General features: G+C 40.7%; 4 protein-coding genes, 1 long non-coding RNA gene and 1 pseudogene across 7 annotated transcripts; 3 read left to right on the top strand and 3 right to left on the bottom strand.

Moving 5' to 3' along the window:
• The first annotated feature begins 7171 nt into the window (after positions 1-7171).
• Positions 7172-11236, top strand: myl12.1 (myosin, light chain 12, genome duplicate 1). Its single transcript, XM_033639342.2, has 4 exons — positions 7172-7269; positions 8757-8958; positions 9175-9336; positions 10675-11236. The coding sequence occupies exons 2-4, from the start codon at positions 8775-8777 to the stop codon at positions 10845-10847; spliced, it is 519 nt and encodes a 172-aa protein (XP_033495233.1). The 5' UTR covers positions 7172-7269; positions 8757-8774; the 3' UTR covers positions 10848-11236.
• Positions 11237-14749: 3513 nt separating this feature from the next.
• fastkd3 (FAST kinase domains 3) lies at positions 14750-19355 on the top strand. The gene is made up of 7 exons (XM_033639150.2): positions 14750-14874; positions 15205-16698; positions 16898-16983; positions 18114-18288; positions 18378-18447; positions 18598-18712; positions 19123-19355. The coding sequence occupies exons 2-7, from the start codon at positions 15234-15236 to the stop codon at positions 19219-19221; spliced, it is 2010 nt and encodes a 669-aa protein (XP_033495041.2). The 5' UTR covers positions 14750-14874; positions 15205-15233; the 3' UTR covers positions 19222-19355.
• Positions 19356-19381: 26 nt separating this feature from the next.
• Positions 19382-24881, bottom strand: chmp5b (charged multivesicular body protein 5b). Its single transcript, XM_033639151.2, has 8 exons — positions 24715-24881; positions 23968-24072; positions 21833-21879; positions 21585-21678; positions 21435-21506; positions 20127-20235; positions 19814-19929; positions 19382-19716 (listed from the first exon to the last, which is right to left on the bottom strand). The coding sequence occupies exons 1-8, from the start codon at positions 24781-24783 to the stop codon at positions 19666-19668; spliced, it is 663 nt and encodes a 220-aa protein (XP_033495042.1). The 5' UTR covers positions 24784-24881; the 3' UTR covers positions 19382-19665.
• A 1517-nt stretch (positions 24882-26398) lies between these two features.
• On the bottom strand, positions 26399-37014 carry LOC117264352 (delta-type opioid receptor-like). The gene is made up of 4 exons (XM_033638242.2): positions 36855-37014; positions 36256-36526; positions 30422-30774; positions 26399-30088 (listed from the first exon to the last, which is right to left on the bottom strand). The coding sequence occupies exons 1-4, from the start codon at positions 36955-36957 to the stop codon at positions 29559-29561; spliced, it is 1257 nt and encodes a 418-aa protein (XP_033494133.2). The 5' UTR covers positions 36958-37014; the 3' UTR covers positions 26399-29558.
• A 13497-nt stretch (positions 37015-50511) lies between these two features.
• LOC144458946 (uncharacterized) lies at positions 50512-102163 on the bottom strand. 3 transcript variants are annotated; one of them, XR_013488281.1, is made up of 5 exons: positions 102133-102163; positions 101592-101714; positions 52868-53017; positions 50917-51028; positions 50512-50584 (listed from the first exon to the last, which is right to left on the bottom strand). It is a non-coding gene; the product is annotated as an uncharacterized LOC144458946 (long non-coding RNA). The 3 variants fall into 3 exon arrangements; XR_013488280.1 differs by lacking the exon at positions 52868-53017; XR_013488279.1 differs by lacking the exon at positions 52868-53017 and having other exon boundaries at positions 101596-101714; positions 102133-102157.
• On the top strand, positions 51074-52582 carry LOC117265087 (SERPINE1 mRNA-binding protein 1 pseudogene; annotated as a pseudogene).
• Positions 102164-102713: the final 550 nt, after the last annotated feature.

Genomic DNA, 102713 nt, shown 5'->3' with positions numbered 1-102713 from the left:
ACTTGCTTGTCATGCAACAAATGCCAGTTACTCTCTCTTCAGCTCTCACTTTCATCTGTGGAAGTACACAGATGTCCCCTCTTGTCATCTCTGCTCATAAACAGCTACTAAAAGAAAAAGTTGAATAAATCCCTAACACTCAGAGGCTGTTGATAAAACACACTCTTAATGCCAGTACATGAATTTATCAAAGTTAACCTGTACAGAAAGGACCTTCCTGTTTTAATAAAGTTTGCTTGAGACTATTTGACAGGCAGATTTAATTTGGCTGCCACAGATGTTTGGACATTGTTCTGGATATTGACTCCAACACAAACACCTGATAAGTTTCCATTGCAAAAATAACACATCAATGAACACCTCCGTGGCTTTTGTGTTGAACATTCGTCCTTTTTGGCCCTCACACTGTCCCACATGACACAACAGTCAGCAGGACAACATACCTCAAATTTTATGGCAGCAATCTGAAGTGTAAACCTATTATAAGAGATCAACACTGAGGAGAACAATACAATACATTGAGCAGGGTCATAACACTGCATGCTGTCTAATGAATATGGGATATGTTCTACAAGTGTAATGTAATATTGTCACAAGCTACTAAATTATTTGTCAACATGACTGCTTTGAACCGCAATGATTAACTAAGGGTGTCCAGTTGACTCTTAAGCCTTTAGTCAGTCCCACCGGGATTTCGTGGGCTGATTTTTGGGATTGTTGCAAATCAAATCATCAAATAAAACTTTTTTTATATAGTGCTTTTCATACATAAAACACAACACAAAGTGCACATAAAAATGCAACACAAAATGTCTGATTTCATGGCACCTTTTTGAAATTATTGTGATGCATTTTGTGATGTATATATGTGTTTTTTGCAATGAAATCACAGGGGCAAGTGAAAACAGCACTAAGTGTGTAGTTCAAGTGTATTTTTACTCTGTTACTCAAATATGTTTATTCACTTTATTAACAGAAGTTTGATGAGAAGATTGATACCACTCCCAAGTTTGTAAGGTGAATATGAATCTATAGTTAGCACTTGGTTAGCTTAACGTAGCATAAAGAATGGAAACATGGGAAAACAGCTAGCCTGTCTGTCTAAAAGTGACAAAATCTGCCTGCTAACACCACTTATGTTAAGTTCACATCTTATAATTCATTTTCATTCAGTTTATTTTATTTTTCACCTTTGGACAGAGTTAGGCTGGCTGTTCCCCTGTTTCTAGTCTTTAGGCTAAGCTAAGTTAACAGATTGCTGGCTGTAGCTTCATATTTAGCGTAAAGAAATCACAGTGGAATTGATTTTTGAAATGAAACAATGATTCCAGAGAGAAGCAGACAGAGGGGTCTACGGTCTGTGTTTGAAGGATATATCCAGGATGTCAAACTGACTCAGCAGCAACAACAGGTTAAAAAGACAAAGATAGTTAGAAGCTAAAGCCGAACTACAGGCTACAGATCACAGTGTAAAAGTCAACCACCACATCACTGCTGATCGCCACAGAAGACAATGAATATAAAGGGAAACTTTGCTGATATTGAACCAACTGTGTGGCATCGCAGTGTGTGCAGATGAACAGTGTTTGGTTTAAGCACGCGAACCCCCAACGCCAGACGGGGAGGGAGCTCAGGGGATAGTCAAACACTGTTCTTCTGCACACACTGTGATGACACACAGCAAGTTGAATATCAGCAAAGTTTCCCTGCTTCCCTTCACTGGATCCTGTACAGCAGGGTTGGTCTTTTTTTCACTGTTCTAATCATTAAAAAGCAAAAGCAGCATGTGTATACATTCAGTAGGCTATATCTTCAGTAGCTAGCTAGCTAACCCTACACTCAATGTATATCTTTTTCCAACCTCTCCAGGTAACGAGTATCATTAATACACGACGTGCCCCAGGCACAACATTTAGCTCCAAATCCACAAAACCAGCCTGAAAATGAAGGAAATCTGAAACGATTGCATTAGAGTCAATGGAGCACAGTGTTGTCGGACCCTGGTCTGAGCCAGCCCGATGCTACGTTATAATTGGCCAGTCTGCGTCTGGGCCCGGGACTTGGCAAAGGGTCAATTGAGCATTAAAGGAATACATCACACACAAAATGGCTATTTGTATATCAGTTACTCACCCTGTGTCATGTTGAATCTGTGAAGAAAACATATTTTTTCTCACATACCTCCATGGTGAACGAAGAATCCAAAAAACAGAAAATTCCGGATAAATTGGAGTTAAAGGGAGCCACAGCAAAACTACATCAAAACATCAGTTTACAATCTCTCAAAACCGGTGCAGCATAATCCAAGTCTCATTTATCCACTCGTATGCTCAGTACTTCCCAAGTAACTTAAACCTTAAACCTTACTATTTAACACTTCAGCAGAAAAAGTCTTGTGCACACACAATTAACGAGCCAGTGCAAGCCATGCCTGTCACTTTCTGGCCAATAAATGAGATGGGAGGTGGGATTTCAAAGGAATCCTGGAGCAGAGTTCAAACACAAACTTGACCATACGCACTAGTTTTCTCCATTATTTGAGTTTCTACACAAATCCAAGGTGAGTAATTAAAGTACAAACTATCATTTTGGAGGTTGAGTATGGGTAAATAAAGGGTTTCTAGACCCATTTTTCCTTCCCGAGAAGTTAGCCTGTGGAAATATACCCCTCCAAGGCAAGTAAAAGTGACACTGAGCATGTTACAGTATACTGTGCAACAATAATATAGCCTACACATGACAGCAAATTATATAGGCTATATTTATATCATAAAGTCTAAGTATTAGTAGCCTATCTTGTCGGACACCTAAAGGTAGGCAGCACCCCCCAGGATTAGAGAATGGCCTATGACTGAGCATCAAAGAATAGCCTCTCTGCAGATATCACACACATCCATGGGCTTTAACCTAATCTGACTATAAACCCCATTACTAAACAACTGTCACTCACAGCTCATGTAGGAAAGTCTTTTCCTTGAAACTCTCCAGTTTAATAGAAAAACTCAAGTGTATATCTTCCCAGGAACGAGATGATAACACAGTCACCTAATGACTTCATCCCATTGTACCCTATGGCATTTAAAGAGTATCATGTGTCACATAAATCTGTTTTAGCGATAGTGTTTGAGCGTTGTCAGCAGTGAATTTTATCACCTTAGATCTAAAATGGTTTATTACAGTGAGTAAATCTGTGTAATCGAACGCAATTCAGTTTTGTTGACACTTCAGAAAGGTGTTGATTTAACTATTTGGTCACTCTGAGGTCATAGAAGAGATAGAGGTGAAGTTGTATTTGACAGCATTACATTAAAAGGTGTTTCTAATATGTTGTCCATTCCCCACTTGTTTGATTGTCCAAGTGGATCCTGCTGTAATGAATCACATGTTAGCACTATATCACTGGATTCAGCTGTCCAGGAAATTCCAACTCAATGTATGTCTCATGGGATCTTTTAGGGGTATTTTTGTGCTCTGCCTAGTATGGCTCCCACACACTGAAGCTACTTGAATGTTTAAGATAACAGTTCTGGACATGGACAAATTAAATAAGCTCTCACACTGGATTGGGTAACATGCTGAAATAAACTATTAATGACCTCAAGAAACTGAGATATCAATATCACTAAGCAAAGGTAAGGTTTTATATGAAGCTGGCACCCTCTAGTGGTTTAGAGTGAGAACATAATATATGTGTCAACATCATTTGGTGTAACTTTAACCCAGCAGAGCTTCCATGAATAAATATAATGAGATCAACTGGGAAAGTTTAAATTAGCAGAGGTTTCCAGTTTGATATCAAATTAGTGAGACCCCAGATATGAATAGGCCTGAATATGTAAGCTGTTCCATTTGACAGACCTTTACTAATCCCGGTGTGCTGTTTGGGAAACTTTGATTTTAAATCAGCTTAATACAACATAGTAATACAGGGTGTTTAGTTTGTACCTGCACATTTGAAAGACCAGACAACCTACAGTGAGATCTGAAACCTTGTTACCGCTATTTAATAGTTTAGTGTGTAGGATGTAGGGTGATATATTGGCAGAAATGGAATATAATGGATGTTTTCTTGATGTATTAACACCCAAAAATAAGAACTGTTGTGTTTTCAATACCTTAGAATGAGTCATTTATATCTTCAAAGGGACTGGTTCCTGGTCCACGTCCATGTTTCTTCAGTAGCCCAGAACCGACAGCACTGTCTCTAAATTGGGCCATTCACATTTTCACATTGACCACCGTAGTTAGCAGCCCCTGTGTGATAAAAGTGTCAAAAAAACACTGATTATTTTCAATGGGAAACTGCTTCATTTGGTGTTTTTACTGGTTTTAATCACCTGGTCCATTTGTTTTGGAGAGGAAGAGACCTCTACGGATAATTCGGCTCCCAGTAAAAATCTCCTGAACAATGAACACTGAAGGGCTAAGGGACTAAGGGCTCATTTATACACCCTTTACCTATGGAAATGGAGATGTCTGTTTCAAACATTGTAAACATCACTGTCCTCATACTTCCATGCATCCTTTATGATAGCATAAATACAGCCAATAGATGGCCAGAGGGTGGAGTCAAAAGGTTCACACAGCAACAGATGAGGTGATGGTGGAGGAGGTCATAATATTGTACCTTTAAAAGGAGGCAGCGATGCAGATGCAGATCTCTGAGGCCATTAAATACGTCATGGCATGTAGAGGGAGAATTCTATGCACTACTGTTTCATTATTTTCTGCCATTTTTTAAATTAGTTTGTCGTCTCCTATGGTTGTTCCTAGGTTGAAATACACTACAGTGCCCCCACAATCTCCAGTGGTACGGCTCCCTTTCGTCTGTATAAAGGCCCGAACATACTCCGGCGGAGCATACACGCCCAGACTAAAAGCGGACGTCCGCAAGCCCTGTGCGCGCAAAGCTCAGATTTTATGACCGCGCGGACTCCGCTCCGTGCACCAGTGTCACACAAAAGACTGCTCATCATGTATTTTTCACATCGACCTCCAATAAATGTGACACCGATCTGCATTTTGTATTTGCCGCCATCGCGTGGTGGAACAGAGCGGAGCGTCTGATGATGGAGCGAGCTTTGAGGAGAGACTGGCAGACAAGGTGCTAAAGTACCCACACCTGTACCACACGTCACAGAGAGGATACAAGGACTTTCAACAGAGCAACAACTCTTGGAAAGAGATCGCCTGTACACTGGCAAGGACGCCATGACAGAAGAGTGTAAACAATGTGCAAGAATTGTGGGTAATGTAGTGTTTCACTTACATGTTTACAGGAAACGACAACGCGGGAGTGCACTCGACTATGGAAGCCCGAATGACTGTGGACATTCCTCGCGGAGTCCGCTCCGCTTATAGTACGCCCGAGTCTGTGAACACCTTAAGCGATTATGGACAGAAGGCTCCGTCTGTCTTTGTATATCGGATGTTGAGCATAAATGACCCTTAACCTAGTCTCGCCACCAGACAGTCAGAGATCTCCGGCTTCTGATAGTCTGGGGACACTCCTTTCTAAAGTGTGTTTAACACACCGGTGAAAACGGCCGGCAACAAAGCAACGCCTCTTGCATTTTTGAAAAGGACATGCCCTCCCGGAAATGTGCGCTCCCCCTTTTCTCGTCTGCAAGGAAACAAACACACAGAGAGCTTGAAAATGGATGCCGAGAGATTTAACTCCGTTTTATCAAACGTGTGCTCAGTCAAACAGGATTGTGGAAATGAAGGACTTACAGCGACTTGAGCCATTTTGTACCGCTACACGTGTTTCTAGTCGGACTATGTTTACGAGCACAAGACTTCAGCAAGCCACGGAAGGACCGCCCTGCGGATTTACTATTGGTTCTGCAACGTAGGGAGTTTTTTTAAACTCTGAAATTGTATCTGCCCATCTAAACACAAAATCAGGGAGAAAGTCATCAGTGTTATTTAAGCAAAGCGTCTAAAGACTGACTTGTGAGTCTACCCTTAACCAGGAGTAGTTTCAGCTGGTTGCAATCTGCTGTCCTCACCACTAGATGCCGCTAAATCCCCCTAAATCTCACACGCTGTTCCTTTAAAACGATTTTTCAATCATTCAACCATGGTTACCGTAATTAACACTAGTCATGATTTCTGTAGGACATACAGCTCTAGACTGGTGGCTTGTTTGGTTGCAACATATAGCTCATGATTGACTCATGGCACATGGTCAACCATTTTGTTATCACCTTTGAAAGTGATATGGCAACTGTACAAAAAAGACAGTGGTGGCTTGTTTTAACCTGTGACTCAACAGATCTGAATCTTGCTTTTGAAGCCGTGCAGCTCTAAGCCTCCCTTTACAGCAATGACCAGGGGGTACCAACTGTTGTCTGACACACACTGGGCAGTCACTATCTATTATTATCCATACCCTATCAACATTTTTTCCTTTGTTGTTTTGGCTTTTGTGTGTGAACTTCCTTTTATTTTTGTTTCCTTTTACCTTGTGTAATCCAGTTTAAATCCCACTGCAGTAAAAATAGTTTTCACTAAGGGAAACCTGGCTGAGTAGGCAACATATGAACATTTTTATAGCAATACATACCACACAAACACCATAAACAGGCTAAGAACATTGCCATATGCTACAAGAGCACAGAAAACACTTAGCTGAGATATACATGAAGGTATATGGCTCATCAAAATTACCAGAATAGAATAAAAGCAATAAACTTGACTAGTATTGTCCCTTACAAACAGTATTAACTCAGTGGGGAATAATAATCCATTATTTGCATTATCTGACTGCGTATTATATAAAATAACAAAAAATATAGCATGATGCTATATATCAATTTCCTGATGTGTTAGCCTTATTGATAGTAACGCCCACTGTTTTTCCCACAGGGATGATTTAAACTTCACATGCACAAAGGACGATGAAGTCTTTCTCTCCTTAAAAGGGCATATCCAGGAATGTCAACGCAGACAGGGGAGTGTTTGTGGAAGTTACATTCACTCCGCGGGGGGTGTAAAAGTACATAATATATTTTATTACCTCGAATAATGTCATATTGGGAACTGTTTCGAATACATTTTAGTGAGATATAAATTAATTGTAGTATTCAGACCGAAACAACGTATAAATTGTTTTTCATTAGATAATAATACGTCAGTACTTAATTATCCCCCCTATTTTCCTCAGTTGGTTTGTTCCTAATGTTCTCATCATATCAGGAAGTGAAGGGCGGTGGTTGAGAAAAAGAGCAGCATCGGGCTAGCTGACAAGTCTCGGGTTGTTGTCAGGTAAGACTGCGTTTTGATGTAATGTGTCTGTATATCACGTTAGCTACTTTTTAAATGCTTCGCTAACAGGATACCACACGACTCTTGATAAAATTAAGGCGTACGCTATGTTTAAATAACATGCTATCGTGCCGTTTTGCTTCTTCCGCTGGCTGCATCGAAAACGGCTAAATGTTAGCTGCGCGGCTAATACCTCGATAGCTACAACCAAATTTGTTGCTAATAAATGGGTATTTTAGACGTGTGAAGTTAATTGTTAGCTTTATAAATTGAAAACCCTGGGTACCTCCCGCACCGGCTCGGTGTTTGTAGACTGCTAACTTTAACGTTCACAGCTGTATGCACTGAGTATGTGGCTCAAGCTAGGCCGCAAACGGTTTAGTAACGTTACGTACTTATGATTGCGCTATGAGTTGTGGTTAGATCAGGTCCTAAAACAAATTAACATGAGGATAAGATGGTTTTGTTTGAAGTTAACTGTTGGTTTGTTCAGTTTGCAAAGTGCGCAACGCAAAAGAAACCAAACGTCACTACAACGTGAGCTATTTATGTTGTTGAGAAGTCTTCTGACAATATTTTGACTTTTGTTTGATACTTGATAATTGGTGCTTTGGAAGACATTTACATTTTGAGTACTTATAACTCAGAAGAGTGACATCAAGTCTGTTTTTAAGCAAAACAATTATTTGTTGTTAGCATCTCAGGTGTGAGAATTTGCGGCTTTTCTTTCCATTGTAAATTGTATATTTAGCTTTTTCCTTTTGGTTATTGGTGGAACAAAAAAGCAATTTGAATGTGTCACATTGGGAATTTGTGACGGGCCCTCTATACACCAAACGATTAAGAATAAAAACAATAGACATTTCAATTGATAGATGTTGCAGCCCTTATTCAAACCGTTTAGACTTGTATGACTGAACCTTTATGGAGCTATTATAATTATCAGTTTCATAGATAATATGTAGTTATGTCACCATATTTACATGTTTCAATACAAGACCTAGCTTTACACAGCCCAGGTACCATTTTCCATCAACATCCAGCAGTAAAAACATTAGTTATCTGTCAACACAAAGAATGTAGGATGAAGACATTGCCTGATTAGGGCATGTGTCCTCACATCAGCAGTTCTCCTGGCCTCGGTGAAGGCAGTGAGCTGATCAACCTAGAAAGATGAGGAACATTTCCATTTATAGCCCAGTGAGGGACACCACACTGGGGATTCACTGCCAGGGAATTTAAATACCCAGCTACCGAGTGGTGAGCACAAATGACGACATCTTATTTTGAGTAACGGCATGATCCACTCTACCTTTGATCAGTTTATCTCCTCTCTGTCTGATCAGGCCTATAAGTTTTTTCCTCTGTTCCCACTGTTGCGGCGTGTTTGCACTGACATTTGATTGTTTGTTTAAAGGACTGAGCTCCTGGCCGCCAGAGTTATAATCTAGCTGTGTGTGTATGTTTTTATTTCTTTATTTCTACAGGTAAGAAAAACGGTCAACATGTCTAGCAAAAAAGCAAAGGGAAAGACCACGAAGAAGCGCCCTCAGCGCGCGACTTCCAATGTCTTTGCCATGTTTGACCAGTCTCAGATCCAGGAGTTCAAAGAGGCTTTCAACATGATTGACCAGAACCGTGATGGGTTTGTGGACAAAGAGGATCTTCACGACATGCTGGCCTCATTGGGTGAGTAGGAGAGTCTCTGAGTAAGTTTTTAGTTTAGGATGAACTTAACCAACTTGTTTATAAGAAGCTGTGAGTGGTTCTGCACTTACACTGTTTGCTGTTTGAAAACTAGTTCAACAAGCAAACATATTTAAGCTCTAATCAGGTGTTATTGTCACTCCTACTTCTGTTGTTGAAGCCCTTCAAACTAAGTGCAATGTGTCTGTCTTTATATAGGGAAAAATCCAACCGATGAGTACCTGGAGGCCATGATGATGGAAGCTCCTGGACCCATTAACTTCACCATGTTCCTCACCATGTTTGGAGAGAAACTCAATGGCACAGACCCTGAGGATGTGATCAGAAATGCGTTTGCTTGCTTTGATGAGGAGGGAACAGGTTAGTCTGACTGTAATTGCTTTGCTTATGATAGACTCCAATAAATCCTAGTTTGCCTTAGTAAAATGCCTGATAATATTCCTCTCCGCTGTGAAGCTTTTTGATGCAAAGATGACATCACATTCAAAAGGGAACATGGTTTTAAAGCTGGAGCAGAAATCTGGAAAAGGGAATAATGAATGGCAGAGTTTGTAAACATAGCTATTGTTAGCACAAGGCTAAACTGTTCCTGTAACGCCTTGCAGAAATAATACGTTTTGTTTATTGTCAGACTCTCTTTTTGAGAAGTCTCCTCCTTTTTGGGCATTGTTTTGCAGTGCAGGCGGTTGTTGGTATTGATGGAATAGCAACTTTCTCTGCAGGATTCTCATCCATTGAATCATGCTTTCATCAATGAACATAAATGTGCATGTGCAATTGTAAAACAGCTAATAGGAACTCCTTTTCTCTGAAATGACCTGTAATTGGCAAACTCTCCCCTCACAACTAGATTGTCTTAAGCCTGAAAACGGAGCCAAGAGGAGGTACAGAGGTCTAGTTTTCACTTAGTCCACTTGACAATATGAAATTATGTAATGTTTCCGTTTTTCCTTAGCTGGACCAATCAGACCAATATTTTGTGTGCACATTTGTTACTATATACCAAAACCAAGCCCTACCTAGTCTGTTGCAGGCCATATTTTGGCCTTTGTTTGGTCACATTTTTAACCAGAACATCTGCTGATCGGGCACGTTGCGACATGAATAAATCCCAGGGTTTTTTTTTTTTTAACTTCACTGGCATCTTGACTGTAAGGGAGCAGGGAGGTATGCTGACTGAGAGTCACTCCCCTACTGTCATGCACATATGCTGGACACACAGCCTCCCCTGCACCTCTTGTTCTCCACCCACATGCCCCCAGACACGACTAGTAGAAATCTGCACTCTGAGTAAAGCACTTTGAACGTTGTTTAAAAGGGGTTTTATTTAGAAATACATTTGCCAGTCTAGCTTTGTAACAAGAAATGGTCCCTATAAAGGGTTATGCTGTCATTGCAAGCAAAGGGAAAATTTCCAGATGATTTTGATGCTGTTTCAGGCTGTCTTAGCCTTCTTTTTTTCCTTTTTTTCCTTTTTTTTTTAAAGATTTTTTTAGGGCATTTTTCTGCCTTTTAATTGATAGGATAGTGAAGTTTGAAAGGGGGAGAGAGGGAGAGACATGCAGCAAAGGGCCACAGGCTGGAGTCAAACCCGGGCCACTGCGGCAACAACCTTGTACATGGGGCGCCTGCTTTACCACTAAGCCACCGACGCCCCGTCTTGGCCTTCTTATCTGATTTGTCTGTTTTCCCCCTCAGGTTTCATCCAGGAAGATTACCTCAGAGAGCTGCTCACAACAATGGGTGACCGGTTTACAGATGAGGAGGTGGACGAGCTCTTCAGAGAGGCCCCCATCGACAAGAAAAGCAACTTCAACTACGTGGAGTTCACACGCATCCTAAAGCACGGTGCCAAGGACAAGGACGATTAAAAGAGCCATACCAGCATATCCCTCTCTACCCTCTTGGCCTCTTCTGTCAGCTAGATCACCGAGCTGCATGTCTCAACTCTCCAGAATAAACCCCATTTTAAACAAACCAAAGCAATAACTAATCCACTCTTGTTGGTTGTGACCTTCCAGTATTGCCAAATACACTCATCTCTAATGAGAAGAAAAAAATTCTAATGTTGTAAAACGTTTTTCCTGTCATATAAAGATGTGAAGTGGCAATACCTTGGAAGCTCTAAGGGATAAGTCTTTGCAATTCACGCGATCGGGTTTAGCTGAATTTTTACATTTTATAATATAAACTTTTTAAATAAAGCCCTCTATCAAGTTGTACTTTGACTGTTTCTCTTCCATAAATGACAACTGAAATACGTGTTGCATTACTCTGTCTTTATTTTTCCTGTGGCGTAACTAAAATGCTTATGCACCATCTTCAGTTCTTGGATGCTTGTCAAGTCTTGACAAGTCGACTCTCCCTCCTCACTAAATTCATCTGACGTGTGCCGACTAGCTCCAGCTGAATTCTTTCTGTTAAAGGACAAATGAACACAGCTTACACTGAAAAACTAGGGTGCATTTTTTTTTTATAGCTCAATTCAATTCAACCCTATCAAGAGACACTGCCCAAATAACATGATCACCAGTGTACAATAGGTGACACATTTCTGCTGTAATGGGTGTGGCTCTAAGTGATAAAAAAACTGACAAGACGTGAGGATTCTGAGCTACAGTAATAGACAAGCATGATAAAGGTAATCCCATCCTATGATTGTATCAAGTCAGGTGATTAAGCAGCAATACAAAGCTCACATCTTAGACTGTTGAATGAAAAAATGTGTATCCTAAATTAGAGAGGATGAGTCTGGTGAAGATATTGGCAGTGCCTTATAGCGGACGGTCATTAGACACTGCACAATGAAATTACATGCTAAATAAGGCTACTGGGTTAAGTTGTAATAATTCTACTTATCATGGAAAGTGAGAAAGATTATGTTAAGAGTGTACTGGTATGAATAATTAATTTAGGTTTATAGATCATAAAAACTGGTCAAATGTAAACCAACTAGGCAAGGGGCTCTACACATTTTGGGGTTGTATGACATACTGTGCTAACACCATATATTTTTATGTATACTATACGATGACTTTTTAAACAACATTCTTATTACATACCACACCGTGACTTTTTAAAAATATTTTTATGACATACTACGATTTTTTTTTTTCATTTTACATTTTTTGACATACTATACTGACTTGTTTTCCACATACTTCACATTTTCATGACATACTATGCTACAGTATGACTTTATTTCATTTTTATAAAGTACTGTACAATACCTTTTAAAGGCATTTTTTGACACATTCTACTATGATTTTGATGACGCTATATTAGGCCTATGACTTTTTCTTTTGACAAAAACATTTGTATGACATACAGTACAGGCCAAAAGTTTGGACACACCTTCTCATTCAATGCATTTTCTTTATTTTCATGACTATTTACATTGTAGATTCTCACTGAAGGCATCAAAACTATGAATGAACACGTGGAGGTATGTACTTAACAAAAAAAGGTGAAATAACTGAAAACATGTTTTATATTCTAGTTTCTTCAAAATAGCCACCCTTTGGTCTGATTACTGCTTTGCACACTCTTGGCATTCTCTCCATGAGCTTCAAGAGGTAGTCACCTGAAATGGTTTTCCAACAGTCTTGAAGGAGTTCCCAGAGGTGTTTAGCACTTGTTGGCCCCTTTGCCTTCACTCTGCGGTCCAGCTCACCCCAAACCATCTTGATTGGGTTCAGGTCCGGTGACTGTGGAGGCCAGGTCATCTGCCGCAGCACTCCATCACTCTCCTTCTTGGTCAAATAGCCCTTACACAGCCTGGAGGTGTGTTTGGGGTCATTGTCCTGTTGAAAAATAAATGATCGTCCAACTAAACGCAAACCTGATGGGATGGCATGTCGCTGCAGGATGCTGTGGTAGCCATGCTGGTTCAGTGTGCCTTCAATTTTGAATAAATCCCCAACAGTGTCACCAGCAAAACACCCCCACACCATCACACCTCCTCCTCCATGCTTCACAGTGGGAACCAGGCATGTGGAATCCATCCGTTCACCTTTTCTGCGTCTCACAAAGACACGGCGGTTGGAACCAAAGATCTCAAATTTGGACTCATCAGACCAAAGCACAGATTTCCACTGGTCTAATGTCCATTCCTTGTGTTTCTTGGCCCAAACAAATCTCTTCTGCTTGTTGCCTCTCCTTAGCAGTGGTTTCCTAGCAGCTATTTGACCATGAAGGCCTGATTGGCGCAGTCTCCTCTTAACAGTTGTTCTAGAGATGGGTCTGCTGCTAGAACTCTGTGTGGCATTCATCTGGTCTCTGATCTGAGCTGCTGTTAACTTGCCATTTCTGAGGCTGGTGACTCGGATGAACTTATCCTCAGAAGCAGAAGTGACTCTTGGTCTTCCTTTCCTGGGTCGGTCCTCATGTGTGCCAGTTTCGTTGTAGCGCTTGATGGTTTTTGCGACTCCACTTGGGGACACATTTAAAGTTTTTGCAATTTTCCGGACTGACTGACCTTCATTTCTTAAAGTAATGATGGCCACTCGTTTTTCTTTAGTTAGCTGATTGGTTCTTGCCATAATATGAATTTTAACAGTTGTCCAATAGGGCTGTCGGCTGTGTATTAACCTGACTTCTGCACAACACAACTGATGGTCCCAACCCCATTGATAAAGCAAGAAATTCCACTAATTAACCCTGATAAGGCACACCTGTGAAGTGGAAACCATTTCAGGTGACTACCTCTTGAAGCTCATGGAGAGAATGCCAAGAGTGTGCAAAGCAGTAATCAGAGCAAAGGGTGGCTATTTTGAAGAAACTAGAATATAAAACATGTTTTCAGTTATTTCACCTTTTTTTGTTAAGTACATAACTCCACATGTGTTCATTCATAGTTTTGATGCCTTCAGTGAGAATCTACAATGTAAATAGTCATGAAAATAAAGAAAACGCATTGAATGAGAAGGTGTGTCCAAACTTTTGGCCTGTACTGTACATTATGCAATAAAAGTGATCTTTTATGTTTTTATGACATTTCTGGAACTTTTGACTTTTTTAATGATATTTTTATGACATTTAAGACATTTAAGACATTTAAGACATTCTGACTTTTTCAAAATACCCTTTTTAGGTCACGCTTATCAATGACCTGTTTAATTACTTTTTGATGGCATATTCCTATGATTTTTAAATTATATTTTCATGGCACAACACTATGACCTTTTTATGACATTTTGTGCATACTTTACTATGATATTTTCATGACTTTTTCAATGAGCTGATATGGCATATTATATTTGACATTTGATATTTTATGGCATACTGTATCATAAAAAATGCCGTTAAAATAATCATAGAATAGTATGCCATATAAAAACATTGCAGAATATAATATGGCGTAAAATACACGACATAAAAATCGTTATATAATGATATGCCACAAAAAAATAACATTAAAAAGAAAAAGTCAGTATGCCATAAGATGATATACTAAGTCATAATATAGTATCCCATAAAAATTGGATTGCTCAATTTTAACTGTAAATGGTTTATGACGTGCACTCGTGACTGAATCCAAGTTTCAAGCGTCATGGTGCTTCCTTCAGATGTTGTCGTTAAAGACAGCTTTTACATGGGAAGCGCATTACGATAACAACCATCAAAGTTGATGAGGTTAATAAAACGACATAAAAGCGTGGACGCATTGCGTTGCTTGGTTTTTCTGATATATTTCTGTCACATATATTTACCATATATATATAATTCCGAGCATAAATAGCTCGTACCACTGGGATGGGTCATGTTACTTTCAAAACTACCGAATAACGAATTTCCCTGAACGTCTCACAATCCTTACGGAACCACGTTAGGTCACCACAGGACAACAGCTCCGCTGTCACCGGTTCTGTGACCTCGTGCCTCCGTCGGAATGTCCAGGTATGATTTTTTGCTGGTTTCACCCTTTCGTTTGTTGTTTATTTATCGCTATGAGCCGAAGTGTCCGTCTTAAACACGTTTACCAGAGCAGTGCGACTCTTCTATGCTAGCCGGTAAGCTAGCAGCTAACCTTAAGTAACGGGTTAGCTAACGTTAGCTAACAGCAACCCCAAGGTTGGGTAACGTTAACGTCAGTAAACAGAAGACTTATGAATGTGATGACTGAGGACTGTCATTGCTTTTGCTTTTGTTTTCTAATGTAGATTCTAATGTAGCAATTACTTTAAAACGTTTTCTTGTTTGTTAAGCTTTTATTTTTCTTTGATTCAGCTGGGTCTGAGGAGTCCAGGTGCAGGGTCATGGCTCTGAACGCGATCCGAAAGTTTCCGCTGCTGGGGCAGTTCGGGATTCAACGTTACCCTCTTGTTGGACCTGTCTGCTCCACCAGGCTCCTGGGCACCTGCAGTAAAGGTCAATCCGTATGTGTAGCCTGCCGTTGTACCTCAGCAGGCGGCTGCACCCGGAGGCAGGGCTGCCAGAAGCTTCAGTTGGACTGCGGTACAAGGAGCCTGACCACCATCGTGAAGGAGCCGATCTACGTCGCTAGCAGCTCTGTAGGACTCCACAGAGATTCAGGCCCCCGGTTCCGTCTGACCCAGCTGCACCTACCCACAGCTGCAGAGGAGGAGGCTTTCCAGCAGCGTCTTGGGAGCTGCTCCTCATCCCGGCAGGTCTTCGCCCTGCTGCGCTCAGTGGAGATCTTGTCCGACACTATGGCTGCAGCAGCTCTTAACCGTGTGGCCGACCTGGAGCAGGAGGGGAACTCTCTGAAGAATCCTGCAGTGCTGGAGAAGGACACGATCAGAGCTCTGTGCTTCCAGCTGGAGCAGGACTCTGGGCGACTGACGGATGCCGGATTAGTATCAGCTCTCTTGGCTTGCACTCGCCTCTTCTTGGATCCTTGGAGTACGCTTATGGTGCGGCTGGTGTCTGAGAGCCAGGAGAGGTTAGACAGAGGACAGATGAGCATAGGGCAGCTGTGTACCCTGGGTCAGGCGATGCTGGCTATAGAGGGTCCTGACTGTGTGATGCTGGAGCAGGTGATGGAGCAAATGCAGAAGCAGGAGCCTGCTCAGTGGAGCCTCGCAGATCTCATTGCTGCTTATAGGTTGCTGCAAGGTGGCATTAGTGAAGATGGAAAATATCAGGACCTGCTGAACGCCATGCACACACATGCCGTGACAGTCACCTCCGGCATGGATCCTCCTGCTGTTAGTGGAGTACTCAGTGCTCTCATGACCCTAAACCAGACACACGCCATGCCTCTTGTCATCAATCTGTGTAAGCAGGCTGTACGACATGTACCTCACTTCACCGATGAGGAGCTCACTGTTGTTCTCGGGGCCCTAATGCACTTTGGTCACAGTGATCATTACTTTGTGCAGGCGATGGAGAGGTATGTGCCCACAATAGCCTTCACCTCCCACCCAGAGACAATTACCAAGGTGGCACAGTTCTTTGCCCGGAGGAGCATCCTGTCCCCAACTGTCTTTGATGCTGTTGCAGAGAGCTTTGTGTACCGAGCAGACGACTACAGCACCAGCCAGGTGACCAGGCAGATCATGGCACTTGGAAAGCTCGGCTACCTTCCTCCCAACGCTGGTGAGGTATTCAGGAAAGTTGAAACCATCCTGCGCACGCGCTTTTCACATTTCCAGCCCCGAACGCTGCTCAACCTGCTCCACTCCTGCACGCTGGTGGAGAGGTTCCCTGTAAATTTTGTCTCCAAGGTTTTCAGCAGTTACTTCCTCCAGCAATTGCAAGGTAAGACATCCTGTCAGAGACCTGCAACATGAACAACCTTTCAACATTGTCTGATGTTGATATTGTTGCATGTATTGTTTGGTGTGTTTCTGTACACACAACTTATAATGCATGTCTATCTGATGCTTCTCGAGTGTGTGATATCAGGCTGTACAGATACAATTGACTAAAATATAAACTCATATTGACTGTGTTCCAGAGCAGAACACAGGGACGGACCGTATCATCCTGGCACAGCTGACCCAGCTGTACTTGACTTTGAAGTTGGAGTGTCCGTCCTATCAGGTAAAATAATAATTCCATTTTCCAGACTGCTGTCAAACATCTCTGCCCAGAGAGGAAGTAAACTTACCGGGGCTACCTCTACTCATATTATTTCAGATAAATAAAATTATTGTTCTCCCAATATTTTTGTCTCACTTATAAATAAGAACCAAAAATGAGTTGACAAAAGGTTAAATATTTAAATTCTTTATGACATCAATGCATAATGTTCAGACAGGCTTAATATTTGATTATTTCTGATGCTATGCATACATGCAATTCAGAGATAATGCCACATTTCCTTTCAAATGAATCTGGTTACAGAGGTGTGGATTTGGTTCAGTATAAGGCTCTCAGGGCAGAGCTGTTACAGGCTGTGACGTTCGGGCGTACAGGCATTTCTGTGTACGAGTGTGCATTCAGTCACACGCCATACTTGCCTTGTTTATGACGACATCAAGCTCGCTGTGGCTGGCGCTCTCTCACACAGTGGTAAACATTTTGGCTGTGCTGGCTGCCTGCTTAAAATGCCATGAAAAAAATGCTTGTCTGATCAAATTATTTTAGAGTTTTAGAATTTAGAAAACAGTAGGGGCAGTAGTCTGGAAACAAAAATAATGTTCCATTCTTTGTGATACTGCATGGGATCCCTGTATGTCAACAGTTAGATATGTCGGCAATGAGGCCTGCCCAACAGAGTGACAAAGGAATAATGCACAGTCAGAAACCTGAATACACACCCTGTTACTTCACATGACGTCAGTATGTGAGGTCCAGTCAGTGCGCTCCAGTTATCTGTGATAAAACCTGTACAGGCTCTAAGAAAGAGATTAAACCTGTGGGGTTCTGCGGTTCAGGTGTATAAATGGATAATTTGCAGATGCAAAAATTAAAAGACATTGTGTCTTGAAGCACTCATTTTGGATTAAGTACATCTACAACATGGTTTGGTACGGATGCAACTGTGCGTTTATTCTGAAGGCTGACACCAAAACGGATCTTGAACATCAGGTTCCACTGTGGCTTTCCTGGAAATGTCTTTGTTTTTGGTCAGTTCATGAGAAATCAGAACAATGTATTCCAACTAAAATAGCTTTGATGCACATTATGAATGTATTTGTGTTCCTTTGCACCTTCTGTCATCTCCTCAGGGTCCTAAGCTCCTCCCCAAGTACCGCGTCAAGTCTTTCCTCATGTCTGGACCCTCCCTGGAGACGCCAGTGGACGCACACCTGTACAACTCTGTTAAAAATGGACTGGTGGATTTGCTCGGGGCTCGTTCATACTTTGGATCCAAAGTTCTGACACCGTACTGCTACACACTCGGTAATACACACGTAAACAGCTATATATATCTCCTAAATACTTCCTGTAATCTGCCCAACATTGGCTTAAAAATCTTTTTGTTCTTGTAGATGTGGAGATAAAACTTGATGAAGACGGGTATGTGCTGCCCGCCAGTCATATTGATGAAGTATACAAAAGGTAAATTGTTGTTTGTGTAAACAAGGTTTCTGCACTTAAGATTTTTGCTTCACTAAATGTAAAATCTCTCTGAAGAGAATCTTTCAGCGATCATGTGATTCAGCAACAGCTTTAAACGCAGAGCACGGTGTCGTTTGATGTGTGTTGCAGGATAGCTCTTTGTATTGACGGACAAAGGAGGTTCACTACAAACACGAGGCAGCTACTTGGAAAAGAAGCCATCAAGCAGCGACACCTGAGGCTCCTGGGATATGAAGTTGTTCAGGTAAGACCTTCGTCCTCACTTTAAAGGGGAACAATGGTTATTTTTTAAAACACTTATATTCGTCTGGAGGGTTTATAACATGATGGAGAAAATACTGCAACCTGCTCGTGTCCACGCATATTGTGAGGAAGGCCAGGAAATTACTAGTAAGTTAGTAACATCACAGTAAACAGTAAATGCCTGATATGATATCGCAACTGACCGATACTGGCCCTTCCTCTTAAATGCTGTGGAGTCTGCAATTTCTGTTCTTTGGGAATTTCCTGCCAAATTGTTTTCTGCTAAATGGTAAATAAAGTACATTATCCTGGCACCATCTGATTGTTTTTCCCATTTAGTTTTTCTGTTAACTTGTTCAGTCGTTTGGTTTAATGACATGATGGAATATGTATTTGTTTTCTTTTCCCTAGATTCCCTACTATGAATTTGAAAAACTGCAAGACAAGACCAGCGTGGTGGAGTATCTGCACCAAAAAATCTTCCCTCTCACCTACAGGCTGAGCTGGTGATGATGCTGTGGACGTTGAGCCTTCTGTCAGAAATAAATCTTTATTTTTTTTCCGATTAAATGTAAATAAAAATATATTTTTTAAGTAATTATGTAGGTTTGCATATTTAACTTGAAAATAAAGTGACTTTTATATAAATAATGACTTTGACTGACTTGTATGTGTTGTTTGAAAAATATAATTTATTTTGTTCATGGCAACAAACGCTGCAGAAACTGTACAAAGTTAAAAGAGTCCCAATTCCAACAGTCACCTCAGATACATATAATGATAGAATAATAATCACAACTTTGAATTAAAGATGCCTGATTTGTCATTATCATTCATTGGACAGAAGATGCTTTGGTTTTAACTGCTGCACTCTAAGGCTGGGAGTGTCAGTCGGATAAATACAAAAAAAGGCTATGATACATGTAAACTAGCTCGAGTGTTACGATTGCTCCTTTATGTAGCAGGAATCTGAGGAAGGCCAAACTCGTCCACAAGGACGCCATCCTGAAACAAAAAGAAAGACGCCCATTAATGAAAAAGCTCTTTAAACTAATGACAAAACTTGTATGAAACTGCAAAAAAAAAAAACCCTGAGTCCTACCCTGTTGACGGACTTGTCGCCAGGCATGCCCTCTGGGATGGCAGGAGCAGATGAAGCTTCATCCAGGTAGGAGCTGTCGTCATCCATGAGCAGCTCATCTCCCAAAGCATCCAGCTCTGTGGACACACCATATTTGTTTAAATTTTATGGGTAAAGAGTAATTAATCATAACTGGATGTTGTCACAAACAGTATTACCTCTTTGTAAGCTGTACACTGTGATTGCTACCTGTGCCCCTGCAGCTGTGGTCTCAGCATTATACTAAATATGATATCAGAAAAATAATATCCTGGCATACAGGTATGTTACTGACCTGCTTCCAAGTCAGCATCATCAACTTCAGGCGTGCCATAGCTTCTTCCCAGCGCCTCCTGGATGTCATTGGCATCCTCCATCATGTCTGCAAGGTCATCTTGAAGATCCTGGATATTAAAAGGGAGTTTAAATGTTTGCATTTCATCCATCTGCTCTGAAACAAAGACTTGGATTTTGCTAAATGCTGTACAGGAGGTTAAAGGGACAGTTCACCCCAAAATCAAAAAACATTTTTCCTCTCACTTGTAGTGCTTTTTATCAGTCTTGATTGTTGACTGTGAGATGTATAGTGTTGGAGATATGGGTCGTAGAGATATCTGCCGACTCTTGAATATAATGGAACTAGATGGCACTCAGCTTGCGGTGCTCAAAGCGCTGAAAATATATTTGAAAAACTCAACGGTAATGTCTCTTTTCTAGAAATCATGACCTTGTTCTTCCAGATAATCCACAGACCTTGTTGTGAGAAAAGTAATGTAGGAACTTCATACTCTTTATACTGAACTACACCCAACAACCGAATCACCAAGCAGAAGGAAGTGTGCATCTACTCATGGACGAGAAGCTAATGCTTGTGACAGCACAAGATGTAAACATTAATGGTGGTGTCCTTGGCTGTGCTGTAATGTTAGCTAGGAGCTAGCAAACACGCTTACTTCTGTGCAGTGATTCGGCTGGTGAGTTTTATTTAGTAGAAATAAACTAGTTCCTACATGAAACTGCTCACAACAAGGTCTGTGGATTATCTTGAGTAACCAGGTTGTGATTCCTGAAAATGTTGAGCTATTCAAATGTATGTTTTAGGAGCACCACAAGCTGAGTGCCATCTAGGTCCATTATATTCAAGAGAAGGCAGACATCTCTACGGTCGATATCTCCAACACTCTGCAACTCACACCAAAACAATCTAGACTGATAAATAGCACAACAGGTAAGAGGGAAAATATGTAGTTTTGATTTGGGGGTGAACTGTCCCTTTAATGAACGTCCCACACACTGTCCCAAGCTCATAACTAAACCACTGTATTATCTTCAACAGTAACTTAATTGCTAAGAAAATGTTCTGGTTGTGAGCTTCCAACAGTGTTGGGTACCTTCTGTCCCAGTATACAAGAGTGCACGATAATATTTTGTGTAAATGCCACATTAGGAGGGGACTAAGAATGTGATATCTTTAAATATATATACACAATGATTTACTGTGCCATTATCCAATCTGGTGACATCTATTATCTTAGTATAGCTGACATCAGATGGCTACTACAAACCTCCTAGTGAAGTAAATACAAGGTCAAAAAACAAATACCTCAATCTGATCAATCTTCACATGCTTGTAGGCTTTCTTCATGTCTTTAAGGCCCACTTTCATGGCATCAACCTAAAAGGAAAAAGCAAATGTTAGCAGAAAGCCCTGTTTTCCTCCATCATTGTTCTGGTAGATTATTTCATATCTTACGGTGGTTTTAGTATCTTTAAGGGTCTGGATTGTGTAGTTTGCTTGTTCCATGTTGAAAGACTGCTGCATGAGGTTATCTTTCTGGCTCTCATACCTGCAAGATATAATGATAAAATGAAGTGAGACTTTATAGCAGTTGACAAAGAGAATACCTCTGGTTAATGAGGAAAACATGTAAAGCTTTTAAGGTTAATATGACATGTTTAAAGACAATTAACACTCTGAGTTTGGGGAATAAAAGGACTTACATTCTCTTCTGCTTCAGAACTCTCATAGCCTTTTGCTTGACCATGTTCTGGTAAATGAAAAAAAATTGAGAACACTCAACAAATTATATCAACTGATGATCAATACAAAGCATTACCTGGACACAAATATATGATGAGTGTACTTTTACTTCTTTGATCACATACTTTCTGATTTAAATCAAAGTGCTGGCAATATTTTGGTGCAGCTGCATTTAACATGTGAGAACTCTGCCTTCTTTTATTGAATAAAAAAAGAGTTCTGTAGAAAATATGTGTACACTTCCTGCAGTAAGGCATTTGAAACAGTGTAATTTTGGTATCATGTCTCATGATCCTGAAGGATATCATATTGCTGGAATAATGAGAAGATACGTATTCAGTAATCTTGTGCCAAACCTCTGTATTCTACAGCATAGTAGTATCAGATGAAAACTCACAATTTTGCTTTGTACATTTTTCTTCTGAACAGCTGACAGTCCACTGACACCAACATTTCTGGCTCTACCTTCTTCAGCATGTGTGTGTTATAATAAAAAGACAAATGTATGAAGAAAGTTTTGTGAATGCTCATTTTATACTATGTACAACTTTGATTCCAAAAATGTTGGGTCACTGTGTAAATCAGAAATAAAAATATAATGCAATGATTTGCAAATCCTTTTCAACCTACGTTCAACTGAATATAGTACAAATATTTCATGTTCAAACTAATTAACTTTTTTTGTTTTTTTGTAATTATACACTCATTGTGAACTGGATGTCTGCAACACATTCAAAAAAAGTTCATCACTGTGTTACATCACCTTTTCTATTAACATCACTCAGCAAGTGTTTGAAACTGAAGACACTCACTGTTGAAGTTTTAAGAATGAAATTCTTTCTCAAGATTCACAAGTGGCCCCCAAAATCTTCAAGATTTATAGACTGCGTGGAAGACTGGGCCAAATCCCACCTGAACACTGTGAGACATTAGTTTCTTCACACAGGAAGTGTCTTTCAGCTAGCATTGTAAACAAAGGCTTCTCCAAATATTAAACTAAATATCAATTTGTGTGTTCTGTACTTTTTTCCAGTGTCATTTCATGTTATTGCACATAAATTCTATGTACGGAAATGTTACACTTTATTTATCCGTGTAGTTTAATTCAGTAAATACCAATGTCTGGTCTACGTTTCATGTGAGTAGCTGCTTTGGAAATATGTTAAATGAAAAAATGGACATGTTGAATTCTTATTTTATACTGCTGATTGACGAAAAGGATTTGCAATTTGATTTGCTTTCTGGTTTTCTGTATAGTGTAGTGTGTCCAGGATTCTCACCCATTTTCACTGACAAAACTTCAAAGCTTTTCCATAACTTTTTAAGAACCCATGATAAAAAAAACATTTTCTTGCCCCATTTGCTGGGCATTTTTCAAACATTTCAGATTCAAACTCTAATCAAAAATAATTTCAGCTTGCTGGCAAATATGAAGACAGAGAGGGATCGTGGGAAGAAACTAAAAAAACATATGTGATGGTACACAAAATGTCACACATCAACACATATCAGAGCAACTTTATGTCGACAGCTACAGAAAATAAATTTGTGGTTATGTTACACATAAGATTCCTGTAATAATTTCATTAAACACACCAAAATTCCACGACTCTTCTAAAATGTTATGTGATTTTTACTCATTCCATAAATTTTCAAGGCCTGGAAAATGTGACTGTGAAATTCCATCACTTTTCCAGGTTTTCCATGACAGTGGGAATCCTGAGTGTCTCAACTTTTTATGGAATCAGGGTTGTATGAGAGTTGAACTTGGTCCTGGCTTGTTGCATGCTAAAAGGGTTTCAAGTGAAGAGCCCATTCCTTTTTTTGTTTTCCAGTAAAACTGTACAATAAACCCCATATTTGAGGGCCCATCTCTCTAAATATTAAAAAGAAATTTTAAAAAAAAAAGTTGCAATGTTTGTATTCCATCCACTGGCTTCATAATAAAGACTTTTATTGTGCTGAAGGATGTACAAAATGTTAATGAAGGTCACACACACTATCCCAAACTCACAACTAAAACATTTCATTATCTACCACAGTGACATGACTGCTGATAACATGCTGTGTTTGTGAGCTGGACAGTAAATCTCACCTTTGAGGGCCCATCTCTCATCTTTTTCATCTGGTCCTTGTACTTCATAAGTTCAGCATCTAGTTTGGCAATCTTCTTCTCAACAGAGTCTGCCCGAGAATCAACCTTCAAATTAAAAACAGAGACAATGACATCAGCTTTTGTTCATTAACAGTGGGATAATCTTAAAAGAGGACTTTTAGAACAAATACAACCACTTTAAACTAACTAATGCATTGCTTAAAATGCTTTTCCTTAGGCACAGATACACAGTAGTTTAATTGAGGCTAATTATGTACCATTAACCATGTCATCTGTTTCTTCCTCCACCTCAGTTAGCTAACAATAGCTCTGACCAGACACATAACCTGTTTAACTGGTTGATGTCAGCCATTCCACTAAGAGAGCGACATGGTTTCTGGTGTGTGCCAGTGAAATGGTTCAAATTCCTACTTAAAATTACATAATGCTGATTCATTACGTCAACACATACACCCATTGTTTAGTTTATAAACTTTGATTATCGACCAATACTATCCATACACTGTGATAGGTAAAACGCTTTGTGATATTATTCTGTCTGCTTTCAGTAATTTAACAACTTTTAACTAGTAGTTTCGACAACATGCCAGTTAAATATGGTAAACGCTGGCCTAGTTTCTGCTCATAAAGTTAGCTAGCAGTTAGCTAACCCAGCCGAGAAGGGCTCCATCTTTGTTTATTTTGTTCGAGACAGTGTTCAAAAAGTTATTTCGGGATTATACTCACGGTTCCTATGCAGTCGGTAAGGTTCGGTGGTGGACCTTTGGGTTTTCCTCTTCCAAATATTCTGTTCATTTCGGCAAAAATAAAGTTAAGGCTTCAACACTTCGAGAAAGCTGCGTTAGCTCGCTGTCACCGTCCAGCTGAGGGAAAACACCCGGAAATGGCTGAGGTGACGCCAGAGGGGTCACGTGATTGTTACGCACTCAGTCGCGCCCTACAAACAGCTCTGTTGGGTTTAGTGTTTGTATCCTCTTTTTTTAAATCTGTTTTTGTAATCCCATTAATGTCCCTTACCTTAAAATACTTTTTTAAAAAAATATTTAATAATTTCTTTCCTTTTTTCTTAGCAAACAGTAATCAACAAAACATGACATGTAGCCTATATAATATTGAAATATATCTAAAGATTAATCAGAAATAATAACTATAATAACGCAATGTTAGACGTGGGCTTTCAATGTCCAAATCTATTTTCCTAAATTAATTAATATGTTATACTTCTGGAAACATAGATTGAGATAAAGTACTTTATAAGTAGCTTAACTACATATACAGGCAAAGATACACACTGCATTAAACTTATCATCAATAGCCTAATAATGAGATGATTTTTACTGTACATATATACATGTATGTGCTGGACATAGTGCAGGTAGTATGTCACAGCAGGAAACAGTAAACAACCACAGCACATAATATAGGTAAAACAAGTTAAATAACACAAAGGAATGAAATGACATCTCAAGTAAAGTAAAAAAAAAAAAAAAAAAAAAAAAAAGTCAATCAAAATCAGAAAAATAACTCTTAGGTTGGTGTGTTTTAATATTTAAAAAATAGCTTTAGGGTGGCTATCTTACTCATTATATAGGCTAGATCAGTTTTCTGATTTTACAGTCCAAAATGTTGCAAATGATAATAAACACCTAACAGAGGTCAACCAATCCCTAAGTTTTTTTCTATTTTATTCTTCATCTAATGTTTAATAATGTAATATTTATCAAATATAATTTATATCCAAATTTTATCAGTTGGGCAAAGCATGCAGCTCAACACAGCAGACCCCCAGGGGTGCCCAGGTGTGTACTTTGGGGTATGGGGATAAAGCACTGACATGATAAAGGCCTTACACTTACACTCTTCATTTAAAACCTTCACTGTTTCTGATAATGTTTTAAATGTTATTCTAATAATACACAGTACAAAGAAAGGAGGGGGAATGGTTCATTAATGTAATGGCAGGTTAATCAGTCCATGTTCTCCTCAGACTGACAACCTGCCACAAACTAACGTCCGTGCTATTGTAGATGCCTGCAGTAAGCCTCCTGCTAATATTAAGTTATGTGCGTGCAACTACTGATAATTGTAGGATTTATTTTTCTAGCCACATCACATATATTTTAGTAATTACATATTCTGTCCTCTGGAGGGAGCTGCTGGCATTTACACCTGCAGAGGACTCCTGCCCTCCCACTAAAACACTCATCCTGAAAAACTAAAACTGCTCTTCATGTATCAGACTGTGATTTAAAATAAGCCACTGTGTGGGACCGTGTTTTATTTCAAAATAAAATACTCAGAAATAATGACATTTCTGGCAGCAGAGTGTCACGATCTGACACTGCAGAGAATTTAACAAATGAAAAACTGACAACAAGTTGTGCTTGTCACTGCAAGAGAAGAGAATCGATGTGGATTTGTTGAACTTGCTTTAATAGTTAGCGCTTCACACACAGGATGTTTCGATCAATACGTCTGCTGTTACGTTGATAGCAGACAAAGCCAATATACAGCAGCAGCAGCAGCAGATTCAAACAGTAAACAAAGAGGCGGAGAAGAAAACAATGTCTTGGTCACAGTGTAGTTTCTCAGATTCATGTCTCTTATTGTTTTATCAAGAAACAGAACGTCAGTGCTTTATTTATATACATAGAGATTTGTTATTGAAAAATAAAAAGTTTCCCAGACCCAAAAAGTTCTGGTTTAGGGCCATGAGCATGAAACGGCATGATTATGAAAATGGATGTATTACTAAATTATTGAAATATTAGCAAACCTCTGATGAGATAGACAAGTTAATATCATGTATGGTCATATGTTTATATAATATAGAGCCTATTTGCAGTACATTCAAAATAACAGCACAGTCCATCAAGCATACAGGCTGCCTATGTTGCATTATACTATCATAGCAATGATCGACATGCTACAAATACAGTATATTTCAATGATTTCTGTGCAAAGTTATTTTTAAATAATATATTGTATACATACTATAATACTGTACAGTTGACAGAATAAACTGTATTTAAACATGTGCACAATTTGTTTCCACAGGTATTTATGTTTTCAGATTGCACTAATAGAACATTTCTCTACAGTAACAGCATGAGTGTTTCAATAAGACGACATGTATCATGGTAAACGCCACACAAAGCACATGTGATTACCATGAATTGAACAACTTATCAAACTGGACACAACTCCAGAGTCAAAGCTGATAGAGAGCCCTCTGTCAAATTTTAAAAGCACATTCAAGTCCAGGATTTTTTACTTTTCTAATCGATAAACTTGCTTCGATGCAGCCTTAGAGTTTTTTGTTGTTGTTGTTTACCTCCCAGTGACTTCAAAGTCCAGCATGAGTCAGGTCTCTCACATTGTGGTCAGTCAGCATGATTCAAACTCTTCACAGAGGTGAAAAGGAGTATGGCACATATCTGCTGTCAGTGATTCATGCAGCTACCACGACATGTTGACTGTATAAAAGAAATATTATGTATGAAGTGCTGTTTGACCCCATTCTGTAATCATTACTGAAATCATTTTCTGCTGCTACAAACGTGAGTTATCCTGGACTGTTAAAGGCACATTTGGTTATAGAGAATTATAGGGAGGAAGTGACATGGATAAACAAAATTGCAGAAAGCATTAACAAATATAAAAACACTGATGTAAGCTATATAGTTTAGTGAAAATTATAGATTCAGGATGAAACTGACAGAAGGGCGGGACTCAAATTACAAATCCGTCAGCTACTTAAGCGCCATGGATTTATCGAAACACAGCACACTTAAGCCTCAGTTATGCTTTTCCGCACTGACGGTGCCATGGACATGAGTCAACGCAAAATCATGAAAAAGTAACATTTGGATCTTTTATACTGCATACAGGTTTCTCCCTAAACGTCTGCAATGCCTAGTGAGAAAATGTTGGATGTGCACAGATAGACCAAACTGTGTAACTACAACATCCAGGTCCATCAAGTGATGCCATTGGGCCCCAGAAGATTTTTTGGAAAGAGACGTCTATAAATCAGTGGATAAGATTTTTTGAACATCACAACCCGAGAAATGACCCATTTCACTGTGGGGATTTGATCCTTTCGGTCTGATAACAAGCCTAAAGTCTTGAAGAGCAGCACGATCAAATCATTTTATCCCATTTCAAATTATGCTGGAGGTTAGCCACTTGGCCTAGGCTGGAAAGGCTCGCACATACTGTCTGCATTGAATGCCAAAAGATAGCTGCGGTAACACGGACAAGCAAAAGGGTTCTATTCATAGTGCAACTGACGTTTCCGTCAGCCCTCAGTAGGAAACAAGAGGGCTGGGAGGTGAGGTAACTGTCCGCCTACTGTCGACATCGGGTGAAAGTGAAACTAAGAAGATGCGAGAAGATGTCTAAAGTAAATGTCCATTGAATATCCAATTTGAAATTAACTTCACGGTGGTGAGACAGCGTGCCATGGCTGGCTTGATAGCAGTGTTTTGGACTGAACTGGAGTGTGGAGCAAGAAAATTGGAGCATGTGCAGTCGACGCCCTTGTCATGCCTAACGTCTGCATGGTCACAAAAATGGCCAATTCATATTTCCGCATCCTGCAAAGGTTTGTTTTAGTCCATGTGCATCATCTACCCATGTCTGCATCTGAATGGAGCCTGCATGGAGGTAGGCATGCAGCCCATTTTTTGTGACTGCATGGACTGTATGCTTAGCAAGCGCACTGACCGGGCATGCTCCAATCTCTTGTTCCAAACTCCAGTCCAGTCCAAAACATGGCGGTCAAGGCAGCTGCAGCAGCTGCACCACTGTGAAGTCAGTTTAAAGTTAAATATTTGACATTCACTCCCAGCAGCATCTTCTTAGTTTCACTTTCACCCAGTGTTAGCAGTAGAAAGATAAGCTCACCTCTAAGCTGTCTGGTTTACTGCTGGAGGCTGACACAGACCATCAGCTGTACTGTACAAACTGTGTGTGTGGCAACTATGACTTGGCCCTAAGTCTCTGGTCTGCTTGCTCTATGGGCCCCATCATGTGGAAGATCCAGGTAATTTTACACCCAGGAAGTTGAGCTAACTTGGCTGCATGTGCCACTGAGCAACTTGCACAGGAACGAACAGGGCCTGCCTCCAATGCTGCATCAAGTTCTCTTTATACATCCATGATCCAAAATAGTCATTGTGCTAACAAGGGGAATGGCATCCCCCTTCATCCCCCCTGAAATCACCTACTGTGATATTATCAATGAGGTTTTTCATTCTTAGTAATATACTCTGTAGCAGGACAGTGTCCGGTTACTGTTAAAGACAAACTTTAATTACATTTGCTCTACACAATCTGCCATGAGGAAAAAATATGAATCAGAGAGGAATACACTTTATAATGTGACACTTTCATCTGATCTCTGAAATGAAATCATATCAATGTTGGCACTGGCTATACCCCAAGTTAGAATGAAAATAAATTCTGTACTAGAGTCAAAACTACATTGTGGATGTGACGTGCGTTAGGCCCAGATCATGGGAGTCTTCTTTTCCAATGTGGGAAATCGATGACAGTTCCACTGCTAGTCATGCCGGCTTTCTAGTCCCATCTGGGTTCTCCAGGGGAACAGCGGCCTCCCTCACACTGCTGGCGTTCTTCTTACTCCCTGACACCTTCTCCCCCTTCAGTCTGGCCGTGAGGCAGAAGTCTTTGAAGCAGCGTTTGAAGTTCTCATCCAGAAAGGCATACAGGACAGGGTTCAGGCTACTGTTTGTGTAGCCCAGAGCCACGCAGAAGAAGTAGGCAGCCATGATGGCGGTGGTTTCCGGTATGCTTACGAGCGCCTTGACAAGGATGAAAATGTGAATGGGTGTCCAGCAGACCACAAACACAGCCACCACCACCACCACCAGCCGCGTGATCCGCCGCAAGTTGCGGTCTTTTTCCCGCGAGCCGGACAACATGCGGACGCTCTTCAGCCTCAGGACCATGAGGGAGTAGCACACGGTGATGATGAGCACAGGCACCACGAAGGCAAAGACAAACACGCATATCTTCATCAATGTGTCCCAGTACACGTACGGCTCTGGGAACTGTAAGGCACACTCAGTTATGTCTGCAGGAGAGAGGGAGGAAGAAGATGTGAATTAAGTGATGAAGTGCACTTTATGATAAATAAAATTCCCCTCTGTGCCCTTCTACTATTAATTTAACAAGCTGCTGTGGATCAGCTAATCAAAAAGGAACATTTTGCTCTGAACTGACATCATCTGTATTCAGGCAGGATGATGCATGATGTGTGGCTAATGGAAAACTCTGCACTGACAGATAATAGATTATATTTCTGCTCTTAAAATATTACCGGCGTGCACTTTAAGAGTCTCCCGTACTTAAAGAATCATCTGAGACTTTTCAACTTCATTCAGGGATGGTGAAAGCGTTTCCTCACCGCTCTTTGTCTGGGTGCCACCCAGGATAAAAGCAGGTATCCCCGCAGCCGACGACAGAATCCAGATGCACACGTTGATCATCTTGGCTTTGATCGGAGTGCGGAAGTCCAGGGCTTTTACCGGGTGGCACACTGCCACGTAGCGATCCACACTCATCATGGTGAGGGTGAAGATGCTGGTGAACATGTTGTAGTAGTCGATGGAGATGAAAACCTTGCAGACCACCTCACCAAAGGGCCAGGTATTCAACAGGTAGTCCGTGCTCTGGAAGGGCATAGTAGTGGTGACGAGGGCATCGGCGAGCGCCAAGTTGAAAATGTAAATGTTGGTGGCTGTCTTCATCTTTGTGTACCTGTTAAACATGTAGAACACAAGGTTGTCCTGTAATAGCGAGGAGGAGAGAGATGACCAAAGCTAATCAACCGCTCATATTGCTTGGCTGGCTCTTTGGAAGAGCTTTCGTTTTGGCTCATTATGAATTAAACATTGTCTATTAGTCCACAACGCTTCCTTGAATCTGTAATGTAATTTTTCTGACTCACACTTCATTGTTATGTATAGTATGGTGCTGATTGCAGGCCATGTGTAGTCAACTTGTTTTCCCTTCATTAAATTATAATAGCATCAAAGCAGTAAGTGATGACTTTTGCAAAGTTTAATCTTAAAATTCAATTTAAAGTTTTAATTCTTTACCAGTAGCGGTGCCTACAAGTTGTAATGAAGCATTGGTATTAAAATTAGATCCTTCAGAGCTGCCTATGTGATTCATGGTGACTGGGCAATATAAGAACAAAAGGATCCTCATACATCTCTTTCACAACAGGTGCATAGGAGAGGGACGAGTAGGACACATTTTCCAGACAAACTCCCCCACACTGTCTAACTTGCAAAAAAAAAATATATTTATTGCGATGTTTCAGTAACTAGACCTTCATCACTGCCATGGCTCACAGGAAGTAATCCATTTTTTAAAATGACAACAGACTCATCTGATATTAAGTTATCACACAGAGCACTTACTCAAAATCAAACCTAAATTCCTTGGATAAAGCTGTACGTGACAATGCTGCAGGGCTGGTGATGTAACAGATTCTTTTACATGAAAGCCTTAAAGGGGCAGTTTTCCTCTAATCAAAAATGCATATTTTTCCTTTTACCCGCAGCGATATGTATCAGTCTAGATTGTTTAAGTGATTGTTGAGTGTTGGAGATATCAGCTATAGAGATGTCTGTCTTCTCTCCAATATATGGAACTAGATGGCACTCTGCTTGTGGTGTTTACAGTGCCACAAAAATGAATCTGAAAACTCAACAGCAGTGTCTCTTTCCAAAAATCATGACCCGGTTACTACAGATAATCCACAGACCTTGTTGTGAGCAGTTTCATGTAGGAACTATTTTTTTTCTACTTAACTACACCCACCAACTGTATCGCCATGCAGAAGGAAGCGTGCATCTACTCATGGAGGAAATGCTCGTGCTTGTGATAGCACAAGATGTAAACATTAATGGCAGCGTCCTCGGCTGAGCTGTAATGTTAGCTAGGAGCTAGTGAACATGCTTCCTTCTGCGCAGTGATTTGGCAGGCGGGTGTGTTTCAGTGGAAAGAACATAATTCCTACATTAAACTGTTCACAGCATGGTCTGTGGATTATCTTGAGTAACCAGGTCATTATTTCTTCAGAGACATTGCTGTTCGGTTTTTCAAATACATTTTTTTGGGGCGTTTTGAGCACCACAAGCTGAGTGCCATCTAGTTCCATTATACTGGAGAGAAGACAGACATCTCTAATGGCAAAACGAAACAATCTAGAGTGTTAAATAGGAGTACAGGTAAGAGGAAACATACAAATATTTGGTTTGGGGTTAACTGTCCCTTTAAAGGGATGATTCTACATCAGAGGAAGTATACTCATTCACTTTCTTGCTGAGAGTCTGTAGGTTAAATATGAGGCTACTGCTATCCCAAAGTTGAACTATTCCTTTAAACACGCATTTATTGATTTTTTGGCCACTTGGGGGCAGCACAACAAGCTGTAAATAAAACCCTGACATATTATAACATGTTTGCAAACAGTTGTTTATCCAGCAGACTCAAGCATTCATGTATGTTTATGTCTACCTGCTTAAAGACAGTCCAGCATTCACTCTCCTTTGGCACATTTTTTTGGTCTTAATCACCTCCTGAGGGGAATATCTGGCACTTTAGCTGCTACATTCTCCACTATTTTCACCAACTACTTGCTAGCTTGTTTTCTAACTTGTTGTCTGTTGTTTGGTGTTGGCCAGGTAGCACACAATGGTTTTATTTGAGATTTTTCACTGACCACAGCTGCCAGCTGTGACTGGAAACAACAGTGATGAGAGCCATGAAAGTAAATCAGAACATAAATCAAAACAATGAGCTGAAAGACGTTACAATGCACTGTAGAGCTGAGGAGAACTGCAGAGCCAGGTGATTATAATCTGTGGGTTCAATACCAGGAGCGACCCTTTTCACATTACATGTAGTCATTTGATCCACTGTTAATATAAAAGTATTGATTACTGCAGCTTTAATAGTATGAACCATTTACAGCCATAAAGGGCGCACTGCCATGTCAGATACTTTCATTAACAGCTTGTAGCTCAACATCTAAAATGTTACCTATGCTGATTTAGTGAGGGTTTGGATGAGGGTAATTTTGGATGTTTGTTTGCACTAAATCAACACAAAACAGCTTTTTACTGCAGCTGAATCCAACTAAACAGTACAACGTACAGTCTTTTCTGTAACCGCGGTGATGAAATTGGCTTCTAGCGACAGGCATTGCAATCAATCTGATTTGAGGTAATTGTTGTCTGCGAGCTGTAGCATTCGCTGCATCGCACATTACATCAAAGAGGATTTATTGGCTCTCACACACCATAAATAACGGCCAATGAGGTGCAAGCAGGCTATCAGATTTGATAAAGCACCACTGGTTTCAACTATGATTAATATCATGTCCAACAGACTGGGAGAGCTTTACACAATATTGTTATTATATTTTGGCGGCCTCAGGGTTATTAGATTCATAAAACAGGCCACTTTTGAAGGAGGGAGAATCAATGTTGCCATTTTTTACACATTAACATTGAATTAGAAATGACAGCATTAATCTTAACTCTTTCTTTGTCAAAATAACTTCAGTTCAGTTCAGTCTCTCTGCAATACTCATAGGAAGAACAGGGTTGGTTGTCACATTCATTAGATCTCACTTCCTAGAGAGCACTGTTAAGAAATGTTGCTACTGAAATTTTCAGAATTGGGGTCAGAGGTCATTTACAGAGTCATTTCAGGGGTAAGACACTTGAGACTGGGTATGTTTACATGCACACTAACATTCCCATATTATTCTGAATATGACAGTATTCTGAATTTGATGCAGGTCTTGTAAACACATATTCCACTTGGATTTTCCAAATTAGGCCTTATTCCATTTCTAGCATTTTCTGATTATGACGTGAGCTATGTCGGTATTATTCTGGTTTTAATGGCATTATTTGGGCATGTGTACAGCACATTCTGAATATGCGACTCATCAGGGGTTTTTACCGCATTTTGTGACAAATGGCCTCCTGCCTGTTTACAGTCGGCTCTGTGCGTTGTCATGAATACATAGTACACAAACCAATGCACCAAGAGTTTACAAGGCTGCAGATGCATGCCCAAAAGACATAACAACATATCTGATCGAAAGATGAAACAACACCTACTTTTAAATATTATGAAAGACTTGGATATCAACAAGTGTTTGGATAGGCACAATTATCACAACACCGACCTTTTCAAGAAGGGGGTTAGAGGAATGAATGATGGAGGCTGGGTTTGCACGGTTGAACACTTCTGCCACCAGTAGAAAACTTTGAAAAAAATCTGTTTTGATTCAAAGAAGCAAAATGACAAGTGGTTACAGCCATTCCGCTTTTCCATATTTTGACGTGATGAATGACAGTATGAACAGCTGCATGTGAAGAGAAATATTAGTGATATATGTATTTTAATTAGTGTTGTAAACAGGTTAGTCAGAATATTATCTTTTTTGGAATACGGGCATAAACTGGAATATTTTGCGAATGTAAATGTAACAATTGAAGTGAGAGGACTTTTAGTGTTGTTCATGTGAAAATGTAAACATCCGGCTCTCTCTCAGCTTTTTCTTTCTAGCCTTTTATACAAAGAGTTTATAATAAAACAATGACAAGGTAAAAATGGAGAAGTAGACTATAGGTTAGATAGCCTTGTTTAGCCAGGCTACAACATGTGGTTGTTAGTGTAGTCGCTTGCACAAAATCCTTGTTGGGGATGCTTGTCACATTTTTTTCAGGGGTCAGCTATTGTTCCAACCCGGTCTCACTCCAAAGTTGTCAAAATCCGGCGCTTGGTCAGTGACTTGTGGCTTCAGACACTGACGAAAAAAGCCGGCCTTTAACATCAGCTTGATACACAGCCAGTCGCCGGTGTAGTTTAAAGGCACTTGGCAGCATCAGGGGTGGGACAAGAACGGAAGTTAAGGCAGCAAAAGTCCAAGTCGGGTGGGCGGGAATGGTGGTGGATCAGTCCAACAACGGTGAGCGGTGTTCGTGTCCCATAAGATTATAAAGCCAAACCCTGTTCTTTTTTCCTAAACCTAACCACATGCTTTTGTTGCCTAAACCCAGCCATGTGTGTTAGTTGTTGTAGGAAAGAAAACATCAATTTGCATTGATGTACTGACGTAGTGTGTTTTGAAAGAGACTGTATGTAAATGTTAAATTTCCTGTGAAACCGGAAGTGTGTTTTGAAAGAACACAATACATGTAACAGGCAGAACTTGACACGGTGTCCCAGAACATCAACAACCAACACACCCAGGGTATGTTACATGTCTTATGTGGACTTGGAAAGTCCATGAACAAACGTCAGTATGTGAGGTTAGAGAAGGATGTTTTGATTGTTCTTTATATTGTTCCATAAGGATATAAAATGCACTTATAGTAATGATTTTTCCTGTTGATGTTCTCTCAATACAACAGATTTGTTAGGGTGTTCCATTTCAGTGAAAATTTTCAACAAAATGAAACTTCTGAAATTCATTTTTAAGGTTGTATCCATTTGTTTTTAATTTTTCCCCATTAAAATAACACAGGGACAACCAACCCCACAGTGTGTTACCACCAACTCCACACTGGAGATGGCTGCCACAAGTGCACAAGTCATATTTGACAGCTCATATCTTTCAAACAGAATATGTGTATTCAGAGTAAGGCCACTCCTCTCCTGACACTTCAGGCTTCCATTAAACATAGTAAGGAATCTATCAAGGACACAGTTTTTGAGGGATTCAAATCCAAGTAAGAACTGTGACAACCAGCCCCGTTCTCCCCTACTGACCCAACCATTCAGCACACCACATGCCAACTCTTTGATGAGCTGTATACGAGAGCTTAAGAGCAATGGACTTGCCATTAGAGAGCACTAAGGAAACTTATGATATAGACCAGATGGCCTTGAGGTCACTGTGAAAGCCCAAGGGTTGGTGCCAGTGCCATCTCCACAAGTAATAACATTTACAGTGACTGTGAAGGAGCACATTCTTCTGGCTGCACCTCTGCTGTTTTCTGTATTTCCAAAAACAGATGGCATAATTAAGCTTCCTTGGATGTGGAAAAAGAGAGATTACTTTAACTGTCTTTAATAAAATTTCCAGAAAACTGCAACTTTTAATCAATAACATTCATATTGTGTTACTTTAAAAGCTTAACGTATATTTCAGGGACCCCATGATTTTAATATGGATTTTTTATCTCGACATCCTTAAAACGACCTTACCTGATGATCACATACATGACGAGGCAGTTGCCCAGCAAGCCGACCACAAACACCACGGAGTAGACTGCAGTAATGATGGGGATGATGGGAGACATGCCCTCCGGCTCCCAGCTATCATCGTGGGTCACATTGCGGCTCTCGGAGTATCCGGACATCCAGGCTGAAGAATTCAGCGGACAGTCCTCCAGCAGCGTGGAGAGGCACTTATTGTCGTCTTTGAATATTTCCACCGGAGTGCTTTCCATATCTACACCAGTTTGTTGAGAGAAAGCTTCAAAATAAGACTTTAAAGTGAATACATGGTCTCATATGACAATCTGCGATGTTGAGAGTAATAATGAGGTGGGCACATAAGGTGCGACTGAGCCAGAAAAACGCACCCACTGATTAAAAAAAATAATATATATATATATATATATATATATATATATATATATTAGAAAACATCATCACGTTGCTGCAAAACAATTACAGCCTTGCAGGACTGACTTTGAGCCACTTGTAGATCATGCAAAACAGTCAGAAATAAGCTCGCAGGTGCTCTTTTCAGTAAAAAACGTCAACACTTGACCGTAATTTGAAGCTCGCAGTTTACTCACCTTGATGGATCCGAATTAGCGGACACAGCCTGTGAAAATATATTTTATTAAAATGATATTCAGCCCGGGTTGTTTTGTTCCCTCGGTGAAGGTTACAGCTCATCAAAGTTTGTGGATGGCACTGCGCGCCTGGAGAGGAGCAGCAGCGGCTTTGCGGACACTCGTGCACACGCACTGATGGAGAGGCGGCGCGCGCAATCAGGCTAGACTCAACACACACACACACACACACACACACACACACACACACACACACACACACACACGTTGTTGTACTTCAGCCTTTGTGAGAACCCTTATTGACATGGTGCATTATCAAGTCCCTTACCCTAACCTTAACATAAACTTAATAAGCTCCTTTCCTCATTTTAATTTACTAACCTAGTGTGTCCTTTTAAATTGCGTTTTCAGTGATTTCATGATTATTCATTTAAACTTATAGCACTTTATTATTATTATTAACCACTAGCCTAACCCACAGTGTGTTTTAGTGTGGTATAAATATTTTAGCACATTTTTAAAGGAGCAGTGTGTAAGATTTAGGGGGATTTAGTGGCATCTAGTGGTGAAAATCACAGACTGCAACCAGCTAAAACTTCTCCCTGTAAGAATTCCGTCAGTGTTCATTGTTCAGGGGGTTTTACCAGGAGCCAAATTATTCACAGAGGGCTCTTCCTCTCCAACACAAATGAACCAGGTGGCTAAAAATGGTAAAAATACTGAATATTATGGTGGCCGAGAGAGGTCACAACACACGCAAACTCCACAACACCCACAAATCCACACAACACATGCACATTAAGAAAACACCCCCAAATTCAGAAAACACATTCATCAATTTCACAACACATACGCTGCAAATCCTCACAACACAAGCAAGAAGCTAAACGCTCCGCAAAAAATGAAAAGCACACGCCAAATTGAAGATGACAACGGAAATGTGAGGAACTGAGCCAAAAGTGTTGGCAAGGTCTAAGAGCTCAACTCGGAGATCTCTTCCATCCTTTTTGGTTGTGTGGATTTGATGCCATATAATGTTTGTCAGCTCCAGACACCCAGAAAGAGCAAGAGATCCCTGCCTTCCGAACTGATGTACCAATGTAGTGGTTCTTAGCTAGGTAGACACTCAGCCTGTGAGCCACAACGCTGAAGAAAATTTTGCCTTCAACATTCAAGGATTTGTGTGGCTAAATTAGCTGATGTCAGTAGAGTCCTTTTCCTTTGGGATTAGGACACCCCCTGCCCTCCACCAAGCTGTTGGTATTGCTTTTTTCTACCCCGCCACCTGCGTCAGTGTCCACAGAAAACAAAGTACATCTGGTACATTTTTATAAAGCCTGTATGGGACTCTGATAGGCCCAGGGTAGGATGCAGCCCTTGCCCGACACACAATACTTCCCACTTGACTCCACTTGGGAGGGCAGACATCTAGCTGTTGTTCTGGGAAGCGTATTGTTGGCATATCAGATGAAAGGCCGGCTGTCAGCATGGATTGCCTTAAGGTGACCCTTGAGATCCCGCCTTCATTTTTAGAGTTTGCCACTTCTCTCCTTTGTGAACAGATCTTTGAAGAAGTTTCATTGTCTGGTCCTTCTTTCTATGCCTCTGTCTCCAATTCTCTGCTCTCCTTGAAGATGATGGCAGGTTCTTGATTTCTGCCCGCAGTAAGTTTATTCCCTGCTTCTCTTCCTCTGAGGCTTTCCTTCACTCCTTCTTCAACTGCCTTCTCTGTTTGACCAGGTGCTCTATTTCCTGATGTCTTATGGTATTTGTTGGGATGGGTGTTTTTTTTTCCTTCACAGCTGTAAAGTGCTCAGCTCAGTCGCTGTAGATCAACTCTCCCATTCTTTCCAGTTTCTTCAATGCAGTTCCCCTCAGCTTAGTAAACTCCCCACAGGAGTTCACTGAGGTTTGTATTGACCGTTTTCCACTCATTTTTCTCACAGGATTATGGCCAATTTATGAGTAGCTTTCATCCCTGGATCTTAGCCTTGGTTGTAGGATGTGGTGAATTGGACTCATGGGGCTCTGCTGTGCTTGACTTACAAACCACAAACATAATTCTTATTTTCAGGTGATACTAGAGTTCTCAATGGGCTGAAAATATTACAACCCAAACCAACCCAACGCATGAACTGAAGTCTGAACCCGACCCATCCAATATCACCACATAAAATACTGAGCCCAAGCCTGACCAAGCCCACCCCCCCAAAAACCTCATCAGCTGCTAACGCCTGGACCACACCGTCTGTGCAATGGCACAAGCCATGCATGTCTCAAGCAGAAAAATGGACCAGCTTGATGGATCACTGATTCTCCACACTGTATTTTCCAACCAGAGAAGCTTCCTGCTTGAAGGACAGAGAGCCCAGCACAGAGCCTGGCTGCTCCCTCTCCTTCTCTCCCTGCCTGCAGGGCGACCTTATATTACCCTTTGGCTGACTTCGACTTTATTTTCACCACCTTCTTCTCCTCACATTTTCTTCTCTCTGACCTTGTTGACAGTGATGCTGACAGCTTCCAAACACCCCTTCTGTTGCAGGAGAAAGAAATGGGAGATGATATCAATCAATCAACATATAATATGTATAATATATGTTGGATTTACATTTTTAAATAAATGATAATTAAATAAATGAATGTTTTTTTTTATTTCAACACATTCTCATATATCAATGTTTGATCGTGGACTTTCCACATCAACATATTATGTGCAAGGTACCCTGGGTCCATTGGTTGTTGATGTTGTGGGACATCATGTCAATTCAGCCTGTTGCATGCACTGTCTGCTTTTGTCTTTACAGGAAGTGCACAGTTTGCATACAGGCTCTTTCAAAATAAATGCACTATGTTGGTACAAGACTGCTATTTGACATTTTTTCCTTCAACAACAAACACATGTGGTTATGTTTAGCCAGTACATGCACGTGGTTGAGTTCAGGAAAAAAGATCAGGGTTTGGCTTTACAATCATACAGGAAGCGAACACTGGCCTCCCAGGTGACTGTCAGTAGTTGTTAGTTGTTAGAACCCAGCCTCCACCTCTCCTGTATATGGGTGTCTGACGCCAGAAATCACTGCCGAAGCATTGGCATTAGGCAACGATTTATTTAGTTATATTAAAAATTATTCAACCTAAATCCTACACAGTGGACCTCTAACCCTCAAACAGGCATTTGAAGAAGTGAGGACCAACCAAAATGTCCTTACTTTCCACAAATGTCCTCACTCAGTTGATTAAAAACATGTCTCGGTCCTCACTATGTAGCAAGTACAAGTACACACGCACACACTAACATACACACACACACACACACACACACGCACACACATTTAACAGCCAACCTTCGCCCAAATATGAGATGACAAAGCAATAACTTGCAGGGAGGCACCCAGCATCTTACAATCTCATGTCACAGTGGAGTAAAAACTATTCATCATTAACCGAGACATTTCTGATTTGCATATTGAGACATTTAAAAAAAAAAAGATTAACCACAGTAAAACAGCACTGATGTAATGTATTTGTCCTCACATGACGTCCAAAATCTATATTCATGTCAGCATTTCTCTGGAGGCATAAAGATTTTTTCCGCTGCAAAGTCTACAGGAATTTGGCCAATTTACTCAGTTTCTCTCAGCATTAAAGCAGACTCGGGGGGAGGTGAGGGTGAGGCATAGTGGAAGAAAGGCAGGAGAGATGAATCTGGCAGCTCTGGGGTCATAACCACTTTCCGTGGACACAGCGCTGCACATTTCAGGGCACTTCTGCTTCAGTGGGCACAGTCCGGAGGGACAGCAGAGGGGGATGATATATGATCAAGGGCCACCTCAGGCAGGGTTCAAACCACCCAATCAGCAAAGAGGATGACCCATAATTTCACCTTGTAAGTCACGAGTTGATACACTTCAGCCTTAAATCTTAAAGTATTTCTACTTTTGATCTTTTACAGAGCAAACAGTTATTATTTTTTGCTTTAGCAAGTGTTCAAAAATACAGACTGAACAAGATCTGAGGAGACACATACATTTTTTATTAAAGCATGCATAGAAAAATCTTTCTATATACCCATCAAACAATGTTGCTTTAAACTCTGGAGACCCTCACCCCACACCCAGCCTGATGTATTGAGCTCTCTTCTTCTCCTCCTGCAGTGTGAATGCCAGTAAACAGTTCTCCATCCTGCAATACTGGCACCACAGGCTGTTAGTGAACGTATTATGATAGTCAGCGAACTGTGTTAAATGGCAGATTGCACAAATGTGTGAGCTGCATCTGTCTCCAGCCAGTCTTATAATGTTGTGTCTGGAGTCCTTCTACACTAGCTCAATGACTCTTCATGTAATTTTATGAGAATTGCTTGTTAACAGGTTCTCATAGCGTATATTTCTTCTTTCACAGACTCCAGCTATAAAATATGCTTAAATATAATGAATTTATAAGTGTAAATGGTGTTGGCAGTGCATCATGCTATAGCTCCTAAATCCCCAAATAGTCTTTTAGGGAGATAGTTTGGATTTTTCGCAGTTGGGTTGTATGGGTTACTTATCCATTTACATATCTACATACAGGTTTTAGCAGTCGGTGCGCCCCCCAGTTTGGAGAAGCCGGCTGGAGTGCGACACAGAAGCTCCTCAATGTCAGTCTTAGTGTATGCTATACTGAGAGTATTGTCATCACTTGACCTTTCCGTCTGACAGCCTATTACAACATGGAAGCCGAAAACATCTTCAGTTCTATGCTCTCGTCAAAGCCACCAGACTCCATTGACGAAAACATTAATTTTAGTTTGCTGAAAATAAATGGGAGTTGCTGGTCTATTGCTGCTTGGATCAGTTGAGTAGTCAGTAATTTTGTGACTTTGGTGAATCCTTCACTTCATGTTCTTGTGTCACATACGGTAGCTGCAAAGGACCAATTTAAAGATTCACAAAGGTCAAAATATACTGGAACAAAGTAACCTAACATGTTTAACAACCTCTCCAACATTACACTGAAATATACTATAGCTCTGTATACTGCAGCAAGTCATACCGTCTAACAATACATCAAACAGCTTACACTAAATATAGCTTACACTAAATATACACTTAAACTAATATTGATGTTTTTAAAGTGGGACTTTTTTTTAGGTGGTTAGAATATGTTTTGTTGCTGACCCCTCCACAGCAGTAGATTGCTTAGCTTCCATGTTGGACTCCAGCCTGCTTCTCCAAACTGGGGTTTGTGGCCCGACATCTGCTGTACATAATATACTGTCGATGGGTATGTACCTCATACAACCCCACTTCAAAAATTTGAATTATCCCTTTAAGAATGAATGAATTATTTTTTATTATTGTGTCATGCAAAAAAGATGCCCAGGCCGCATGAGCTTACAAGACACCATAAAATTAGAACATGCCAGACCCAGAGCCCAGCATGCATCCTACATAATCAGATCATCATTGAGGAAAACAGTGCTCATGACTCACTCATGGAGACAGTGACTGTGTTGCAGTGAAAAATCAGAATAAGTAATAAGTAAATCTGTTTTGTCTTCTTTTCCAGACTTTTGCAACCAAAGTCTCAAACTTAAACACATTGAAATTAAACAGCCGTTCTAGCTTTTGGTCATTTGAGCAGCAGAATATGTCAGGGGTTTAACGAGCCATTTCATGGAACATTAACTCTCCTAAGTCATCATAATCTGTACAGTATGTAAGAAAATGGGACTCACTTTCCACTTCCCATCATCCAACTCACACATTCTGTTTTGGCATTGGCAAAATGTTATTGAAACATTTTTCTTCAAATTTTAATAACAGCTTATTTTTAACAGAGTAAACATTACAACACAAGTTATTCCTGGAAATATACAACATGCCCACCCCGTCAAAGATTGAGAAAAACTCTTTTTCCCATGGAGAACAGAATGATTTACTTAACATAAACACCTTCTTATTTATTTCGCCCACTGCCATTTTGATTAGACACTTTCACACTTGGATCATTTCACATTTTCATTGCACCACTCCGGGTACCCAGCCCATGTCTCCCTGAAATGTTGGGATAAAAGAAAATCTATGAACCCCAGGAAACAATGTATGGCTCTATTGGGTATTGTGTCAGCAGTATTAGATTCTATTAGATATTTGTTATTGTGATTTTTTTAAGTTCAATCCATCAATCAGTCAATCAAACTTTAACACCTTTCATACCAGCTATTGCAAATTAAAGTGCTTTACAAATGACTGACAACCTGATAATAAGACAGTACAAACCACTTGAAACAACATTAGTGGATGGATCCTTGAGCTATGGCCAAAAATTGTGCAGTAGTGGCAGTAGTAGTAGTAGTAGTAGTAGTTCAGGTAGGCCATGATGTCAAGCTTAGCTTACATCCCAGCTACATCAGCTGATCTGCAAGCCACTTTGCAATCCGCCTTCACCCCAGCTCCTCCTTTTCATGCTGTGTCTGACTTATCAATATAATTTCTGTTTGTCATTGATGCTGCTCTGTTCTGTTCCAGGGGGTCTTTGCTGCTGCTCTCCCTGCCTTAGGCTTTTCATGTAGGTGCATGGAAGGGCAGAGAGGTGTGCTCCCTAAGCCTTAAAGGGAAATTTCAGTTTATTTCAACCTGTCTCCTATCGTCCTAAATTTGTTTCAAGTGACTAGTGACATAAAAATAATAGTTAGCATGTTAGCCGTTAGCCTAGATACAGCCGGAGCGCATAGTAGCGTCAGACCTGTTAAAACATAAGTGAACGGGCATACTTCAAGTGCAAAGTTAGTCCACTAAACAAGCTTTTTTTCCACAAAGACCGCCTCATATCGTTAGGATAAATGTCAGAGAACATATAGAAAATGACATGTAAACGTGTTGTCTTACCTTACAGGTGTGGTGCCATGTTTGTTTACCATTTAGCTCTGCTTTCCAAAGCTTGGCCGAAATATCGCGAGAACAAGCAGCGATCTCATACCGTGCCTGAATCTCGCGAGAACAAGCACCAACAGCTGGAAGCTTTCCACATAGGCATTGGAAGAGCGGAGAGGTGTGCTCTCTCTGCCTCAAGCTTTCCTCGTTTGCACATGGAAGGGCAGAGAGGTGTGCTCTTTCTGCCTTGGGCTTTCCACATAGGCATGTGGAAGGGCGAAGAGGTGTGCTCTCCCTGGTTTAGGCTTTTTGCGCAGGCCTAGGAAAGACAGGGAGGCCCCAGAACAGAGCCATACCGCCAAATTTAATATAACAAATGGACATAAAGTTTTCTTTGACTACAGAGTTCTTGACTGAAAGATGTTTTGTGAGGTCACAGTGACATCTGACCACATTCTAATCAGCTCTCCCTTATGTCCAAGTAGATGTTTGTGCCATATGTTGATAGAAATTCCTTCAAAGCACTCTAGACAGCAGGTGAACTGATGCCAAAGTCACCCTTTAGTGTCTGTAAGGGACACACTGGGTTTTCAGCTAACTCCAATCTAAACCTATCCACGGCAATACTTGACTGTCATCCAGGAGACTGTATTTTGTGTCGTGACACCAAAAGACAATATTGTTTTAATGTTACACTATGTCACTGATCTGCCTAAATCACCTATATCCCATGTGAAACCTAAAGTCAGTGCTGTTTCATTCTAACATTACCCAGTCATTGTGCACTGACATCACTGACTCACCTATACAACAAACCTACTTATTTTAACCAAAAACATGATCTTTTTTCTCAACCTAACCTAATCTAGATTTTTTGCCGAAACCTAACCGAACCATTTTACAACATTAACCATGTATTACAATGTGTTTCAGCTGTGTGTCACGTAAAGACACCAAAGGGTGCCCTGTGAGTCATCACGAAATGCTGAGGGGTGTGTTGGTATTTGACAATTTTGGAATGACATCAGCTTGGAATGGGAAGGACAGACGGACAGAGGGATAGATGGACAGATGGACAGACTACCTGAAAACATCCTGCCTTCAGCCACAGCTGTCACCAGCAAGGAGGCATAAAAATATCATTATATATTTAAGACATACAGCAGTGGATCTATGAGACCCAATCAATGGGGAAAAATGGCAAATTTCAACAAAATACAAGGGTTACATTTTTCTTATCCCTCTATTTTTTTTAAAAAATCTGTTTAAAATGGATTGATTTTTCACTCAAAACAGGACTGCCTTTTATAACTTCTTTGTCTTGTTCATCATTTCTTTTCCTCTTTTAGAAGCCTATGTATTTGCATTATATATTATCTCATTTTATTAGTTGTATCAGAGAAAGCAGATGTTGAGGCTGAGGCTTAATGAGGCAATCAAACTAAAAATAAAGAACATATAAATGTTTACATCCAATGCATTAGAGCAGTCCTTTGTATGAATTTTATGCAACAGTGATTTAAAGAGGCTCATAATGTGAGTCATCCTCTGCATGCCATTGGTCGGCAGAGAAACCAATCTATTACACTGAAGCTAATGTCTGAGAATATAAAAAGGTCTCATTTGCTGATTCCTCAAGGCCTCTGGGAAGAAATGGATCCGTGGAGCTTCTGTCAGTAATTATGGTGAATATAAGAAGAAAACCCACTGAGAAGTCAAAAGTCATTATTGCAGAGAGAAAATTATTGAAACCGTTTCTGTGCTGACTCATGAACAAGCTCGTTTCTGCTCCGGGTAGCTGCTTCCATTGCATTTCTTTATTGTCAGAAATTTCTCTGCAGCAGTCGGGTCAGTTCACTAGAGTTATTTAAATTAAGGAAATGGATAAGTATCCACACATATATATTCTCTCATCTACCCACACTAACTGTTAACTTTGTGAAATGTCTTCTTTTTATTTTATTACCAGTAAAACGTTACGACTTTTAACAAAACTGTAAAGCTTTTTAACGTATTCATCTTGTGTAAACAATTTGTGAATGTTGAGTTCTTCATCCAATATAGCCAAGTTTGTACTAAAGCTTTAAGCTGCAGAACTGATTTTTAAATGTGCTGAATGTTATTAGACGACTTCATTTTGGTGTGACAGCTCAAAATCTGCATCCTCTGGCTCCCCAAAGTCATTACTTCATTTGTTTTCCATTAACTGGCTGATTTTATATCCCTGCTAGTCGACAGCACAAATACTAACTTTCACCTTTAGTATAGCTATTGGTAATGTAGCTACTATAATACTGGTGCATGTTCACACTCACTGACTGGGTTGTCTTGGGGCTCAGGAGAAAAGGGTGAACTCTTGAAAATAGGTGGGAAAAATTTTACTCACTACGCGGTCAAAGTACAGTGTTACAGCATCCCCAGTGTCCCTTTGAGGAGAGAATGAATCTGCTTCTCACCCAGTTCATGTTGGGATAGACTGCAGTCCTGAATAGAAATAAGATGGTATAAAAAATTTAAAGAATGCAAGACAAGCAATGAATGAAAGCAGCTTCTGTCAGGAGGAAACTACAATTACCGACCTGCAATTGAATGCCTCTGCGCACCAGTCAAGTTTCTCTTTCAGTTTACATCCACGTCTGTGAAAACATTATTGCTTCACACACAGAGGATCTATACCATCAGCACAGTTTCATGGTGAACACCCAAGATAGTGTCACCAATTCAGTAGCTGATCAAATGTCTCCCCTTTTGCTCCTTACATATGACATTAAATAATGGGCAGGAAAGAGTGTTACATGCAGAAAATAATGAGGTAACAGTGAATTTAACATTTGATCTTTTGGATATAAAATCATCACTTATCATTATATCCTATTAGACATTTGTATGACATTTTGTCATAATCAGCATAAGAATTCTTCATGTTATGGTCAAAAACATGTTTTGTGAGGTTACAGTGACCCTGACCATTGACGAAATTCTAATCAGTTTATTCTTCAGTTCAAGGGGATGTTTGTGCCAAATTTGAAAATCCCTCAAGTCCCTCTAATCAGGTGTCCAAGTGGACATTTGTGCCAAATTTAAAGAAATACCTTCAGAGCATTCTTGACATATCGCATTCACAAGAATGAGACACTTGACACAACCTTGACCTTTGACCTGTGACCACTTAAAACTAATCAGTTCTTCTTTGAGTCCAAGTGGACAATTATGCCAAATTTGAAAAAAAAAAAAAATCCCTAAAGGCGTCCTTCACATACACGTATCTACAGACAGCAAGCCAGCATTCAATTTTTGCACCCCATCATGTTTCATCAGAGGCTCTTTGTCCGCAATGGATCCGTAAATATCGAACTTGATTACATCATGTAAACAAACCTCTTTACTGATCAACTGTGCACTCAGAAGTGTTGGACCACCAGAAAGATGGGTAAATACAGGAAAACACATTTTATATTGTAATATTTACTGGAGATCACATACACTATAAACACACATACTATAAAAGGCTACAGCCAGTGAGCAATGGCAACGCATATTTTCGGAGTCAAATGTCTGTTTTAATTAGTGTTACAGTAACGTTAGGCACCTGTCGCCATGTCGATTCAATTAAATTTAATGTTACTATCGTAGCATATGTCCGGAGCTTGAGTTATTAGCGGCTCGGTCCCAGCAATGGGTCAGGCGTTACGGTTGTGTTAGGTGAGTAGCCCGGCAGCCCAGCTAACATTTGTAATTAGCACTGTAAAATGTAGCGGGGCAGCCTGGCAGGCTGTGTTTAGGTATTCCCCTGTCTACTTCAATGATGATGGTACCTGTAATAAATGTAATATATTTGCTGAGATGGAGGCGAGGCTCAGTGACTAGAAGAGCTGGTAGAAGCGCTCCATAGCTGCAAGTTATTCCAGTAGCCATAGTAGCTCTAGTGCTAACTCCAGGAGCTAACGCTAACGTTCTTCTTCTGCGTGAGCTGGAGCCGTGAGCATGGGAGTGCAGGCTCACGGAGAAGAGTAGGAACATTAGCTTGGCAGCCGACTAGTGCTAACACTAACAGGAAAGCAGGGAAATAGCTAAACACAGCAGAGACCGAGAGTGAGTGAAAGACATCGCTAACTGCTAAACTAAGCCAAACTAAGTTGGCTGTTTAGGTTTTATTTCCTCGGGGGCTAACCGATGCTTCCTCCTCAGGCTCCACTTCACTCCGCTGCCAGCACAGCCAGTTAGCCTCCGCTAGCTTCCCAGCTAATGTTAGCCCCGGCTCTCCGTTTGGATCCAACTGGAGCACCGAGCCCTGGTTTGTTATTCTGGTTAATGTGGGAAGAAGCAGCGGGTATATCGGGCAGCTGAGTGAAGTGGAGCCTGCAGAAGAAACACTGGGACCGTCTGGATGTGATAGTCTGTGGAGAGGCTGCGGTGCTTGGCTGCCCAGACGAGGCGAGTGGGGGGGTGGAGAGCAGAGGTAGAGGGAGGTGTGGCTTATGACACACTTTGTTTTGGTCTACAGGCAGTGCACAACAGCAAACCTAGCGGTGAAACGATTTCGCTTTTTGCCCCTTTAAGTACATGTTTTTCATACATTTTTCCCAAGAATGGTTTCTGTCATTTTAGGTAGCTCTTAACACGCTGATATTTGTTCAAGCGTTATTTTTTCTGACAAGTTTTGTTTTAATTAGGTATTTAACTTCTAGACTCTTGAGACTCTGGCTCCAAATGACATCACCATGGCAAGACAGTATCACCCCTATCCGGGATATTTTGGCTTCCTTTTCCTACAGCAGGAGGAAATGGAGATGTGTTGTCATTCATTCTGTAATGTGGTAACGGTCTGGATCAAAATGGTGAACTAATAGAGCCACACTGCTTTGGAATTCGCTTGCATTGGTGACCTCTGACCCTGCAGGGGAGGAAACTCAAGGGAATTTCACCCCAGGAGTCAATACAACTTTAAATTAATATTCTAAGTAAATCCCATCCTTTCTTCCTCATGCACTAATACTCTGCTGAGATTAAGGAAAATTCTTGTCTATATATAAACAGACACAATCTGTCAGTTTAAGTATTTCAAGTGTATATCCACAGTGAGGGATTAAATGGATTAAGAAGGTTACTTTGAAAGTCTGCGGCTGTGCTCGACAACAGACAGCATCAGATGTGACTCATGCTCTGAGCTATTTTGAGAGGGAGTACAGAAACCTGGGATTTGTAGCTCCTCCTGTCACAAATGTTTTGACGCTTTGGTCGGCGACAGCTTAAAAAAAAAGTTAATTCCAACACCTTATTTTGACTTCACATAGTGCAGAAAAGATTATGGTTGACCATCTCCATCTCAACAGCTACTTCGAGCATGACAGCACCAACTGAGAACTCAAACTACTAAAAAATAGTTTGAATCCAGTCCTGACAAGAAGGATGACTGATCTAGCTGTTTACTTACGTGCAACACTGATAATGACATTCACAGTTTGTTTATAATCTAATCTTTTGTGAAGACATGTGGCAGTGTCTCTCCCAGCTTTGTCTCAACTCAGAGGGATGAAAGGACAGATGGATGCCATAACATGTTTGCGCTCCGTTCCCCCGCCTGAGAGATGAGTGGGTCAAATCTTGAATCTAATTTAAATTCAGTGAAATTATGCAAGCTGAGTGATGCATTTTAATTTTCATGGCCCTGCTATTCACTCTAAAAGTTTAGTCTAAAAGGATTTCTGAGACAGACCACTTAAAGTCTGGAGGTCCTTTTTTTCAAAAAGAGATAAAATAGAAAAAAAATGCAAGAAAAAATGCAATTACTGTTGTTTGCAAAAAGTCACTCACAGTCTATCAAAAGTTTGTTGCTCTGATCTCCTTGGGCCATTACTGTGCGCTAACGCCCACAAAACCCCTTCATTTTGGTTTAATCAAAACCTCATTTACATTTTCCTCATGACTAAAAACAGACGCAACTTAAAATCTAAGAAACGTGGATATTATGTTTTGCATGTGAATCGCCGCCCCATCTCCAGCCTGCTGTGTTTTCCCCTTGATTTCTTTTTCTAAATCATCTCACCTGTAACAGTAATGAAGGTCATTACTACTTGATGTCTGATAACAAACCAGCTCTCTTGTGTGTGTGTACTGTGTGCCACAGTGCTTCACTTGCTAATATGAGGCAGAGAGGCAGAGATGAGAACGTGTAGGTTCAGAGGAGAGAGCAGCTATTTCAGGCTGGAGGTTTTCCCTGCAGGATTCACACAGTGTATGTGGGAAACTGAGCGTGTTGATCTGCTGTTGTGTCATTCCTCCCAACATGGAGGTAGTAATTCATCTTTATGTTACTGGAGAAAGTACTCGGCCATCCCCGAAGTAAACTCACTAAGGTGAACCCCTGTTGGTATAATCTGTATCTCACAAGCTGTGTTCTTCAATCTGAGCCATTCATTCACACAGTGGGTAGACTGACATGAAACGTGTTGCATGCAACCTTGTTTTATGTTTTAGTATTTGAACACACACCTCATTGATTCAACTTGTTTTTCCATTCCTAAGCACTTCAGCAAGTTCAAACTTGTTTGTTCACCATAATGGACACAAGAATCTGGCAAACCGATCTGTCATCAACACATCAGGGCCGGAGCGAGGAGGTCATGAGCAGTGGTGGCGGCAGCCGATTTTTCCTGGAGGTGCTGGGGAGGAGCTTGACTATTAATTGGAGGTGCTTAGGAGTTGTGGATATAGCCTACCAAAATATAAGCACTCAGAGTCCAAATCAACAAAAAATCATGCACATTGTGGAATTAGAGGGACCACCAACAACAACCATCTTTGAACAACACATCTTTATTTTAATTTTGCTGGTCTTCACAATCATCGAGGCAACCCTAGATATAGCAGCACCTGAGAGGGAGGGAGAGAGAGAGAGAGAGCATATTTCACGGGCCATAATACACACACTGAGCAATACAAAAGAACGACACCGATATTTATGGTACGTTCGCTAATTGATGCATTAGCCTATTCATAGATATATAAGATATAAGATTGTGTGACACAAGATAATGTCACACAATTGAGCTACAGGGGTGCTATGGGGGTGCTATGGGCTTCTTTGGGGGTGCCGAAGCACCTCCAAGCTCCCCCCTATGGTCATGAAGCCTATACAAAACATAAGAGGTTTGACTTGCCAACAAAAAATAAAAACAAAACCATACACTGATTAACAAGATTACCAGTTGAACACCTTGTCACATATCAACGTTTGATCATTGGCTTTCCAAGTCCACATACGTCGTGCAAGGTTCTGGGTGCGTTGGTTGTTGACATTCTGGGACGCCGCATTGTCTGTTTTCAAAATACAGGAAATGTACCGTTTACATACAGGCTCTTTCAAAATATATTAACATAACATGTTACATCAGTACAACACCACAAATTGACATTTTTTTCCTTCAACAACAAACACGTGGTTAGGTTTTGCCGAGACACACACGGTGGGGTTTAGGCAACAGAAACACAAAATGAGGTTTCGGAAAAAAGAACAGGGTTTGGCTTTACAATCTTAAGGGAAGCAAACACTGGCCTCCTGTGTGAAAGTCGGTGGTTGTTGGACACATCCACCACCTGTTCTGCCTGCTTGGAGTTCTGCCACCGTAACATTCATTGTTGTCCTATTGTCCATTGTTGTTTCCCCCCGACGCTGCTGTAGATAACTGATTACTCATTCCAGTCATTTGTTCAAACAAAAATGCCAAACATTTGCTGGTTTTAGCTTTTCAAATGAGAGGATTTGCAACTCCTCTTTGTAATTTAGATACATTTGAGCTGCTGAAACAAGCCGAAGTGAAAAAGAAGGAGGCTTCTGCTCCTGATGCCGCCAAGACGGCAGCAAAGGCTGTCAAGCAGCTGAAAAAGGAGTCCCAAAAAGACAGAAAGACCCACTGACTGACATGAAGGAGCAGAACCAGACACCCATCCCACTTACGAAAGACGGTGCGGGTGTGAGGCTGCAAGCTGAAGGGAGATAACTCCAGACCCCAGGGAGGCCACAGAAAGGGGCTCCCCCCTTACAGAGAGATGGCCTGGTGGACAGGCTGCCACTTTGAGAGGCCTGCTCGTGACGCTGGGCAGAAGTCTGAGGGAGGCAAATGCTCTGTGGAAAAACCATCGATGACAGGCCGACGAGAGGTCGGGCCATAGCAAAGGTGGCTGAGGAAGAAGAGGCTGTGGCATGGGTCACAACGATGGCTTTGACTCCAGAAGAAAACATGAATGTGATAGACACAGTGGCAGTGACTGATCTTGTCTGAAAGGTGAGGAGTAGCGTGGTGGAGGTGGATCTCACAACTTGGGCACCGTCAAGGATGAACTAAACGAGCTTGACCAATCAAACTTTACTGAAAAGAACCCTGAAGGAGAGGAGCATCCACCTGCTGACTGAGAACAAGGAGAATGAGGTTGAGCAAGTGAAGGAAGACGGCCCCAAGGAGATGACTCTGGATGAATGGAAGACCATGCAGGACAAGGATCGGCCAAGGTGGAGTTCAACATCCGTCAGGTCAATGAGGGAGCTGATTGGAACAAAGGATTTGTGCTGCATAAGTCAAAGGCAGAAGATAAGAAAGTAAATATTTAATTCACCAACAATGTGACATTTCAAACCTCATGCTCTTCCTCACACCATTATAATATATGACAATAAACTAAATTTCTTTAGACTCTCAGGCAGACAAAAAAGGTTACTTGATAGCATCACCTGGGAATTTCTGATGGTCATTTTGCTTTCTACCAGTGTTGACTTTAAAATATTTTATAGATGAAACAATTCATTGATTAATCAAGAAAATAATGAGCAGATGGAAATTATCTTGGTTGCATCCCTACCCCAAATTCTCAATACTGAGGACATGACGTTGGTGTCCGTGAAAAATAAATAGATCATAGGCACTCCTCATGAAAAATCACAACCAGTTACTGGAGTAACGAGAATAAACCTTGGTTAAAATGATGTATATTAACATTAAAATATAATTTTAGCATAAGACAGAAAACAGAGTAAGAGTTTTGCCATCAGACATCAGTGGAGTGAAATTATAGAATTATAATCGAACACATAACAGATCTGTGAATGCAACAAAAGTCTCCCTAAAGCACATCCATCCTGTAGATGTTTATGAGATGCACCTTGAGGTGTGGAGGCAGCAGGCCACACTGTGTTTGATCTACGACTCAGAGGAGCAGCCGATCATCTCCGAGAATGCTGACTGTGCCCTGCGAGCGAGCGGGACATTTACAATCAATGGCCGAGGGATTGGAGTGCACACAGGCGGTCCTCTACATCAAACAGAGAGAGGGGAGGAAAGTTGGAGAATTTAGGAGTTGATGCGGTGAAAAAGTTGGAGGAGGAGGCAGGAGTGATGGGAAGTGTGGAGAGAGGCCAGAAATGATGAGGCAAGTTTGCACGAGGGGCTTTCACTGACAGAGGAAAATCATTAATGTAATCTATGTGTCCTGATGTAAACTATGGACTCATGCTGATTTAATTTCAAAAAGCAGGAAAGTATGACCAACTTAAAAACTTACCAGTTAGTAACAGTGTCATAAATGAACCTGTTCTCGTGGGAAATTTGTATTTGATTGTCAGAAAAGCATCATATTATTATTTCAGTGTATGACCAGTGTATGGCCTGCCTGAGGAGATGAGGGCCACTGATTTTACTTATGTTTTATTTTTTTATTCATCCTACCCTGTTTTAACGTGTCTGGCTCTCATTTCATTCTCTCTATGTTTTTAAATGTGTTCTGTTTTTTGTAAATCACTTTATAACTGTGGTTTGAAATGTGCTATATACATAAAGTTTATTATTATTAATATTATAACTGCAGACTGTGATGACTGAATGCCAGTTTTATATGCTGTAACATTATACTCAACATCAAACTTATCCTTTAAGCTTAAAGGAGCAGTGTGTGGTATCTAGCTGTTTTTTTTTTTTAATTTAACCAATATTTAACCAGGTAAGTCCCATTGAGACCAACAATCTCTTTCACAAGTGAGACCTGGTAGGACAGAAGTACACAAAAAAGTTGCAGCCAAAGAAAAACACAAAGATACACAGTAACATGGAGAAATATTACAACACCTACGCACAATGACAAGAATCAACCAAGTCATACATCCTTGTACTTATGAGAGTTTTAAAATCAGGCAGAGGGACCAATTCACGTAGTTTCAACTGTTTTTGAAGGTTATTCCAAGTGAGAGGAGCAGAGCACATAAAAGCTTTCTTGGTCAGTCGGTGCGCCAAGGAACAGACAACGAGACAAACTGTGCATTCCAATATCCACACGACCATACTGTATAGTATGCCAGGAAAAGATTTAGTATGTCCCAATACATAGTATGTCAAATGCAGTATGCAAAAAATACCAGGATGTTCTACTACATCCAGTCTAATTTTACAGTATGCAAGCCAGCATGCAAACAGATGTCAGCTTGACAGCTCATTGACAGCTGTTTGACAGTTGTCAAAAGATGGACGACAGCGCATTCAAGTTACTGATGACCAGTCGAACAGTAACAATAAGAATATTGATTATTTAAGTGAACAAAATAATCATAAATATTACAAACAACAAATGGAAATGAATATAAAAATAACTGACAGAGAACTGCAGATGTAATTTCACTGTCACAAATATGTTAGAAGCTACAAACTGTGCAGTTATAACTTTAAAGTTAAACTACACACATTGCAAAGTAACAACAGCAGATCTCTCCGAGTTGATCTCTGTCTCTCTCAGCGTTTGTTGTATCTGCAAGGTAACAGATATAAAAGCAAGAGGGTTAGGGTTCAGGGCTTAATGTTATGAGAAAGTAGTATGTCCCGACTGTGTGCGTACTGCATGCGACAGTACATATATATTTTGTGGGGCACCTGCAGTATCTACTAAAGGTAAAAAGAAAAAGTTCTCAGACTATAGCTACAGTCACATCTCTGTTCAGTCAAATTACAAATGTATGAGGGAGTTGTATGAGGGAGGGAGCCAAAGAAAGGTCAAAGAAGGTTCAGGATTTTTGCATGTGCCTGAAATCATAGCTCAATGACACACTGGAGCCATCGTTAACATCAACTCTCCCCTCCTTTATAAAACCTATGTTAGTACAAACGTTAGAGCACATAGCATCACTGTCGTCTTGTTCAGCCCATCCATCAGTGGCAAGTTTGCTGCGGCCCACAAGTTCTCTTACTTAATCAGTGTAATTCATGAATAAAGAATAAACATCTCTGTTAAATGCCATAATCATATTAACTAGGTCTGTTATAATAATGCGTCCACTGTGATTAATTAATCACAGAAAAAATAGCGCATTCAAAAAATTAACGCTGATTAATCGTGTCCAGTGGTGTCCTTAGACCCAGTGCATCATTGAAGGGCACAGTGGCTGTGTCACATGATGGCAGACGAGATGAAACTGCTTGGCCCCGTGAATGGAACATTCACATTTAAAAAACATCCAGATGGATCTGTTGATAAACGCACTGTTCTCCGCAATTTCTACAGTGAGGAATTTTCATACCATCGGAGTCCTGCAAGCCTGAAATATAACCTCAACGCTCGCAGCCAGCCTCATCAAGCCACACTCGACCAGGCGTTCAGATGCAAACTAAGTAAGTCTACCTGTGACTGACTGACTAACTCCCTTGCAAAATGGACTGTAGAACGGATTTGGTGGTGGAGGACAGGGGGACATTGTGTCCAAAATCCTGCAGCTTTACTACGACACATCTGCCAGAGTTCATTTGAACTGAAATGTTTTAAATACTCTCACAATAAAAGTTGATGCATGCAATTAATTTAGATTCATTAATCACAGAGCATGTTTTTTTTTTTAATCGCTTCACAGCCCTAATATAAACACAAACGTGCCTTTTAGTCATTCAGCTACCTTCCTCGCAGACAGTTACTGCTCACATTTGTAGGTGTTTGCTTTGTGCTAATGTTAGCTGCCGAACAAGAGTCTTGCTGCGCAGCGGCTTGTTGTTGTTGTTTCAGCTCTTTCAGCAGACACGCCCACAGCACCTCACAATTTTGAAACTTAATTTTACCTGGCGATTTCTTTGACCATTCAAATTTGGCTTGGGGGGGGTTAGAGACACATTTTTCTGTAGTGAGAAAAACTAACTTGAACCTTCTTCCTTGTGCCAAGAGTGTGGGAGAACTACAGTGGCAAACACGAAAACGCAAATGGTCCTAACTAGAGCCAGTATTTGGTTTGACCCCTCTGGGTTACTGTAGAAACAACATAGCCGACTCTGTGAAAGAGGAATTGCTCCATATGTAGATATAAACAGCTCATTCTAATGTAACAAAAACAAAACAATTCTTATTTTCAGATGATTATACACTAATAAAAATGTAACTATGAATATCATATACCATTTCAGATGCCTCTAAGTCCTACACACTGGACCTTTAATCTTTGTATTTCCTGATGTAAAGGAAAATTCTGGTTGATTATAACTTTTTTCGTATCTTTGTTTTATTACTTGTCTGAGGTAAAATGTTAGAAACTGTATAAAAGTATTAGGGTCCTGCTTTATTTTCTTTAGTAAAAATCCTCATATTTTGTCAGTTTGTTTGCCTTGAGTTGAATATAGTTGTCAATTCTAATATCCCCAAAAAAAAACTAACAGAGAGACGGATCACAAACCTGCTGGAGCCTGATATTACCCAGAGAAAACACACTGCAGAGATCCTACTGTCTCACAGACGTGCGCTCTGTACTGAATGATTTGCCCCTCGGTCTTAAAACTTGTTTAGCATCAGCGGCCAGTGTGGAAGCTCCCCACGGACACAGCTTTGTGCACTGTGTGTTTCATGAATAATAAACACACACATTCACAACACCTTTGTGTCAGATGTAAGCCTGATGTAATCTGCAGCGAGGACTGTGTTTCCCACAGAGTGAGGTGTCCCCCTCTGCATGGCGGCCACGGTACATTGAAGTTTCTCGCTGTGATCTTCCACCAGCAGTCAGCAGGGAAACCGACGACTTTCTGATGGATGCCTGCGACTTAATGAGAAGTGAGAGCTATCAATAGGCAGGATCAATAGGCGTGTTGATGCAGGGAGCGTATCTATGTTTCCAGGGTTCTATGTGTCCCACTTAACCTTGCAAAAAAGCTTCTATGTTCCCCACTTACACAAAAAAGGTTCTATGTTGCCCGCTCAACCAAGCGGGAAACATAGAACACGGGAAACATAGAAGCCTGGAGACCCCGTTGATGCATATCTGGGCAGCTTCATTTCACAGAGACGTGTTCGTCCTCCATTCATTTCAAAGCCATGTACACATGCATTCATACACACATCAAAAACTGAACACATCAGTGGATGAATGTGATTCATAATAGAGCCAGCACACTACAGTGGAAGCTATCATCCACAGCTGAAATTCAGTTTTTGTGTTTTGTGAGGAGGCGGTCTAATGATCTTCGTATCACAGTAACGTTTGACATCCCCCAGAGAGTCTGCCTGAAATTGCAGAGGTCATTGTGTTAGCAACAGTTTCCCAATATGACACTCAAAATGCAGCACGTTGCTGTTCCTTAATTTTGTCTAACCCACTCCTACACAATTATTTTCCAAATAGAACTTAACAACTGTAATTTGGCACAGCAAGAATGTCCTTGGATTTGAGGCGGTGGTGTCTTTTTCTAGCCTGTCCAACATTATAAACATGAAATTAAACAGTGTGTTTTCTGTTTTATCGTAAGCTGCAATCATTAGCATGTCCGGCTAACTAATTTACTACCTACAGTGCCGTTGCCATGGTAAAAGTGCTCTCCATGCTGGCAGCTTGGTCTTACTCCCAGGGTGTCAAAATGCGCCCCTTGGGCATCATTTGGGGTCTAAGTGAGATGCACCAGGCTTTGGTTGGTTTCCTATGTTTTTCAAGCGTCCCAGTGCAACAGCATGCGATCTAGAGGGCTAAATACAATGACAAAGAGCAAAGCGACCCCTCTGAGGTGTTCGTTTCAGGGGTCTGAGTTCTCTTGGAGTGTTCCCATAATCACAAAAAGTGCTGAGTCACCGCTCTGAGTCTGTTTAGAAGGCTGAAAAAGACCAAGTGTGAAAACACCCTTAGATCCATAAAATATCTTGGACGCAAGGGACATCCACTGCAGGGTCATAGCCATTGGGATGGAGTTGTATGGCAGCAGATGGAGCAGGCGATAAGTGGACAACATGTTATGATTTGCCCAGTTAATGTAAATGGCTTCACGTCTGAAACCATTTAAAATGAAATTACAGAAATTTTGGCACATACAGTCTAAAGAGAAATTAATTCTAAGGGGAGGGAGCGCACATTCTTCAGACCAACACCTGACAAAGCCACTGATGTAAATACGTCTGAGCAGTTTTCTTGTAGCTCCTGTAAGCACGTGCACATCCATAGTCATGTGCACACATTTATACTATGCAGAGCCCCTCAGTGAAGATACGTTCCCACGGGCATGGGTAGGAGGAGAGTTAGAGGGGTCCAGCAAACACCAGATTTTAACCCAGAACAATGTTTGAGACCAACAAACAACATCGGTTGCTGTGTTCATGCCATTCGATACTAGGTGTTTTGTAGCAATATCTGTGACCTTTTACTAACCTAACCAAGTAGTTTTGGTACCTAAACCTAACCACCTATGCCCTCTTTCGGCCGGGTTTATGCCACAGGGCACTTCTGCATCATAACCAAGTGATTTTGTTGCCCTGAACCACATAGCCAGCCCTTTCTTATCATCGCTTCTGTACCACTCAAAGTGGGTGCTTTGACATCTTACCATAACCACATAGTTTTGCTGCCCAAACCAAACTGCCAACCCCTTCTGCAGCAACATACAATGCAAAAGGCTGTCTCTGGGTCATTTTAGTAACGCTGGAGCCTCTGCCCAAGTAGCACAATATGAAGAGTGGGGACGAGCGGTAACTAAGGGGGGCGGGAGTTAGAAAACGCCTATGCTTTTTGATTGGAGACACTTCCTGTTGAGTCTTGAGACTGCTTAAATTATTGTCAAAGTGCATTTCATGTGGCTGCACCGGAAAGATTTTCTTGCTGTTCTGCATTTTGATAGTTATCCACATAAGTTAGGAAAGATACATCTTTATAATTATGGTCAAATATGCAGGCATTTTACATGTGGCTGTATATGAACTTATATGAAGTTGCACCCACTAGCTCATCTGTTAGAGAGGGCGCCTATGTACAAAGGCTGTGTCCTTTCATGCAGCGGCCGCGGGTTCAATTCAGATACAGAAATAACATACAGAAATAACTCAATTCAGTCACAATGCGGGGACTGGTAGTTAATATATGAACTATGTAACATACTGTAACACATGGTGTCATTTTGCCTTTGGCATCAGGTGTGCTTTGATGATGAAATCACTGATGGGATCAGATGGTTAAAACATCAGCCATGTATCACACGTACAGATGGCTCCTCCTCACCACAGAGCAATAACTGTCTATTTAACATTCATATTGCCTCATTTAGACAAAATGGAATTATGACTGTGATTACCAATTTACCAGACACAGACATTAATCATAAATATTGTTTCCAAGAAGGAAGACACTAACCACAACAGGCTTTCCATCACCTATAGATGTTTTTTCCAGTTCATGAGGCTCGTAATGGTTTAGCACCCTCAGAGGACCACTTCTCCTTTTATACATCCATTATTATTACTACTGTATTAAATGTACAGCTCAGGAAAAGAGGCATGGAGAGACAGAGGTTTTTTTATGGACTAAATCTGTGCAATGGCCTGTATGTATAATCAAAGACACAGCTAAGACTACTTGTTTTCATTTAATTTGCTGATTTAATTTAGTTTTTATATGTATTGTTATTTGGTTTGATTTAAATGTTTGAAAATGGCACACGCAAAATCAGAGCTGACAATAAGAAACAAAAATACAAAGGAAAAACATTGAGACAAATCTATAAAGATAACAACTGTATTAGCGCTTAGAGAAAATTAAATTACTATCATAAAACAAACTTGCTTTGTATTCACAAGTTAATATGGGGAACGGATGGCTATTTTCAGCAATAACGTCATTTTTAATTTATGTGCAAGGAATCTCATTTCTCTGTGTAAACAGATACAATCTTAACATTTCATAAAAATGGGTTTTATTACTCCCCGCATTCAGGAAACATGACGCTTTTCTCTAAATAATAAACTTGTTCCACTTGGCGAGTACAATATATGAATGATGCTCATGACTGCCTAAGATAATGATGTCTCTGGAGTTTTATTATATTTCTGATTAAAAACAAAACAAAACAAAACAAAAAGGGAATTACATAAGACAAGGCTGGACAAGTAAACCCAGGTGTTTGGGCACATGATATGCCTCATGCAGCTGTCCAATTGGGCATTTGAAAAATAAATGTGATGTCCAGTGTTATGTATCTTTTCAAGGGCAGTGGGACGAACATTGCCTGGTTTGCCTGATGGTGCAGCCCTGCCAGAAGCTAACGCGAACCGCTGTACTGTCCCAAAGAGTGCTCAGATATGATCGTCTCCCTCTCAGCATCTGTAATCCAGCCTTGAACTGCTGCATCTTTTTGAAGACTTTGTAAAGTAAATCCATAATGATAAATCCAACACTGAATATCTACTGTGATTATTTATCTACTTCTCTGCATTGAGAACAATCACTGTTGTTGTTGGCTGTCCCCAGTGGCTGTCCATGATGCCTTGGGTTGTGTCTGTCGACCAGTCTGAGGCTGTGTGTCTGTGGCAGCTCTCATCTCAAAGGCACTGCGCAATGGAATAATGAGCGATGGTTTTGGCTCGAAATGTTCCTCCATCAACTTAAAACTGGCAAGTAAAATGTTTGTTTAAGTTAGAATTGTGTCAGCCGTGTTATTGTTACCTGTAAACTGTATGTTTTCTATGTTAATATATTGGAATACTTGTCCAAATTAGGGCTGCCCCCTGAAAGTCGAAGATTCAGAACATCAGTCAGAGACTCCTCACTCAACTGAGATTCTTCTAGCGGAGTAGTGTGTTTTTCTTTTTTGGGGGGACAGTCGGTGGCAGTTTACCTCTGGGGACAATAAGCTGCAGAGTGAGTGCTTCTTGCTTTCACATGGCTCACCAGCAAATTTGTGTTTTCTTGGACAGGAAAGGCTTGACCCACCCTTCTCTGCCTTCCTCTGCCTCTAATTGGCCTCGACATTCTTACCCTGACCCTGACCCTGACCAATTTCACTCCTCATGCCTAAACCTAACCAATAGGTTAGAAGGCTGCCTCAGTCTTTTTAAACTGAAAGGGATCCACAAATATGACTACCCTACGAGGCGGAAAATTGGGCACCTCAGATCAACCCACCAATCTGGCTCTGTGTGTCTAAACACTCGCAGCTTTCTGGCGAAATGGCCCAACATTCATGGAAAGTCTGGCAGTGTAAAAGGGGCTTGAGTGAGATGTAAGCAGCTGCCTGGAGGAAGAGCGGCTTGGCCCAGTCAGGCTACAAGATAACGTTATCCTCTGCCTTCTGCGTAGAAGTGGTGAATTTACAGCTCACAGCAACTTAATATGATACACTGTCTGGCTTTTTTTTAAATGTATAGAGTCTGCAAAAAATGTTGTTGCATATTTCCAATCTGCTGCTAGCATAGTTAGCTTGGAGGCCTAACTTGGCTTGTAGCCTATATGTGAACGTCACTGTCTGTCACCCTAAAAGTGTCACCGAACCCTGTCAAAACTCTCAAACTTTACATAGAAAAAAAATTAATATATAATATTTGTTTATTTTTAATATGTTTAATATTTGTATTAAACAGATAAATCTGATTTTACTTACATATTTCTGAGTTGGATATAGCCCTAGTCCAAGTCCTTGTTAAATTGGCCTGCATTTTCCATTTTGGATCGGTAAGTTTGGATATCGGGCAGGTAAAACATTCCATCACCACTTGCCCAAGTGGCTGAAAAAGCACAATATCAAGCCCTATTGTTTTTTTGTACCCTTGGTCTTTATGGGCAGTGAAGTTTCAAGCACACAAGGATGAAATGGCTTGAGAGCCTGAACATGGACACGAAAAAGAAGTTGTGTCTTTTTTTGGTGACACTTTGAGGAATACTCATAACTCTAAAGTGCAGCTGTTGGATGAAAACTGAAATTTGTTCATGCTGGAGATGAATAGAGGCTGTCCACATCTTTTGCAAAGCCTTATGCCACAGCAGATATTTACAAAATTACAGACCAAATCATGTTGGTTTGCGATAAATTCTGGGTAGAAACCCCCTGCGTTATGTACAGTACAGGCCAAAAGTTTGGACACACCTTCTCAATCAATGCGTTTTCTTTATTTTCATGACTATTTACATTGTAGATTCTCACTGAAGGCATCAAAACTATGAATGAACACATGTGGAGTTATGTACTTAACAAAAAAAGGTGAAATAACTGAAAACATGTTTTATATTCTAGTTTCTTCAAAATAGCCACCCTTTGCTCTGATTACTGCTTTGCACACTCTTGGCATTCTCTCCATGAGCTTCAAGAGGTAGTCACCTGAAATGGTTTCCACTTCACAGGTGTGCCTTATCAGGGTTAATTAGTGGAATTTCTTGCTTTATCAATGGGGTTGGGACCATCAGTTGTGTTGTGCAGAAGTCAGGTTAATACACAGCCGACAGCCCTATTGGACAACTGTTAAAATTCATATTATGGCAAGAACCAATCAGCTAACTAAAGAAAAACGAGTGGCCATCATTACTTTAAGAAATGAAGGTCAGTCAGTCCGGAAAATTGCAAAAACTTTAAATGTGTCCCCAAGTGGAGTCGCAAAAACCATCAAGCACTACAACGAAATTGGCACACATGAGGACCGACCCAGGAAAGGAAGACCAAGAGTCACCTCTGCTTCTGAGGATAAGTTCATCCGAGTCACCAGCCTCAGAAATTGCAAGTTAACAGCAGCTCAGATCAGAGACCAGATGAATGCCACACAGAGTTCTAGCAGCAGACCCATCTCTAGAACAACTGTTAAGAGGAGACTGCGCCAATCAGGCCTTCATGGTCAAATAGCTGCTAGGAAACCACTGCTAAGGAGAGGCAACAAGCAGAAGAGATTTGTTTGGGCCAAGAAACACAAGGAATGGACATTAGACCAGTGGAAATCTGTGCTTTGGTCTGATGAGTCCAAATTTGAGATCTTTGGTTCCAACCGCCGTGTCTTTGTGAGACGCAGAAAAGGTGAACGGATGGATTCCACATGCCTGGTTCCCACTGTGAAGCATGGAGGAGGAGGTGTGATGGTGTGGTGCAGCAGATGACCTGGCCTCCACAGTCACCGGACCTGAACCCAATCGAGATGGTTTGGGGTGAGCTGGACCGCAGACTGAAGGCAAAGGGGCCAACAAGTGCTAAACACCTCTGGGAACTCCTTCAAGACTGTTGGAAAACCATTTCAGGTGACTACCTCTTGAAGCTCATGGAGAGAATGCCAAGAGTGTGCAAAGCAGTAATCAGAGCAAAGGGTGGCTATTTTGAAGAAACTAGAATATAAAACATGTTTTCAGTTATTTCACCTTTTTTTGTTAAGTACATAACTCCACATGTGTTCATTCATAGTTTTGATGCCTTCAGTGAGAATCTACAATGTAAATAGTCATGAAAATAAAGAAAACGCATTGAATGAGAAGGTGTGTCCAAACTTTTGGCCTGTACTGTACATATAATCAATCAGCGCTGAGTGAATGCTGTCTTAAGTGGTTAGGTTTTAGCCATCTAAAAAAACCAACCTAAGTCTTAAGTTTAAGTGTGTGTCTTTTTCCAACGGGGAACTAAAGCTGTTATCTTAAAGCCACCAGACTCCACTAACAAAAACAATTTTACTTAAAACAAAGCTATGAACAGCTTCTCAAAGTTTAATTTTGGTTTACTTTCTAAAGGAGTTAACGTACTTCCGATGAAGTGCTGGTCAGTTGTTGAACAGCATTTCAAACTCTCTGTCCTCACACCTTATTTGACGTTGAACTGGGGAGGTTGCGTCCCTCACTGATCTACTCGCTTGCTCCGACATATATTTTACAGGTCAGGAACAATGAATGCAGCTCAGTTTGATCTACATTTTAATATTTCATCAAGGGATGCCTGTGTGCATCAGAGCAGCTCCCTCCCTCATCTTCAGATGGGCGCACACAGTCAATGACACACCAGACAGATGGAGGTAGGGATGTGGTCTGTTGGCGATGTAGTGAATCACTCGCTGCTCAGTTGTGTCCACGTTTCCATGACAACCATAGGCGGCAGTCATGCCAGAATAAGTGGTGACCTTTAGAAAGGTTTCATATATTAAATCATTTAAATAAAAAAGCTTTCTGGGGAGCTCATGAGGGACCTGTACATAAAAAGAACTGGCTGCAGTCTGTCTGAGCTAAACAAGCCTCGTAAATCAAAAACAAACTTGAACAAACTCAAATATGACAATGAGATTAGCAGCGTTTATTATGGCCGCTCCACAATTATTGCTTTGTAATGAGGCTGCTTGAAAATGAATGCTCTATTACATATGCTCAGGAGTATGTGTGTTTGTTGGCAATGGTTTGTATACATCACAAAATGAATCGCCCCCATCAGAGGAATTAATGTGATAAATCACTCTGATGCTGTGCTGTGAGGCTGCGGGCTGTTTTTCCCATCTGCACTTAATAACACGCGGCTGCAGTGGCACTGATTTGACTGTACATTGTATAATAGGAGCACTGAGGCTAATGCCGCAGTGCATTAGGCCAAGAGAATAAAGGAAAAGCTTTTGTGTTGCCACATTATTAATACGGTTTCATCAACACCCCTGCTGATGCACTGAAGCTTTGAGGGCGTCATCGGAGACACTGACGCATACTAACAAGAGTCTGTGACATTGTGCTGCTGATGATGTTAATGGCCTCAATTCATTAGAGCAGTGACCTGGGAGAACATGAATGCAATTTAATATTTGTCCCAGAATGTTTTGAAAGGAGGGAAAGACCATTGTAATCAGAAAAACAGTCACAACGGCAACACCACTACTGTTGTAAGTGATGTCCTGTTACTTAAAGTGCTGTAGCTGTTCTATAGGCTGCAGCACGTTTTTGCGCTGGAGGCATTGCTCCACCACTTTGACTGAAATATCTCAGTAACTTTATTGGATGGATTGCCATAACTTTCGTAAAGGCATACTGAGTTCGGTAATCCACTGACTTTCCCACCATGATCTTGACATTTTTTCTTTCTAGTGAAATCCCTTAACAGCTGTTGGATGGATTGCCATGACATTTGATATCCCAGTGGTACCCAGAGGATGAATATCAATCACTTTAGTGTTACCACAAGCACAGTCTTGAATTGTGCAATAGCACTCCAGAGCGAGAAGGGCTATTACAGGCGCTCCTTATCCCAGAAGTTTAAGTTCCATTAAGTCTTTTCCATAGACAGTAGTCGTGTTTCCATTCAACTGTGAAGCAAAAGTGAAGTTTTAAAATTAAACCATGTTCACATACAGCTCAAGATTTATTACATCACTGTGGTATTTCTCATTGAGTATCACTACTTTTTGTAGTATAAGAGGCCACCAAATTAAAAAAAATCCCCAAATTTTTAAAAATAAATGAATATAAATATATATTCCTCTACAATTTCACCTTGAATTTGTTACCACATGATCTGTTGGGCGACCACCATTGGTTGTATATTTAGAGGTGTGTTTCTGTATCTTGTTTACGTCTGATGAAGGGCTGGTGACTGAAACATCACGTGGTGATACAATTACATTTCCAAAAGTAGCAGTTTCTGACGTGCAAACCTGTTTTTGTATATTCAAGTTTTAAAACTATGCAAAAAATAAATCCATGCAAGTAAGGAGGTCCATCAGCTGGTCTGGAGTAGGACTGGTTATCTATATTTGATACCTTTAAGGTATCAACTTGGGTCAGGTAAAGAACTCTGTACTTGAGTACTCAGAGACTAGCAACGGAGCACCGCGGAGCCACTGGGTTAAACTTAAGATAGGATAAGGAAGCACCCTGAGGCTGTATTCTGTGGGCCTCCAAGTGAGCAAAACTATCGCTGCAGTGCTGATCTGACACAATAGTTTGTGTCTAGTCTTTTTTCTTTTCAGTATTAATGTAGTAGTAGCTTAGTACCTAGCTGCATTTTAGTCCAATAACTCACCTCTGCAGCTTGTTCAAACATCATATTTTTGTTTTTACAGAGAAAGTAAAGCATTGAAAAATGGTACAGTTGAGTACCACTACCAAATTCCAGGTACTGGAACCAGTACCTATACTGGTTCAAATGTGAATGGTATCTAACCCTAGTATCAACCATAGACTACAAAAATAATGGCTGTAGCTACCGTGATGTCACCCATTGGTTTGCGTACTTCCATTCTGAAGCCTCAAGTTCAGCATTATGACTGTCGCCATCTTGGTTTTTTGAGGCCAGAAATGACCGTATTTGGGTGAGAGGGTGGAGCTGTGGAGGAGCAAGGGGTGGATCTGACTGTAGCCGAAGACACTATTGGCAGCCTGTCACTTAGGTGGTACCCACACTTAATTATACGTAACTTTAAGTCTTAATAAAATATGAACTGGGTGGTTATTTAAATGCTCTGAGTTTTAAAATCAGCACATCTTCTTTGTGGCATCTATTATTACTTAATATTACATTTTGAAGTTCATGAACACGCTGAAACTGAAATAACAACCATCCAATGGGCACTTGAATGTACCTTTGGCCTTGGCTGGCAGAGGGCCTGATCTGAGTGTTATTTAATCAGTCCTCACTCATTCATGCAGCGCCTTTGCTGCACTAAGTGAAGTCATGTTACAGATTCATGAGCACTCAGACGTTTGATAGGCTGACCCGGTAGCAAATTTGAGCTTCCTGTAATGGCTAAGGCATGACCCACCCTACTTTGCCTTACCCTGTCGCTGACTGGGTTACCCTGACATTTGTATCCTAACCCTTACCAGTCCCACCCCTTTAGCCTAAACCTAACCAACCCAAACATCGAAGGCAATGGTCACTACCCAGTCTGTACTATACAGCTACATGATGTTTTTCAGACACCAGCGTATGTTAATGTTCTCTGGGCGTGCTACCATCAATAGGCCTACAGCAAGTTAAAACACATGACAAGCAAACCTTTCTCCACGTGGATCAATAAAATTTAAATCCAGAGGCATACTTCGGCGGAAACTGACGTGTCCAAGTGTGAATTCATTCATGCAGCTTCTGGGAAATTGGACAGGCAGATATTAATTCATATATCAGGCCAAGAGGGATGTTAAAGGCCCTGGAAGTGCATTTCTATTAAGTCCTGTCAGCAGCAACTAAATTATCAGGACGTAAAGATGGCTAGCAGTGGTTTGGCATGTAGTTGTAGATTCATACTCAGCTTTACAACCACTAAAGTCAGAGCAGAGTGATAGAAGCTCATGGACTGCCATATAGAAAGAGAGAGTGCACTATGTGCTTTAGATGATGCGGTGTGAATACAAAATTTTAACCGCACACAGAATCAGAGACAGCTCTCACCTTCATTGTACCAATTAAAATGCACCTCCAGCTACTTCTTAATGAAGTACCAAGTGTTGCACAAATACCCTGCACAGTGTGGAGTTGTCATGTGAAGTTTGACCATGAACATCCGAATGCTTTGATCCCAAAAGCTCTGCAAATAGCAGGCTCATTAAATGTATGCAGCTGCTCAGTAGGAACAATATATAAAAATAAAAATACCAACCAGGAGTTACAGTTTGTGCTCATTACTAGTCAAAAACATATTTTGAATGTTCGAGTCAAATGCTGTTAGCGTGTTGTTGTGTTCTGCTTGTATTAGATCAACCGAACTCACATACTTTTTTATAAGTTTTTCTTTTTCTCAAATTATCCCTGAAGGGAACTCCCTCCTCATTAGCTTCAGTATAGGATAGAGTTTGCTCTATGACACATCAGCAGGGTTTGAACCAGAGCTGCACGACCTGCCGCCTTTGAAACTCTCCCCGCAGGGCTGTCCGACCAAAACCCAATTTGAGCCCCATTTCTGTCATTTGTAACCCTCCTTCATCCTCATAATCCTCCATCTGAGCTCTGTATATGACATTGATAAATCAGACCCAATTGCTTCAGCCACTGTGAGACAAATTAAGATGAAGATGTACATGTGACTTTCTCCTGACCTTGCAGCTTGTCCGTACAGCTGAGCCAGATTAGCTACTTAACCCAAAGTCAGGAACAAAAAGCACCAGCACTTAAAGGTCACATATGAGCAGATCTAGAGTTAATTAATGATTAGCAGCTGAATATTTACAGGACATTTCTACTTTTCATTGTTCCCTCTGGTCTGCTTGGTGCATGTATAATATCTTATATCCTCTAAGGTGTTCCGTGACCAAACTGGTGGATGATGGATGCGTTTGAATTATCAGCAGATTACGCAAAAGGTAATGGACAGAGAACAGAAATACTGGGTTTGAAATGGATTTCAGTGGTTACAATAAGTTTGAGGTGATGATGATCAGTATGATATTTGCGATAAGAATAATAACAGCAGTTTTCTGTCATGCCACGTACTGCATACTGAGCATGTGTGCTCAATCTGACAGGGTGTGCGGTAAAGAATGATGGCAATGTCAGAATGAAGAGATCCAATATTTACCTGACATGGATATTCAATTTGTGCAAAGAAGATGGATGACAAATCAATATTAACGATTTTAGATTTGAATTTGCTTTGATTTTTCAAGTGAAGCTCAAACTACATTCAGTGCATTATAATGCATCCCAGAAATCTTCAGTTCAAACATGAAAACGCTGCCAGTGTCTGTAAACCAAAAGCACACAATCAAAACTTATTATGAGTTGTAGCACCCCAGACATCCCTCTCCCTAGAAACACTTTCCAGCTCCTCCTGGGCGCCCCCAAGGCATTCCCAGGCCAGACGAGATATGTAATCCCTCCAGTGTGTTCTGGGTCTGCCCCGGGGCCTCCTACCAATGGGACCTGCCCGAAACACCTCCAGCGGAAGGCGCCCAGGAGGCACCCAATCAGATGCCTGAACCAACTCAACTGACCCCTTTCGACGCGAAGGAGCAGTGGCTCTACTCCGAGCTCGCTCCGGATGTCCAAGCTCCTTACCCTATCTCTAAAGCTGAGCCCAGCCACCACAGAGAGGAAACTCATTTTTAGCCGCTTGCATCCGTGACCTCATTCTTTCAGTCACTACCCAGAGCTCATCACCATAGGTGAGGGTTGGGACATAGATGCACCAGTAAATCAATGGATGGATGGATGGATGGATGGATGGATTTGTCAGACAGATTAGAAGCAAAACATGTTTACTTAGATTGAACAGCCTTCACTAGGGCAGAATGACAAGAGCAAAATCTTCCAAAACAATTCATAAATCACACACACACATGAAAAGTTAGGTATGATGTCTATCTGAATCTGAGGAGGAGGATTACAAGAATGTTTGGTGAACTGTTCTGTGCTGCTGTCTCATTGTTGCGGTATGTGAAGTTATAAGTTGTGTCCTCAATAAACTCGCTATGGCTGTAAGACCGACCTCGAGTCACACAAGTCATTTCTTTGACACTACAACACAATTTCCCGACATCTCAAAAGACTTGCTTCCGTTGCTATAAACACAGTTGGAAATGTCCTGACAAAAATACTTGCTTTTGTTGCCACAAAAATGGCTGAAAATGTCACAGCGTCTCATTAATTACTATCAAACTGAGGAAACAGCTGCCTGGAAACACTTTGCTATCTGCTTATAGCCTTCTCCTGCTTTGTGGGCTTCAGTTATTTTAATCGTCAGAGTGCTAGGCAGCTGTGTAGAGGAGCTCATAGCTGCTGATTGTTGGGACAAGGTTTCAGGAGTCAGAGTATTTATAAAGCTTTGAAATTTGCATCACCTGGCCTCTCCTAATGATGACTGTAAACAAGCCAAAGTCCTAACAAGCTAATTAAGGTCTGAGACCCTGGTAAAATGTCTTGGGGTGTTGGGGTGCTCAGACTTTTGCATGGTGCTCCTTTCCTTTTTTCACTCAAATTTGTACAAAACCAGTAACACTCTAATCCTGCTTGAAATGTTGAAAAGCATGTTTCATCTTCAACTGCATGCCTTTTGGAGATCAGTTCACCTTATACTCACTTAACTATTCCCAGTGAACACAATTTTGGTCAGGGGTGCCCAAAATGTTTGCAAAATAACCCTACAGTACTTCTCACTTGATTTATTACTTTAGTAAACATTTTCCTAATGAGTTTATGGTCTCAATCACTAGTTTCCCCTTCAATACAACAAGATGTTCATTTTGTAAATGATGGTCTCATTTAAGCCCCATTTCCACTGAGCAGTATGTTGCAGTTCAGTTCAGTTCAGTTCAGTTCAGTTCAGTTCGGTCTGCTTTTCTGTGTTTCCACTGTGAAAAGTTGTGGATGGTACCAATGGAAATGTTAAGCACCATCCCCACTTTTGGTCACCCCTCTGTTGGGGTACCTAGCACACAGATCTGGTACTAAAAGGTGGAGCTGTGAACACTGCAGTGTGTTGATTGGTCAATAGCGGACGGTAACTCTTGCTCAGGGCTGAGTTGTGGCTGGTTTTGTAACCACTGTTCATACCGTGGAGAGTTTTAAATTAGTAAACTAGAACTATTAAATAAAGGATGTTTTGCTGCCTCTTGCAGCAACTGTAGTCGGGGACAAAAAAAATCAATTCACTGGGCCGACTGCCGGCAACTTTTAAGGTGGACCGTTTATTTGTAAGCATGAGTTGACGACGTAAATCCATCAGCACACCTTAAATTTCAATGTGACAACTTTGACCATTACTTTAGTTTGTACTGTCTCTCTTGGATGACACAGACTTTTAGCAATGGGTGGATCTTCAACAGTCTATATTAATTATGTGAACTACATATATTCTAATCCTCACTTGGAGAAAACAAAGCATCGTGAAGCGTTGTTCCTGCGGGCTCTGGCCGGCTGCGCTTGCCTGAGAAGGACTAAATGCACAGACCTGCTATTTTTAAATATCCCATTGAAACCCTCACTGCAGCCTGTTCTATTTTGTTCTGAAAATAAAAAATAAATTAAAAAATGTCATTCTGTGGACAATTAACAAGGTGCAAACTTACGGACAGAGCAGTGAGTGACAACAACCCCACCCACATTTAAGGGTACTGTTTGTAAGGGAAACACTAAACGGACCTAGGGTCTAGGTACCATGTCTGAAGGGTTACTTTTGGTTCCAAAGCCAAACAGACGATACAGCAGGGTATACTGTAATTTAGGCCATGGCTACCTTGTGATTGACAAGCCACAACTACAGCGGTGTCCTCAAGTTCTCAATCATATCCACCCCTTGTTCCCCCCAGCTCCACCCTTTCGTCCAAAAATGGTCACGGCCAAGATGCCAAACATTAGGCCTCAAAACAGAAGTCCACCAAAGGGTGACATCACAGTGTACATGTCCACTTCTTTCATACAGTCTATGGTACTAACCAAGTCATCCAAGACTAATATCCATTGATAAACTCAAACCTAAACAAGAAAATAATGACTCATATGAATGTTTTTTGATCTGATGCCAACATCAGCAGGAAAACACAGTTTGTTACTGCCTTTCAAAAATGTTACAAAGGACCAATCTTTACACATACAGTACAGGCCAAAAGTTTGGACACACCTTCTCATTCAATGCGTTTTCTTTATTTTCATGACTATTTACATTGTAGATTCTCACTGAAGGCATCAAAACTATGAATGAACACATGTGGAGTTATGTACTTAACAAAAAAAGGTGAAATAACTGAAAACATGTTTTATATTCTAGTTTCTTCAAAATAGCCACCCTTTGCTCTGATTACTGCTTTGCACACTCTTGGCATTCTCTCCATGAGCTTCAAGAGGTAGTCACCTGAAATGGTTTTCCAACAGTCTTGAAGGAGTTCCCAGAGGTGTTTAGCACTTGTTGGCCCCTTTGCCTTCACTCTGCGGTCCAGCTCACCCCAAACCATCTCGATTGGGTTCAGGTCCGGTGACTGTGGAGGCCAGGTCATCTGCCGCAGCACTCCATCACTCTCCTTCTTGGTCAAATAGCCCTTACACAGCCTGGAGGTGTGTTTGGGGTCATTGTCCTGTTGAAAAATAAATGATCGTCCAACTAAACGCAAACCGGATGGGATGGCATGTCGCTGCAGGATGCTGTGGTAGCCATGCTGGTTCAGTGTGCCTTCAATTTTGAATAAATCCCCAACAGTGTCACCAGCAAAACACCCCCACACCATCACACCTCCTCCTCCATGCTTCACAGTGGGAACCAAGCATGTGGAATCCATCCGTTCACCTTTTCTGCGTCTCACAAAGACACGGCGGTTGGAACCAAAGATCTCAAATTTGGACTCATCAGACCAAAGCACAGATTTCCACTGGTCTAATGTCCATTCCTTGTGTTTCTTGGCCCAAACAAATCTCTTCTGCTTGTTGCCTCTCCTTAGCAGTGGTTTCCTAGCAGCTATTTGACCATGAAGGCCTGATTGGCGCAGTCTCCTCTTAACAGTTGTTCTAGAGATGGGTCTGCTGCTAGAACTCTGTGTGGCATTCATCTGGTCTCTGATCTGAGCTGCTGTTAACTTGCGATTTCTGAGGCTGGTGACTCGGATGAACTTATCCTCAGAAGCAGAGGTGACTCTTGGTCTTCCTTTCCTGGGTCGGTCCTCATGTGTGCCAGTTTCGTTGTAGCGCTTGATGGGTTTTGCGACTCCACTTGGGGACACATTTAAAGTTTTTGCAATTTTCTGGACTGACTGACCTTCATTTCTTAAAGTAATGATGGCCACTCGTTTTTCTTTAGTTAGCCGATTGGTTCTTGCCATAATATGAATTTTAACAGTTGTCCAATAGGGCTGTCGGCTGTGTATTAACCTGACTTCTGCACAACACAACTGATGGTCCCAACCCCATTGATAAAGCAAGAAATTCCACTAATTAACCCTGATAAGGCACACCTGTGAAGTGGAAACCATTTCAGGTGACTACCTCTTGAAGCTCATGGAGAGAATGCCAAGAGTGTGCAAAGCAGTAATCAGAGCAAAGGGTGGCTATTTTGAAGAAACTAGAATATAAAACATGTTTTCAGTTATTTCACCTTTTTTTGTTAAGTACATAACTCCACATGTGTTCATTCATAGTTTTGATGCCTTCAGTGAGAATCTACAATGTAAATAGTCATGAAAATAAAGAAAACGCATTGAATGAGAAGGTGTGTCCAAACTTTTGGCCTGTACTGTATATCCGACAATGTCAACAATACAGTGTTATAAACTCTGTAAAGGTAAAAATGATGCCAGAGCTGCTGTATTGAATTGCATTAGATTGTACAGATATACCTAATGACCACTGAGTATATGATCATGATGTATTTTTAACCATCAAAAAAGTTCTCAAGTAATCTCACAGTGAACTATATCTAATCCCACCATCTCATTATCAATGATCTGATATCCAGCCACAGTCCACCTGCTTATCAGGTGGATTAAGAAAGCAGCAGCCGAACAATGTGACTCCTTTAGAGCATAAAAGCAACTCAAGGCAGCCTCACAGCCGTCTGATCTCAGGAGGGGAGGAGGAGAAGAAAGAAAAGATCCTTCCCCTGTGAAATATTCTTTGAAGTTACAACAAAAGGATGAAGAAGAGGCCTCTCGGGAATCTCCACCACAGTGTCCTACACAGTCATTTCTTTCACTTTTCATCTGAGAATACAGAGAGGGTGAGACCTGACCTTTCTTTACTGAATGATCCTCTGCCTTTTCTTTAATTTCATGTCCCCTCTAGGTTTTCAAGTGAGGTTGTTATTTTTGCTCCTGACGGGAAACCTTAAACTGGGTCATCATGGACAGCCACGATGCGATAAGTCAGACTGTGAGAGCCCACAGAGGGATGGTCATTTCTCTCTGCGCCTCAGAAAAACTTCCAGGCGTGACGGCTTGTTTGGAGGCTATAAAGTGCTCATTTTCTGTGCAGTGTTCCTTTCTAAAAGCCCAGCTGCTCGAACAATTAGATCTAAACATGGGTTCAAGACATCAGCTGCATCTGCTGCTGAGCAGTGGGGAGTTTGGCTCCAATAGTCCTCATCCGCAATGGCGCCAGGAGCTTTAAGTGACCAGAGAGTGCTTCTGGAGGAATAATGATAGCATGGTGTGCAACAGAGAGACCGGATGCATCTGAGAATACAGTGGAGCAGGATAAAACGATGTGAAAAGGTGACGACATTCAGACAAAAGTTCAAAATAATCAAATACTCCAAGTCTAAAGAATTCCATTTTCACGACAGCGCATTTTATTAACTACATATTCAGTGAATTTTATTCTGCTAAACATAAGCTTTTCACAGACGGCTTTTCTGTATGTGCGGCCACAAAGGGGAAAACACATGCATGTGTAAAACCAAGGATTTACACAGCTTGTGGGGTAACAGGGAAAAGCGCTTCAAATCCATTAACACTGTTGCAGAATCGACTTCCGTTAAGACGTTCTAGATAATGACAACCTGAAATAATCAAGAACCTGGCTGAGCTTGATTCCATCGCATGCCAGAGCAGATGAGGACAAGGTTTCTTTTTGACCCCACATGCTCCTCAGCTGGTCCCTTTTCACTGAGGCCACAGTTGAAATCATGATCAAGGACTGGCCGGAACACCCCGAGGGAGTCTGATTGCACTGATGAACAACCTCCACAGTCCTCGAGCTGCTGCAGAGTCCAGTGAATTAATGAAGGACATTGCAGCACATACATCTAAATACAGCTGATGTTGTTGTTCTGATTCTATATATGTGAAGAGAGGATTCATATTTCTATCTCTCCTATGTCGCTGCCTGTAGTGTATATATGCTTTAGTGTGTGATAAGTGATTGCATACTACCTGCAGACAGTATTTTTCCATAGTATAAGTTAAATAAGCAGCTAAAGTGTGTGTGTGAGTGCCAATAGTGAAAAAAAAAAAAAAAAACGCTTGCTGCGCCCTTTTTTGCTGCCAGGCAACCACGGACTCGCCTCCTTACTTTAACCTTCCCATGTAATCAATCTACTGTTTATTTATTTACTTTAGTTATTTGGCAGTATTTAGTATCTAATTGCCTCTGTTCAGGCAGAGGGTACTTGCTGTAGCTCTGGCTGAGGGTGAGAGGCTGTCAGTAAATAGTTTGTTGGGCACAGGGAAACGGAGATCTGTGTGGATACATGAGACCCTAAAAAAGAGGGTGGATCATGGAGAGTACTACCAGTTGGTCCAGGAGCTTCCCCTCAATGATGGCAGTGTCCAGGCATATTTTAGGATGACTCGGGGGCAGTTTGACAACCTGCTGTCTATCATCGGGCCGTATAGCTCTGGGTATCCAGCAGCAACGGCTACCACCAGTTCCTCCTCCATTGTCTACCAACTGTAAACTTGTTGTCGTGACCACCACAGAAGGCCCGCCTCTCAAATCATCTGATTGGACAATGGGAAAAAAGATGACCAAAAAAAGAGGTGATGTGGGACGCTTTTCCACTCTGAGTGGAAGTTCTTTCAACTTGAGGAGTTCAGAGCACTCCAGCAAAAGCGCGAGGCGCCTAGAGCACAGAATTACGAGGCGCATCGCAACGCAAAAAGCTTCATTCCCATTTAAAGCAATCACAAAAGGTTCCTCCAGCTGCTAAAACGCTTTCTGTGTGATCAGGGCCTTCGACGGTCTTTCCAGAATTTCACAGGCTGTTTTTGGGGATTGTTGCAGCCTGAGAACAGTTGTGATGCTGTCCCAGATTCAGAGCCTATTATTATAATCATTCAGTGTTTCCCAGAGTCAGAATATTTTTGTGATGGAGGTGTGGGGCAAACATATTTTGCATGGTGGAACTGCATCATACTTTTTCATGAATGAGTTGGGGTCATTTTGTAGAATGTAATAGTTAATAATGTGATTGTACCATGAGGAGAGACATATCAACGCTTTTATCATTCTTATTGATGTGCTGAGTTTGGTGACTTTGGTAATTCCCAGTATAGCTCCACCCACCTTCAACCAGAGCAGATCTGTAAACCGCCTGTAAATACAAACACCTGTGTGAGTTTGAAGGGCCTTTATTACAAATTAATTTTGAGCATGACTTACTATCATGTCTGGTATTACATTTTACTGCCCTTTAATTGTAACTGTAACATGTGTGAACCACGGTTCAGATATATTTTTGTCCAGTTTTATTATGTGGTATCTTTACAACTCATTTAGTTCTGAGCAGCAACTGAGTGGAGACTTCCAGAGACTCGCTATGGTCAATCCATCACTGTGAACAAGCTTCAACTGTACTTTGCAAGGCTGCATCACAGTGGTGTAATTAATCATTTTTTAAAGGAGCTGACCCGCTGAGAGCAGTGACAAGACACTCCTTACTTCTGCTGTCTGAGCCCTTCTCTGATTATCATAGTAATGTGTCCAAAATAAACCTAACAGCAAACATCATAATCAAATTACAGTGCAGGAGAATTATCTAAAGGCTGTGAGGGAATACATGAAGAGAGGGAACTTCCCAACAAGAGGGAACACTTAAGGTAGACAGCTGGGCATCTGGACTTGAAGTTAAATCAAAGATTCCTCTGCAAAGAAGCTAAACAATTTGGGAAAAAGGTTTTATGAGCATATCCAATTTGTTTTTACTTGTGGTATTGATATTGGTGTACTGATAAAAACAAAATGTGAGTATAATGGTAACAGAGGTAGTGACTAAATGATGACATATATTAAGCATGTGACATTTTTATCGATCAGATCCGTTTGACAATGACAAGACTGTTACGTTCTGCAAATTAATACCAATAAATAAAATAAATGTGATATTTACCTTCACCAAGGATGTCACATATTTAGCTTGGTTTGTGCATCTGTTTGTCAGCAGGACTGGAAAAACTACTGGCCCGATTTTCATTCAACTTGTTGGAAGGGTGCGTGTGACGCTCTGGAAGTTATACCAGGCTGGGTTAGCTCACAGGCATCTGGAGGGAATCTGGAGAGTAGGCGTTACGTTTCCGCAAAGAGGCCACACATTATGTGATTTTGCCAAGTAGGACATGCTCCTGGATCAACATCCCACGTCACATTCCTGGAACAACATTGCAGTAAAGCAATCACAACCCTATGACATCATCAGACTAGACTAGAATATCATCAAATAGACTACAATATTAGCATATTAGCTATAAAATTAGCTAAATAGGTGGGCTATGCTAACAAGTAAGTTTTTATTAGGCTATGAAAAAGAAGGGGAATTCTGTTAATCACAGGTACTTGCAACTGAAAAATGATAATATCCACATTCTTCGTTAATGAATATTTTAGCCTATAGACAAGCTTACCTGTTAGCATAGCCTACCTAGTTAGCAAGCTAACTCGCTAATATTCTAGCCAATTGGCATGCGCACTTGTATATCGCTAACCTACTTAGCAAGCTAACTTGTTAACCCTGCAGTAGTTTATTAGGTTTTTATTTAATGTTACTGAGGATTTTGTTCAGTTTTATTACTTCATTTTGGAAGCTTTTTTTTAAAGAAGCACAGAAGCAGCACACTGATGATGTCAGAGGGCTGTGATTGGTTGACTGCAGTGCTGGTCCTGGAACGAGATGTGGGATGTCGATCCAGTAGCATGTCCCACTTGGTAAAATCATGTTGTGCTCCTGCTGCTGAGAGTCGGGGTGGTGTTATGCTAACAGCGCTAACAACAGCAACAGTGCTGACGGAGCGAACAGAGTGATCACCCGGCTGTGCTCATAGTGTCTCATATGAGCCCTGCTCTCCTACGCACTTCCAGTCTAGTGTGCAATACAGAGAGGTGGCGACTAGCTAACCAGTGGGGTCCCGAACAAGAGTAATTTGCAGTTACACTAATGTTCTGAATGCCGAAAACACACTTTGAATATTGCAAGATAGGCTGGCCTGGGCAAAAGGTCTTGATGAGCCAACTTGTAATGTTAACAATAGTGGATCGAGACCCGTGTTAATTTGTGTTTTCCTTTGAAGATTTCCGGTTAAAGTTGGACAGAAACCAGACTACGGTTAACTAACAGCATTTATCAAGATGCAGATGATCTTTGTGGTAATGTATTGAACTGTTCATACCTTATCATATTGTTAAAAAGCAGAGAAATTCAAGTTAATGTCATATGAATCTATTCCACCAGGCTTAAAGTTAAAAGCAGGGGAGTTATATAAAACAGGCATATCTATATGGTATGACAGAGAGTGCTATAGTGTATCTACACTGGTAAGGACATCAATCATAAAGGGAGCTATGAATATTGTAAACACTACAAGATTGCAGTGGAGACACATGTTCCATAGCTTATTCAGAAGACATTTCTGCAGAGTGTGGGCTTCAGATGTGAAAGTGAGTGGAGTGGAGACTGAGCAGAGTGCCAGGTGCAGACCATACGGATACCGAGCCAATTAAGCTCTTTGTATATTTGTTGGTGGAGGAGCCTGAGCACTGATGGCAGGAAGACATATAATCACACACCTGAAAACATTAATAGTGGCTACACAGTCGACTAAACTGTTGCACTGACAGCGCAGATTCAATTCTGGCTCTGTAATGAATTTGTTTGTGTTGAGTAAAGAGCCACAGGTGCAGACCGGTGAAAACCAGAACGTCCTTTTTCTCAAGATTTTCCTGTCTAAAGGTTGTAGAGTTCACAGGTGACTGGATTTCAGTCAGAAAGCTTTTGTGGTAATTTTAATTTAATGACATGACTTGAATTAAGTGAATTGTAGCTCCAGCTTGACGGCATCAACCTGACAAATCATCAGTTACACAAAAGTAGCTTTAGAGCAAGTTATGTAAATTATTTTTCCTACACACGACGTCACACAAATGTCTTAGCATGTGGCTTTTTGCACTTTTCATCTCCACATGCCTCATACATAATTCAGTTTTTTTAACTTGTCCTGTACTTTGCTATAATTTCTTAGAAAGGAACTGATGGGTGGCTGTAAATTTATAGGAAAAGTGTCTAAAGAGGATGGCCTTCTTTGGCATTTACAGGGAAAATAGAAACAGTGTTTAATTGGTACACTTTTAATTAATTAATTCCAATAAGTTGCTATAAGTTGCCTTTATCTACCTTTTCCTGTAATTAGTACCAAACCACATAAGTCTAAGAAGCTTGGATTTATTGGGAAATACACTCATTACGTACACCTTGCTAGTCCCAGGTTGGATTCGTTGGAGATTTTGGTCCATATTGACATGAAAGCATCACACAGTTGCTGCAGATTTGTCAGCTGCACATCCATGATGCGAATCTCCCCTTCCACCACATCCCAAAGGTGCTCTATAGGATTGAGATCTGGTGACTGTGGAGGTCATTGGAGTACAGTGAACTCATTGTCATGTTCAAGAAACCAGTTTGAGATGATTTGAGCTTTGTGACATGGTGCGTTATCCTGCTGGAAGTAGCCATCAGAAGATGGGTACACTGTGGTCATAAAGGGATGGACGCCGTTATTCAACTCATTGTTGAGATATTTCAGTCTGGACCGAAGTGTTGGACCAACCACCTGACACAACAAAGCTAAAATCGTTCATTCTTTTCTACGTATACAATTTTCTATACAGTACAATAAAGTTTCCAGTGATAAACAAATTATAAATTTTATTTACTTGGGTTTAAGTTGAGGTTTTCTTCTTTCCTCTGAAACTAAACAAGTAATTATAAACTAACATAAAATAAAAACTTTCTATTTTCCTGTAATTACTAAATCACAGAATTCTATCATGGAGATCTCAGAGAATAATTAGGAATTTTGGTTCCTAAAAACATTTCTCATTGGCCTAAATCACAGTTTTTAAACCCCAGCTGCCTCATTCAGTTTTCAGGAAACAATTTAATGCACTTAATGTCAACCAGTGGAGACAAACTAGTCAATTTCTGTGACATTATAAAAAAGCTTTCTTTTAAAGATAATTAGATCCACGTGCATTTAGCTCATCCAGGCTCATCATTTTGACATATAATTTCAGTTTGAAACAGAACGTTGAATTTGCACATCACACACGGAGGAATCAAATGTAATTGACTGGGATTTCCATTAGGAAGAGAGGGACAGATGGGCTGGCTTATTCAGAGATCTGTGATGGTTTGATCAGGTTTTATGTGGTCTAAAAGTCTGAAAGGTTTACCTCAATTTAAAGGATACAATGTTGTTGCTGTTGCATGCTTACTTCATGGAAAATGTGATCCTGTGTGTGCTTATGTCTCAGGAATAATTCAGATGTTTAACTGATGCATTTATTCCTCCTTAAGTCATTTTTCAGATGTATTTCAGATGAACAGAGGCACAGAACAGAGTTGTTCCTCTGATTTGATGCTGCGGTGTTCACACGTCAACCAGCAGGCATAACGCGCTTGCCCTTCTTCTTAGCTATGACGAACAGTAGACACAAAAACGGCACGTCCCACACACACCACATGCAATTAGTTAGTGGCCAGAGGTTGCCTCCGGACAGCAGGCATTACTCTTACTAATAAGCCCTGTCAAAGTGGAACACACCATTCATCCATCAGCCAATAACGAAAGCGTCTACCTTGAATGTGTAGAACATGCAGGACAATGCCAGTTAATCACTGAGGCAAAATAAATAAATGGTCTTTCAAGGAATACTCTCGCTCAATTTCTGCTGGTTGAAGCTGAGTTAAATAATCACCTGTGCAGCCTTGTGGTCAGGAAAATGTTCTGCAAATCACAAATACATCACCTTTTCACGTGTCACACATACTGTATCAACATTTCTAAAGTGATGTAGTATATAAGCCTGACCTTGTCATCTGGAGGTGGAGGAGATAGTGGATGGTGTGACACCTTAACGAGATGACCACTGCAGACAACTGTTTGAGACCAACAAAACCGGTTATGATTTAGTTAGTCAGTGCTGTGTTTCCAGTGTTTTTGAGGCTTGAAAAGTGATTGTTCTTCAGCAAGACATAGTTGCTTTTCCTGCCGGGACAGTGCCATGAAAGTGGTTGTTTTTTACTGAAACATTGCTGCTTTTCCCACGGGGTTAGTGCCCCCAAAAACGGTTGTTTTTGTTTTTTTATAGTGATCACAGCATTTCCTGCCCAGATAGTGAAACCAAAAGCGGTAGTTTTTTACCCAGACGTTGCTGCTTTCTTGCTGGAATAGTGAAACCAAAAGCCGTTATTTTTTACCAAGACATCACACCATTTCCTTCCAGGATAGTGAAACCAAAAGCGGTAGTATTTTACCAAGACATTGCTGCTTTCTAGGTGGGATAGTGAAACCAAAAGCTGTTATTTTTTACCAAGACATCACACCATTTCCTGCCAGGATAATGAAACCAAAAGCCATTGTTTTACTATGACATTGCTGCTCTCCTGCCCAGATAATGAAACCAAAAGGGGTTGTTTTGTACCAAGATGTTGCTGCTTTCTTGCCAGGATTGTGACCCCTAAACCAGTTTTTTGTGCCCATACCTAACCACAAGTTAACCCCAGTATTGTTTATCTGCTGCATAATAACATACAAATGAAACGTATCCAACGTTTGATACCAAAAATTTCTCCAAGTGATTTAGTTTGCGTGACATTCAATGGTTTTATACTAGTATTACCCTTCTTTGAGTGGTGAGTTCAGGAACATTCAGATGATCTGTCTTTTTCCACTCCATTCTCAAAATGTAATCATATTTTGTCATGTGGACAAAGTGAGTTGTCTAAATAAGTTGATATAATCCCTGCAGGGATTCTGTCATGACTGTCGAGTCTTTTCAAGGGATTAATTGATCCTTCTTGGTACAGTGCCTATAATATGTAAATAACATTGGATTATTTCATATTTTATGACAGAGAAGTTGTATTTGTTCAAATACATTAAAAACCACCTAAAAATACCCTTGCATCTGCATATAAGTATATATTATACTGTGTTGTGAAGAATTTACTGATAAAATGAAGTGTTATCAGTATGACTTACTGATCCCAAGAGGGGAGATTTCAATGTTACAACAGAACAAGACACAGGCTAAAGATAAAGGGCTTTATACTAAGGACATGATAAAGGACTATTTTAAAAGAGACAAAATAAGAAATGACAGAAGCTACATTCAAAAGCAATATGCTATTGTCTGTACATGCTTTTTGCATCATGCAAATATCTGTGTGCAAATTAAGGCATTGTTTGTTTACATGTGAACCATCTAATATCCCTTTAATGAACCACTCTGTTTTCAATTCATATTTACATGATCAAAAAATTAAGAAACTGTAGTGTGTACAGGTCGTTGAGGATCACAGGAAATGTCAGCGATTGTTTGGATTGTTGGACATGGAACAAACACGTGACAGCTTGTTTGATATTTTTAGTATTTTGATTTTCATTTCCGACACACTCAGCTGCTAAGACTTTAACACAATAGCACAGACGAACAGTTTTTATGTTTTTTACGCATAAATAATAAGAATACTTGCTGCATGCACGATGTGGACGGCTGAGATTTTGACAGATATTGAGTAGTAAACTTCAATTTCAGACTGTTGAGATGGAAATTCATTGGGGATCACCTGCTGTCAGAAAACAACAATAATTTTGCAAAACATCTCGTCTTGTCAGTAAAAAGCACATCAATAGTAATGCTAATATCCTTCTTTTTAATGCAAGCTGCAACAATAAGATCAACAAATGCATTCATCAATATTCATGTCATAAGTGGAAACTGCTGAGTTTTCATCTCCAAACCACCACTTATTATTTTTTAATAAAATATTGATCATTTTCAGTGGTGAACACATGAAGATTCTTAAACATGATGCCGTGGCTCAAGCTATGAATAATTTATGAGAATCAGAGCTATTATTTGCCATATCGCTTAAGCATTTTCGAGGCCAGAGGCTCTTCAGACAGCTAAGTCTAAGAGAGGTGACAACCAGCAAGTACCACTGTGCTAATGGTCAATATCCTGACAGGCAGCCTGCTAATGGGCGCTGTATCCCTCGTCAACATGCCTAACTGACCTTCTGCTCTGAACTACACTCCTGGGGCAATTAAATAGAACTGTTATCTCTTCATCCAAAGTATCTGGGAAACATTTATCATCCTCAGGAGGACACTTGAAAGTTACATATGGGTTTAGATCAGCGTGAGGCACCATTTTCTTTGATCTAAATGCCAAGAAGGTAAAGAAGTGAAAGGACCTGTAATATGAAGCAAGCTTTTTGTTCTTTTTATAGCTGGCTTCACTGAGTCTCACAACCACAATCACACTAAAGTAGGATTTAGAGTTCTGCGGCAGAGCGAAGCTGTACCCACAGCGTAGGGTCTGCATTGACATAGAGCCTACACCGAACCCTACACTGTTGCCCGTAGACCTCCTGTCTATTTTTGTAAGCTGAAACCATTTCCCTCAGTGGAAACAAAACTTTTAGTTACTTTAATGTCACACATAAGAAACAATAAATTGTGAAGTCCCCACACAAAAATAGCGTTTTAATTCTCGTGTGTGATTTATCCTGGCTTCATATGAGTAGGGGAAATCTCTGCTAGTCGCAAGGCTGATTTATACAAAACGTGTTTAGTATAAGACAGTTGTTTTGTCGGTGAACCTTGTGAGTTGAAATGGAGCTGAAATTTGTAACGTTACCTTTGTTAAATGTTGCTGTTGTCCCTGGCTTCATATGAGTAGAGGAAAAGTTCACTAGCCGCTGGGCTAATTCATACAATGTAAAATGCCATAGGCTTGTGCTAATTACATTAGCATGTTGTATTTGTGGGGAAAATGTGTCCAGATAAAGACAAGTGCTTTGTCTGTGAATGCTGCGAGTTATAGTGAAGCTGATTTGTGCACTTTTTAATTAATTGTCTCTATTAAGCCATGTTTAATGTGTGTTTTGGATGTGTTTTGAATCAACTAAACTTGACAGCACTTCACAGAAACCCCACCGCCGACTGGTGTTTTGTTGGTGTAACTGCAGAGTGACACAGACACATCACCGCATAAATGCTCAGTGTTTCCCAATGCATTGATTTATTCAATCTTATTTGATTGTAGAGTTGCACGCAGCTCATTCGCTCACCCCTTTGTGCTGCCCTCTCTCTGTTTATCAGACCACAAATGAGACAAGAATTAGCTAGCTAGCCACCCCATGGTCCCTCCGCCTCGCTCCCCATCACAGTGGACTGCTTCGCCAGGAGGACAGCAGGCAGCAGCTTGGGGGACAGACCTTTAGTTGGTGGCTGTAGCAGCTGAAATTCACTCAGAAATAACCCCCCAGCGTCAAATGTCACAGCGAAGAGTCAGGGCTGTCCAGCCAGTAGGAACACCCTCTCTCTAATAACCTGTCATTGGCCAAAGTCTCCTATCACAGCCTAGATTTTCTAAAGCCTGAAAACAGAGCGAGGAGGAGGTGCAGAAGTCTAGTGTTCTCTCAGATCACTTCAATTACAATATGCTTAAAGGGTAAAAATCAGTGTTTGCTTAGATGTATTTTTATGACGTGTATGAAGATTTTAGCTATGTATTTTTAACCGAAACTGCAGCGGTGTAAAATAATATGTGCAAATAAATAATGAATTTAAAAACATAACTCAAAGCAGCAGGTAGGCTTACATTCATATCTTGTGAGTAGGAGGCTCTAGTTCTTCAGTCTAGGCTGTAGGATGATATCAATATTCAAAAGCACAATAAAAAAGCCATCAGGAAAAAAAAAACACCAAGGTGGTTTTGCTTATGTTCTCCACATCATCCACAGCAGACAGAAAAGTAACCACAGCAAAGTAACACATACAGTCTGTGGTCCTGTAAACGACAGACCCCAACATGTCACACTGGCACAATATGGCTCAAGAAACTGGCACAGATAAATTATTCCCTCTGACGAGAATCTTTATTCCTTATATAAAAAATGGTCAGGGAAAGCCAAGGGTCTTTGCTGCTCCCTGAACACTCTTGCCCTCCTAAGAGATCCTCAGGTTATGTGTGCAGCATAACTGTAACCTAAGAAGTGAACCACCATTGTAACCTTGAAAACTCTTTTTTTCAAGGTGGAAGTAACCTCACACACCCCAAATCCAGCTCTGTAGTTCAGGCCTCAGGACAGCAACGTGATTCCTTTAATAAGTTTTTTTGTGCCGATGTGTTCAGACAGCTGCATCAGTCCTCAGGGCACACGAAAATCATATATTTTCAAGCACAGAGCTGCGCCTGAGGGGTCAGAAGAGGACAGCTCTGTGTGACTGAAGTGCCAGCATCTCCACGATCTTTAATAACATTTTGGATCAGCTTGAATCATAAAATATGTCTTGGAGGGGTTCGGAATAAGAGATTTTAGATTGGGCAAGTGCAGTAGATAAAATACAAGTATAATATTTTTAAAAAGCTTAAAATCAATCAAACTGTAAACTCTACTCAACTAAATGTTAAAATAATTAAGTAGGACAAAGAAAAAAAACACTAAACTTTAAAATAACTTTTAATGACTAAATTTCCATTATGTCTAGTATTGGTATTGCTTGTGTCTATAGCTCACTGGCTCCAGGGCAGAGGAGGATTTGTTTGTTTCTAACATCTACTGTAAGTGCTGGTGTGATGGCGGCTATGTGCTCGGAAATAATGCTGTAATCCAGCGGAGGACCAAACAAGTGACCCCAGGATATAAATTGTACAGTAACCTGTGAAAAGCAAATATTAAATCCCCTGGGCATTTACATAAACCCAATGTCAGGTTTTGAGAGGCAGCTAAATGGCATGTCTATGCATTTTTCCTCCTCTAAAACCTTTTATGTGTCACCCACCCAATATGCCATCCAGCCTGCAGCTACAGTGTCAGCCCTGCGTGTTGTAACTGTCGTGTATTGTCAGTAGCAACTAAGCAAGTTATGTTCCTTGCACAGGCATTGTATTTGACAAATGAAAGCAATTTAATAATGAAAGCAATCAGATCACGGTAGCTCGCACCATGATGGGAAGAGGCGTTTTATTGCCTGACTTCTTTATTAAAGCGACAGTAGTTTGTATTGCTGGCCCGAGAACTCTGTGACCTGCAGTATTAACTAGCAATTGCTGTTACCTATAAGTAATGCCACATCAAACAGAACTGATATCTTCAATATTTATTTCAAAAGAATTACTGTAGGTGTAACTACCAGGTACTTTAAAGGAAATTTCTATTATACCCACTGGAAAATTACGCTGTAATGTGGGGACAATTATGCTGTAAACTGCGTGTCATAATCTAAAGCGTTACCTTTCTTTGTGTTTTATTAATAAAAATAAAACGCATAGTTACTGGGTATAAATGCACAGTAGCTGGAGCCTATAATAGTGTTATTATAAACTTAAATAAAATAGTGTTACTATACAGCTAAATAAAACAGTGTTACTATAAAATTAAATAAAATAGTGTTATACAGTTAAATAAAACACTGTTTTTATAAAGTTAAATAAAACAGTGTTACTATATAGTTAAACAAAATACTGTTAGTATAAAATTTAATAAAATGCTGTTATTATTTAGTTAAATAAAACAGTTTCTATAAAGTTAAATAAAATAATAATATTTAATATTTATATAGCACCTTTTAAAAACAACGTTTACAGAGTGCTTTGACAAACAAAGCAAAACCAGAATGATCAACAACAATAATTCTAGAAATAAAAGAATAAAAAAACAGCAGCAGCATTCAAAGAAAACATAGCAGACAGTACAGCAACAACAGAAAGTATAGCAAAATACTGTTATTATAAAGTTAAATAAAGTAATGTGAGAAAAAAGTTAAATGAAGTACGGTTATAATAAAGTTACATAATGTATTATTTATAATTTAATAAATCAAAGCTCAATCACTGGTGCTTTTATTTTGAAGCACCTGGCTTGAAGCTTCTGGTTAACAGTTAGATGTTAGCAGTTAGCACAAAGCTAAACTGTTGCCGCTGCACCTTTAAGCATGAGGATTTATTTACTGTGAGCTGGAAACACACTAACAGCTCTCCAGTTCATATATCATGCATACATATACATATTAATATATACATATATTATTAGTATTTGTATGTTGTAGTGATACACAGATAGTCAACTATAACAACTATACAGAGGCACAAAATGACCCAAGAAAAGGACACAAAATTCCGTCAACAAGACACAAAACAACAAAAAGATGCATGACAACTACAAAGAGACGTAAATCAACATCAACAGTCTGTGTCTTGCTCTTGTATAGGAGAGATGGTGGGGCTTTTTGCATATCTGTGCCCAGGGCCCCACTGGCCCATAATACACCCATGAGGTGAGGTAACGTAACACACTCACTAACCCAAACCAAATCTTTTCCTAAATCTAATAAAGTAGTTTTGGTGCCTAAAAATCACAAAGTGAAACCCAACAAAACTCTGAAACATTTCCGAAAGTTGGATCAGCACCTTCTGGCCTACTGCCAGGTGCAGTTTGCCCCATCTGAAGTATGATAATGGTGTGGTGACAACTGATAACCACCATTTAATGGGCTGATAACATTCGAAAGGGGGAGATTTGTGTGGTCAAAACATGTGTGTGTGTCTCCGTGTCTAAACTGAAAACAGTCTTAAAAGCACAACATCCCACCATCAAAGCTGCACTTGCTCAGAGCAGAGTTTTTCCTCGAGGGCTACTCTCCCTTATTCCTCCAAATCACGTTGTTAATGTCAGATGGATTTTCTGTCTTTGAAGTACGGCCAGTGCAAAATACGAATAGCTTAATTATTCAAATACACAGAAACCTGAATTATTCAAAGCGTGGCTGTGTCGCTCACTGCTGGACTCATTGTAAATGGATTCACCAGACAAATATCTCAATCAACAGTGCATTATTTATCGGTTGCTGGTCAGAAAATTATCAGATGTTGACAGTGAAGCACAATCTTCAGCAGCTGATTTATAGTGAAAGTGAAAATTGCCTTTTCTTCTATGCTTTCGTCTTTGCAGCCCAGGAGGCTGTGGGCAGCATACAGAAAATTCCCTTTCACTGTTTACCTTTTACTACTGAACCGTGTCATCCCTGAAGGCCGGAGTGTGCTCTGGAAGAAGAACTTCACACGGTAATTGGTTAACCTCTTCCAGGAAGCAACGAGGGACACACATCCAGAATCTACCTGGAAATCCCTTTGTAAAGTAAAAGCATTTGTTCCACATAACAAACAGCACAGACGGCTTATCTCAGATCAATAAACTGTGTTCCAGCTTTCTCTTTCCCTGCCTTTTCATTTTATCGTCTCTATCCTGCCTTCCCTTGGGCTCCACAGGATCACAGTCAGCGGCCGTCAGTTATGACATGTCAGCTCATTTGGAAGTGATTGAAGCTGACATCCTAGGTGTGCCGGACCAATTGCCCTATTGCCCGCACAGCGGAGAGGAAAAGCAAGTATACAAAGAGGAATGTTTTAAACTGATCAGATAACTGCACCCATCAGCACACAGGCTGAGGTCAACTCAGTAGACCTTATTTCCCATGAGACACGTCATATGGAGTGATTGAAAAGTTAATTAGAGCTTTGTTGTCCTAATTGATAAAGAAAAGAGGAGGCTTTGATGATTGTCACCCAATTGATCATATCACCCTGAAACCACTGATGGAATCCTTTTTAAAAACAATGGGTTAATTTCAAATGAAATGCCTGGGGAGCCTGTGTTGCGTTCAGGTGTTGTCACGTAAATAACAAATTCCAGCACTTGAATAGGCCATAGCACAATAGCACAGCACTGCTGCTGCTGCTGCACGCCGCCTTTTTTTTTGTTTGAACCAACGCATCGACGCAAATAATTCGCGATGATGTATTTAAGCCCCAGCCCTAATCAGGAACATGCCCAGACGTTGTCAGGAGTTCATACAGGTGCATGGGGCCACACACACTACTGTTTCACATTATGAGTTGCTGTGATAAAATTCACACAAGTTGTATCAGCCTGTGATTTCAATTTTTTACTTTAATTTTTGGTTTGATTTTGAATCCAGCCCTCAGTGGGTTGATGATTATGGTTTCCACTGATTGTTGTAATGTCATTACACACCATCACACCATCACAGCGCAGCTTGCTACAGGTTCAGTCCAAAAGACCCAAAGCTTCTCACCACGAACAAACCATACTAGAGTTTGTTTGTAAGCAAACCAAGACCACCTTCTCCGTCAGGTTGTGTGGTCCGTACCTGAGTGCGTTTGCTGTGTTCACACCTGCCCAAACAAACCATACCAAGGGGTATGATGCAGCTAGGCAGCTGTGCTTCAAGCTATGTCATTAATTTTCTTGCCCCAAATACCTGTCTCTTAAATGTGACATGTTTTATTGTTGTTCCAACGCACATGTGTGTGAAGTTATTGGTTGCATGCAAGGCATTTCAGGGCAGAGACCCAGTCACACTAACATCAGATGTGGGTCACTTCAAACATGAATGTGAACAGTCTAAGCAGGACGATCAGACCTGGGGAAATAACTGAGCACTGAGCCCTGTAATGTGAATATAGCCTGTCCATGTGTTACATGTCCACCAAACACAAAGCAAACAGCGGAGCATGAAAATGTTTTTGATGTGTGTATCGGGTGAGACGCTATCATTATGGAGTTAATGGCCCAGCAAGTTTGGATTTCTCATCCTGTGCTCAGTAAATCAGTTGAACAAGCTCACTCAGACGCACAGAGACAGCTGACTGCAGAACCAGGATCACCAGCTTCGTTTTAAACTGGTCGTCCAGCTCTAAAGAAAATAAACACAGAGACTTTGTTGCGCGACCTAATTAATTACATTGTAGATTAGACTACAGGCTAAATAAATTGGGTGGCTGTTGTTCAAGCTAATAAATATTTTAGAAGTTTCTCCCCCTCACAGCACACTTGCTCACTCTCTTCCTCCATCACTTCAGCGAGGCAAATATGTGTGTCTGGTGTTTGCCAATTTGCACTCTCACATAACTCCTCTCTTTGCCTGTGCCTACTCTCCTATTTACATCCACACCGGTCTTCCCACAAACTACATAACAGAATTAAAGCAGACTCCTGCTGTTCCATTTTCTGTGAGGAATCATTTGCGTGGTGTTGGAACGATTTCTGTTTTTATCCAGTATGGTTTAAAATTGGATAACTACTGCAACAATGATGGACTTCACACTGCAGAACATAAACATTACCCGACTTAGAGTTACAAGGTTGTCATAAAGCAACAGTGATATGGTCTTTACACTGAACTGCATATTTCCTTCCTCTCTGTTATTACTCTCAGACATGTAGTCCCAACATAGCTGCAATTATATGTCTCTACTTTGATGTAGATTGTCCCACACAGGCCTGCCTGCCTGCAAAGACAAGGAAGCAGGAGTGATTTAAACAGAGCATGCATAAGTAGGGACCGAAGGATAATTTCAATGTGACTCATCCCCTGGAAATGATGTGGGACAAAACTCAAGCCATCACAGTCAAGGGAAATGCCTGATATGAGCTCATCAAAGCTCATCAAACAGATTCAGCTGACGGAAAGGACTCAGAGTCTCAAAGACAGCAGAAGATCAAAGACACCCTGATTACAGGTTTAAGATATCAAAGATTGGAATAAGAGTGCCATTAGAGATGTTTCTGTCCTGATAAAACCTGTGTCGAACAGCAGACTAGAAAGGATAGAAACTTAAGACAACTTCGCTTCAGCTGTAAATTAGGCTGACCACACACCGAATGACTTTACAAATTGACGTCACTGTTGCAGACAAATTTCCAGTGTCAGAATAAAATCATGAGAATTTTACCTCAGTTGGTGAGCACTCCCATGATCTGGATCGTTTGGTGTAAGGTTGGGATAAAAGTCAGCCTGAGCTGTCTGAAGTCAATTTTTTTGTCGCCTTGACATTGCAACAAAATCAGTCATGTTTAATACTATCTTAGGTTTTTAGTCTTGCAAATAGTCAAGAATAGCTGTGCTCTCTCCAGCACTAAACAGGAAGCAGCAATCCAGGTAGACAGTAAACATGGAGGGGACTCTGGGGAGGCAAGAACGAGTTCACCTCTTGGAGGCTAGTTGAGGTGACAAAATCAATCAATCAATCAATCTTATTTATAAAGCCCAATATCACAAATCACAGTTTGCCTCACAGGGCTTTACAGCATACGACATCCCTCTGTCTTTATGACCCTCGCAGCGGATAAGGAAAAACTCCCCCAAAAAACCCTTTAACAGGGAAAAAAAAACGGTAGAAACCTCAGGAAGAGCAACTGAGGAGGGATCCCTCTTCCAGGACGGACAGACGTGCAATAGATGTCGTACAGAACAGATCAGCATAATAAATTAACAGTAATCCGCATGACACAATGACACAGAGAGAGAGAGAGAGAGAGAGAGAGAGAGAGAGAGATGCAGGAAATGACAGTAGCTTACAACAACATTATTGAAAGTAATAATATTTATAGTTATAGTTCTGGCTACTGTGGTACAATATGTTGAAAGTATGTATTAATATCTGGCAGTATACATCAAAACTGTTAGGTATGAACGCAAACACAGTTTATCTTTAAGGATTATATTGATGCAAAAATGACAAGAATCCTGTCAACATATGACTTTTTAATCTTGTGTTTTTATGTGTTTATGTGTTTATGTGTTATGGGTTTGGTGTAATATTTTCCACTGGGAGCAGGATGGGAAATAATCTCAAAAGGAATGTAGTTGTGGTGTTGTAAATAGTGACTACAAAATCTTACAGTCACATTGTCTTTAGATGTGAGAGGGTGTCAGACTTTAGTCTTTTGAAAGTTTTTTCCAGATCTTCTAGTGTGTGTCAGACATTAGTTTCAGGTTTTGATATTAATTGTAAAACACCAATAGAAGTTGAAGCAAGTGCTCTAAAGCCCTCATTGGACAAAACCCACTAACATCTGTTTTTGTGTTTAGTGGGAATGGTTACAATCAGCATTCATTCCAAGGACAAATTACTCTGCAGTATTCATGGGTATTTATCGACTCCTGCTCCAATCGACAGTGATGGAAACATGACACTTGGGCATGCTAATTTTCGCCCCTTTTCTGGCACAATGCTATGATACGCATCGGTAACTTCTGCAAGTCTCGGAGATCTTGGAGATGGAAAAGACATTTTCACAGGCCTCCATGCTGCTCTCACTGTTCACCAACCTATTTCCCATGGCATGTTTGTGAAGTTGAACATGACACACCAGGAGAAGAAAAAAAAAAAAACTAAACAAAAAAACAGAGAGGCACATTCATCTCCTCCATCCATCAATTTTCATCCACTTGTCCATACAATTATCTGCCTCTGGGCCTCCTACTCATCTGCTGGCAATGGAAAAAGAGTCTCCTTCCAGTTGGACATACCCAGAACACCTTCCATCCTTGAGATGGATCGGCGGTTTGGCATGGCATCTGCAGTGATGTGGACACTGAACCAGACTGTCGTAGTGAAGAGGGAGCTGAGCCTGAAGGCAAAGCTTTTGATTTTCTGGTCCATCTATGTCCCAACCCTCACCTACGGTCATGAGCTCTGGGTAGCGACCAAAAGAATGTGATCGTGGCTACAAGCGGCCGAAATGAGTTTCCTCCGTAGGGTGCTTGGGTTCAGCCTTAGAGATAGGGTAAGGAGCTCTGACATCCGGAGGGAGCTCAGAGTAGAGCCGCTGCTCCTTTGTGTCGAAAGGAGCCAGTTGAGGTGGTTTGGGCATCTGATCAGGATGTGTCCAGAACAGGTTTTCCTGCATTTAACAAACCTGCATACGCATTTATTTTGTGAGTAAAGTGTATGAGTCCTGCGCCAATTTAATAAAACAACATATATTGAACCTTCCCACAGAATAACATTTTATTAAGACAGGGTTAGGGAATCCTAAATTGAGCTACAGAAGCTTTGTCTTTTTGGATTAACTTGTCAGTGTTCAGGGAGAATGTATTATGTTCTGGTTCCTAATAAGAGGGATTAGCAAATGCTGTCCCAATATATTTAGTCTTAAAAGCCCATCAATTAGGGCCTCCTGTGGTGGATGTAAAGTTCTCTATATGGAGCTCCAATCTGTCAGGTGGTCTGGGCGTTGGGATGAAGGTGAGTCCCTTTTCTAATACCTCAATTTCCCTGTGGCTAAGATTCATTATGTTCGAGGATTGGGGGAGTCATTTCTAAACATTACTCTCCCCTTGACAGTTTAATTAGTTGAGCCAATGTTTAAACATCGCTTTCCCTGTTTCTCCCGTCCAATGCACAGAATCCCTCGGATGAACATGAAACCGTAATCTATCTAGTTCATTTAAGTAAGCCCTCTGGATTTAATATTCTGATTAAGCCTGCTGTTGCTTCTTATCCACTCCAAGCATAACAAAGTCCGCCCACCTGCACCCCTTAAACTCACTAATAAAACACATTATATCTAGTTTGTTTATTGTGCACAAAAATGCCTTGCAGTGTTACAGTGTATTATGTGTGTCTTGTCTTGGCACAGTGACTTCCTAGAGTTTGTTATCATTGTGAGGTTGCCAGGCGACCAGCATAATTTTGACTATTTTTGCAAGTCTACAACACAAACTTTCATCTTCATTGTACTGTACAAATAACAATTAGACTGAAACAGTCTCTGCTGTGTTTATTTTCCTTTTTGTATTTGTGCTTCTCTTTGCTTTGTTTTGATTGATGTTTTCATATCTTATCTAATGCTGAGTGAGAACATGGAGGTTGTCTTAATGGGATTTTGCCTAATAAATGATCAAATCTGACATTATATCCGCTCTTGTGGGAAATCTTGACTGAGACTCGTATGAAAAAGCTCAATTAATTGACACTTTGCCAGAGTGAATTGGTAATGTCACTTTAGTATGCTGCTTTGACTCCTTCTCCTCCACCATTTTTTGCATTTTTTTTTTTTTCATTTTCCAATTTATTTTCATAAATGAACAGTGAAATAAAAAACTCTAACATAGCAACTGTGTGATTTTTGCTCTGGTAAATCTCCGGAGGTTTTTTTTTTTAACCTCACACACACATTAACATGCTGTCGATCAAGTTTCAAGACAATACGCTCACACAAGCGGATTTGATAATGGCCATACAATTCCTCCTGGGATGTATAAAACCAGCATGGTGCCTCATACAGTAGCTGTGAGAATCTCATTAAATTCTCCTCTTCTTTATGGCTCACACTGAACAAGGAGCAGTAAAATCAGTGAGTGGATACACAGTCCGACACTAACGTTCCCCCTGGCTGATGCAGTATTATTCAACTGTGTGCACTTGGTCCAAACAGCTATACAGTAAAACAGACTAGACAGCCATCAGATCTGCTCTGACAGCTCATACTGTTCCAGGTGTCATGAATTTATTCAGTAGAAACAGCTTTCTGCTAAGAATCAGGAACTGTAGAAATACAATGACTGCATGCCTGGGCTGCATCCCAAGTCCCTTAAAATTACTGCTAACCACCTAACCTAGCCACCTTATCTAACTCTTTAGTCCCTCCCACTTAGGAAAACATTTAAGGGGTCAGGAGTTAGGAGCGAGGATTGCTGATAAGAGACATGAGACGGCCTTACTCTAAAGCGTCACTTAAAGCGACGTCCTATTCTGGTGACGGCGGCACAGCTGGATCTGCTGCATAACGGAGCCAGCGTTTGGCGTACATCCCAAGTCACATTATATTTGCTGATCAAAGCCGTAAATAAACTTAATTACAACATGACAGTCTTACACGAAATATCATTAACGTTACTCTTTGTAGTCACGTAGGCATGTGAATTACAGCATTTCATTGCAAAGAATGCATGTAACGGGCACATTTGCACTGTTTCTCCGCCATCTCGTTCAAATGAGCCAGACGTAGGGGGCGGGTATTTATATGTCAGGGCCTCAAGCTGAAAAAAGACTTCCTGTTAGGAACCTCTCGTGTTACCTTACTCATCGCATCTAACAGATCCCTCCTAACTCCTAATGCTAACTCCTTACTGGCAGGAATAAGAGACATGAGACGGCCTTAAAGATGGTGGACCTCGAACGACTTCCGGTTCAAGTCAGGAGTTAGGAGTTAGCAGTATAAAATAAGAGACTTGGGATGCAGCCCTGGTCATTTCAAGCTACACTGATTAAATCCAGGTCTGAAAAGTGAGGCCAATGTGGAAGTGCTTTAAACCTGCATTCCTTCTAATGGCCAGCGGGGGGCAACTCCACTGGTTGCAAAAGAAGTCAGATTGTATATAAGTATAAGAAAATGAGTCTCCTTCTCACTTGATTTATTACCTCAGTAAACATTTTCCTAAAGGGTTTATGATCTCAATCACTCGTTTCCGGTCTTCTTCAACACAGCATGATGTTCATTTAGTAAATTATGGTCCCACTTAGAGGAAAATAGACCATAGAGCAGGGTATGTTTCAGATCCACCCCATACAGCTCAACCTTCTCATCCAAATATGGTCACTTCTGGCTCAAAAAACCCCCCAAGATGTTGGACAACCGAAATGTCAAACTCGAGGCTTTAGAACGGTATCCCACAAACCACTGGGCGACATCACGGAGGCTACATCCATTGTTTTATACAGACATTAAATCTAGGAAAAACAAAATCGTACTTCAAATGAAATTATTCGAAAGTTGCAACACAGTTTGTTCGCATAAGGCGTTCTGTACAGAATCAAGCAAGAATAATGTAAGAGGTAACTCCCAATGTCAATGCAATGTTGCCCTGTTAAACAGGAATGTATACTCAGCAAAACTAAAAGTCTAAAGCTGTGCTTCATGAGACTGTTGTTTTCAGCTAATGTTAACATGCTTGACAAAAGTAATATGCTGATGTTTAGCACAATGGCATAATGTTTATCATTTTCACCATCATAGTTTAATATATTAGCATGATATCGTTTGCTTATTACCAGTAAACATGAGTACAAGATGATGGGAATGTTGTAAGTTTTGCAGGTATTTGCCCATAGCATAAAGTATTGGATAAACTGGTCTCACTCCTAGTGTGTAAAAATATACATCGCTTGGTCAGTCTGCCCTGCATCACTACAATGACGATGGGGACACCATTTAGCGTCCATGTTGGCCGCACCGGGCAATCCAACAAAACCAATGTAAACCCATCCGGATCATTATCAGAAGCTCAAAGCAATGGACATAGTTTAAAGAGTGTGAAAGTCCACTCAGGGTGGGTAGGAGGGGAGCTGGATGGGTCTTACAAAGACCAGACTTTGACCTAGAGGACCAGTGTTCAAGACGAACAAACAACAACATCCGTTGTTTGTTGTCTGGCCAGGTGTTTTTTAGCAACACGCTGCTGCATTTTCACCCACGCTTGTGCCAGTCAAAGCCATTTCTGTTTTAAGGAACACACACGGCTTTGAGGTCGCATTTATGCCAGTCATTGCCTGGTGTTTTTTAGCAACACGCCGCTGACTTACAGCCTGTATTTGTGCCACCCAAAGCAATATGGTGTTTTTAGCAACATGCTGCTGCCTGTCCGGTCACATTTGTGTCAGTCATGCCAGGTATATTTTTTGCTACACACTGCTGCCTTTCCGGCCGTGTTTGTGCCTCTCAAAGCGAGGTGCTTTCATAAACGACACGCCGCTGCCTTTTTGTCTTCGTTTGTGTCACTTAAAGCTGGGTGTATTTATAGTGACACTTTTCTTCCTTTCCAGGTACATTTGTGCCACTCAGGTGGGGTATTTTTTATCAACACAGCGCTGCCTTTCCATCCTGGTTTGTGCCACTCAATGCTATGTGTTTTTTTTAGCAACATGCCACTGCTTTTCCACTTGCATTTGTGCCACTTAAAGCCCAGTAGTTTTTAGGGACACACTGTCTGTGTTTGTAGCATTCAAAGCCATCTGCTGTGTTTTCCTAACCATAACCAAGTAGTTTTGTTGCCTAAACCTAACTGTTGACCCCTTCTGCATTAAGATACAATGCAAAAGATTGCTACCAGCATCATTTTAATGCTGGGCTTCTGCCCAAGCAGCAAAATAAGACAAGTAGGAATGAGATTGTGTTGATCTGTCCATTAGTAGTTGAGATATTTCACTCAAACCACAAATGTCAATCTCATAGTGGCCCTGAAGGAAAGGAAAAGACGGACGAACCAATGCCATTCCTAGAGCCACAATGCCAGCATGGCTAAAAACAAGAAAAACAGACACACATAAAAATAACATATCACTTGTTGTTCCATTGCCAAGCCCTGTGTCGTGACTATGACACAAAAACTTGTTGTCTAATGTTTTTCCAGGTGATGATAGGACACATTGTGAGGCGAAAACCTTGAAGATGCCACAATTTTTAGCATGAGAAAAACAGCTTTCTTGTAGAAGTAGACTCATACATTTAGAGAAGTTTCTGAAACCTCAGAAAGGAATATCATCTCTCAACTGCAGGAAAATCACTGCATTGTCTGCTTTGCATTGTCTTGCCCTGAATAATTAATAGTTTAATGTAAAATAGCCATAAAATTAAGAAGGCAGAGAGAGAATGTTACAGAGCGGAGGGGGCAGTGGTCCTCCATATTCATGCCTCATTAATGAATATTAATCCAGGTCCAGGGATATCTGCTCATGTAAGTCTACATTCTGATAGGATAAGAAAATGCTGCCTAGGGATTTTCACATATGGATGCTTACCTTGAGATAAAGGCCCAAACTGACACTTTATTATATTAATTTCATATGATATTATTTTTGGGACATGATTGTGGCGTTTCATTGGGCAAACCCTTTCAGCTTTAGTCACACTGTGCATATTGTAAACACGAGTGAAGACTGAAACATGTACCCTGTAGGCAGAAATCTTGGTTCCTCTGTTTCACAATGAGCTTTCTTTTTGTGTATATATCTCCTGCATACAGCTCCTGCTATTTAATCATCTCTTTTTGCTTTGCAGCAACAAGATGTTTGACCTTTACATAAATATTCACAGCTTTGTGTTTGAACATTAAAAAAACACTTCGTCTAATAGCAAAATTGTGTAATTGTCTTCTCCTCTTAGCATCTTAACAATGGATAGGCAGCCCCCGACATGAGTTTCTGCATCAGTGCAGTTCAAAGATATGAACCTCTGGGTCTTAATACATTTTAGATTAATTTGGCTGTTTTAAATAGAGCTAATTGGAAGGCTTAAGACCAAGACAGGATTAATACCTCCCTTAACCTCTTTACAAACAAAAAGAAAAACAGTTGAAGTACCCACTTGAATCAGTCTGTTTGACTCCCGTCTGCATTTATATCTTGAGCAGCTGAGCTAAAGGTCATCGATTCCCCTTAATGACTCCAGTCGACACAAGGCTGCCCAGGATCTCACTCACAGCTCCAAGAGAAGGTTATTCACTGAACTGAGACTGAGCAGGCAGATGATTTAAAAAACAGAGAGGTCTAACCTCAGTGGCTGCACCGTAATCTATCAAAGTATTGCAAAACTAAGTTCTACTGAATGTTTTCAATAATAGTTATGGATTGGTTTAATTGGTGTGTTTTGGTGTGACTAAACTGTCTTGTTGTTGAATTTCTGCCTTTGTTTTCAGGTTCATTTTGTAAAAGCGATCTTCCTGAATAAATTAGGGATGTCCCGATCCGATATTAGCAAAAAACGGGCATCGGCATTGGATCGGACTGCATGGAAAAATGCCGATCCATGAACTCCGATCCAGTTTTTCTGGCCAGTCCAGCGCTCCGCGATTCAAGCAGTCCATTCCAGTGATCCGCTCCAGCTCTTACTATCAATCCACCAGGCCAGCATGCAGACGGCAGACACACACGGAAGGTAGGAAGAGTAGCGGTCAATTTAGTTAACTGACTATTTGTTTTCTGCTCTGGTTTTTTGAGAGTGATATTTTTATTTGGTTTACACTCTTACTGTTTAAGTAAAGAGCACTGATGGCATTGTTTTGGGCACAATTAGTGAAAATGGAGCCATGGATGGACTACAAAAACACTACTAAAATAACCGAAAAGGAAAGGCTGCATTGTTTGTTAAATGCTAACAATATCTTGTGGTGTTAATCTTTTTTTTATTTATTAGGGGGCCAAAGCACAAGTGTGTGGAGTCTTGCTGCTATTTTAATTTCATTGTTAGACATTTTAAAGATTTCTTGTGTTGATTTATTTTCTATTTATTAAGGGGCCAAAGCAGCCAAAGCAAACCAGCTATATTTTTTATTTAATGTTAATGTTCAAGTTTAAAGTATGTTTCTTTAACCCTGGTCAGTTTCTCATACCAACTGTTGTGGATCATTCTAACTAACCTGATTAAGTAGTTGTTCTTTGCTTGATCAAACCTTTTCTAACATGACTGACAACAAAATAAGTGAATATGTATAATACGTGCTTGGATCGGATCGGTATCGGCCAAAACTATCGGATCAGAAGTGAAAAAGCTGGATCGGGACATCCCTAGAATAAATAAACCTCAACTTCCTAAGTGAATCATCACTTTACCTCTGGAGAAGACACATTCAAGTGATGGATTACTGAAATGTCCTCTCTAGAATTTAAATTATTCAGTAAATAACAGAGTTTAAAGTAATTAACTGCAAACATCAACAGAGATCTGGATGACTTTGAGTCTTAAGGTTCTGCAGTAAAATCATGCCTCACAAAATAAACAATCTTTTTCTGCAATAAAAGAAGACCTTTGAGACTGAATATAAATCACCATGACTCACTGTGGAGGATAAAAAAAACATATATAGATGCCAAAGCCAGCCTTAAGTATCTTTATGAGACACAGCGGTCTTTCCACTATCTCCAGTGTAAACTTATTCACAGCAATACTGGACACTAAAGGCAACTGACTGAGTATAAAAGGTGACAAAGTCTGCACAGGGTGGACAGGACTTTCATCCAGGAGACTGCAGTTTGTGTCCTGCGTGAAACCAAAAATCAGTGTTGTTTGAATGTAATGTTACGCAATTTATGTACACTAACATGTATTTATATCGCATCAAGTTATGTTATTTAAAAGATGTGATTAGACATGATCTTTTTTGTAAACCTAAAAAGTATTTTTTTTGCCAAAACCTGACCACAACCATTTTAGAACATTAACCACGTGTTACAATCTATTTCAGCTACGTGTCATATAGATACACTAAAAGTTACCCAGTGTGTAGCTATTTGACACTGAAGGGCGTGACGAAGCGTCGGACAACGTGAGAACAAGAATGGGTTGAAAAAACCCCACAACAACTACATAATCATTGCATAGGACATGGGCGCTTCCAGATGCCTCTGTGTCAGCTCCAATAAATTTGTGCTCAATTAAGGCTCTTATGTCTATTTTGAAAGTGTTGGTGGTGCTTTTTGTGGTTGGCTGCAAGTCACTTATGGGGACAAGGAAATCAACTCACTCTCCCTCTGCTGACCTCTGGTAACTAGCTGTTAGCAAGCCAGGTCAAGACTTTACATCAGTAACCATCAAGGAGTAACCAAAAATCATTTTACCTTATGTAACAAGTTTGTTTTGACCTAACGCCCTCTTGACTTTAGCTGTTTGTTTATTTTCCCCTCTTCCTTTTCTCTTCTCGTGCGCTGAGCTGAACTGCCAATCAGAGTGACCTCATCTACTAAAGTCACAAGTCAAATTCATCATGCTGAAGTGGCTGACAAAAAGCTGACAAGGGCCGACGAGGGCCGACAATGCGGTACACACTACAAAGACAAGGGCGACAGACACTCACCAATGCCCCAACATTGACCAATAGCCGACTGCTGGCTTGGTGTGTCAGGGCCTTACTACAGAAGCAATTTCTTAACTCATCTCAGACCTCCTATCTTATCTTAATTTAAGACATCCAGAATCACTACAATTACAACTGTAAATTTAATTCTTCAATTGGCACTCATCCTGTCATGTCTGAATCCATGTTTTAAATGTACTGGTAGGCTACTCGAGATGGAAGGGCCATATGATCAATGGCTCTCACTTGTCACTTGTCACAATTAATTAATTAATTTGAATTATTCATTAAAAATTACAGCGTCATCATACAGTTTTAGTGGGCTTTCAATCATTATACCTCTGTGATAATTTTATGGTCATCTTCAAAGTAATTAACATATCGACTGGACAACAGTGCTGCTGCCATTTTTGGCAGGATTTCTAACTTGGGAAATCCTGAGTAAGGATGGTTCTTTAATTCTCAATTCCTATTCTCAGATCAGAAAGGATTTTTTCCAAACTGCAGCTAGGAAACATGTTCCTCTAATACCAAAAATCCTAAATGTAATGTTACACTGAGATAAGAGAGGATTTCGGATGTTTCTGTATTGATGCCCCTGAGCCACTGTGAAGTAATCCAGTGAGCCACATTACTGTCTGCAAACACTGCAGCTCTACAACTTTTTCCACTCCACCACCTTCACCCAGCCACCTCTATTAAGAATAAATAATTTACCTCTTCAGCCTCTTGAGGGAAATTAATGGAGGTTAACTGATTCAAACAGCAGCAGAGAGCCGACTCGTCTTTGGGGAGCTTTAAAGTTGACAAATAATTCGTCCATTGGTGCCGTTTATGGAGCAAAACTATTAGCTGCTATTCAAAGGGGCCTGCAGATTCGGGAAAGATCTCAAGAGGAAAGGAAAAATATAGCTATATTTCTAAAAACTGCATTTCAATCATTGCAGCCATGTGTTTTGTGATGTGATGTCGAGGTGCTGAGCTGTCAAGGACTTAATGACCCGCTGCATGTGTGTGGGCATGTTTCTGCCACCCAGAGTCCTCCTGCTCCTTTTGTCATAAACAAACTGCTGAAAATAAAAAAAGAAAATGCCAACATTGTTAGGTGTGAATTACCTACTGTGCTGTGGGCGCTGGTGATGATGCAACGAGGCAGCTCTCCATAGATCACAGAGCGTTGGAGTGCAGGGAGGACTGTCTTTGTTTCCAGCAGCAAGGATAGGTGCACGCTCTAGTGCCCTATAAAGCCAAAACACAGTAACAACAACATATATTATAGGACTGGAATTTTTTGGACATCACTTTTGAAAATATTGTGCCACAGAAAAGAACAAACCATTTTTTTGGAAACAGGATGAAATGAAGAAAAACAGAGCTAAAAAACCAAACCACTGTGTCACTGCTGACCCCAGCCCTTCAGAGGAGGTTGCACACTGGCCTTGTATAATTTATACACCTATTTAATTTATTCCATACTGCCTGCACAATATATCTGTAGTCTTAGTAATGCTAAGTTGTGTGGCTCTGCCAGGTCTCTGTGGGTGTAGCATGCTAACCTGTTGGTACTAATGTCTGTTCATTTCAGTTAATACATTTCATTTTAAGTTATTTTTATGGTTGTTGCTATGTTTGTTGCATGAGCACTCATTCATGTTACCTGCTGGTCATGGCTCCACTCCAGGCAAGCAGGCAAGCAGGAAGTGGGAGCTTCCAAAAGGCTTTATAGTGGAGGGAAGTCAGACTGTACCATGCTGAGTAGAGGGGGGGTTTTACTGTTTCAGAGTGTTTGTAAGTACACTTAATATTTCTGTGTGTATTTCCTAGTCTAACTTCTGTGACTGAGGAGTGTTCAGTTTAAAGATTTAATTTCACTGTATTTTATTTTATTATTATATATATTTTTTATTTATATTGTTTTCTCTCACAGCCTTACCAAAACCAGCCTGAATTGCCTTTTGGTGTTGAGCAAACTAACATACACACATACACTGGGTGACGATTACAGCCTCTGTGTGTTCTCCTTCCACCACTCAGCCAATCTAAACACACAGACTTGCTCTTAGAAAAACAAGCACCTAAACTCCTGCTAAAGCTAACTAGCATAGTGGAGTAGACTCCAAGCATGGAGTGGAGAGGTGCCAGAGCCAGTGCCACCCCCTAGGCAAGACACCAAATCCCCAACTGCCCCGGGCACCCATCCATGCGCAGCCCCCTGCTCTGACATCTGCCCATCTAATG

Source organism: Epinephelus lanceolatus, chromosome 20 (genome assembly GCF_041903045.1).
Source record: "Epinephelus lanceolatus isolate andai-2023 chromosome 20, ASM4190304v1, whole genome shotgun sequence".
NCBI classification, from domain to species: domain Eukaryota; kingdom Metazoa; phylum Chordata; class Actinopteri; order Perciformes; family Serranidae; genus Epinephelus; species Epinephelus lanceolatus.
The sequence above is the reverse complement of the archived record's forward strand: the minus strand, read 5'-3'. Positions and strand labels throughout refer to the sequence as shown.

Coding starts and splice junctions, on each gene's coding strand:
- myl12.1 (XM_033639342.2), top strand. CDS start 8,775: ATGTCTAGCAAAAAAGCAAAGGGAAAGACCACGAAGAAGCGCCCTCAG. Junction 8,959..9,174: donor CGACATGCTGGCCTCATTGG/GTGAGTAGGAGA, acceptor GTCTTTATATAG/GGAAAAATCCAACCGATGAG. Junction 9,337..10,674: donor CTTTGATGAGGAGGGAACAG/GTTAGTCTGACT, acceptor TTTCCCCCTCAG/GTTTCATCCAGGAAGATTAC.
- fastkd3 (XM_033639150.2), top strand. CDS start 15,234: ATGGCTCTGAACGCGATCCGAAAGTTTCCGCTGCTGGGGCAGTTCGGG. Junction 16,984..18,113: donor TGGAGTGTCCGTCCTATCAG/GTAAAATAATAA, acceptor TCATCTCCTCAG/GGTCCTAAGCTCCTCCCCAA. Junction 18,713..19,122: donor TGGGATATGAAGTTGTTCAG/GTAAGACCTTCG, acceptor TCTTTTCCCTAG/ATTCCCTACTATGAATTTGA.
- chmp5b (XM_033639151.2), bottom strand. CDS start 24,783: ATGAACAGAATATTTGGAAGAGGAAAACCCAAAGGTCCACCACCGAAC. Junction 21,880..23,967: donor TGAGAGATGGGCCCTCAAAG/GTGAGATTTACT, acceptor TTCATTTACCAG/AACATGGTCAAGCAAAAGGC. Junction 19,930..20,126: donor TGATGCTGACTTGGAAGCAG/GTCAGTAACATA, acceptor GTGTGTCCACAG/AGCTGGATGCTTTGGGAGAT.
- LOC117264352 (XM_033638242.2), bottom strand. CDS start 36,957: ATGAGCTGTAACCTTCACCGAGGGAACAAAACAACCCGGGCTGAATAT. Junction 36,527..36,854: donor GCTAATTCGGATCCATCAAG/GTGAGTAAACTG, acceptor CTTATTTTGAAG/CTTTCTCTCAACAAACTGGT. Junction 30,089..30,421: donor TGGCACCCAGACAAAGAGCG/GTGAGGAAACGC, acceptor TCTCTCCTGCAG/ACATAACTGAGTGTGCCTTA.